The 115,737-nt window shown below is 31.1% G+C and overlaps 3 protein-coding genes across 6 annotated transcripts; 1 reads left to right on the top strand and 2 right to left on the bottom strand.

The window, feature by feature from the left end:
• Positions 1-20,772: 20,772 nt before the first annotated feature.
• On the bottom strand, positions 20,773-72,060 carry LOC139487334 (tetratricopeptide repeat protein 41-like). 4 transcript variants are annotated; one of them, XM_071272157.1, is made up of 20 exons: positions 63,996-64,264; positions 59,839-60,746; positions 58,194-58,398; positions 57,006-57,226; positions 52,748-52,902; positions 51,788-52,232; positions 50,627-50,866; positions 49,692-49,745; positions 47,348-47,552; positions 46,685-46,850; positions 46,256-46,408; positions 41,569-41,671; positions 40,823-40,956; positions 37,941-38,130; positions 37,455-37,605; positions 36,778-36,927; positions 36,100-36,206; positions 35,137-35,229; positions 21,413-24,080; positions 20,773-21,109 (listed from the first exon to the last, which is right to left on the bottom strand). In XM_071272157.1, the coding sequence occupies exons 2-19, from the start codon at positions 60,623-60,625 to the stop codon at positions 22,867-22,869; spliced, it is 4,773 nt and encodes a 1,590-aa protein (XP_071128258.1). In that variant the 5' UTR covers positions 60,626-60,746; positions 63,996-64,264; the 3' UTR covers positions 20,773-21,109; positions 21,413-22,866. The 4 variants fall into 4 exon arrangements, with proteins under 4 accessions (XP_071128258.1, XP_071128259.1, XP_071128260.1 ...); XM_071272158.1 differs by lacking the exons at positions 49,692-49,745; positions 63,996-64,264 and adding an exon at positions 71,948-72,060; XM_071272159.1 differs by lacking the exon at positions 49,692-49,745.
• Positions 72,061-72,125: 65 nt separating this feature from the next.
• On the top strand, positions 72,126-106,410 carry LOC139487318 (uncharacterized). The gene is made up of 19 exons (XM_071272156.1): positions 72,126-72,364; positions 75,516-75,621; positions 79,805-79,946; positions 80,632-80,748; positions 81,591-81,789; positions 82,213-82,342; positions 83,663-83,774; positions 84,378-84,592; positions 85,190-85,379; positions 86,513-86,590; positions 87,020-87,180; positions 87,772-87,943; positions 88,762-89,144; positions 89,616-89,694; positions 90,286-90,441; positions 91,153-91,221; positions 100,100-102,776; positions 104,066-104,533; positions 105,061-106,410. The coding sequence occupies exons 1-19, from the start codon at positions 72,313-72,315 to the stop codon at positions 106,377-106,379; spliced, it is 6,825 nt and encodes a 2,274-aa protein (XP_071128257.1). The 5' UTR covers positions 72,126-72,312; the 3' UTR covers positions 106,380-106,410.
• A 5,303-nt stretch (positions 106,411-111,713) lies between these two features.
• LOC139528239 (uncharacterized) lies at positions 111,714-112,988 on the bottom strand. Its single transcript, XM_071324161.1, has one exon. It carries the CDS (start codon positions 112,986-112,988, stop codon positions 111,714-111,716), a length of 1,275 nt encoding a protein of 424 aa, XP_071180262.1.
• Positions 112,989-115,737: the final 2,749 nt, after the last annotated feature.

The raw sequence follows: 115,737 nt of genomic DNA on the forward strand, positions 1-115,737 counted from the left end.
GGATGCAGCTAAGAAATTTTTTAAGCTTATCGTAAATTTCTTCTTTTAAAAGGATATGCTGTCAACTTCATGGTTACCATTCGACACAAATTCTCATATTTGATATATTACCTACTTCAATGTATATTCAAATTACGAAATAAATAATCAACAATGCATGAACTCCATAAAATAATCAGCATTTCGTATACCTGTTAGTCTAGGCGTCCTCTTATTAAAAATCTAGATGTCATTCGCAAACTGCCAACGGTCATCTAAATTAATATAATCATAAATATAAATATAAGTAGCTAGCATCTCGTCCAACTGAATTTTTCGTGGTCTGTTTGATTTTATATTACAGGTTAAGAAAAATATCATATTTTTTACCTGTATAGGAACGATTTTTTTTTATCAAATCAGGAAACCACTGGTTCGTCTTCGTTTCATTTTCAATTTTGATAATTTTTTCCCTTCTAAACAAGCCTTTTTTGTTACAATATTTAATGAAGGGCACATAGATACGTATTTAATGAGGTTGAATAATGGACTAGTATGTTTCTGAACTTTTTTTTAAAACTGTTGGTCTAAAAACGGACTGTTTATAACAAGCAATTATTTTAAAATTCCGCTATTGTTAATACTTGAAACAAACTGAATCATATTTTACATAGTTTTCTAAATCGAACTAAGGCCCTTAAACTATATTATGACTACAACATTCTAGTATAATTAGTAAATTATATTCATCAATATATGCCTTCTTTAAAAATATTGTTGGACATCTAATGTAATTTGATATCCAGAATTGGTTGAAAGGTACATGTTATGATTAAAATTCAAGTAATAGAGATTTGGAAATATGCTATATATTTTTTTCAGAATGTCCTAAAGGATATAAGGCTTCAATGAACAATGCTTGTATACCTTGTGATGACAATAAATATGGAGAAAAGTGCTTAGAAAAATGTCAGTGCAACAATATGAAAATGTAAGTAAATTACAATAAATGTGTTATGGAAATTCTTTCAACTTTCTTTTAAACTTTTCTTCAACCCTTTAGTACCTTAATTATTGCTTAATAGTTATTAAAGGTACCAAGATTATAATTTTATATGGCAGACGAGCGTTTCGTCTACATAAGACTCATCAGTGACGCTCAGATCAAACTATTTATAAAGCCAACCAAGTACAAAGTTAAAGAGCATTGAGGACCCAAAATTCCCAAAAGTTGTGCCAAATACGGCTAAGGTTATCTATTCCTGGGATTAGAAAATCCTTAGTTTTTCGAAAAATTCAAAGTTTAGTAACAGGAAATTTATAAAAATGATCATATAATAGATATTTATGTGAACTGACCTGAAGGCTCAATACAGAAAAAATATGATATTAAATGCAAATTTCGCTTAGCCTTTCTACATTATTTTGTAAATATCAAAATAAATCCATTGTTGTTTTTTAAACAGTCATCTACAATTAGAGCAATATAACAAAACATTTGATTTAATATTCATGCACGCCTGAGAAAACAATATCACAATTATATTGTTTACAAACAACAAATGAATTGGAGGGGAACAACCAAAGCTTTTCTTTGGCATTTTTTTTATACTAAGAGGAATAACTCAATGTTCACTCACTACTTTTATTCTGTATAGTTTTATTCTGTTTCATTAATTATTTGACAAAGAACGAAATTATTTTCTCTGCAATGTTTTTATACGACCGCAAAAACTTTATCATGTCAAATTATTTTAGTAGGTCATATTTTTGAATTTTCAAATTGGGTTGTGGATTTTTTTTTTATTTGAGGAGGGGCATACTAGATTCATTAAAGTTCCAAATTTTTCATGTTCCCTTTTTTTGGGGTGGGTAGGGGCGGGTCTTCTTTTACTCATACTATTTTGAGTTTAATTTCCCCCCAAAAAAATCACTTTTACATTGACTATTTCCAATTTATATATAAGAGCAATAAGCACTGATACGGCATGAGATATATACCAAACAAATATTACGGCATTTCCATTGACTATTCGTTATGTCATTGATGACGATGTATAGTTTGTCCATGGCAACGGACACATATGATTTCCAAATGACTTCAAACTGTTTTATTTTCTTCGTTGTTTGGGTATTTTTAGTATCTTAAAATAACTCTTTTTGTATTTTTGTGTATGTTTTTTTTTACATGTTTCTAACCAGCAAGCAAAGAGCACAAAACAATAGTAGCTATGTATTAAATTAGTCGGTTAACGAAGACAAAAAAATCTTTTTGAACTACCAAAACTGATGAAGAGTTGATGTTACTTCTACATATAAATAAAAAAAAATGTTTGTACATGTTGCAACACTTTCTATAAAGATTGCTCCCTCTTCATTATTTGTTTAGGGGTGGAGTGGGGAATTGTCTTTTCTACTTATATAAACTTTTACTTGGTGAAGTATCTTTATTTTTCATCGCACATCTCTCATATAGGTATCTTAGCATGAACTTAAAATAAAATCTTATTCGATGGTCAAAGACATTTTGAAAAGTTGAATTCAATTTGTTGGTACATTTGGTTTACAGCTAATACAAAAAATGAAAATTAGATTTTGGAGTTCAATTATTTTGGTTTGAGCATCACTGAGGAGATATTTAATGACAAAATACACATTTGGTACAGAAAAAGTTACCATTTATGTGATCAAAAGTATTCCTAACCTGTATTACGAAGCAGCAAGCATCTCACTAACCAGCAAAGGGACACAGAATTTTAAACATTTTACTTAAAAAGAGAACTTTTGTTTGTTAGAATAATCGTTTTCTTTTTCAGATGTGATCACATAAGAGGATGCATAACCAAATTCAAAAGTACAGATGCTGGTATGACTTTTGAAGGGTCTATATCTAAAATTAAAAATATTATAGGTACAAAGAGACCGATAAAAACAGATTTAAGAAAGATTTAAGAAAGAAAGACATCGCACATTGTTCAAAAGAATATAACAAAGAGACAAACATGAGCTATAGCATTTTAGTTAAAGTCGTAAATACACAAGAAACAAAACAAGAACAAAGATCAAACATCCTTATTTCATTGTAAAAATTTACTTACGGATCAAAGCAGCGTACGCGGTACCTACTTCGCTTGCATCCTCAGCATGGCAAGGATGGTTAGTTAAAATATGCAACGACAGGGAACAGTGTACAAACTTCAAATATACAGATCAAACGATTTTTCCTATATCGAAATCTCTGAGACCGAGAAAAAGTCTCTCGTTAGATTAGAAGCCGACACTTCGCATCGATTACCTGATGAATGATAACTGTGAAGTGTCAATTTCAATAGTGATTTCTCATTTCATTGGTAGAGTATTATGATTGCGCGCAATGTGTCTATTGTTATAAGAAAACGATTCGGTTTTGTTCACAACAAAGTTTAGTTCTTAGAAACATTAACAAGAATTTTATACCTGTGACTCATTTTTTTTTGTAACAAGACATTTTTATGAGATGGTGTGGTCTATTTTTCAAGTGGTCATAAAGCGTAGTAGTGAAGAGTGCGCAATATCTAAAGTAATGATAGAGCAGCAAATGTTCAAGATATATGCAGGGGAGGGAGTGATGCATACATTATTTTGACCTCGACATACTTTGTATTTGTGTGTTTCGCTATGTTCCTGTTAAATTGCTGTTTATGTCCTCTTCCTTCAATCCACAACAACCGATAAACTTAAGCTTTTTTATATTAAGCTTTTTGCTAAAGAATTAAGTTATGAAATGTGAAGCATAACAAACACGTAAGATGGGGTTATAAGACTTAACTTATCAAAGCAAAATTGTCAAACATTTATTATTATAGAAAGTATTACGAAACTTTACGTTATGTACATCATATGAAAATAGTAAAATGTCCTTAATTGGCATAAATTAAGTACATAACTATAAACTTGTAGCACTTCATTATGTAATATGAACTCTGCAATTTGTCCCCCTGGACATACGTGTGTTGTTTATGTGTTGCTGATAAATTGCTGTATACTTACACACACTTCATTCTATTTATTGGCTCTTTGAGTACAAAATGGGCATACAAACTTGAACAAAAATATATATTATTTTTTAAAAACAATTTTTTTAAACATTAATAAAAGCGTATAAAAAAATCGCTTTTAGATCGTTCACTTCAATTTCGTCAAAATAAGTTAAAAACATAACGGTGAATCATTGACTTTCAGACCTATAATCAATTCATTTAAATCCATATTAATTTAACCTTTAATTTGACAATAAGAGAAGATTGGTTTCCAATGTATTCAGTATAAGGTGGTCAAAATGTTCATTCATTCATTATGTCATCATTGAAAAGTGTAACAAGGTAGACACTGGGAATAACAATTTCGGTAACTGATCCGCATCTTAAATTATTCTTTTGTAGGTAAAACGATGATTTACATATGTTTTTAACCGATAACAGAAATAAAACAGTCATAGACAAATTCGATTGTGCGTTCTCTTTGTATATTTTTATTGATATGTATGTATAAATAGGGTTTTATGACTGTCGGCAGTCTTCGGAGGTATTCCTTAGATACATTTAGATGGCGTCAGGTCAAAAATACGCAAGAGATGATGATACCTTATAGTAAGCCATTGCATAGTGGCTTGTTTTGATTGAACGTTTCGCAATTTCGATATACGTTTTAGTATAGTATAAATAAAATATGAACATTTTAGTCAAATCAGTTTGTTATATTTAACAGATTCTTTCTTGTAATGTATTGTTGCTTGTCTTTTAATCTGTTCAACTTAAAATTTAGACTATACAACATTTTTTGCGTTTAAGTGAAAAGACTTTTTAACGAAGAACATGCGAATTTTACAGGTAAAACATCACAATACACACAAGGAGTGGAATGGTTAGACAACCTTACAACTGATTTTGTTAACACATCATTCCAAATAGGTTAGTAAAAGAATGCTAGATGGACAACGTTTTTTATTTGAAAGTTCACACATATATTTAAGACAGTGTTGCTTAAAATCTGTTTTTGAAAACTATTACATGCCTGGTTTCATTCATACAAGAAACCCCTCCTAGACATTTTAAACGAAAGTTAAATACGCGTGGTACATTTCTATTTTATTTCTTTTTCAGTAAAATCAAGCCAGTCTTTTTCAACTTATAGACCAGACTTGAAACAGCACAAAGGTACTTTTTTATACTTAGGAATACAATTTTATTTGGACTATAGCCTGATTATTTACATTTAATCAATTGTTAATAACTGGAGAAAGTATTGTTCATTTGGCATAAGTATTCTATTAAACACGATTTTCTTTTCGCTCAAAATGTACGGAAAAAAAGAAAAGTTAAAGTTAATTTTCTTTGTCGTGGGTGATATCTGTCATGCAAGATTTAGGAGTAATACATAAACTATAAACAATTATTTAATATTCGGAAATGATATAAAGAGTTAACTAATGTCTAATATTGTATGTATATATAAAAAAATATATATCAAATGTTCAGCCTTTTCAATTAACGGAACGAATATAAACAAATGCCATATTTCTAAACAGGTTCAGAAATTTTCCGACAAAAAATGGCGGGTTGTATCTTGCAAGATCTATCGGTTGTATTTTGATTGTTTGTAAAACTGTGATATTGACAAAATTGGTAGCAATCCAAACAAACATAAAGGTAAATGTGACAATACACCATTGAAAAATAAAGAAAACTTATATAAGGGGCTAATTTTTTATAAAATTTGGGAAAATGCTACATTTAAAATTGAGATTTCCTCAATCATAATAGATACGTTCCATGGTAAATAAAAAAAACATCAAATAGTAAGTCAAACAAGCTATGAAGGTCACCCATTTACTTAGAAAACATATCTTGTCAGGTCAATCTATTCATGTTAATGAATCTTTGTATTTTCAGTCTCAATTAAAAGTTTTTACTGACCTGCAGGTGCACATCCATGTCAGCACTATGACAGTTGTTTTCCCTTCGATTATAATGTATTTGTGCTTTTGTTTTGCCATTTGATAAAGGACCTTTCCGTTTTGAAATTTCCTTGGAGTTGGGTATATTTTTTTATCATTTATCTGTAGTAGAAAATGACTACACACTTCAAGTTGCCATTTAAATATCCAATGGGTCTTCGGGGGCGTGCTTCAGCTGGTCCCGAGACCTGTATACTAGTTCAGTGATAATGGACGTCATACTAAACTCCGAATTATATAAAAGAAACTAAAAATAAAAATCATACAAGACTAACGAAGACCAGAGGCTCCTGACTTGGGTCAGGCGCAATCATGCGGCGGGGTTAAACATGTTTTTTTGAGATCTCAACCCTCCTTTATCATCCCTCTTGCCAATATAGAAGAAACAAACACAAACAATGCGCACAGTAAAACTCAGTTTAAAAAGAAGTCTGAGTCCGATGTCAGAATAGGTAATAAAAGAAAGTAACCCAAATGACAATGACACATAAATTAACAAAGGACTACTTGTCGTTATCAAAGATACCAGGATTATAATTTAGTACGCCAGATGCGCGTTTCGTCTACATAAGACTCATCAGTGACGCTCATATCAAAATATTTATAAAGCCAAACAAGTACGAAGCAGTTACTGACATGCCAGCTCCCGGCCTCAATAAAACTGATTGAAAAATTATGTCTTCATCATATGAATATCAAGCACAATCTCTCCCGTTATTGGTTTAGAATTATACCATCTTAAATATATGAGAAGAACATAATCCGTATCATGCCAACAACTGGTTTTAGAATAAATGTGTTTATTTCCGATGCAAAGACCCTATAAGTGAATCAATATTAATCAATATTAAAGCCAAAATATGCAATCTTTAATGAACTGACAACAGTATCGTAACTATAGCCCTTCTTAAGTCTGTTTAAAGGTTTTGTTTTCTTTTGAGGTGAATGCTGACATTTTTGTGCTTTTAAAGAATATTACCATAAAAAAATAGATGTGAAGTACCTGAACGTATAAGATGTCTGTATGTTAAATTATATTTACGAATGATGTTCTTGTACCGATGATAAAATTTAGTAAATGTTTTGACTAGTTTGTGATATCGAAAACCCTGGTGTATTAATTTTTCAGTAATACATAAATTTCTCTCACTAAAATCATACAAGTTGAGATATATAAACACCATAAGATGTTGACAAGGGAACGTCACAATCTAAAAATGGATAATTAACGGTAGGAAATTAAAAATCCTCTCTTTTATCATAAATTTTGGTATTAAGCTTCCCGTTAATATAATGATATAGATATCAAGATCGAAAAAAGGGCAGTGTTCATTGTTACTATTAGCTTTATTTAAAGTTAGTTCAATAGGATAATTTTTTTTAGTATACATTTTATTTTTTCATTGCAGTATCTTTGGCATAGTTATATACACTAAACATACTTAGTCTTCTATGATTTGATAGTCTGCTTCGTTCTATCAAATGAGTTAAAAGTTTCTACATAATTACTGAGTTGCAAATTATCATTAACAAAATTCCTGACATATGTAAACAGGGACTCAGTCTGTCCTTCATGAAGAAGGTAAAATATCTATTTGGGGTGAGATTTAGGCTAATTTATATTATTCATGCGAAATAGGGTTGGGAAAATAGTTATTTTAATCGAATATATATGTCATTTAGACATGTCAACAACACAACTAAATTATTTCCACTTCAAAACGACCTTTTATTCTCTTTTTAACATAATGATAATCGATTGAAGATGTTAAATAATTCAACAATACCAGACGCAATGCTAAAGCTCTTATTTTACCAACTACTTTTGAAAAAAAAACTTAACTGATTAACATACGTCTAGACCGATGCTGTTATGCTAAACTAAAGCATAGAATCAAATAATATTTATATAATAATACATATTTATCGAAATAGAGGAATACAAATAAAAAATTTCGATTTTCAGTATATTAAAATTGTCTCATTTCAAATTTTAGAATCTGCGAATTTAAGCAGCCACCTTATAATCTATGTCGTGTGTACAGGAAGTCTTGCTTTAATCATTGGTCTGAGTATTCTTTTTCGACAATACTGTTACATACAAACGAATGCTTTGTGTTTGAAAACAGAGAACATTGTACAGATTGAATACCATAAAAATAGTAATTACGACGATGAATTCCAAGAGGAAGTTTTTGAATTTGAAAGACATGGGAGTATTTATGACCTCATTGATGAAGAAAACATGATTGGAAATATCGAACATTTACAAGATGACATTCATATCCGTTCTGATGACATATATGAGTTTGCTTTTGGTTAACACTTTTTTTGACTACTTGAAAAGTCATTAGCTTATGAAGCAAGTAATCAACATTTTTATTGTATCAAAAAACATGTACATTTTGGGTAGATTTAAAACGGGAAAATACGATACCTATCAATGTGTAAGAAGATGCAGTCGTCTGTTGTTTTTTTATTTCTCAAAGATAGATTCACAGCACGAAAAAAATTAAGGACTTACATTGTACCTTCATCAATAATTATTTTTTATTTATTTAATGATGAATTTGAATATTTACCATCCACGCTTTTTGTCCATAACACTTTTCTATTGAAATGTAAACTTGGTAGAGAAGAAGTTAAATATAATGAAAATATTCAAATTATTTTTAAATGAATTAATTTATTTGTATATTGCATTTTATATATATATTCCATATTGGTTGGTTTATTTTACTTTTTTGTCTTATCTTTTCTGTTAAGTAGTTTATATCAGCCAAATTCATTGTTATGAAATACTCTTTTCTTTTCATAACTTTTCGTTTGAACATTTGAATATCATTCACGATTCAGGAATCCGACATCCTTTTTTAATCCTTAATCAAACAGAACCATTGTTTTGGAGCGAAAATACCTGAAACAATAAAAATTGTTGGTTTAAAGTCTTGTTTTTTTAAGGAAAAAAAAAACGTAAATTAAATAACTGAAAGGATAATGAAATGTAGTTAAATAAACTATTCTAAAATATCATGAAATTAATTATATTACTTTGATCTGCTTTGTTTATAAAGTAACTTGGCAGTTGCTTTTTTTAGTACTGGACTATTTTGTAAACATGTTTACCTAACGGGAGGAATTGTGCTTGATTTTCATATGATGAAGACATAATCAGTTAAATTTAGGTCTGGAGCTGTCATGTCATTCACTGATAGTAGTCCTTAGTAGATAATTTATGTATCATTTTCAATTTACTTAGTTTATTTTGTTAGCTATTCTGTGTCGGACACAGCCTTCTTTTATACTAAGTTTTACTGTGCGTTGTGCTATGTGTTTCTTTATTCTTCATTGGCTAGAGGTATAAAGGAGAGGTTGAAATCTCACAAAACATGTTTTACCCCCGCATGTTTGGCCTGTCCCAAGTCAGAAGCCTCTGTCCTTTGTTAGTCTTGTATATTTTTTGTTTTGTTTTTTTATTTTGGATCATTGAAATATTTAGTATGACGTCCATTATCACATTATCACTTAACTAGTACATATTTTTATTCAAGGGCAAGCAGATGCCCATCTCAAGGATCGGGATTTTCTCGCTGCGTTGAAATCAGATAGATTAAGATTTTAGAGAAAGGACAAATCCTTGCAATATCACGTGCTACATATACATCTGAAACTGCAATGTATATATACGTACAACGTGATAAAGCAGTTTGTCATCCTTAATTGGATTTTGATATATATAAGCAATTGCACTTTATTTGGAGCTATTATTACTATAATATGTTTAACTGTTTATACAAACTATGGACTTTGGTGACCTTAATTAGCTAGCACTAGGTGGACATTGGACATTGGCCATTGGATCAAACATATAAGTACGGTGAATTATAAAATGATAGAAATTAAAATTCATCAAAATGGTCTTAACATTTCCCTATATCATGTATTATCAAAATGACCCTAATTTGGTTCTTAAGTTTCACCCAAAAAAATCAGAAATCTTACTATACTGTAAGGATAAAGAAACTTCATAAAACTACATTCTTTGCTTTAAAATCATCCCAGTTTGGATATACTGTAAAATAAAACAATGTTACAATGATATTTTATGATAATTATATGAATGTTATGACCATATTTGTGCACTTGCTGACCTAATAACACAAAGATCGCAACCTATGATTTAAAATGTTCTGTAGCCAAAAAAGTTGCCAATGATGATATTGTATCCCTAGACAGAAATACTCTCTTGGTCCTGTTTGTTAAATTATGTAACAAACTGTCAATCAATATTGAAAAAAATGGACAAAAAATTACGTTACAATACTGATGAGGAGTAATTTCTTCATCCATTTAACGAGATGTTCCAAAGAAGTTAGTTTGTACATATAGTTGTATTACACCTATTTATGGAAATTTGTAGTATTTTGGCTGAATAAAAAAACATAAAATTCTACGGGCCTATTTTAACCCTTCGTGAACTTTACTTCTTAAACAGGGACCATTAAAGGATGTATCGTTTCTTTTCTAAAAAAATCATCTGAAGATACCAAGACCTTGTTGATAAATATTCCGTTCCGTACCAACTTCAAAAAAAATACACGATGGATTTGAAGTACAGATTCTAGGCACTCTCATTGTTTATCTTCTTGATAACGTGTTATAGTGGTTTTTATACGCCCATCGTCTTTTAGACGGGACGTATTATGGTATACCGTTGTCCGTCCGTCCGTCCGTCGTCCACACTTCGGACAATAACTCAAAAACACTTTCACCAATTTCCATGAAACTTAAGTGAATTGTTTATATCTATTGACGTAAGCTCCCTTTCGTTTTTTTTTTAATTTCAGATTTTAAGTTTTGGATTTATGGGTCTTTATTCATAAAAAAGGGGGGATTTTCAACACTTCGGACAATAACTCAAAAAGACTTTCACCAATGTCCATGAAACTTTGGGGAATTGTTTATATCTATTGATGTAAGCTCCCTTTCAATTTTTATAAATTTCAGATTTTAAGTTTTGGATTTATGGGGCTTTATTCATAAAAAAGGGGGATTTTCAACACTTCGGACAATAACTCAAAAAGGCTTTCACCAATGTCCATGAAACTTTGGTGAATTGTTTATATCTATTGATGTAAGCTCCCTTTCAATTTTCATAAATTTCAGATTTTAAGTTTTGGATTTATGGGGCTTTATTCATAAAAAAAAGGGGGATTTTCAACACTTCGGACAATAACTCAAAAAGGCTTTCACAAATGTCCATGAAACTTTGGTGAATTGTTTATATCTATTGATGTAAGCTCCCTTTCAATTTTTATAAATTTCAGATTTTACATTTCCGTGTTATGAATTTTTATGCTTTAAAAAAGGGGGGATTTTCCAATTTTGGGACAATAACTAACACTTTCACAAAATTTTATGCAACTTTGATAAATTGTTTATATCTATTGACATAAGCTCCCTTTCCATTTTTATAAATTCTAGATTGTACATTTTCTTAAGTAATGAATTTTTATACTTAAAAAAGGGGGATTTTATGAAACTTTGGTTAATATATTAATGTAACATCCCTTTTGATTTGTATATATATTTCTAGTTGATCATATAAATTCATTTAAAGCATAAAAGACAAGTTAAAAGAGCAACGGGCGTATCATGCGCTAAAGCGCAGCCCTTTATTTTATTTGTCTTCCTAAATCATAACTTGTACTATTTAGTCTATAATATCAATTGGCCGTGGCTCGGTATGTATACTTATACATCCCGTCATTGTGTTATTATACGATAATATTTTTTTGGTTTATTTTTAACAGTTTAATGACAGTTGGAGGTTGTTACCCAGCTGTTTTACTTCAGCGTTTCTGTCAAATCGTTGTTTCCCTCTAATAGTTGATATATTTACCTCGGTTTTAGTTTGTAATCCGGTTTTATTTTCTCTAGATCAATTTATGACTTTTGAACAGCGGTATACTACTTTATTTGACATATTTGCTTGTCTTAAAGTAATTCAGATTTTAACACAATGTTGCCTGTTGTACCCCTATTTTTTTGCATCTTTACCTAATAAGTCTGTTTGTTTACTACGATGTAAATATAATGGAATTTAAAGCGACTGTCATATACGTAAGAGGTTAAGCTAGCTATAAAACCAGGTTTAATCCATTATTTCTACATAAGAAAATGCCTGGACCAGGTCAGGAATATGACAGTTGTTACCCAGCTGTTTGGTGTTTTTGAGTTTTTGGTTTTGTCAGTTTTTGTAGACTCTTTTTGAATTTACCTTGGAGTTCCGTATTTTTGTTAAAGACAATTCACCAAACATCTCAATTTAAGTGTCTCCTGAAAATTACTTAGATCAGGATATTTTGAATATAAGAGACTTAGTTTTAAGTTGCAAGAGTTTATGTGAAATTTAGACTTGGTGTTCTAAAACCAGGATAAAAAATGAAAAAACATTTATGATACTATAATGGGTTTGATTAAAATCAGCTTTAAAAAAGACGAATCAAATAATAACAGCAATAGTAAGAAATTTTAACGCGATTAATCTGTTTGGAATTATAAATAAACTCGTCATATATACCAGGATTGAAAGTTAGATGCCTCAATTAAATATAAGAATAGTTCAACGTAGAGAACATGTGCTTCAATATGTTCAATGGTACATTATTTGTATTATATGGTTGAATTCACAATGGCGGTAACTCATATCTATTCACGGTTGAAATCCATTTGTTGACCTATTGATTGATTTTGTGCTTTTGTGCTTCCATTTGTTTTTTTACTGCTTCCACTCTTGTCGAAAGAAATTACAGTTATAAAATAACGTGGTGCTAAGTTTTAATAAATGTTTTTTTATTACAATGAGTTTATTACAGGTACATCATCACAATACATAACAACACAATTTGTCGACACAACATTACAACTAAGTAAGTAAAAAAAAACTATATCTCTTTTTCTCCTACCCTCGTGCTTTCTCTCTCTATTTTTTTTTTCTTTTTTACAAACACCCATAATCATCAAAAATTTGCTTGGAAAAGTTTTGCTTTTTTTTGTAGTACTTAATCATTATCAGTCAGACTTGGGGTAATTGTAATTGTAATCATTAATCAGCAAAAAATCTGATTACATGTAATTTAATTTAATCAATTACTTTTCAAAATACCCTGTAATCCTGATTACTTTTTGATTACATTCTGATTACAATGAAAATAATCTTAAACTGTGTTTATGGTTAATAAATGAACCTTTTTGTTATTCTTATTTGATAATGATTTGAAGCTAGTTTGGTCTACTTTAAAAAGCATGTTAATGCATTTGTATACTTCAGTAAAAATAAACTGTTACAGTATTGAAAAGTCATCATTAATATTTCAAGAATATATATATATGTACATTAATTGTATTATATGTCTCCCTTAGTAAAATATATTGTACATATATTCACAATTTAAAAATGAACATATATTTATTTGATAATAACTGTTTTCAAGTTATACTTTTCTCTCACCCTGAATTTTAATCTTTTGTTATTAATTATTGTGATTTTTGTCAACTTTAAATTGACAGGTAGGAAACCAATTAAGGTTTGTTTTTATTGCAATTACCAATTGAGTATAGCTGTAGGACAATATATTTGATAAAAGATTAATCAGACATGTGAAAATTTATCTAATTAGCACAAACTTAATCAAAAGTTGGACACATATCTTGTTTAAAATAAGCAAATTTTTGTATGTTTTTGGACTGGACATGAAAAATGCAATGATTTTTAGTACTTGTATTTTGTTTACAATGTGAATCACAATGCTATTAAAGTTTTACATAGTTTTTAACTGGTAACTTTATTTCATCCATATTTTATATCCATAAACTGCACCTTGAAACACATATAAAGTCTGGAATAGGTTAGAAGACAAACTACAAACTTTTTATAGAGCTATATTCAATTGAAGTCAAAATAATTCAGAGATCAATGATCATTATTATAATAAAGTGTACTTTTGTGGTTTATTAAATAGATGAAGTTTGTAGTTATCATTTTATAATATATCAAACAAAATCCTTTTTAAAAAATGCTATAGTTATATTAAACGTTTATTCATTCACATCATTCGAATTGTGTGCTTTTTAAAAAAAATCATTGTAATCAGATGTAATCATGATTACTTTGATAATGTAATCATTAATTTAATCAGACACTTTCAGAAATGATGTAATTATTAATTTAATTTAATCGTACAAATGACAAAGTAATTGTAATTTAATCAATTACATTGAAAGTAATCAGACCCATCTCTGTTATCAGTTGATCGACATCCCATTTTTTCCTATGATAAACATGAAATATACTATTTCATTCATTTTTCATTGAAAACTATTTTATGACAGTTATGTCATACTCGAAACGTCTGTTAAAAAATAGGCTTATGCCCATTATAAATTATCAAATCCATCGTTCTTTTGTTCTTTGTGGTAAATAAAAATACACGCACAGATTAATAAGACTATTTACATTCATAAGATGGTAAGAATTTTAAGCGAATAATAAAAAATAATGATCTTGAAAGACTAGTTCATACTAATTAGACATTTTGCTATGACCGTGTTATGTTTATTTCAGCAAAATTAAAAGTGGTAATTACATAAGTTTTTCTTAACTCCTCCGAATATTTTTCATGATTTTTGTTCATTCACTTTTCAACAGAAATCTTTTTAAAAAAAATAGTGTATTTTCACATAGAATTTTTAGTATAATCTTTGACCTCCTTTTGTGTCATTATTCAATATCCCATCACAACAAAGTATTTTTAAAAGGGCGACTGACGAGTTTTGAAGAGAAGATCATTGTGGTACTGTCGTTTTGCTCATGTTATTACAAATCCGATAAATAGTCTAATTCGGTAGGTCAAAGAAACAGCAAGGGGATTATAGTTACGACATAAGTAACATATCCGGTATCATCATTTGATATTTGTCATATTTATGTGTATACCAATTGATATTCCTTCTTGTTTTTAAACATTCAGTTGGAAAATCGTCATGATAATACAGACAACATTATATAAATTGTTAACTGTAGACTTGACTGATAATGGTGTTTAACTTATGTTTATATTACTATAGTCATATTTTGCCATATATTAATAAATGTCAACGTGCACTATCAAAATGGAAACCGACTTATCCTAGATTTGTTATCATTTAAGCTCGATATTGGATTTGTCCTCTGCTTTATTTCGGTATTGAAAAAAAATGGAGTTGTTGCTATTCAATGTTTTTACATCCCTGGCAAAGCCATAAATCGGGGATAGTGCCCTTCAATTTATAATATTATTTATATCGATAAACATTGTTAATTTGCTAATACTTGAAATTGTTTCAATTTCAATTTTAGGGTTTTCATCTTCAATCAGCAACACTGTTATGTATGTTTTTTGTGCAGTAATGCTTGTGGTTATCATTGGTCTGAGTGTTTATTTCCGACAGCACTGTTTGAGAAAAATGAGAAATTTGTGTCGGAAAACAACCATTGGTTTACGGATGGCAAGCCATAGAAATGACAATGATGAGTTCCCAATGCAAAATTTGGAAATAAAAAGACAACAGAGTATTTATAACATCATTGATGAACAAAACACAGTTGCAAGTTTTGAAAACTTAAACCAACACATGCTTATCGACGACAATCGCTTGTACGATTATCCTTTCAATTGACATATATTTTAGGTTTTGCAAATTCATATATCAAGCTTATTCAACAAGCTTAAAACCTTCAGACTATATATATTAACTTTTAGTAAAACGAATAAATTTTGGAAATATGTGAAAACGAAAAAAGAAAAACTGTCAGCAATGTATATATACAAATTCTACAACTGCATGGAGTGTAATACGATATTTATACACTCGAGACAGTTAAATTTTCAGAAGACGAGCTTTCTCTTATGATTTTAAACAATATACAGGCAAACTTATTCCTTCTTTTCAAATAACCTGCAAATAAATATGTCAACAGGACGTGTCACCTTTTTTCCTGATGCCACAATAGGAAATTCAGAGGAGCGCAAGAAAACTTGACGTCATAATAGAAGTTTGACCAATAAATAACTGAGATTAAACGAACCACATGTTGATCCAATGAAAATAATAACAGGTCAGGATAAGGATGAATCGGGCAAAAATTTCGAGAATTACCAATATGTGTTCTCATATAAACATGCAGAATACTACCATAACTCAATCTGTTCAAATGACTTACATCGTACTTACATATAATGTATATCTACAGCTTTGACTGATTGAGTCTAATTCTTGTCACATTAGCAAATGATGTCAGTTTGGATAGTAACATAGTTTGAGAGGATGCATGGCTATCTATTTTTTTTTTATATGGGAAAGAGGAGTCTGTGCCTGTAATCGCTTTCCCTTTGTATTTTATGTTTGTGAAAGATTTAATTTTTATGAATATTACATTTTGGTGTACATATATGAAATCAGGGACACACATAAAGCCAGATTCAATCCACCATTTTCTTCAGGAATATGAAAGTTACATTGTATTTCCAATTCGCTCCGCTAGTTGATAAAGTCCATCGCTTTAGATTCTGACACTCGGACACTATGGACTTCCTCTTTTTGAATTTGCCTTGTTGTTCGGTAGATTTAAAATACATTTCACCGTTCTTTTTTATCAGCAGACAAAACAATGTACAAAAGGTATTGTAAAATAACTTTATTTTCTTGGGAATAGTTGTTTGATTCCATGTTTAATCATTACCAAATTAGTCATTTTCTTATTTTTTTTACTTTTTGTAATCTTTTAATATCCATAACTTTATACATAAATGTTGAACGGTTTTAAAATGTAGTTTTACAGAATTTAGAGTTGTTGGTCTTTCTTCATGAAGCGTCTTTTAATACTATATAACGCTGCACTAGTCCAATAATAAGACAGACTGTGTCTCTTACGATGACCTTTATTACTAGTAACTAATTATGTTCCTCAATATTGACACAGATGGACAACTTCACACTAAAATCTATGACAAACGGGATGATTTAAACTTTCAAATTATAATTTTCCCATTTCGCAGCAGTAATATAGCATCTGCTCCGTCGTATGGTGTCAATTGATACGTTATGCTCGTTATATACATGAGTGTGCTCCTTAAGCAGAAACTACTCCAACAAAGTTATGAGGAGGAAAGATTAAAAATGACACTCCATAAAGTTTATGACCACCATCACGAATTGGTTGATCGATATGATGTGTCTGTTTCTTAAATAACTAATGACATTTTTATTTTGATTGTGGTTTAATATTCGTATTGTACGTCTGTTCAGTACCGAACGTGACCTATTCCCGAGTACTACTGTTATACCGAGCGTGAATTTGTATTTCTTTACGACATTTCTCGGTATTTTGTACATCCAATTTTTTTGTTATTACTTTTCTTTTTTTTTTGTTATGGTTTATGTTTGATAATGTATTAGTCTTGTCGTTTGTAATTCAAGTTATTACAAAATTGCATTTCAATACCGTCGTTGTGATGAAAATTGTCCGGACTGGTATTTGTATAACATCAAGATTGCATGCTTGTTAAGTAAATGCGTCACTGTTTGTGGTGTCCTCTGGTGTCTCTCGTAGATGAAAGATAATGTTGTTGTTTTGCGGTTCGCATGTTGTGTCGACCATTATATATTTGTTTGTGCGTTTCTCTGTGCTGTGTGTTCTTGCGCGTGTTTGTGCTAGATTTATGTCAGTAGTGCTGTCATTTAAGCGACATTTTTTCAACAATGAAAAAGCGGACTGTTTTGGTAGCCATAAAACCAGGTTTAACCCACCATTTTTCTTTATATGTACCTAGTCAGGAATATGGCTGTTGTTATCAAGTATTTATATCTTTGTAAATTGGCGGGTTTTTTTCCCTCGCTCTTCAGTGTTCCTGTTGTTTCTCTTATAATAGTTGATGTTTTCCCTCAGTTTAAAGTAACCAAATTTGTTTTCTCTCAATCGTTTTATGATTTTTGATTAATGATTAATACTGTTGCCTTTATATATGATTTTTGTACAATTAATGCTGTTGCCTTTATATATGGTCAGGTAATGATTGGTGTTTTCACATACATATTTTAAAATGTACTCAATGTTTACAATCAAAATGTTGGATCAACTTTGAATCTTGTATAGAAAAAATAAAGTATTTCCTATTTTCTAACTTCGTTTGATTACAATGATTAGAAGCTGTTAATTCAACCAATATCTGATTGTCTGTCTTTTCAGACAATACAACGGTATGTGTCTATGGTTCCCTTAACTGGTAACCGGTCGTTATTGACAATGTTCACAATATCCGCATATAACTGTCAAAATTTCTCCATTACAATAGTGTAATATGAATTGATTGATTAATTGATTGATTGATTGTTGGTGTTTTAACAGCACTTTTAAGCGCCACATTTTCGTAGTGGCCACTGGCCAGTGTTCATTGGTGGAAGAAGCCGGAGTGTCCAGAGAAAATCACCGACCTTCGATAGGAAAACTGACAATCCTTGTCGAGTGCAACCCAAACGGGCGGCGTTCGAAATCACATCAGTGTTGACTGGCTAGTGATTGCAGAAGAAAAACTACTCAGACCACTTGGCCACCGTTGCCTTGTGTAGTAATGACAAAAAAATATAAAAGAGTTGTGACAATAGGTGTTGCAACTTATCTACTTAAAATTATGTTAACAAATTTAAAAAAAAAATTTGCAGCACTTTATGAAATGTATGCGTCTGAGGATTTTTTTGTTTTACCTTCACCAGGAACGAAAAAAAATTGAATGTCTTAAAGCCAAAGCTGTATACAATGTTTGAATGAGAACCTAAGAAGATCAAGAACTATTTGACAAAAATAAAGATAAAAGTTGCCAAATACTTTTAAGGTCAACTTTGCCAGGGGATATTAAAACCTTAGTTTCATTATAATTTCTATATTTATAGACGGAAAAATTTAGAATGGTTTATTATAATTCTTGTCAGTACCGAAATATAGACTACTACGTACTGAGCTGATGATACCCTCAAAGAGTGGTAGTTCACCAGCAGCAGTATAATCAAAATCATGGACACGAATCAAGGTGATTGTCGCTGATTGCCGTTCCGCAAATATCATAGTTATCAAAAGTACCAGGATTATAATTTTATACGCCAGACGCGCGTTTCGTCTACATAATAAGTGTTTTCCTTTTACTTTTTAGAACCTGAAATCATACCATCAGTTTTCATTTGAACTGCTTCCTATTTATTTTCCCCAGGGTGTTTTAAAACTTATTGTACGCTAAATATCTACGGTGATCTGTGGTATTTCCTATACAGCATGCATCCTTGTTCTTTTATGTTTAGTTGATTGTTGTCGAATTGACAATCGAACTACATATCTTCAATTTTATATTACTAGAAGTCGAGGATTATGCAAGAAAATTGACGACAAAAAGAAAAAGAAAAGCAATTTCTATTACCACATGGGTTAAGCTGTGAGGTCGTAGATACAAGTCATAAATAAACTACCTTTAACTTGAAATCTTTTCTTCAAAGTGTTTAACATCCTTCTTAATTTTGTTTATTGAATATCTCAGTTATAGATGTTCCTCATGTTGTAGTCACAATCATGTCATATTTCCCTCAACTGTGACATCACGTCATTGAACTTATCTTGGAGATTTACAAGCCACGATAAGCACGACGATGTCACAAGCGGTTCATTAACTCATTATTGTGCAGCACATGAGTTCATCCCCCATATTTGTTGAGATTCGAAACCACCAATCTTTTTGTCGTGCAGTGTGTTTCAACTGCCCTTGACCTTTTGTTTTATGGTTTTCTTCATTTAAAAAAATTCTTTTTCCAATTAAACAAATGTGTACCAACAAAATGTAATATCTTAACCGAAAATTAACTTTCAAAAAATTTATAAAGTATCTTTAGTTAAATTATTCGTTATTAGATTTTTATGTTGTGTTTTGTAGACTGCTGTTTGTCTTATGATTGTTTTTTTCATATTTTATTAAGTCACTGTCAGTTCACTTCTTACTTATAAGTTTGACTTTCCTTAATTTTCTTCAACCTCTATTCTCTTCCATTATAGACTTTTTAATGATAAATGCCAGCAGACGAAATACTTATAGATTTATCATTCAGTTATGGCTTTGGAACATGAGTATAAAAGTTTCCAAAATTAACTCAATTAAAAGATCTATCTTGACAACCTGATTCTTCAACGTGCTTTCTTTTACTCCATATTTCTTTTCAAAGTGCCAGTACTATGCCAAGAAAATGACAGAAAATTTCTTTTTTCTATCTATGTAAAGTACATTGTGTTATGCAATGTTGGCAGTGTGCTTTGTCATATTTATTATCATTAAAAAGTATGTATTATTTGTTTGTGTGCTCCGACTCTTAGTCGCAATGGGGTATTTTTATCTCATAGTATGGTATTTTAACATATTTGATTACTATTTCGAATTAAAAGTTATTAATTAACAGTGTGCTCCTGACACTGTAAATTCTCCAAGAGTTAAGAGAGGAACCTGCTGACTCTGTTGATGTCCCTTGTCTCACTATTTTTGGTGTTCATAAGATTCCTTGAGTTATACCTTGATTTGTGCCTTCTTAACGGATTGATGAGATTTGAAAATCAGTAAACTACTGTTTTCTGATTTTCTAGACATTTTAATCTTGAACTACTTCCAACTTTTGCAATTTGTTATTTCCTATACTAACATAAGTAAATTATCAAAATCAAAAACAAGTTAACTACTTAAAAGTTTAATTCATGATATTTTATCTAATTATAAAAGTTCTAAAAAATACATTAACAAGTAAGTAGTATCACAGAGAAATTACATTTTGCAGGAAACACTTGTTCAAGATTCTTGTGTGTTTAAATATTTGAAGCACATGTCTTAAAAGCAACTCAGTGTGCAAGTTAAATCACAATAATTTAGTTTATGATTGATCAGTAAAACTTATTTGGCTTAATTTTAAAAAAAATATATACTTTAAGGGAAATATTTATATTAAACAAATGATTGCACAAATATCAAAAATGAGTTCATAATAAACTTAGTTTAAAAATAACAGAAAGAGCTAAATTTAGGTCTAGAGTTGACATCAATAATCACAATCTTTAAGAATTCACATTGAAGTCACAAAGGTTGAACTTTTTTTTGCAAGAAAAATATTTTTTTTAAATTTCTATAGAGAATTCGTAATTCTTCCTGAATTGAAAATATATATAAAACAAACAGTAGCTTGTACTTTTTTTTGTAACAAAAGTATTTGAAATTCAAATTAGTGCATTTCTGATTTGTCAGGAATCTCTCCATAAGCAAGTTACAGTTCTTATTTTGGGCACATATTGATTTTACTAAGATCCATTTATTTCTATACAGGTATGGCTATCATCAATTAGTTTGGGGGATATGTTACCATTGCTGAAATTTTCAAAACAGATTTGATAGAGAATCTAAACAGTACAAGTATTCCCCTTGAAAATGCATAACAACCATAAATATATAACAAAATTACATATAACTAATACTGACTAAAAACAGAGATCGCCTAGAGTAGATAAGTACATGTTTTTACATGAGGATACACGAAAATCCACATTACATTACACATTTATTCACATAAAAACATACATATTTGTAATTTAGAAACAAATTAATCAGTCAAAAGATTACACAGGAATTCTACTTTTGCATTCATATTATGTTTAACTCATAAAAGTAAGGAGTTGTGGCATGATTGCCAAACTATCTACCAGATTTCAAATGACGAAAATATAGACAATTAGTGTTTAAAAAAAAATTGTGCACAATCAAAAAGGTGTAAAACATTTAACATTGAAATCTTTATAAATGGAATGTCTATTAAATGTGCATTCTACAAGGAAAAGAGTTGAGATTGGAAACATTTGCTGTATATTTATGTAGATTATTAACTGATGATGAAAATACCCCTTAAAGTATACACAGGGTTAAAAAAAAAAACCATTAAAACTCTATTATCTGATTACAGATCAAAATGTGTGGTTGAACTGTATGTTACTAATTCTCTTAGTAAAACTGATGGATTTTTATTGCATGATAATGACATGGCAAATGTTTTGTTGAGCTGACAGGTGTTATGGTCATAGAAATTCATTCAAATCTTGTCACAATTAAATGTAGTCACGAGTACAATCTAGCTTTGAATTTGAACTTTCAATGGCTTTGCTTTCTAATATATAAAAATATATAAATTAGTTCTTCATGTCTGAATAGAATGGAGAAGATGGCTTTACAAAGTGACTAGGTTTATAGAACAAAGTAATGACTATTAATGTTGTTAAAATGAATAAAATACAGGAAAAATTTAGATAGAAGGAAATTGTTTTTTAAATAATGATTCAAAACTTTTGAGTTTCCTCTACATTTAGGATATCCTGCAAGTTTGTTTTATGGACAATTAAAAAAAAGTTACACTTGACCAAGTTACACTTGACCAAAAATGTATAAAGTATGAAAAGTTGAGACATGTTTTTATTTTGATACTATTCATAGAATGTCTCACAATTACATCCTTGCATGTTTTTCCACTAAAAGGTCATATGCAGGTTTTTTTCAAATAAATATGTATTAGAAAAATAAGTTTTCATAGTATGCTTATTTATCCAATAAATTTAAAGTCTGTGTGTATGTTACAATTGATATAGTATCAAATATAGGTAAACAAATTTCATCACATTTTTTCAAACATTTAGCATCACAAAAAAGTTGAATACAGAGAATGTCAACAAGAAGACCCGCTTTAAAGAAGAAAATGTTGAAGTTATTTTTTTACTAAGCACAGAAAGAACATTACTCCATATAATAAGCACCTCTAAAAGTAACAGTAGAACCAGGATTTTCATAAACATCATCTATATATTCACTTGAATAAGCTTCAGAAGCTACAGGTCCAATACCTTTTACAGTAGGACCAAAATTATCATTGTTCATATGAGACTCGTTGAAATATTTATGTTTCTTGAACTTCGTTGGAGTGGTTCCATTTCTGGGTGCAAATATTTTCGGTGGAGTGTTCATATTTAATCGTCTCATCATAGCTTTGACATCCTGTGTTTTTTGTGATCGTTTTGGCGGAAGTTTATCTTCATCTGTGAAGTAACGCCCAGGAACATGATACCATGCAGATTTATGGTGGACTTTCCTAGAAATATCTCTTGGTGTTTTAGAGTTACCGAGTAAACTGCTCAATGAACAATTAGGCCCAGACGTAACTGTGGATGTATTACCTAAATTTATAGAATGTGGATTTGTATCTTTCTTCGATGAGTAACTTTTTAAGCTACTTCCTGTCCGATAACTAGTTCCATATGAACTTGCACTTCTTGCACTGCTTTCTCGAGGAGGTCTGACATTATGTTTAGATGATCTTGAACTTTCTGCACTTCCAAATCTTTTGAATAATTTAACTGGGCCACTTTCCTGGGTCTGTGGCATAAACTGTGTTCTCTTCTGGGCAGGACTTTCTTCACTTCTTGCAATATCGACACCAAAACTGTCAATGATATTATCTTGCACTTGTGATTGCTGCTGCTCTGGACTTTGCCTCCTCTCTTGTTCCTCTTCATTTTCTTTGTCTTCCGTGATCACACTCCTCCCATAATCAGGCATAGCTGAAAAGCCATTTACCATTTGTTTTCCAATTTTGAGACGTCTTTCGACACTTTCTCTATTTAGCAGACGGGCAGGTCGTTCTGTTTCAATCATCAACCTTTCTGATGCTGTTATATGACTTGCATTGCTTAGCCTGCTCATTGAATGAAGACTTCTTTCATCTCTACTTGTTGGGCGTGAACTGCCTCTACTTTTTGCTGATGATCTTAATTTCGACCTTTTGTCCAGATTTTTCAGGTCATTGTCCCTCCAAGACATGTTGCTGAAGGGTCTTTCGACGGTGCGGATATCTGTTTCTTTAGCTGGACCAAACTCATATTTTCCCATCTTTAAAGTAACTTCTAGTGTTTTGAGATAGTTACGTACAGACACTGTGTCTATATGATCACCACCTGGAAAATACAATATGATCAAAATTTTAGCACTTCATTTTGGCAATTAACTTGTATCAATTTCAAATCTTGCAAAAACACATCAGAGATTTCTCTGCATTAATGTGTAATTAAATTATTAACTCTTATAAACAATTAAGCTAACAATTTTTAAAAGATTTTGAGTTTTTTTTTTTAAATCCATGAAAAAGGACATGATATTTTAATTATAAAAATTATATGACATAAAAATCAAATATGAATTTTATATTCAAATTCTAGGACTAAACTTCACCTGATCACTCATTAATGCTGATTGATCTACAAGCACTTGAACAAAATTATGTTCCTCTGGTATAAATGTTAAATCTTTTGATAGAAAATGTTGCATATATTTTTGTTTATGTATAATGATTTCAGATAAAGAAATAAAGGTTCTTGAATACAATAATGGGATAGACAGCCCTGACAATTTCATTTTGAAACTTTGATTTGAGGTAATAATCGGTTTTGATTTATCTCCCTTTGAACTTCATTCAATATTTTCTACATATATAATGTTCTACCATGACCTCTAGGTACAAACCAATTGTATTCATATATAGGATCTGAGTCAGTTTTGATGACATTTCCAAGTTTAAATTAAATTGTCAATAGGTCAATTGTGTCATATGCTGCATGTTGGTGAAATTTATTATAGCCATTTTCCAAGTTAAAATTAAACTCAACAGGAAGTTGTTTAATTGCTTATTGAAGAAATCTTGAATTTTTTTGTGGTGTGTTGTTTGGACTCTAATTATAAATCAAAACATCAATTTGAATTATTTCCCTTTAAACTGCATATAATCTGTTCTTTTTTAATGCTATATGGAAGAGTAAGGGTGTCGTCATGAATATGACTTATCCTGATTGGTCATTGTGTGGACGCTGCAGACCTAAAAATATTTATCAGGCAATATAGGAATTATTTGTATTGGCATATATACTATATTTTTTTGCTAAAAATATTTATCACTAGCTATAGACACCATGTGGACTCCTTTATTTATCAGAGGCAAAATAAGATGTGTGTCTCTTTTCATTAACAAGCTTAAAAAAAGTATTTTCTAAACTGTGAAAAAGCCATACTACAAATTTTATTAAAATTAAATAGGACTCTTTATTTTGGAACTTGAAAATAGTAAGACATTTTTTTACTTAATTGAAACGATGAATTAGTGCATCAAATTTGCTTATTTAAATCCCAACCCTAAAGCAAATTTTACGCAGTATGCATTATATTCGGAAATTGTGAATTCCAATCTGTTGGGTGGTGGTGTATACAGCACATCTACTTTGCAAACTATATTTAATTTAATAGCACATGCTTAGAATTTGTGTGCATGGCAGGAAATATCAATCCTTCTAGATCATCCGATAACACTTACAGTTTTTAAATAGGTGCATATTCTTGAGCTTTGGTTAAAATAGTGCTATATAAATTTATTTACATTTAACTATTCTTTTTATCATTTTCTGTTGCTTGTACAACTCAATTAATTTTCGTTTAGTGTTAATCGTCTATATTACTCTTGATTTTCAAATCTCACATTGTTCAAATTTGTCATCTCATAAATTTTCTAGATACATAGAAAGGGCATTTTTCAATTTACATATAGCCATTGGTCAGAAAGATCATACCCCAGCCAATGGGTACTTCACAACGTGGGGTAATATAAATCACATGATAATATGGTAATATGACAGGCTACTATTGACTTAACACCCTCTTATCGCTGGATTATAGTCCGTAAAATCTCTTTAATATAACTTTTATCAGTTACTTAAACTACTTTGCTGACTCTTGATATCTGTCAAACGCACCTTTATCAACAACATAAAATCAGTACAGTCTTTAAAAACTCTTGTCAACTGTCAAGTATTTCTCTAAAACCTTTGATCAAACAAAAGTCAAACAAATATTAGTTACTTTTAGCTTAAGACGTCTTGGCTCTTCAAGTCTTTGTAATAAAATGGTCTACCTGTTTTACGATTTATTAGAAGATGTGGGAGTATATATATGTCAATGAGACAGCTCCCTAACAACAAAGAACAACCAAACCAACTAAAATTGCTATTCTCTTTCCAGAATAAAAAGGACTTGATACTGTTTAACATGTTAAAAGAGATGGGCCCAATTTTCACTGAGTTTATTCCACACTAGGAAATGTTTTTTAGGTCTTTGTATCTTAACTACAGTTCATATGTGCTATTTAAAGTTTTAATATTTGGTATTTCCAAACAAAATTGTGACTTAATTATAAATGCTTATAGATGGCTTTGAACTGTAATTTTGACATATTTAGACAAATATTTGTATATATACTGCAGCTGTGCTATTTGAGCAGTCAAATTGCATTGACCGTATATTCATATGTGTTATACAGTCACTGACCGTATATCACCTTGTTTATGACATTGACAATGTGTTTCCATAGAGTTTTATTTATGACGTCAATAAAACATACAGGTTCGCGGAAAATTTTATGTCTTCCGCTCAAAATTAAGAAATAATGGTTTTTACCCTAAAGACTTCATTTAGAACAGATATAAAAGTTTAGTATATAAAGAATAACCATAAATTATCTCGAAATATCAATGTTATTTTTACTCAGCTCGAAACAGGTTAGAAATGTTCGGCACAGCCTCGCTTTCTACCTGTTTCTAAGCCTTGTACAAATAACATTGATATTTTGAGACAATGTATGGTTATTCTATATTTATTAATAAAAAAAATATATGACAAGACGACAACCAAACCCTTAAACTTTATCAGATGTTAAGTAATGATTTTCTGATAAAATTATTTTGGTTCAGAATGTCCTTTGATACAACTTTCCACAAAAGAATTTAAAATTTGCAATATATATTTCTTTCAAATTTTTCTTCAAAAGCAATTTATAAAGCATTATAGATTTGAAAACTTTCCAATTCTAAACCTTTGAGTGAAACAAATACATATAGGAAACTCAAAGGCATGAACTATATCCAATTGTTTAATTTTTTTTATTACAAATTATATTGATGAAAAATATAGCCACTTGAAGGATTTTTTTTTTAAACTAGTAGGATAAATAAAAGAGTAAATATTGAAATCCATTCTTGTTGTTACAAATTTGGAAGGTGACTATAAAACTAATCTAGTATCTGTTCTGTATGCATAATTTGAAATTGATTCATAGAATATTACCATTCAAAAACGGATCACAATGACTAAATCCATTTATCAATATTTGGTCAAGGCTTATGTTTTGTCTGTTACTCACAGTACAAAGATTACTGTGGAATCACTACATTTTTTTATCTTGGTTATCAATTTTTGTGGATTAAGGAAATTTTGTTTTTTTCTTGGATATTTGATTTTTAAAATCTTCATGGAAGCCTATAAACAATTTGTTCTTTGTTGAACATTCAAATTAGTACTTCAGCTATAACCATGTATTCCATGAAAACTGTCGTCTCACCAATAATAATGAATCCACAGTTCACAAATAAGATATATCAATTAAAAGTGTCTTGGTAAAAGTTAAGAATCATTAATTCCAAGAACTAAACTTGAACATAGTCATCTCAAAATTAAATTTAAAACTTTTTTTCTTTATCATACTTAAAAAGGTAGGCTAGCAGTAAATTTTAAGAAAGAAATAAAATGTTTTAGTGAAAGCAAATTATTTTGACATGTTTATAATTATTAAACATACCTTTGAAATATGATATGACATGAATCAAATCTCTACTTGAAAGAAATAAAGATGACACTTTTATAATGCACAAGTTTGCAGTGTTGATCACTATTTAGTCTGTTATTACTTGATTTTCTTAAGAAGAAAGATGGGACACTATAGATTTGCTAACCAAACTTAAAATTTTTTACTTGTCTGATTGAAATGAAGAATAAGTCAATGAGACGAAACCCAATGACAGCGGCAGGGGCAACATACAAGAGACATGGATTATTCTACAAAACTTCTAGCTCTAAATTGCCCCGAGTCTAAAAGCTGTAAATGAAGTTAACAGAAGCAATCATTTATCTGCCCTTAACATCCAACTCTCCAATCATATACAAAAACAAGGTTAAGGGACTAAACCAATGTGTGGGAGCTAGGAAAACTGGACCACAAATTTTCAGAAATAAAAAAGAATTACAGAGATGAAGAATCTTTAAGAATCATTGATAACTTTAAAAACAGGTAAAAAAACCATAAACTTATGGTGAGAAAATAATACAAAAATTGTACTGGGTTCATCATGTTATGACATCCTAGCCAAGGTATGTGGCCATATTAAACTTCAGCAGAAAGTCATTTTGCCTAACTCTTTGCTATTGCATGCCTTACAGAACCAATCACTCCTTTGCTCTCAGTTAAGACTTTGCATACCAAGTTTGTGTCTAAAATCATTACAGGCTCAGCATATATATATATAATATATATAAGAACCTATTTACAATACAATTATTCATAAACAATAAAGCATTATATAATATCTTGATCCTCCCGATTTCCCTAATGCTAAGTGCACAATGTAGCAGCCAGTCAACATTCTTGAAAATGTCCAATTTATTTTCCGTAATGTCTTGTTTACTTTGGTTTGCCACATATTCACTCTCTATTCAAACTAAATTCACAAAAAAACTTTTAAATGAATTATAATAACATCATATTCATAAACAAAACAAAAATACATACCCTGCATGACTAAATGGCCGTTAGGCACAGGAGGCAGATATTTGCTAGTTATCCAGATAGACATTTTTTCACTTTAGACGAAAACAAAGCAGAATATAAAATATATAACCACCATAAAACACTTGTCTCCTACTGGGTTATAAACTATTGTACGACAGGAATATTAAATACTTCTGTGGTAATCTGCATATAAATACCCATCAATATGTTCTCCGTTTTTTAAACTCTGATTTCATTCCCATAAATGATTTCTAACATAATCCATGAAAAGAAACGGCAATGTTCCCATGAAGCTCGACAAAAATCAATTCTAAATTAAACTACCACAGCTCATTTTTCCTTTTGTTAATTAATTTATAGACTGATTTTAAATTCAAATTAGTTTTTATTCAATGTGAGGTATGATTGATAGTTTTCTAATTGTTCCCACTACAATTCTGAATAATAGTTTAACACAGTATTAAATATATTGATATCATTTATATTTAATGGCACGTGTATGCACATTTATAAGTTTAAATCCATCTGCACAACTAAATAACAATTGAATGTTTAAATAATTCCAGATCTCTTCTTCTTGATGTTTCCGTCTCTTTCCAAGTTTTCAAAATGCAGAAATTTTTTAAGTTATTAAAGTTAAAGTTTCAGAATATTTCAAAATGAACAATTCATCAGAAAACTGCTAAGAATTCTCTCCAACATCTTCCAAATATATTCCCATGTTTAACATTGACCATTCATTTCCGTCGATATAATTAAATTTTCCATATATAGTGGTACGGTTCTAAATTCATACCAATAGCGAGATAAGTTACAACGTGGAACAATTTTATCCTTAAATATCGAGGAGATTAAATGACTGGGAGGTGTACGGTCCACACGATTAGTGGTGTTAAAATTACAATAGATGTTTTATATGTAAACGTCAATGTTTATCTCAGTGAGGTTAGATTTGGCCTTTGTGGTTTTTAACACCCTGGTTTAACCTGTACATTTAAATAAATGTATATATACCCAAAGTCATAATGATTCTTAATTCAAATAAAAAGAAAAGATTTTTTTTGACGATTAATTTGTTTCTTTGTTTTGATGACGCAGCCCTTTAAAAAAAATCCAACAGAAGATAATGAATGAATATCATAATGCAAAAGTACAGGTGCAGGGGAAGTGTTACTGCGTTAAAAAAAAAGGGTTTTTTTTTAATTCAAATGGGTCCCTGCATTAAATTTTTTTTTTATTATTATTCAAATACAGTTAATTGTTGAAAAACATGATGAACTTCAATCAATCACTGTAATTTTTGAATTTGTTGAAACAACTCGAAATAATTTGGCTCATTTAATATATGATCTTTTCAATTCTCTTCGACTTTGCACTTGTTTGGCTTTATAAAAATTTTGATATGAGCGTCACTGATGAGTCTTATGTAGACGAAACGTGCGTCTGGCATACTAAATTATAATCCTGGTACCTTTGATAACTATTCTTTTAAAAAGGAAAAGAAAACTTCAAATGCAGGAGTAAGTTCATGCATCTGATGCCCTGTTCTGGATTTAACTACATCTAGAATGCTCAAACCCAAACATTCCATTATGTATAAGTGTAAGGGGTACTACAAAGAAGAAATCAACCTATACCATATGTGCAGAATAAACAAATCAGAGCCTCAAATTGAAAAGACTGAAAGTATTCATAATTAACCAAACTTAAATTCTTTCCGAAAATATGCCAAAAATGCCACGTTCTATCAGCTAAAAGCAAATCCAGAGTTTTTCGTGACTTTTTGTTTGTCTTTTCATCTTTATTTGTTGGCAATTATGATGGCTGTTTTCTTCAACCTTGGTACCATCCCCCTTTTTTATATATACAAAATTTCATCTTATGTAATACATATTTAATGTCAAATATCTAATGAAAACTTATATCAAATCTAAATACATTTTCATTAAAAATCAATTACATTAAATCAAATCCTTATCAACCTGCTCACACATTCAGATACAAATAATTTGTTTGTAAAACATCAAAGGTGCAATCAATCTTTAATCTACATTGTTAAAGCCTAATACACAATTGATATGACTTTAAGAGGCCATAAAGGGAAATATTTCCAAAAGTATAAAAATTCAATCAAAATCTTATCACAGGTACATGCAATTATGCATATTTTCAATTTTTCATGTTTGAATGCCTATAACAGGTGCACCTCGGATTACATAATTATTAAGGGAACTTCTGGCAGTCAAAAGTGCAGTTCCTTCCGTTGGTGAATTCTCATAGGTCAAAGCAATCATTGACTACACTACATTGAAATTTGGTTATCAGGAACTTCATCAAATTTAATTAAGAATATGATCTCCTATGCTGAGGGTTTGACATATTAGGGGAATTTACTTCAAATTTGGTAAATGAATACACATATAAATTTAATTAAGATTTACTGATAAGTGTCTTACATTAATGAATGTTACATTGACCTAAAGCTTACCTAGTAACATACAAATTACACCACCTGCACTCGATAGAAGGTCAAGGCCAAATTATGATGAAAAACTTGAAGTCTTTTGGCTAGACCTCGGCAATCAATTGGAGAATGTCCATCACAATTCAAAATTATTTTTTTTCCTTTAAAATGGGGAATTTTATTGGGGATTCATGAGTGAGGAAAAGATGAACAACACCATTGCTCAAAAAGAAAAAGGCAAACAGATATACAAACACAGACACAACATAGAACAGAACAAGATTGTGTCCAAAGTACATGGATGACCCACTCTCACTATCATTTTCCATGTTTAATGGACAGTGAAATTGGGTAAAAATTCTAATTTGGCATTAAAATTAGAAAGATCATACCTTAGGGAACATGTGTACTAAGTTTCAAGTTGATTGGACTTCAACTTCATCAAAAACTACCTTGACCAAAAACTTTAACCTGAAACTTGCACTTTCATTTTCTATGTTCAGTGGACCATGAAATTGGAGTCTAAAGTCTAATTTGGCTTTAAAATTAGAAAGATCTTATCTTTAGCAACATGTGTACTAAGTTTCAGGTCGATTGGACTTCAGCTTCATCAAAAACTACCTTGACCAAAAACTTTAACCTGAAGCGGCACGAAAGGACGGACAAACGGACAGACGAATGAACAGATGGACGGACGCAAGCACAGGCCAGAAATCATATTGCCCGTCTACTATCGTAGGTGGGGCATAACAATTAAGAGACTGAAACCCCAACAAGACATTAAAACATTTCTCAGTTCCACGGTCAAGTTTATTTGCTAAATTTAGCCTTATCATAATTTGGTATGCACTCACAAAATGCCCCATCTTCTTGACATAGAATGACAAAATTATTCAAACTCGAATTAATTCCTTACCAAATATTCATATATAGGCCATTAGAAAAGAGGGACAGACATATGTGGTAAATGTTTAGAAGGAAGGAAGAATAGACAATGCAATATTGCCCCCAACTCCTTGAGTGGGTTATAATAGGATAATAGGGAGCAACTTCAAAAGGGGCCACCACTGTTTTGACTGTTGACGTCTTTTTTGTGAAAATATAATAATATCAATATTTCCCTTTGGAACAGCTGAGACAAAACAGGCTTTTCAATGACAAATAATGAACACTATTTTTTCAAAATATTTGTATATCTTAACATCTTTTTTGGAATATTCTTAAACTATATCCTTTCTCTCTGTATTCAACATTTTCGCACAATGAGTGAACATCATCTTGGTCTTTAGACAAGCCACAAGAACCCTTAGGTCAGCAAACTCACATTCCCAACACAAATCCCCCACTCCTGGAAAAAATGTCTCCAATTCAGATGTTCTGCTTATTTCAACTGATATGGTTGTGGTGATTCAAAACCTTCAGGGTGCAATCAACCGCTTTTTTTTTATGACGTCATATTTTGAGGGACCCTGTATAAGCGACCCTTAGTGGTGGACTGATTAATAAAGATACTTGTATAAAACTAGATATCACTGGAATCAGAATGTTCTCTAGTTTATAATGGAATAAAAAAAAGTGTAATTTTAATGGTATAAAAAGTTTTATCCAGAGAAACTGGGAAAAACATTGCCTAATTTAAGCTTAAACAACCTGAAATCAGGTCATCTGCACAACCCTAAAGACATGATACCTGCACATTTTTCATAATCAAAATTGTATGAATTTCATAGATTTTTACCCTCTGAAACTTTGTTGAATGGGTAAAATTAAATTTGGTTTGATTAGCCATGGTGTATCAGATTTTTAACATCCGACTTATTCAGTTGATCATTGGATTAAATTTGGACTACTTACTTATAATTACTATATTATTGCATAATAATAAAATTCAAAAATTTGACCTCCATTTTTTGTTATATAATCAAATAATTAAAATAACTGACCTTTCTTACAAATCCCCATATCAAAGCAAGTGAGACCGGCTGCCTTGAGAATGATTTGGTACATATGTATGAACACACACTATAAATTGATCCTTCAGATTAAAATTTAAGAAAAACAGACTCAAGGTATACAGTAACAACTGGATTATAATCAATCCTCTTAAAAAGGATTGACTTCTTACCTATGCCTTGTATGGATTATAGTTTTATAGGATTTATTATCCATTATTATCACAAAAAGATCAATAGACTAACAAGTAAGAATAAAAAAATATGGTAAAATCATTATACGTAATTCACAAAAACAATAGAGAGCCAAAAAGATACATTTTTGATAAAAGGGTGCTAAAAAGGTACTAGTATTTAGTACTTACAACTGATAAAAAGTTCATAGAAATTCAGTAAATCAATATATGCTGAGAAAACAAGAAGCTACCCTTTTGTAAATAAATAAACCCAATCTTTGTAAAAAGAAGAAGAAAGTTAAACTAAAATTCAGAATACAGTCTTAGAGCAGTTGGTGCTACAAGATAGTGCCTGCAACAGGATGATTACCTATATTTTTAGGCAAATCAAAATCAATGTTGCTGTTGGTTAAAACTAGAGGTTCCAAGGAGCCAGTGTCCCTCACCTGATATTTTTATTTACAATTGATGCATGAAATAATGCAACTGTTATATTTTTGCTTTTGTTTCACTCAGAGATATAAGTAGAAAACTGCAATTCCCCCTCTCCTATGTTCTATTTTAAGCCAGGTCTGCAATGTCATTGGACAAATTTTACAAACAAGATACCCTAATGCTTTATGTGGTCAAGTTTGGTTAAATTTGTCTCAGTTGTTTCAGAATACTCTTGTAAAAGATAACAAAAAAATTACGAGAAATTATTAAATTTGACTTTAAAGGGCTATAACTCCTTATGGGGTCAATTGACCATTTTGATTATGTTGGCTTATTTGTAGATCTTACTTTGCTGAACATTATTGCTGTTTACAGTTTATTTCTATCTATAATAATATTCAAGATAATAACCGAAAACTGCAAAATTTCCTTATAATTACTAATTATGGGGCAGCAACCCAACAACAGCTTGTCTGATCAGGTGAGCTAAAACAAAAAGGGCTTGATTTTCTTATTCTCAAATTCACTCTTCTGTGAGCCAAATTCAAATTTTCAAATTGCAATGCAATCAACTCCCTTCCTTTATTGATTTGTTCATGTAATAATCTCAATCATTCATCATTTAAAATACCAATTAAAAACATTTGTTCTCAATAGATGCAGGTTCTTCAATGCATTGATTTTTAAAACAAATATATTAAATTTCTTGAAAGCCATATGAATTTTTCATAATTCCATTAATTTCATGAGATTTAAAATAGTATTTTTTTGCAATATTATGTATCCTTAATATCAATTTGTTTGTCCACAAATGAAAGGATATAGTAGTGAGATAGCAACCCAACAAATTTCAAAATAAGAGACATTATCATACTGCCTTAAAACATGATTAATTGTTGGTGTGTAACACCACTTTTAGCACACTTAACTACATCATGGCAGCCATTTTTGTTTGGTGGTTAAGTAGTTGTTCTCAGAGAGAATCACTGACCAATGGCTGGAAAAATGACAATCATATAATCTTAAAGCTTTCTGCAAGCTGGGTTCAAACCTCCCCTCTCAAAGTCATTAAAATATGAAAATATTTTAAACATTTTATACATTCAGATTTAAATTGGTTGACCAACTCTACAAATATCTATGATAAGGTACAACATATTCAAAAGCTGTCATAAAAGTCAAGTCCAGATCTTTTCCTTGTTTTAAAATATAAAATATTTCAAACTCTTTTGAACTACTAGATACATATTTTGATCCTCATCCACACTGCTGATTTGATAAGAAAAGACGCAATAGTTTTGTTTCAAGACTCAGATTTCTTACCTAAATTTGTGGTCTTGATGTCTAATGCTCTTCTAAGTAAGCCTACAGCTTCCGTTTTAGCACCATAACTGATTTCTTCCATTAAAACTTTTCCTTTTAAAAAAAATCATAAATTTTGTAATAAAGAGATGTATACAGTATGAAATATCTAAAATTAGGACCTCAATATTTGTCCACCACAAGAGAAAAAAAAGTGACTGCTGTATGAATTCATTAATTGAAGTGTTGCAAATTCTTACATCAAGTGTACTATGTAGCAGATTTCGAGATAGCAAAAAGGCCTGTTACACCAATACCTAACAACACAAGTTTTGGAAACCTAACATAACATCTAATTACTTGTCTTTCACATGCATTGATTGTATCTTTAAATTCTATGGTCATTGTATTTTTAATAAGCTTTGTTAAACCAAACAACAACCAAATTAAGATGATTAGAGCAGAAATTTTAATAGACAAAGGGAGATAATCAAAATTATCATGAAGAAAATAAAATCATTTTTAAGACACTGCTTAAAACATATGAAACAAAAACAACAAAAATATTCTTCTCCTTTTTTTTCTATATCTCATAAAAAAAACTTATGCCCTTTAAATGGAAGGTTTGGGATATTTTTTTAAATATGCGCACTTACTCTTTTCAAATTGATCAAATCGGAAATTTCTTAGTGACAGTACCAATTTTGAGTTTGCAGAAATTCCATAAACAAATAATACATTTCTAAACTCAAAATATTACTTGAATGTTTATATTTAATCAAAACATGAAATTCATTATGTATAAATACATAAATATGATCTTAATCCATTGGAGACATACCACTAGTTTATGACAAGAATCAGTTACTTCAAATGCTGTTTCTATACTTAAACAGTACAATTAAGATTGATTCATTGTTATTTCCAATGGCAAATTTTTCTTGCATGTTCAGGATGAAGTAAAAAAAAAAATACTACAATTACCTAAAGCCAGTAACGTGTCAGCAACAGCTAAATGTGTAGATCCCAGACAATCCTCCCTAATCTTTACCGTTTTTCTATACAGTGTCTCTGCACGGATTTTGTCATATCTGCAAGTAATAAGGAATGAAGCTTGTTACTTCCATAGTCAGACAAGAAATGTTCTATACTTTTTTGTTTTATCAGTTTAATATTGAGTGCTTTTAATTTTCTTATTTTGATGTGTAATGTAGGACTTTGGATTTTATAAATTCCCATAAATGGAACATCGGTTATGTCGTATTCTATAAAAATACAAAAAAGAAAGAATGATTAAATTGAGAAAAGTTACTATAATTTGAGACCCAGATAGCTGTTTTAATTTAGAAGTTGAAAAAGTTTTATCACATATATCTTACAAAGTTTACCAGGTAATAAAGCAAAAGTAACAATTGAATAGCTTTTTAATTTAAAAGTTCCACCACACATTTTTTTTTAATTTTGACCCCTCACACTCCAGAAATATACAGAAAGGTGGCATCAACTATACATTGATGTTTCATGCAGACCACCTTCAATTGACAAAACACTGGATAGATTTTGGATGTTATCACTTAACTTTTGTGTATTTTAAAATAAAAATTAAAGTATATATTGTACCTGATAATGATGAGTTTGTCAGTCAATTAAAATTCAACCTACCCTTTTGAGCTATCTTTCTTTACCATCAAATCAGCCAAAGCAAATAAAGTATCAGCAACCAATGGGTGTGCATTACCAAACCACTGCTCTCGTGTGGACAGAGATTGTCGCAGGTCTGACTCTGCCAATATAAAGTCTGATTGCTGTGTCCTGCAACCAAAGATAAAATTAATATCTACATGCAGTTAATGAAAACACCTGTATACATTGGGATGTTTTGGATTATAAGGATGTGTCTTTTCAAATTATCATTTTACATGAAAGAAACCAAGATCAAATTATCAAATCTTACTAAAGGACTAACAATGAAATAGTCAGTACAAGATTACACACATTTTTGTAAAGTGCTATTAAAACATAAGTTAAGATAATCAATTGATGCCAGTCTTCAACAGGAAAGCATATATAAAATCAAGCAACAAAGTCATTGATGATTTAACTAATTTTGAACCTTTTTCAAGGCAGTGTTGTATTTGATCAAACAAAATATAGGTTTTTAAGAGTTATATAAATAAACTTTCCATCTGAAATTGACATTCATTTATGTGAATTATGAAATTTACATTACTGCCATTTACAAAATTCTTTGTTTTTGTTTTCAGAAGTTAATTTAGTTTTTTTTAAATACAAATAATTCCTAGGTTTTACTTTATATCAGCACTAGCAGTCTAACACACCTTAGAAGTCCTAGGTTATACTGTATATCAGCCCTGGCAGTCATATTACCACACTCCCTCACATACTCTAGCCCCTCCTTCAGTAGATCTTCTGCACTGTCATATAACCCTTCTTTCATCCTCAAGAAACCAAGATGACTGAGCAGACAACCTGGAATAAAAATACAACATTTGGTGTTTATGAAACCAAAATATCCAAAGGAATGATATGATTATAATATAAAAAAGAAGATGTGGTATGATTGCCAATGAGACAACTGTCCACAAGAGACCAAAATGACACAGACATTAACAACTATAGGTCACTGTATGGCCTTCAACAATGAGCAAAGCAAAACAAGTTTATGGTAAAGGCAGAAGTTATGCTTGTGTAAGAATCCCTTTCATACTACAAGTAGAATACATTTTAAAAATTCATTTGTAACTAAAACTTTTTTCCATTGCATCAAATAATACCAATATATTTTTAATGGAAAAGTTTTATACCTTTCAAATTAAGTAAATCTAAGTCTAATTCTGTTTCTTCTTCTTCATCACTAGCATCCATGACAATACGAAGGGACTTAACAAACCACTTCTCTGCTTCTTGCTTATCTCCCCTTTCTTGACAAAATCTTCCTAACATTTCCTGTGTTTTGGCTTGTAAGAACAAATCATCTCTAGTCAATGGGTAGTTCTACAATAAAAATATAAACAAATGAATCAGAAGTCATGAATACTGTTTCCATGGAGAGGTAGCATCTATAAATTACTAATAGTTAGAACATTAAAAGACCAGTACTTCAGAGACTGAATGTTTAAAAAAAAGTTAAATGCATTAAGGCATGATAGAAGTTGGAGTTTTCTTTCACCAGTAAATACCAGTTCTAAATAATATATTGAGACTTACACCCCACCTTCCTCCTTTTAGTTGTTTAGATTTTGCTCAATCTAGTCTTTTTTCTGTAGTGTTTTGTCTGTAAATATTTTTTCTTTTAGTCATGGTGTTATAATTTGATTCCACTTATGAGTTTTAATTGGCCCTTGCTACCCTCCCTAACTCCTTTATTATCTCCTTTATTGACAATGATCCCAAATATAATTGTCTTTACAAAATTAGAGCATATATATTGTTTTCTACTTGGTAGTAAATTAATATAGAGATCCATTTTGTTACACCTTGTGATCAATTTATTTGGCAATCATCAATCGCAGTCAGCAGGGTTTAAGAACATCAGTTGCTCGACTTGCTATTAAAATGTGTTTTGTTAAGATATATATATATATTTTTTCACTCTTTCGGTATTTTGGAAAATGTTGTTTGTTCTGTATTTACCCCCATCTACAACGGAATTTGTTACATGCACACGTATAAAAATTGCGGTTTTTATCCAACGCAATCATAGGTTTGAATGTTGTTTTCAATTTAGACTTGTATACTTTATGTAAGAGAAATTAATCTTATCCAGTATTGGTATCATATGTTATATAAGAATATAGTTTGAGGTTTATAAAATTAAAACAGGAAAGTGGGTATGAGTCTAGATAAACTTTCATATTCATTTTTTGCTTACATTGCATGAAATTGTTAGAATCTAAATAACAAGATAAGAAAAATATATACTAGTATCTGAAATCATTTCATCCAGATAAACACATTTTCATATTTTAACAAATATCTGTACCCGACACCAAAATTATTAGGAGAGTGAAGAAAGTACACTGTGTCTTCCAGTACACCTAATATTGCTGTTTAAATCAGAGTGAATAATCATTAAATATCAGCAGGAAACAGTATATGTATAGATTATCAGGTTTTCTACACATTGATATCGTAAAATATCAGCCGCGAGCCACAATGTGAACCTTTTTGGCGAGTGAGCGTAGAGAACGAGTTAAAAAGTTTCACATTGTGTCGAGCGGCTAATATTTTACGATATCTATACGAAGAAAACCCGATTATCTTTTTATCATTCTATTACTGGTCATTTCTTTTCCCCATAGACAGTTTTATGCTTGACGAAAGAAAGCTTGATAACTTCTCCTCTCGCATTGTGACGTCGCTGATAACTTCTCCTCTCACATTGTGACATCGCTGATAATGCCTGGTCTCGTTTTGAAGTCTTGATACGAGAATTACGGAACAACAGAGCAGGGTGATATAGGCAGAGGGAAGGACAATAAAAGGATACACATTGAAAAAATGTTACTTAAAGTTGAACCTTTACCAAGAAAAAGTACAAATCAGTGTAGATAGTAATAGTAGAACAGATCTCTAATAGCTACAAGTAAATCTTCATATATCTTAGTTAAAAATAAAGTGAAGTACACCAAAAATGTCTGTGAATCTTCTCCCAAGCAAGATTATACATAAATATCTCATTTAATAACAAAAGTGTTCCATGTAAAAAACAAGCTAAAAATTTCTGTGGCTATCATAAAAGTCATTACCATATCTATGAACTGAAATACAAATGGTGCCGTTAACATTTTTATTCACAAATGTTATTTAAATTTTCCAAATGAAAATACTTTTCCAACATTTTATTTTAAATTTTTATTTAATACAATGTTAAAGACTTATACAATCAAATAGCATCACACTATAATATAGGTAGGGACATTTTTAGCTGCTGCTGCATAGCACTTATCAATTTTTTTACATGATTTATTTTATTTACATTTATGCAAAAAAAATCACACTTGTTAGGCTGACTTCAAAATTTGAGTTCAAGCCTTTTTTCTCTAGAATATTTAACATTCATAATGGAGCAACATTTTGGAATGTTTTTAACAAGATTCTTTTTTTCTAAATAGAATCTAATAAAATTTCAAAATGGAGCATTCTATTCTTTTTTACAAATCATGAGTTGTCTCCCATTGGTAAAAAGTTGTTGTTCTTTGGTAGATGATGTATGCATATTTGCTAAGGTTAAACATTTCAGAAAAATATAATATATAGCAGACACTAATTTGTATTTACAGTTGACTTCCCAGAAAACATCATTTCAGAAAAGAAAAAAAAAGTTGCGTAAACAATGAAATCATTATGCATAAATAAGAGACTTTTAAAAACACTTGTTGGATGAAAAGACATTAACTTTTTAAAATGCAAGAAAACATCTAACTTTCAAGCATATCATTATTTCTTAACAAATAGCAATAAATAGAATTCAAAACTTTACTATTTTTTTACCTACCATATTGAAAATTTGCCCATATGATACAGAAAAACTAAGATTAAAACTTTGATTTAACTGAATTCAATCTAAGCCTGAGTGTTTCAACATCTGTTATTATTTCAAAAGGAACTTGATCAGTCTAAATCACAATTAACAGCTGAAAAAGGGTTAACACATATATGCTTTATGCTATAAATTTGTACATACTGTCTGTAGTTTATTGTTGAGTGATGTAAGGATATCTTCAGTAGCTCCACTATGTCCCATGTCTTTCAGGAACATGGCAACTAACCATGACAACTTTGTAGCAAATGGTGGGAATGCTGGCCCTCTTTTGTCGTCTGCAATAAAAATATAAACAGCTATTGCTTCAGTATTGGTATGATTCTATTGATTCAAACTGTCTATAAATTTTGACTGTGATTAAAAGGACTTTGTTGGGGAAGTGAGCTATACATAGAACAAGAAATAAACAAAATGCTATTTGAAATTGATGAAATTTCTTATACATTGTTATAATTATGCTTATCATTTTCCCCCCTGATGGAAAAAATATGTCTCTATGAAAATAAGAGCATGTGTGCTACCTTTACTACAAATGCTTACTTCTAGGCCATGTAATCTCTGGTGGACAGTTTTCTAATTGACCATCATATCATATTTTCATTTAAATTGACAGCATTATAGCGATCATACTAAGATTTTGAAAGTCAGACTGTTCTGATGAATTTCAAATTAATTTAAAAAAATTAAAAATTCTTATGTCTGATATGCCTACAATATGTGAGAATATTTCCCAGTGTTGAAGACATATTAGTGCTCTTAAGTTGTTTCCTGTCCTTTAGTCTTGTTGTTGTCTCTTTGACACATTCTCTATTTCCATTCTCAATTTTATTGCTTAAAGGAAATGCCAAGTTTAAATTATATTATTCTTGATTTATCAACAATTTTACCTTTATTTTGAATCTCTACAAGTTTGTGTTTTGATTCTGTCAAGAAAATTGTATCAATTCCATCGTCCTTTGCTACACTTTCTTTCTTTGTGCTTTCTTCCAACTAAAAAAGAATAAGATTTAACCAAAATAAATACTTTTGTACAATATGGGAAATTGCAGGATTCTGTAAGGAAGCTTCATGACAAAGTATACCTGGTTTTTAGTCTAGTCGTTTACTAAAAATTAAGTAAACGATTTAAGGCACATTAAAATCTCATTTTTCCTATCAATCCTATCACACTCCATAGTTTAATTTTTCATATTTTCAAAATCTTGAAAATCTTGAAAATTTGTAAAACAATTGACTGCTAATTAGCCAAATCTAAACAAACAAAAAATAATTATTTCTCGTTCTGATCAGTGTACATATGTTTGTAAAATAAACAGATTAATGTTGCCCTATTAACATTAATTTTCAAATTGTACATGAATTTCATTTTTTAAATTTGCCTCATATCCCTGTTTGTAAAAAAAAACATCTTTTTAGACTCAGATTAAACAAACTTAATCATTCCAAAGCAAGATATCTTCATGAAATAGAGGTGTACTTATATAATTAGTGATAACTTTTGGCATGGTTTGTGGTAATACAGGGTCTTTGGAACGTGTGGTTGCAATATACAAAACAATATAATATACTTTTTTTTTTAAACCAAATCCATGTGAACCCCCTTCTTGTCCCCCTTATTTTCTTTCATCAGATTATGTGTCTAAAATTTATGTCAATTTGTATCTCAATCAGATATTTTAATTTATTAATTTATCATTTTATAATGTGGATTACTGATTAAAAATCTAAAGTCTATCAAGATAAACTATTTACATACATGTGATATATGGAGATAATTTCTTCTTAACAAAATGCTTAATGTTGAATATTATTGGTTTAAGGTTGTAAGTTATAGTAAATAGTTGATGTCAAAGATTTTTATATTTGCAAACAAATTTGACAAAACATAATACATAATTTTGCAATATCTTTTATTTATTTTGAAAGCAAGTAAATTTACTAAATGAAAACCAAGTCACAAAATCTTTATTTCTCAATAACCTGTCCTTAGATTAAATAAATGATTTGCGGATGCAAGATAAATTTTATCTAGTTAATTCAAAATAATTAAAGAGTCACTTTAACTTCCTTTTAATATTAAAAACCTTTCTACAACTATGTTTCAAGTGACAAATTAATGTTAAAAGAAATAGATTTGTACTACGGTTGACATTTTGTTACAGTTCTTTGGGATCTTTACCCCAAAAAGTAGTCTTTGAATGATTAACACCCAATAACTAATAAAAGTACCCCCTTAAATTCTGTCAGAAATTATAGTGCTAAGTTTGAATTAATTTATGTACCCTGATTTTTGAAAAAATAACAGACTTACTTATTACCCTGATTTTACATAACTTGATAGAACATAAAAAGCAGAGCAATCTCACCAAGAGATGTATTCAGGTTGACCTTATACCAGATGATTCATTTTCAACGGTATTTTTAATCACTGTATAAAATCATCATTTACTAAACATGTGATAAATATCAACAAATAAGTTAGATAGCTATACCTGGCTACTGTCTTTTATCAACGATAATAAATAAAAGGTTATACTGGGTGTATTGTGAAGTGGGAAGATATACTTCAGTTTTTATATCTGGATGGCTTCTACGATATTAAATGAACTATTTTATGACCAACTGTGTCTATGTAAAGTTTCTGGTGAGAAAAAATGGAAGTGTCTAAACTGCAAAGTGTTGCTTTGTGACTTATGTAAAGAACTACACTATGCTAAAGATCATGAAATTGTAGATATACCAGTTAAAGAGATTATTCCTGATGAGAACAACTCGTTTGATATCGTTTTAAATCAAGTGGTTTTGTGTGAACAACACGATCGGTCGTATTGGCAATATTGTGAATCATGTGATATATTAGTCTGCTTGACCTGCATTTCAAATTGCCACAATAATCACAAATTGAAAGAAATTTCTGACAGTTATAAAATCAAAATGGAGAAATTAAAAGGGCAACAAACAGCACTTAGTAAGTCAACTGCAGAACTAGATAGAAATTCTACTGAAATTTCTAAATGGCATAAAAAAGCAGAATTAAAGTATCAAAATGCAAAAGATGATATTATTATCAAGGAAAAGGTTTTGATAGATGCTGTACACGAATACACAAGAAAACTTCAGTCAGATTTGGAAAATAAGTGGAACACAATGCATGAAACATACACAACCAACCAGAAACATGTGCAGTCAACTAGAACAAAGTTCAACAATGAACACACCAAACTTCAAGATATAATTGAGTCTAAAGACCTTGCAAGGGTCTTTGGAACATCAAAATCTGATGAATTAGCTGACACAAGTCAAGAATTGAACATGGACTCTAAACCAATGCAGGTTTTCATTCCTGGTGAGACCCCTGAGATAAACCAGTTCAACTTTGGAGAATTGCGCACTGATATTGAAGTCAAGCTAATGAATCTGTTCGCAACTGAAATAACAGATGTGAATTACTTATTGTGCTCCCGCGATGGAAGTGTTTGGATATACGATGAAAATGAGACTTTATTATACCATGCAATACCCGAAGGAAACCATCTTACAATTACGTCACGTTTTCAAATATTTTTCTTAAGTATGGACACTCTTCCAAAATCAGATGACCTACTTCTTTGTTCCGGTGAACCCACATTACAACAGTTGGACCGAATTCATGGAAAACTAACCGATTCTAAATATAGGACTGACTCATATGTATATACAACCGCCATCCACATCACCCATGATAAAAGAGTAATAGTTGGGGGTAAAGGTCAGAAGGGTGGGAATGTAGTAATTGTGCTCAATAAGAAAGGAAAACAAGACACATTTTATGAACATGGCCGAAACAGTGAAATTCTTTTCAAGAGAAGTCCTTGCCATATAACGACCTCTGCTGAGGGCAACATCTGTGTGGTGGATCGTGAGAGACTGACAGTACTGGACGGAAATGGGGAGGTTCTTAATATATATGATGGAAACGACAGAATAAATACATCTGACGATGAGTTTAACCCAACAGATATGGTAATTACACCACCAAATAATCTTATCGTAGCAGACTCTAAAAATCATTATCTACACGTTCTTAATAGTTCTGGAAAACTGTTAACTTATTTCAATACCAAAGATATTGGAATATTATTCCCAAGAAGCATGAGTTTTTCAAAAAATGAACACTTGTTTATAAGCGGCTCTACTGAGGAAGAAAATTCCAAAAAGACGATTCTTTTTGAAGTAAAAATTATTGGATATTGAAATAAACAATTGACTCACAAAAAAGCCATTAACAGCACTATGTTTTTCACAAATATTCCTTGTCTTGATTTTCATTCAGCCTTTCAAATCAAGTTTTGTTTTGTTTTTAAAATTAACACCATTCGAAAGTAAATATATTTCAAAATTAAGATGCTGCAATGTAAAAATTCCAGTAGAGCTGGGAAGATGGTATAACATTCCAAAAGAAGAGAGGACATGTAATTTGTGTTTAACTGAAATTGGCAATGAATACCATTATTTATTTGAATGCAACTCTATATTAGTAAAAAATATCAGAAGAGTACTATGTGAAATATCCGTGTGAAGCAAAAATGAAAGGACTACTGTTATTGACTAATATTAACGTGCTTAAAAATGTGTCTTTATTCATTTCAAAGTTAACTAAAATATTATAATATTAAAATACTATAATGTAAAGTAAAGTAATATTCTATATATTACATTTCTTCTAAGTTGTTTATTTATTTCTTTAATTGTATGTGATTGTATTTTGTATTTTTTGTAATTTACCTCTTGTTTCACATGTCAATGTGACGGAGTGTTTTTGAAATAAAAGCATATTGTATTGTATTGTATTGATTAATAAAACTTAAAGTTAACATTCTAATGTGCATATAACACACTGCCTGCCTTTATGACCCTATCATATCTATAGCCTTAAATGATGGCTTAAGTTCAAAAGTGTTCTGATCCATTAAAGTTCATAATTTTGCTTGATTGATTGATTTATTTCAGCCCTCTTTGCTAATCTATGACAGCCATATATTTTAAAGGCTGTGAAAGCCAGACTTAAAATAGGGAACCACCTAACTTCAAAAAGAAAACTGGCAACTCTTGGGAAGAAAGAGTGGAGTTTAGTATGGTGTTCATTATCACTGAACCAGTATATATTTGTTTAGGGGCCAGCTGAGGGACGCCTCCGGGTGCGAGAATTTCTCGTTGCTTTGAAGACCTGTTGGTGACCTTCTGCTGTTGTCTGCTCTATGGTCGGGTTGTTGTCTCTTTGGCACATTCCCCATTTCCATTCTCAATTTTATTAATTGATTAATCGGTGTTTAATGCCACTTTCAATACTATTGTGCTTAGTTAGTGGTGGCCAGTTTTTATTGATGGAGGAATCCTGATTGCCCAAAGAAAGCATTGGAAAAACTGGTAGCTGGTGAGCAATGAATGTGAAAATAAAATTGAGAATGGTAATGGGGAATGTGTCATAGAGACAACAACCCGACCAAAGATAAATATTAATGAAATCAATGTATGGCCAAGATACATTAACAATAAATTTGCTTGACCTTTTCCTAATTAAAGAATCAAACAAACCTTTTGAAGTTCCGTGTCTGGTATACTGCCTGTTTCTTCAATGATAGATAATTCTCCTTCTGGTGCTGGTGTTGTTATTATTATAGGTATAGTGGGTGTGTCTGATTTCTCTTCCATAGACATACTAGTGGACATTTCTTCTCGGTCAAAATCCTACAGTAAAAGGTAAGTATATGTGATACAACAGATTACTAGTTTACTACCATATATTGACCAGTAGAAATCAGACTGACAGGCAATTTATGAAACAAAAAACTTTGATACAAGATCTAGGGTAACAATGAGAACAAAAAGGTGTGAAAAACTTATGCTATTATTCATCGCCTCAATGTTGATCATAAATATTAGCTTCAAAACTTTTTCTTTTTCACTGTTTTCTATGAGTTCATAGTTTTATAAATTGTAATCAAAGGCTTAAATGTTCTGTACCTCACTATCATAAACCACAGGATCCAGTATACCAAGTTTCATTAACATCTGTTGGTATGTTGTTGTTACACTAATGCCCTCATCTTTCAGAATATTCCAGTAGAATGCTAGATCCTGTCTGTTTGATGGATTTTTCTTGGTTTCATCTAGGAAACCTTCCAAAATCCTAAAATTTATATAAAATAATAATTGTATGTAAAATCATTACAAACTACATGTATAAGAAGTTCAGTCATTCGATTCTTTAAATTCCATAGAAAATCATCCAAATGAAAAAATACGATGTGTCAGTGACATTAAAAATCTATATCACAACAACCAGAAACACCAGGAACCAAATGACAAAATATGATTAGTATTTCATTGTGACAGCAAACGAACAACACAATTTAAGCAAAATAGACATAAAATAGGTCTAGAGATTTTACATGTATATTAAACTTTAAGACGGACTGTCTATTGATGTAAAGTATTCAATAATTGAAGGACGCCTCTGGGTGCGGGAATTTCTCGCTACATTGAAGACCTGTTGGTGACCTTCTGCTGTTGTTTTTTTCTATGGTCGGGTTGTTGTCTCTTTGGCACATTCCCCATTTCCATTCTCAATTTTATAATAGTATATCTTAAGGGTGTAAATTCTTTGAAAAATAACAAACAACTTACACAGGATCAGTCAACACCTTAACAAGAGTTTTTATGTCACCAGCACTCAACAGTTGCCATGGTAACTCTTCAATGGTTCTCTGACAAAAAGGCTGCTTGAGAAAAAACTTTGCTACATGACTGTGGAATTTTTTCTTCTGTTCTTTCCATTCGTTTTCTGGTTCATTTGACGTGGCAGCAGATCCACCACCCGCTTTTAATGAATCTGGAATATATTAAATATACATGTCAATCTAGGGTAGGGTCTTTGATCATTTAAAGATTATTTTTTAAGCAAAGTTAACCTGGTACAAACAGGATTTTAACAGACCCTTTTATTACAAATATCAAAGCATACCGTATCCACTGGGCATTTTTTTCAAAGTTTTGATTATTTTATAAGAACTGAATCTAAATATTTATACAATTTAATTCACATATCTTAATCTTGTAAAAATAATTTGGATGCTCCTAAATTGGTACAAAAAGGGTCTGCACAGACTGGAAAAAATAAAAAATTCTCATGGGTTGTTTTTTTAAGATTTAGACCAAAAAATAGAACTTGACAAGGAAAAAACATGTCACATGTATGTAGATTATTGTATGTCTACTGGTAGTTTAATGTGAATTTATTAATACCACATCTGCATAGAAAAATTGTGTTTGTAAAATTTGGGTAAAAGTATCTTTAAAATAGTTTAAGAAAACAGAAAAATAAGTTGTTGTTTTGCTTAGAAAATATGACAAAACATTAAAGTTATCACAAAATGTTTGTTAACTTTTGAATCAAACTAAGTTATCCCACGTTCAGAGGGTTTTAATAAAAAAAAATATATAACACAGTTTATTGAGAAACTGCTGTAATATTTTTTTCCTGAATACAAAAAAATATCTGAATGACACTGTCATACTTTTCACATATTCAAAATGCATCCAGTTTTCAGTTGTATAACATAACATAAATATTTTATCATAGTAATTATTCAAATAATTTCTAAATTTACCCCATCTTTATTTTAATCAAATGTCAATATTTATTGACAAGAATTGTTATCAGTGTTGACTCTACTTTGACAGACTTACAACTGTAGCTTTAAATTTATGTTTGAAATGGTGTCATAGTGACCTACTTTACACAGTGTTTATATTTTTAGTGATACTTCTAATAATATGTGATTATTTAACCTACATTTTGTTTATTTTGAACTTTTAAGAAATAGAGCTTATAGAAACAAATAACGAGAAGGCAAATGGTGTTAAATTTAAGATTTTAAGCATTTTTAAAAACTAAAATATATTTTAACATCTAAGAAATATTAAGCATTGTACTGTGTATACGAAAAGCTATTCTTGCAATTTTGAACTTCTATTTCTGAACAAATTTCAAAGTTTAACACAATAAAAAGGAAGGTTAAATGGTACCAATAAACATAAATGGTGTTTCGAAATAACTTTTTAAAAGGACCTAGTAAAAAAATACATGTCATAGTACTGATCCTGCTACCATTGTTAAGGATGGCACCAATACCTTGACAACAGTCACATCCAAGACAAAAAACAAAACACATTGTTTATTTCATGACTAAGTATAAAAAAAGGTCATGATCACTGAGCAATTATGAATCAAATTTTATAGGCAAATATAATCTGTAAAAGTTTACATTTCACATATATCACAAACAAAAGTGACAGATTTTGACAATTTTTAAGATGGAAACATACATATAGAACAACATCAACCATAAAACCAAATGGGGAGGGGGGATTTTTCCAAGTTTACATATATTTTTCAATGTAGCTTAAAACGGTATATCAAGATAGCATACATGTAGATGATAAGCAAAATTGTTAAGGTGTTACATATAAAGTTTTTATATAAAGCAAACCTGCAAATAAAATTGACAATTTGGAATTTTATTTATGAAGGGCCAAAAAGCATAATACAATGAACAATTTATTATTAGAATTATATTTGAGTGCCTCAAAACAATATCAATGAGTCATTTTTTTCATTTAAGAAAATCAAAAAGAAATTTCAATATTTTTTTTTGTTTTTATCAATGATGTAATATATATACTAAACTATCAATTGCAATTATACACACTAAAATATGTCCCTGGTTCCAAACGAATTTTGCTACTATTAATGAAATCCTAGAGAAAGATTCTTTTCTAGCAATGAGCAATATATATAACATTGTTTGAGTTTTTTTCCAAAATATATATAGCTATATAGCTAACATTCATTTTATTGAGTTTGACACCAGGATTATCTACATTGATTTGAATTAAGGCACTAATGTTAATGGTTAGTCCAGGTCTAATAACACTGTTATGATGTAAGGCAGGGATTTCTCAAACCTACGGAGACTAAACTGCTTCATTTGGTTCTTTCTACTGTCTTTCTTTTTAGCACCTCCTAAAATAGCATGCATATATACATAATATTGGACTAGAGACTAACAGGAAGGATAAAATCTAAGAAACAAAGCAATGTGTGAGCATATTGGATCCTCGACATGTATCTAACATGTCATCTTGTGCATATAACAAAGTACACAAGTCTATTTGTCACTTTGTTAAGTAAATATCAGAAAACAGCAAACAAACAATTTTTTAAGTCTAGCCTGAAGAAAATTTAATACCTGCATCAAAACAGGTCAACATCGTTTCATACAGAAGAATTCTTGGATAATATACAACTTAAAGAATGATTTTCTAATACAAACAAATTTCAATCTTTGAATAAACATTCATAATAGAAGGTCAATGTGTGTTTCATCATCTCAGAATTTCTAAATGGTATTTCATATTAAATCACTATAAGGAAAAAATTAATATATTATACCCCCAAAAAAATTAACAAACAAAATTGATGTTTTATATATATAAAAAAAGTATTCAATTTTTGCCTTCAAATATTTTTTTTCAGATTTTAAAAGGAAAAAGGAAGAACACAACCTGAAACAGGAAAAAAAAGAAAAACAATATATCAAACTTTAATTAAGCTCAATACACAATCCACAACTGATGGTAGCAATATTAGCATGCAGCATGCAAATGCTATTTTGTGAAACTGTGAAACAGCAATTATTTCATGATGGTTTAAATTTCAAGACTGATGATGTTTTGGCAAATGACATTTTTTAAATAAAGAAAAATAGTCATGATAGTTGGGAGTTGCAAACCCATCAAAATATAGATCAGAACTAACTATTGAACAAGAAGAGGCAAAATGTTTGTACACAATTTGATATCTTTTTGTTATAACCAAAAAGCTTTTTGTTCTTCAATACTTACGTAATAAAACATATTCCACTATTTCTTTTAAATGCTGATGTGAAAAATCTAAGAGACCATTTGATTTCTCAAGAAGGAAGTTGCCAATGCAATTTCTGAACTGCAACCAATCATAACTTTTCACCTCTCTCGTGTTACAATAACCAAGAGTCTGTAATATTGTTAGCACTTCCTCTACTGTTAATCCACCTCGACATACAGCGAACAATCTTAGAGTATCAGGTATCCAACCCTCTAATTCTTTAAAGAAGAAAAGAAAATCATGATTATTGATATGGTCGCATATCATTCAAAGGGAGATAACTCAAATTTATTTCTATTCTAATGCTGTTACATTTACAATGTTAATGACACATAAATCTCAGCTTCGTGTAAATGTTATTTTATAAGTAAACAGTTAACTATGTTATGCATGTTTTTGTGTTAAATCATGCTCAAGTTGTTTGAATTAAAGGATAACTACATATAAATACAAAAACTAAATAGTGGTTAATTGACCGTGTATGTACTTTTTGATTTTTGGAGAATTGTTGTAAATTTAACATCTTATTTGACATTTGGATTAATTCATTAGTTTTAAGTGAAAAGTGAGCGGTTTAGCTAGCTATAAGACAAGGTTTATTCCAACATTTTCTAAATAAGAAAATGCCTTACCAAGTCATAAATATGTCAGTTGTTATCCATTTGTTTGATGTGTTTGAGCTTTTGATTTTGCAATTTGATTAGGTACTTTCCTCAGAGTTCAGTATTTTTGTTATTTTTCTTTTTTCTATTTCTATAAGAAAATATGATGCTAGGTGTATTGTATGTATACATGTCTATTGTTTGATACTGCATATATTTTCACTCTAGATGTATTTTGGATATTTTCGGTTGCTGTCTCATAAACATATATCCCACATATCTTTTCATTTACAACTATGATCGGCTTGCTAACTTCATTTGATCTTTTGTGGATAGTTGTCTTTTTGGCAATCATGTGACGTCTCCTTATTTCTATAATGTAATACTACACTATATTTTTTTTTGATTTTTTGATTATCTTGTATCTTGTTTAAAAAAATAGAAAATGATTATGTGATTATATTGGCAAAATATTTGTGATTATGTGATAACTTGGACACTCCCATGAGGGGCCTCACTACAGTAATAATACCCTACCTAATTCAGCTTCATCCTCCGCATCTCCATACAAACTTTCTTTATTCCAACTGTATTCTTTTGTCCATCGTTGAAAACATCGAACACATAAGTCCCTTAATGATGAAATTTTGTCATAAGTCTCGTCCAGATATTCGGCTAAATTTGAATGAACACTGTAAGATTCTATTTCATTTCCTAATATATTCAGAAATAGCGGATTTTTTGTGAGTTTGACATCGTTAATTTGTTGATAGTGGTTTTTATTTAACAAGTGAAAATGTTGTTGCATGTGTTCTTCAAGAAATTGCATTTGTAATTGAATGGTATTAAATACAGGCATTGATAACAATGTACAGTCTTGTCTCCGTGACAGTCCATGATACACTAAATCTGACCTACTCATTGTACAGATGATCTTACACTGTGGTGGGAATGGAAATGGCAGCCACTGTAGTTCTTTAACCTACAAAAAAAATTCTTCAGTATTATATAGAATACACAAATCGAATCAGTCTAGAAACTTGATTGTGGATGAGGTGATCTGAAATAAATCTCTTTATTTCACAGGAAACAAAATCACATGTGTTGTTCTGCCAAGCATAACTCTCTAGTAATTCAAAATATAGAAGAAATAAGAAGTAGGTGTCTGGCAGATCCAAATAGCAAGCAAACATTACAACTCATCACAGTTCAGCTGTTTACCAAATATGAAGTCATTCTATTCAATAGTATTTGAGAAATGTGTGTTGAAATATAAAAAAAGTGAAAGTTTTTGCAAAATAAAAGTAGGTGTATCTGACAGATTGGCAAAATACTAGAATATTGCACCTTATCGCTTTAATTTGTAGTTGCTGACCAAAAAAAAAGTCTTTCATTCAAGTAGTTTCTGAAAAAGTGTGACAAAAAAAATTGGATGAACAGACTGATGAATAAAATGACAACAAAGTGATAACAATATAGCCCTACTCAAGTATTTACCTGTCTGATAGTCTTCCCAAGTGTTGCACCAATTTCATCCAAACCATCAATAACTATGACAGATGGACCTAACGATGCCACAGCATTAAATGCTTCACAGACTTCCTGGAAGGTCCAAGGTCCCCCATTGTCTGTTACCACTGTTGATTCCCTGTCTAAAAAAAAAGAAAAAAATCAAATTTATTAGCTTTGTTGACAACAGACACAATTGGTCACTGTTTACCTGATTGTGTGTGGGCAGAATATATACATGAAAATTGGGTTATTTTTATTAATCTTTCATGATGTCAGTTTAACAATCATGCGAACATTAAGCTAATTTTGGCCAATGATAAAACTTATTTACAATAAATTTGACAAGATACTCTTGTACTGTTTTAATGAAGTCATGTTTCATTCTTCAAAATGTGATTCAAATAATTAGTCTCTTATATGGCAAATTTAGATTTCAGAATTAAGAATAACATTTTATTCCAATTAATTCAGATATACTTTTCATATTAGTTTCATAAATATGCCTTTCAACTTTCTCTAAATTAAATGGAAACAAGAATGTGTCCAAAGTACACGGATGCCCCACTCGCACTATTATTTTCCATGTTCAATGGACCATGAAATTGGATAAACAAGAATGTGTCCACAGTACACGGATGCCCCACTCACACTATCATTTTCTATGTTTAAAGGACTGTGAAATTGGAATAAATTCTCTAATTTGGCATTAAAATTAGAATGATCTTATCAAAGGGAACATGTATACTAAGTTTCAAGTTGATTGGACTTCTACTTTATCAAAAACTACCTTGACCAAAAACTTTAACCTGAAATTTGCACTATCATTTTCTATGTTCAGTGAACCGTAAAATTGGGGTCAAAACTCTAATTTGGCATTTAAATTAGAAAGATCATATCATAGGGCACATGTATACTAAGTTTCAAGTTGATTGGACTTCAACTTCATCAAAAACTACCTTGACCAAAAACTTTAACCTGAAGCCAAAAACTTTAACCTGAAATTTGCACTATCATTTTCTATGTTCAGTGAACCGTAAAAATGGGGTCAAAACTCTAATTTGGCATTTAAATTAGAAAGATCATATCATAGGGCACATGTATACTAAGTTTCAAGTTGATTGGACTTCAACTTCATCAAAAACTACCTTGACCAAAAACTTTAACCTGAAATTTGCACTATCATTTTCTATGTTCAGTGAACCGTAAAATTGGGGTCAAAACTCTAATTTGGCATTTAAATTAGAAAGATCATATCATAGGGCACATGTATACTAAGTTTCAAGTTGATTGGACTTCAACTTCATCAAAAACTACCTTGACCAAAAACTTTAACCTGAAGCCAAAAACTTTAACCTGAAATTTGCACTATCATTTTCTATGTTCAGTGAACCGTAAAATTGGGGTCAAAACTCTAATTTGGCATTTAAATTAGAAAGATCATATCATAGGGCACATGTATACTAAGTTTCAAGTTGATTGGACTTCAACTTCATCAAAAACTACCTTGACCAAAAACTTTAACCTGAAGCCAAAAACTTTAACCTGAAATTTGCACTATCATTTTCTATGTTCAGTGAACCGTAAAATTGGGGTCAAAACTCTAATTTGGCATTTAAATTAGAAAGATCATATCATAGGGCACATGTATACTAAGTTTCAAGTTGATTGGACTTCAACTTCATCAAAAACTACCTTGACCAAAAACTTTAACCTGAAGCCAAAAACTTTAACCTGAAATTTGCACTATCATTTTCTATCAGTGAACCGTAAAATTGGGGTCAAAACTCTAATTTGGCATTTAAATTAGAAAGATCATATCATAAGGAACATGTGTACTAAGTTTCAAGTTGATTGGACTTCAACTTCATCAAAAACTACCTTGACCAAAAACTTTAACCTGAAGCGGGACAGACGGACGAACGAACAGACGAACGAACGAACGAACGAACAGACGGACGAACGGACGCACAGACCAGAAAACATAATGCCCCTCTACTATCGTAGGTGGGGCATAAAAATATAATTAGGCATTAAAATTAGAAAGATAATATCATAGAGAACATGTATACTAAGTTTCAAGTTGATTGGACGTCAACGTCATCAAAAACTACCTTGACCAAAAACTTTAACCTGAAACATGCACTGTCATTTTCTATGTTCAGTGGACCATGTAATTGGGGTCAAAAGTTTAATTTGGCATTAAAATTAGAAAGATCATATCATAAGGAACATGTGTACTAAGTTTCAAGTTGATTGGACTTCAACTTCATCAAAAACTACCTTGACCAAAAACTTTAACCTGAAGCGGGACAGAAGGACGAACAGACAGACAGACAGACGAACGGACGCACAGACCAGAAAACATAATGCCGCTCTACTATCGTAGGTGGGGCATAAAAATGCAAATGCTTTGTTATAAATTAGGGTGTTTGTTTCGTAGGTGGGGCATAAAAATGCAAATGCTTTGTTATAAATTAGGGTGTTTGTTTCGTAGGTGGGGCATAAAAATGCAAATGCTTTGTTATAAATTAAGGTGTTTGTTTTTCTCATTTCAACTGTTTCATAGTTTCTTGTCTGTGTGATGAAAGCAATTATCGGCAACCATAAGCCCTTCAACAATGACAAAAATTCAGCTATCATTTGAACTTTGAAGGATAATTGTTTTATTGGCAATTAAACCAAATCACTAAATTTTCATATAAAATATATATCTTAAATTTATAGAAGAAAAATAATTTACAAATTGGAGATTATAAGATGAAATTGATTACAGGTGGGAACTTTTACTATGTTACTTTTATAATCTTCGTTCCTTTGTCTTGGCATTATCCCAAGATTTTGGACTAACACACTTTATTAAAACTTTTCCTATTTCAGATTTATGAAGATTAATCTACAGTTAAATATATTCAGGTGAACTTTAAATTAATCTATTTGTTGACTTTAAAATATAATTCTTCAGGATTGAGATTAATATGCTGGTCAAATTTGGTTAAATTCATAAACTATAAAGTAAAACATAATGGAATATAATTTTAAAAGTTTTAGGGGAAAGGAGTTGGTTGACTTAGTAGAATGTTTTTCTATACAATAAGTATTGGCTCAGAAAATTTTATTGGAACATTTATATTCAGTTTACTTAGTGTAGGGTTTTGTAGGCCTTATTTGTCTTTTCCTATTTTTTTTCATTTACATTTTTTTCAACAGACAATAAGTTTTGTGTTGCCTGTTGATTATGGTGAAATCAGGTGTTGTTTATTTTCTGGTATTGTTTTCTTTTGGTTTTGGTATTGCCTGGTGTTGTTGTCTGTTAGTCATGGTTATATCTGGTGTTGTTTTCTTCTGGTTATGGCATTATCTGGTGTTGTTTTCTTTTGGTTATGGCATTGTCTGGTGTTGTTTTCTTTTGGTTATGGCATTATCTGGTGTTGTTTTCTTTTGGTTATGGCATTGCCTGGTGTTGTTTTCTTTTGGTTATGGCATTGTCTGGTGTTGTTTTCTTTTGGTTATGGCATTGTCTGGTGTTGTTTTCTTATAGTTATGGCATTGTCTGGTGTTGTTTTCTTTTGGTTATGGCATTGTCTGGTGTTGTTTTCTTTTAGTTATGGCATTGTCTGGTGTTGTTTTCTTTTGGTTATGGCATTGTCTGGTGTTGTTTTCTTTTGGTTATGGCATTGTCTGGTGTTGTTTTCTTTTGGTTATGGCATTGTCTGGTGTTGTTTTCTTTTGGTTATGGCATTGTCTGGTGTTGTTTTCTTTTGGTTATGGCATTGTCTGATGTTGTTTTCTTTTAGTTATGGCATTGTCTGGTGTTGTTTTCTTTTGGTTATGGCATTGTCTGGTGTTGTTTTCTTTTGGTTATGGCATTGTCTGGTGTTGTTTTCTTTTGGTTATGGCATTGTCTGGTGTTGTTTTCTTTTAGTTATGGCATTGTCTGGTGTTGTTTTCTTTTAGTTATGGCATTGTCTGGTGTTGTTTTCTTTTGGTTATGGCATTGTCTTGTGTTGTTTTCTTATAGTTATGGCATTGTCTGGTGTTGTTTTCTTTTAGTTATGGTATTGTGTGGCTTTGTTTGTTTATGATATAAGTTTTATAAAAATTTGGCAAGCATTGTACACTTGAGATTGCTAACAAGTATGGACGGATAGATGCACAGGACGCTCTGTATTTCTATGTCCACTCAAACGCCATACAGAGGACAAATAAGTTAAAAAATGCTATAAAATATCTGAACCATAAATACCTTGTCTTAGAAATTCATAGCGTAATTCCTGAATGCACTGTCTTAAAAAGTATGCAATGTCTGTATTTTTGGAACATGACCCAGTATATTGATGAATGACTTTTATCTCTGGGTTTTCAGATTTGAACTTTTTAATCCAGTTGGCGATAAGAGTGCTTTTCCCACAACCTCTGTCTCCATAAACAGACAAAATTGACTTGTACTTTATTTCAACAGATTTTCTGAAAATACAAGCGAAGGTTTAAATATCATTAATATACATGTACACCATCTGACAATTTTATTTTACAATGTAATTTTCTCCCTTAATGATTACATCATTAAAATGTAGAAAGAACAAGTTTTGGTGTCAGTTATAGGGTAACTTCATGTATGAGTTATCAGTCATCTATGATCATGGACAGATGGATTGTGATTAACATCCAATAGCAAATATTACATATTGTTGAGATGGAAAAGTTGATTTCAAATGAATATGACAGCAAATTGTGCCAATTTTGAAGTCTTTGGTTTTACCCAGCCGAGAGGAAACCAACAACCTACATGACCATTGAGGGGGTAGTGATATATGAAAATATTTATGAACTCCCTATTCAAAATGTAGTTTAAATTAAGTGCAATGTTCATCTTGCATATATGTAATTCAATAAATGTATAAGACTTATTAATTTTCTTTTCAAATTCCATTTTAGCCTTATAATCTAAAAGGTACACAGAAATTGAACTTACATGAGCATGCTGAACTGCATGATCACATACAATGACATATTTGACAATTTAAATTAAAACTTTTCCTCATGCATTGTGGTATTGATTTTTTGCATTAAAAAAAGAATAATCTGATACAAAATTTGAAATTAAAGATATCAACACAAACAAATGACAACTCTATAGAATGTACCATAAGACCTCAGAAACATAGCCCATTAATTTTCAAGGTGCATTTAAAAAAAAAACATATGTATGCCCCTACTATCCAACACCCATTTTTTTTAAATGTGTATAGACAATTAATAGGCTACCTGTACATATCTGACCTGTAGTCAAGTCCTTATGGAATGTATTTTAACAAAATGAAAGGCAACACTAAAAGCTGCCATTTATTCTCCAGTTTCTGAAGTTTTTAAAAAAAAATATTATCCCCTTATTACAAATAAAGACTAGAGTGATGTGCAGAAATAGTCATACTTTTTCTTCAACATTTTTGTGAGTGTATGAGTTCTAAGTTTTGACAACTCCGCTTCAGGTTCAAATGAGGGTTCATCAAGGGCAGTAAGAGCAAATTCAGTCATTTTTTCCATGGCAGTCTTGGTAGCAGGGGAGGTAATGAACACTTGACGTCGAACTTCAGCAAATGTTTCATTTGCTGCCCAATCTCTGTATTCTTCTTGATCTGTAATACAAAATGTAAAATTTTACATTTTTGTTTGCCCTTATATAAAACATGAACATGATGAAAATGATAACACATTATTGACATATCAATAAAAAATATCAGCATGATCAAACAGCAGATCCCATGTATACCAATTCACCACTCGTAGTGTTATGGTGAACATTGAGAAACAATTGTTCAATCATTAATATACATGTATCATATTCATTCAATTTATCATATTTTCAATTGTAGTCAAAAGTGTCCAGTAGAGCTAATTATTCCAACTTTTATTTTGAAATTTAAAAAAAACATGCATGTATGTACTGCCCCAAATAAACTTGATAAAAAATGTGATACTGATCAATGCAAATAAAAAATCAAAAAATTGTCAAGCAGGATGTGTTTGTGTACAAGATTTTTAAATCAATCTAAAAATACATAATACATATGTTAAGGCTCATAAATGATGAATTCCAGACCAATTATCATACCTAAATACATGAAATACAGGTTCTGAGATATTACACAATTGTAATAAAACTCATGAAGGACAAGTACAGAGAAGTAAAGTGCTATATATGATATAATTATATAATCATGATAATTATAGTATATTTATAATTCATCCCAGTTTTTTCATGACATGCTTACTATTATTATATAAAATTTGGATTTTTTTTTAAATACAACCATGCATGAAAGACTTAAGATTTAAGATAACATGAAATTAAAGTTTCTAATTACATTGTGTAAAATGAAATGAATGATATGATATTGATTTTTGAATTTAATACACTATAGGAACTTTTAAAATGTCTTAAATAATAAATAGTAAAATGTACTTTTCTGTTTAGAGATAATTAAATTAAAAGAATTAAACATGTTAAATGGTTTCATTATAAAGTACATGCACCATGTGTACATTGTACATTTTTTTGTACCTCTAAATCATTGTAAATAAATTATAAATTGAAATGAAAAAATCAGTAACAATATTTGGGCCTTTTATGGCCATCTATATACGTTATGTTTTCTCATTGTTGAAAGACATAAGCTAAGGTTGCTTATAATTATTTACATCCACTTCATTTGAAATTTGGAAGAATTTATAAGTTGTCGCATTGGCAATCATACCACATCTCTTTATTTTTATATACATAGTAACATGTATATTTTAGTGAAAGAGAGATTTTTTTTAAAATAGATTGCACTATATATACTGTGACGAAATTGGCGCCCATCAGACTTTAAAAAAAATTCAATTACTAGTATGTCTAACTAAATAAATTTATGTAGTAACTTTCATAAATTGATAAGTTCTTGAATTATCATGATAAAATGTATAAAGTATACTAAAATACAAATGTACAAAGAGAGTATACATGCATATTTTATACTGATATTTTACAAATAAAGCAGTTGAACATTTTGTGAACTTTCGAATGAGTTTCTTACCTAAAATCTCTATTGGATACTCCAAAAAGGGGAACACATTTTCTATAATTCCACTCCAGTCTTTCATCACATAATTTCCAAGCTCCTCCAAAGTTTTAAAAAATCGAACAGGAATACCCTTGTTAACAATTCTCTGTTTTAAATCCCTAATGTTTAGATCAGCATATTCGCTATCTGGTAAATGAATTTGACTTAGCTTTTCTTTCTCTTCTGATGGTAAATGTCCGTACTTATGATTCAAATGTTCAGGTTGACGATAATAAAAATGGCAGTGTTTTGTATTGTTAAGGAAAGCAGCCTGAATTATTTCCAATTCGGTCAAACTGGTATTCTGATGACCTTCTTGTAAAACCCAATCATAACCTGCTGATGCAGCGATAAGGTAGTTTTTATCCAACCAATCGGCATCTTCATTGATTTTAAATCGTTTCGGCAGTTTTGGAGCATCTAGAGATCTGTAGGGTCCATAAGTCTCGCCAAGAAGGCATATAAAATAAGGACAACAATTACAAATATAATCTAGTAGTAACTTTAACAAATGACCATTCACGACTTGTTCATCGTCGTTTTCCCATCGAATATCAACAGGTGAGAAATATCCTCCTCGTAATTTACAAATCTCACGTAGTTTTGGAAAAACATTTTCCAGTAAAAAATCTCTTTCTTCACTAAAATCTCCAGGTGTTGAGCAAATATAAGGTTTGACTGGTTTCCTAATATGAAATTTCTGGTTTTGTTCTGGTTCCTCGTCCTCATCTTCATCAAAGATGTAGCCCTCCATCACCATATTGGTTTTACAGAAACTTTACCTACTGCATTATGGGTAATTTGACATCTTTCATTTTACTTTTTTACTTTTACCATCCCTCTCTGTTTCTTGACTTTACGTTAAATCATTTTAATTTCATCTGAAAAAAAAAATTAAAACATATCATATAATTAGCATTGACATTAGTCAATATATATATCAATATATCTAAACGTTACCTCTTTTTAGAAAAACATTAAAAATCAAAACAATTTAGCTCCAGTTTTAAAGAACAGCTGTCAGTTGAAGTCTCCTTCAAATGATGAAGAGTAAACCAGGAAATGATTCATTTTTTGTGATTGCACTCCTTAATTTCATGATTTTAATCCATATATCAGCATTTTCTCTGTTTCAATATGACTACATGTAGTTTTTGTACAAAATGCCCTTAGCGTGTCTAGTTCCACTCATTCCAATTCTTCCTGACAAGTTTTAACTGAAAAAACCTGCTTACTGTATTTTATAACTTAAAGTAGGAAATGATTTTCAAATATACCTAAATTTCTTATATATACAGTTATTAATCCTAAAGGTTTCCACCTTAGGTCGTAAATTTCTCAAGCCTCCTACTTGCAACCAAGCAAAAGCCCTTTGTAACTGAATATCTGTTAGCCTCAAAGGAATATCCTCAGATAACCTGTAACTTATAAATTGTTCACTTATATGAAATTCAAACAAATCCAGGTCCTGTTTCTCTGACAATACATGAACAAACTGTCTCCCTTTTTTAACAATATGGTAAATAAATTGAGTAATTAAATATTTAAACGTAAAATGAATGTTTACCAACTGCTCTTCAAATGACCATGAAATTTACATTTTGTATTCATATATGAATGAGAAAAGATAAAAGCAATTTATAATTCAGATATTGGTTAAGATAAATGTTTTTAATAAAAGGAATAGTTTTTCTTTTGTCAAAATACATTTGCAGTCAAGAAGCAGTCAATATACATTATGTACAACAGTTTATTTGATTGTAAAGAAAGAAAAAAAGGTCAGGGGAAATACATTGACATATACATGTTGATTTGTCTTATTTCTTTAATGAAAAATCTCCATACTATTATGTTCATCTACGATATGCAGGAATCTTTCAATTAACTTGAGCAAAAACTAATCAGAAATCAGACTGTGGTGCTGAAATCATTTAATTATGTATATCTATTTTGTATAGAACAATGGTCGCTGAAATGCACTTTTTAATATAAAAGTATTTTTCAAATAAAATAGATAATAGAATATAGAATAAAGAGATGAAAATCAATAAGAAAATGAACTAACAATGAAAAAACGCATCTATATTCACTTTGTGGCCTTCAAACTTTTAATGGACAAGTTCAAAAACCATACTAAACCATTGTGAGCTACATGTCTTTTGACACATTGTAATTGAATACAGACATGACAACTTGAACCAAGACACAATGTTGCTATAATCCTAGATGTAATACACCCAAAAATATGTACATGTATGCTCTAAATGATCAAATTTATAAGCCCTGTCTTGCATGTCAAATTTTTAAACTCGTTAATTGACTAAAAAGAGAATTAAAAAAGTTTATGAACTCAACATTTTAATTTGTAAACAGTGTATTTTTTAGACACACTACAAATACATATCATTCATGTATTAGAATCCCCAAACCAGAGCAATTGTTAAGAGTGCATCGAAATCTACTTATTTTTCAAAAAGAAAGGTTAATTTAACATGCTAATTTCAAGAAAATTTAATTTGTGACGTGGTACAAGGCAAAACAAAAGTAAATAATTCTGCATTAAAACAAACCCCTCCTTTGGAATTCAATACTGTTATATTATACCAGTTATTTCCCATTTTCTAATTTAACTTTAAGAAAATAACAAGCAAAAGTTAAAAACCTATTCATACTGTAGATTCAATCATGTTCAAGGGTACCAATTTTCATGAATTGAAACTTATTTACAAGGGTACCATGACCAATTTTCAAGGAATGAGCCAAAAATTTAATTTATTGGATGTTTGAATTTACAGTTTTTACAATCAGCAAAAAAATGTATAGAAATTTGTACTTATTTGAGCATATAAATTTGTGGTTCACCTATAACGACAAAATCTATGAAAATTATTATCCAACAATAAGAATGGATATATAACATTGATGAATTTTGCATCACTTTTGTAATACCTTTTTTAGATGTATAACATTTACAAAACACCTGCTGCCATTATTTTTTTGGTGTATGGTATATGAACTGTAAACACATCCATTAGTTCACTACAGACACGTGTAAAGCTTTGAAACATTTTGCCATTGATTATAAATATTTAAGGCAATAAAAAATTGATTTACTTGTACATTAGACATTTCATTCTTTTTTTTCACCATTTTGTTCTTTTTTACTTAATGAATCCATATTCTTTATTTTTAGATGACAGCTAAGAATATTAATGTTTATTGTTTTCAATTTATAAATAAAATACTTACGAAAAAAGGCAAACAAAAATCTTAAAATTGAATTCTGTTATTAAAGAGTCCAAAAAGATTATATCATTTCAATTATAGTACGTACATACTTTTTTACTACATTTTAATCCATATATATCACGGTTCCCCTTCTTACATATATACGTAGATACTTACGTAATTGACAAACAAAAATCCTATCTTAAATTTTCTTCTTTGAGAACAAAAAGATAACATAACTTCACTTACATCATAACATGTATACAATAGCTTTGACAATTTATTATACAAATCCAGATGCAAAAAATAACTTATCCGTACTTGAAATTACTTGCATGAAAGTTGACACAATGGGTTTAACTGCCCCAGTTTAATTCAATATAACAACAAATAAATGCAGGTATGCATGGGACATGTTACTGAACATGGTTAACGAAATCCAGACAACTTAAGACGATTAAATATCTATAGTAAACATAATATTTACAAACACACGGAAAATTTACTATTTAAATGTCTCAGATTAACTAAAAACTAAGTAACAAATTTTTAAGAAAACAATCAGTTAACTCTTTAAAGATATTATCAAAATATTAAGTCACGAAGGCAACAAAGCTGAAACAACTTTTGTGTATTTAATAATTATCATTTTATACCATACAAAGAGGCATTAAAAAAAATGTTTAAAACTTACTGGTTCTGTAGAACCCTAATTTTCCTGTCTACTATTTTATCCAAAAAAAAAATTGGATAAGAATCTTTTAAGTCCTAAACATTTCCCTCATGAACATGTCTGAGTAAAAAACATTTTCTAAATTAAAATTTGTTTCTATATCATGTTTTCTGCCAAGAAATGAAATTCGGACATGACTGACAATTTACATTAATTAAATTATACTTACATTTCGGATTAAATATATACAGTGTATAGCAAATGCCAACTATAGTAAGCGATCACAAATGTAGCATATTGCCGTAAGTTTCAAAGAGAAGATGTAAGGGATTATCAATATCAATGGACTCAAATATACATCAATTTCACAGCTCCTGACTCATATAACATTTTATTAGCTAAATGAATTTGAAAGTCTTCTCAAATGATTACTACCGACTTCACAAATACAAGCAATAAAATTTTAAATGTCCTTCTAAACATTTTAAAATAAAAGTCGTCGTAAAAATGTTTACACCAGCCGATGATGGCTCCGTATTAATTGTTATAGGTTTAAATTTTCTTGTTGTGGCAAGTTTTCACTTTTTGATCAATATATATTTAATGTCATATGTTTGTTACAATACGGAACCCATCACGCAAATAGCCAATTTTATGTTTTTAATTAAAGCAGCCTTTAAAGTGTTAAAGAAATTACATGTTACAATATTAATCCTTAAAAGGACTGAAGTTTTTCTTTTCTTTGACAAATGATGTGCAGCAAAAATAAAAAAATCAATAACATCATCAATCAATCATGGGAAATGTATGTTCGGAATTGTAAATATACGGGTAGATGGGTACTTTCATTTTACATGTAAAAATATTGCTTTTTGGGAAGCCTGGTTCAAGGCATAGTGGAAAACATGAAAAATCTCCTCATTTTCTTTCTTTAAAAATGTGAATAATGAAAAGAAATATCAGTTTACTTTAGTTTTACAAAGAAGGTTATGAATTTTTTTTTTATGAAGAAATAAAAATCCTAGTTTGTCATTACAGGGTTGAATAGGGTATAGAAATACATGTATAATACTTTTGAATTTTCCCATCCCATGGAATAACCCTTGATAAATTAAATTGCAACAACGATAGAGGGGTCTGTAGGTGATGTTATAAGCCAAAATTTCTCTTCCACTCTCCAACATACTTGTACTAATTTTCGAGTGGTAATCTAATTTTCCTGCCACTCAATCACAGTCAACATACATGTACTGCATTGCGGAAACTTAAGTCACCTACCTATTGTATTAATAGTTAATTTGTTCTCGTCATCCTGGCTGAATATGCATAAAAATATTTAATGCTGGACATATTCATCAAGCACAATCAATAGTATCATTACCAAAGTAAATTTCAAACAAATTTCACATCAATTGTATAACATTTTTTAAATTTTCATTTATAATTTTGAGTTAAGACACTTTATAAAAACAATGATAAAACATGCATAACTTTCAAAAGACATATATTTGCTCTCATGTCAAGAAGGGGGATTTTCATTTAGAAAAACATGAAATTTTTGCATAAACACAAATCAAATTTTAATTTAAGCATGTTAAGCATGTTAAGTCCATACATAATTTTTTTTTTATTTTCATTAAAAAGATTGATTGACATTACTCCTACCTTTGATAGATAGATATCTCAATGCAACCAAACCACATCTGCAATTTTATATGTAATATAGAATTTAAAAGACATTAAAAGTGTTTGATGTGGCAGGTGGTTTTTCAAATTTTTTTCTTAGCTGACAGCTTGATTCAGATGAGAAAAAAAGTACATACAATACATTGTATTTTCTAAATTCCATCATGGTCTTTTCTTCATAAAACACATGAACATGATGTAAAAGGGAATGAAAATTTGAAAATCCTGCAAGGCCACACCAATTTGATCCCTTGTTCGACGGACCCGCCCGCACCTATTTTTTTCAAAACAGAATTTTTTTATTTTTTTTATATTCCCGCTTCCCGCATCCGGAATTGTAATCATGTCCATTTCCCGCACCGTTTTTTTGTAAATATTATAAAAAGATATCAACATTTGTTAAATTTATCACAGTCTAACCTGTATATAACGATTTTAAACATAAAAGCACCCCACCACACTGTGTAAATATCTGTGAGAATATTTGTTTCAGCATGAAACCTGGAGTGCTCCGATAAAAAGTTATAACAGCGGGTATTTCCGTGAAGAACAAAAAATTGGTTTCTTTCCCCCTTACTTATATTCCCTATCAAGAAATGATCGTTGTTAGAATAAAGTACAAAGAACTTCTGAAGGATTTGCCTTCAACTGCAATTATATTGTATGCTGGCGAAACAAAACTATCCGTAGCCGCTGCATGTTTATGCACCTGTCCTGATTGATTCAGGAGCATGTCGTTCAGCAGTTATCGTTTGTTAATGTTGTTCATTGGTATTTTCCCGTTTGGATATATAAATTAGATCGTGGGTTTTCCTGTTCGAATTGTGTACGCTAATAATTTTGGGGTCCTTTATAGCGGTATCAGGTTCGTTCGCGCCCAATACACTTTCGCACCCTACACGTTCGCACCTCGCATGTTCGCACCCAAGGTCTGTTCGCACTCTACACGTTCGCGCCCAATTTTAATTCAAATTACAGTTGAATAATTGGAAAATCATGATTGTTGTTTTAAATTGTTTTGGTGTGAGTAAAACATTCAAGATTTAAAAAGATAATTGTTTTCGTTGGTTCCTTTGATCTGAAACAATAAAATATAGCAATACACTATTATAACCAAAACATGATAAAATTTATTCAACACAAAAAAAAAATGTAGTCAGAATCTCACTTTATTTTGAAACAAGTCAGTGAAACAAGGTTATAGCAATACACTAACCAAAACATGATTAAGAGTTATTCAACACAAAATAAAACGTTGACAGAATCCCACTTTATTTAGAAAGGATTATTATTTTTTTTAACAATACACTATCCAAAACAATGATTAAGATTTATTCAACACAAAAGAAATGTTGTCTCACTTTATTTTGAGACAATGACTACAAATATAAGAATACACTTGCCAACACTTGATTACTAAGATATAGTTATTAAACACAAAACCAATAAAAATTGGGCGCGAACATGTAGGGTGCGAACGGACTTTGGGTGCGAACATGAAGGGTGCGAAAGTGAAAGGGGGCGAACATGAGTGGGTGCGAACGTGAATGGGCGCGAACGGACCCAGATTCCTTTATAGCTTGCTGTTTGGTCTGTATCAAAGCCCTGTGTAAAAAGCCGTACTTTGACCTGTGTTTGTTATTATCAGGTTGAGAACAACCCTCCCTCAGACAAGGAGTCATTTTACTGATGTAGAAAAGAAAATAGAAATACCAAGGATTTGTATAGTTCTTCTATACAAAACCTTTGAACACTTAGAATTTTGTACTCAAAAAGAGGAGAGTTACATCATATTTTAAACAAATTTTTTTTTAAAGAGGGGTCCACTTATTTTGAATAATATTAAACTGTTAAAGTAAATGTGATAACATGGTTAAAGTCCAGGAATATTACTAAATTCTTGGACATGTTTTGACCATTTAATACCAGATAGATATATAGTTTTATGAGAAAATATGAGCCCTTTTGTACAAACAAATATATTATAACTTATATTGATCCCTCATAAAACATGTAAAAGGGATATTTATAACATTAAGGGGTTGCCCCCAAACTGATTATGATTTGGATGGAGAATTGTCTCATTGTCAGTCACACATACATAGACAAGATTTAATTATTTCTTGGTGAACAGGGAAAAATACTTCAGAAATTAAAGAAATGTCAAAGTACAAGTGATAAATCAAGTTTTAATATTGTCAAAACCTATTATTTTATGTTTACAAAAAAAAATTATAATCGCTCGCCTTTACTTTTCAAGCTTCGCCTCAAAAATTTGCAAATTAAATATTTTTTATTAAAATTTTCAAATTGCTCGCTCGCCCCAAATTTTGGAGTCCAAAAATCCGTAGAACAAGAAATTAAATTGGTGTGGCCCAAAATATCTATTTTAAATTTATGAGTTTAGAGGTGCGGGATGAAATGTACATGTAATTATATTAATCAACAATATTAGTCTTTTTCATATTTGAAATAGATTTTGAAAATTTAATAAATATGTTGATTTTAAAGACAAAATAATGTAATTTTTGATACAGATTTTATCAGCATGAATATCAAGCATGCTTGCAAGTTGAGCTGATAGTGAGCTTCTGACATGGATATCCTTGTCATTAAAAGGACCATTCCCAAACACCTTTGTATAAAATCCCAGTTGGGAATCTCAACCCTCTCGTTTTTAGGCTTTTGGGTAACACCTGACCCCATTAATTTGAAAAATAACTTTAATTAAAATCTTGTAAGGGTTTCCGCAGAACCCAGTGTCTCGTCTTCCTTTGATGTCAATTGCAGGCTCAACAAAATTGAGGAAAAAAATTAATAGAAATATTCCTCTCCATACTACCTTTTGATTGTAAGAAGCTTCTGTCCAAGTTTGGTAAAAATCAAGGATAGTTTACAATCATGCTAGAGATAAAGGATACTACAGATACAGTTAAGTCGGCCTCATATCTTGACTTACATCTAGAAATTGACAATAAGGGTCGGTTGAAAACAAAACTTTACGACAAAAGAGATGATTTCAGCTTTCCAATTGTGAACTTTCCATTTCTAAGTAGCAACATTCCAGCAGCACCTGCATACGGGGTATATATCTCCCAATTGATACGATATTCCTGTGCTTGCATTTCCTATCATGATTTTCTTGATAGAGGGTTGCTGTTCACAAGGAAGCTATTTAACCAAGAGTTCCAAATGGTGAAGTTGAAATCATCCCTTCGTAAATTTTACAGACGCCATCACGAGTTGGTTGACCGTTATGGAATAACCATATCACAAATGATATCGGAAATGTTCCTTACGTCGTAACTACAATCCCCTTCCCTTTCCTGAATGTGACCTACCAAATTAGACTGTTTACCGGATTTGTTATCACATAAGCAACACGACGGGTGCCGCATGTGGAGCAGGATCTGCTTACCCTTCCGGAGCACCTGAGATCACCCCTAGTTTTTTGGTGGGGTTCGTGTTGTTTATTCTTTAGTTTTCTATGTTGTGTCGTGTGTGCTGTTGTTTGTCTTTTCATTTTTAGCCATGGCGTTGTCAGTTTGTTTTAGATTTATGAGTTTGACTGTCCCTTTGGTATCTTTCGTCCCTCTTTTACAAATCTAATAAATTTTTTAAAAAATAACTGCAGACTGTAAATGTATGTAATGTTGACTGGAAGTCCATTTATAAGTAAAATACAGATAAGCAGGTACAAAATTTTGACAAAATTCCTTCTAGATACTAGCTTTTGATAATAAACAAGCTTCTGTCTAAGTTTGGTACAAATCCAGGATATTTTAAGAAAGTTATTAAAATTTAAAAAACTTTAACCACAGAGTGAATGTATTGTTGCCTGGCAGAAAAACTAAGTCCATTTATATGTAAAATACCCAAAAAATGAAAAAAAATTTAACCAAATTTTCTTCTGGATACTATCTTTCGATCACAAACAAGCTTCTATCCAGAAAAAAGTCCATTTGTAAAGAAATTCAGAACAAACAGGAATTTTATTTTTACAAAATTTACTTCTGGATACTTTCTTATGATCATAAACAAGCTTCTATCTATGTAGAAATCCAGGATAGTTTAATCAAGGTATTAAAATTTCAAAAACTTTAACCACAGACTAAATATTTGTGAAGACGCTGATGACGAAATGTAGGATTTAAAAAATGTTTGAAATTTCCAATTTTTTGTTATACAAAGGTTCTGCAGGTTGTTTTTTTTTTATTTTTTACACTAACTGTTAACAAAATGTTAAATTAATTTCGGGAAACAAAGAATTGTCAAACATTTAAAAAGCTCATACAAATTGTATAATAAAATGTCATGCTCATGGTGATAAATCCATAACTAAAATTAATAATTTTCTCTTTAGACCAATGTCAGTTTATTTGCCAATTTCTTTTAATGACCCTGTAATTAGAGATCCGTTTTTCAGTTGTCTCCCTTAGGAGGAAAATACATTTTTATTGATGTGCATGTGCAATCTTTGAAGGTTTTCAAATATTTTAAATACATTTATTATTAATTTTGTGTTATGCTAAAAACCTTTCAGTAGTCATGGTAGTTATTTTTCACTAACAATTGGTTAAAATCCCAATATGTCAATTGCAAGATTAACGGCTCATGCTCTGTTTTTACCAAAAATAGAACCAGTCTAAAAATTACTAGTACATGTATTGACAAAGGGAAGCAATTTGTCTTCTAATTGTGTTACAACAGGTTCTAATCAGTAATGGGCAAATGGAGTTTTGGAAAATTGACACTTTTTGTAGTGGCATAGTAAATTATGATCTCATCATCTTTCTCATTACATGTAGATAAAGAACTTTGCATACAGTGTACATGTACATCATAATATTGAATAAGTATAATTCTAACAAAGTTCTGATTCATCACTGCAAAATCCTATATTTTTTTTAGAAAACATAAATACTGTAATTCAACATTTTAGGGGCCATAACCCAAAAGCAACTGGTCAGATTTTGTTATGTTTTTTGAAGACAAAAAAACTGCAAAAAAGAAAAATCAGATAAACATCACTATTACTCTGTCAAACATTTACAATTACAGAATATTGTATAATTATTTGTTATTAGAAGTCACAGTGGTTATTGTGGTTCATTTGTGTGAATTAAAAAAAAAAACTTCTACTATACATGTACATTGATTTCTTGAAAGATAATCATTTAACTCATTTAGATCCATTGGATCAAGATGCATTTAACATTTCAAGTAACCCCAGTTGAAGATGATTGGTAATGTGCTCATCAGATTCAGTTATTGAAAAGATTGACACTTTATATATGTAGCTAGAAAAGTGAAATCAATATTAAGCTGAATGTTTCTATAACCAAAATAAAAGAAAAAAGCTTTCGCAGGTTATAGCAAAATACAAAGTTCTATATTATTTTTTTTCTTTCATGAAATTTTAAAAAGTATAATGTGCAAGTTGACGATGATATATGTGTTTGATTCATGAGTTAGCAAAGGTGACTAAAATAGATCTAATTGCTTATTTTCAGCTGTAAATCTTGTAAATAAATTGTAGTTCTAGTTTCACAAGTTTCTCAAGCTGATTCCCAAATTTTGACAAGACCTACATACAATGTATGTACATGTGTCCCCTAAGTATTCAAATGTCTTTCAATATCATCCCAAAACATAATATTGATTTCAATTTTTCATCTGCATAATTTGGGTACATTTGAGTAAACAGTCTAGTCACAGAGCTGACTGAATTGTTAGCTCATTTTCATGTTTTGTCATGGGACTTGTTTGTCATAGTATGACAGAGTAATAGATTCACCCAATTATAATGGTTTAGTGTTGAATGGGTTTTTAATCATGCTTGAATAGTGTACTACTGTAGGAAATAAATAAAGTTAGTGTTTTTTTTTAATATTGTTATAAAATAAAGTGACATTCTAAAAACATATGAAAAACATAAACAGATTTTCTTTTTGGATTTTTTTTTTAAATTCAACGAAATGAATATTGTCATGATGATCAAAGACAAAGTCAATCCAAGACTTGTAAAAGAGAGACATGAGATTCAAAGCCAATGAAAGGTTGTCTTAAATAAATATAAAATTAATCATCTAACAGTAACATGTCTAACAACGAAAAAAATCATGAATAACATATTTTGATCATTTAAATAAAATAGGTATGAAACACGGCTGACTCATGCATTTTCATGCTTATTTGGCTGCATTTTTCTTTGGTCTATAATTTTTTTTCTCTTTTCTCTTTATGATTTTGACCATTTGCTTTATAAATAATTGGCAGTACTACTGTCAAACATGTATATTGTATAGTCAACACTACAGCACTCTCAAAAGACTGTTCAACAGTTGTATCAACACAACATTCAACAAGTAAATAGTTATAAAATAGAGTGTTTTGCTAATTCTGAAGCATTTTCTTCACGTAGGAATTTAAATTTTGACATATATCAATTGCAAATCACTCATGATAAGGGGTTCACACGTATTCTTTTCTTACAAAGCTTTCATGAAGTTTAAATCAAAGGATTTTTCTTCGGTGTTGATCACCAAGACTGCATGTAAACTAAAATATTCCGGAACCGGAAGTGTTGATACGGAAGAAAGTGGCCCTGCTTTTGTATAAATTTTGACAACCAATCATAGCCGGCCAAGTTTGGAGCAGTCCGTTTTTACTTGTGATGATTTGATTGGTTAATTCTAAGGTCGTGGTGAAAGTTGATTGGTTCATTTTACCAAAAGGGAATCCCAAGAACGATCTGACGGACAGACGAGGCGAATTTTTCACATGTTTTAGGTTGAAAAAGTTAAAATTTTATCAACAGTGCATCAATCTCAGTAAAGCCATCAACCAACGGCAAAAGTATGAGGTGGAAAACATTTTACTTGGCGCTATTTGGAGTTCTGTTTATCAGTGGTAAGCATTTACAGTGCATTTTCACCAGTACCGGCACAATCTCATGTTTTTGTCGGCTTCCATAAAAAGAGAATCTGAGGTGTGGGGTATCTTCGTTGTCATTGATTCGTTGATTGTTCTTATCTTTTAATTAACCTTAATTAACGAGTCAGCAATAATGAAATGTATTTTGGAAATAAATGAAATGTTGTCTTGTAATGTTTTCAAGTCAAAGACGTTCTGCACTTGTGAGTTCTACAAAGGCAAAAGATTTATACAAGGAAATAATTCTTGATAGTGCCAGGAGTGGTTCTGGAGATACGTGAATTCATTGGTGTGTTATTTCTTTGAATTTGTCAAAAAAATTGTTGAGTTCCTTGGAAATTGGAACTATAGCCCAGTCTGAGGTCCTGTTGAGGCTTTTTCAAATTCTGTTTTGTTTTCAATGTTGTCCGAACTCTTAGACCGAGTTTACTTGAAAGTCTCGAGTTAACTTTACTTACTCAGGTTTCAACAGTAAGATTTTATTTCAACCATGCGAGTTAACCCCTTGTACTCTGGTTCCAACCCTCACCGAAACAGGGTTAAACTCGATAAACTCTTGAATGACCTCAAACCAATGAGAATATTTTATTTTTTATGCTTGGTCAGGGTCTTACCCTAGAGTTACTTAGAATTGTTCCGAATATCAACTTGAGTGCGTTCACGTGATAATCTATTAACTCTGAAGTCGATCGAAGAGTTTCAAGTGAATTCTGCCTTATAGTCTTGGAACTTTTTTTGTATTTGGAATGTCCAACACAAGGTCAGATAGTTAGTGATTGACATCATATACAACAATAGTCTTTTCTTTTGAGGCATAATGCTAGCTGCATAAGGCGGGCGGGTACTTTATCTTATGACGTCTGAATTTAACGAAAATCATCTAAAAATGGTCAACAACTAGTAAAAAGTTGGATAGATGACATTCAATTTCATATTCATGCCTTTTCAAACTGTTTTCTTGTTCATTTCATATTTCACATTTTACAATAACAATCAATTAAGTAATGATTTCATTTACATGGATTGATTTTGGGTCAACCAGTGTTCTCCCAGGTCTAGTCGGAGATTACTCTGACGTCCAACGGCTGTTTTGCCAGACAAGCTGGGGCCGTGGTACGTCAGAGCTCGTCCCATATCAAAAGGTGGAAATTTGCCCACCCAAAATAGATGCGCTGCTTCTTCGCTTCTAGTGCCGACAGCTGACAGCCTTGGAAATTTATAAATCGGGCAGTCAACACAAGAAGCGAAGGAGCAGCGCATCTATTTTGGGTGGGCAAATATCCACTTTTTGATATGGGACAAGCTCTTGACGTCCCATGGTCCTTTTAGCTACAAAATGTACACGGTAATGTCTGAATGTGACGCTATATTAGTAAAATGTAATGCTTCTGAAATAAGCTCAATTCTTAAGATAGTGTTATGAATGTGATGTTATTTTTTTGAAAAAAAACAGAAGGTATTTCATAATTCCCTGTTAACCAGGACATAAGAAATTTCTAAGGAGACCAGTGTAGCTCATTCATTAAAACAACTTGAGATTGAACGCTGTACAATGACATTTGTCTCCTTGTATTGAAATATACATTCGTGGCAAGACTTCCTTTTGATTCCCAATTTTTACATTAATACAATCATGACAATACATCAATGCTATAATGCCCACAGAACTGATTAACTTTAAAACTACCAATACTAAGTCTAAAATCAGAACTTTATGAAGTTTAAACTTGAAAATGATTCAACACCGTTATACCAATAAAAAGTTACTGCACCTAAACAATATGCAGCAACCATCTCAAGTTATGTAGGATTATCAACAGTTGTCAATAATAAATACCTGAATTAGATAGTGCTGAAAGAACATTAGAACTGTTACATGACAAATATGTATACATGTACATGTACATTGTTTACAAATATACTCTTTTTCATAATTTTTTGAAATTGGCTTCATCAAAAGCTTCGGGACAGAACATTTTGAATTATTTTTAGTATTAGACCACCACATTGCACAACCATATCTAAACAAAAACGAAGTGACTACCTTTTCTAGTAAAGCCTATCATTTTAATGAGTTATTTGTGTCAAGTTGTTTTTTCTTATCTCCTCAGGGAATGGAGGCGGCATTTGTCATTAATATTATTATTAAATGGATATTTAAAGAATTTTTCATTTTTACTTGAAAAACATTACTGAGGCCCTAACATATACATTTACATGTATGCATTTGCTTTTATAGGGGTAAATACTATAGGGTATTAAAAACTCCTCAAATTCTCCATATGACTCACTCCAATACCCCAATTTTTCTATAAACATCCAAATAATTAAAATAACTTTCATTGGACTGAAACTACATGTGTACCATTTGTATTTTCAAATTGTTTGACATGCTTATTTTCATGTTATTGTTAATGGTCATATGCAAATCGTTGACCAAGTGAAATAGTTAATATTAGAAGCATTAAAGTAAATCAGCAAGTCATCAACAGTTTTAACTCATTGTTTATTTGTTTTACCTGACATAAAGCTTTGAAGTAAAAGATAAACGATCAAAACATGCAAGATGATGGGGAAAGCATGAAAAGAACACATCTATTTTTGTATATCCCCAGTGCAATAAAAACCTTGGATCTATCACACAGATTATACCTATATCATAACACTAAATGTAATGTTAAATTTGATGGGGAAAAATAAAATTTTATATCTGTTCAATGGCATGTTCTTGCAAGGTACATGTAGTTGAAAATTATTCTTTTTTTCTCTGATTCATAAGCATTTAGGGGTACAATAACTTTAAAGTCAGGGTTGTCTTTTGGTCAAGACATTCTCAATCTGCAAATGAGAATTTCAGATTTTTTCTCAAAAGCATCAAGTGAAAGTCAAAGAACATTGCCACATGTCCTCTTCATCATGTCTTACATGTATATATAATAAATGTATAATCATTGAAACCTTGTCTCTTCTAAAAATCTGTGAAAATGGTCAGATACATTTTATTTCATGGATTATAAAGAATATTAGACCTGTATGAAGTCATCTTCAATATAATCTTTTATTTTCTTGATACAAATAATAGATTTGATGCTTATACATGTACATGTAATGTTATATTTTATTTCAGGATTATGTTTGGCTGAGAACAAAAATGATGAAGATGAAGCTAGTGTTGATGAGGACATCGGAAAAAGTAGACAAGGATCAAAGACTGATGATGAAGTTGTTGCAAGGTAAAAGAACAATAACAACCCCCCCCCCCCCCCCCCTAAAAAAAAAAGAGGTGCATTTACTGTACTCTAACGCCCCAACGGACCTTAACCTTTGTGTAATTGTCACTTTGTCAATGTACAAAATGTTTTGTGTAAATCTGAGTATATATTTGATTGTCAAAAACATTTTTAACGAATTGGCTGGCCACTATATCGTGTATACATATATATTAAATCTAGTTTGAGCTTGGAAAATGCAGTGCAGTTAAATTCTGAATCCGCCTTCAAAGAAATGGCCAAGAGTGAGACTGTCTGTCTAGTGTCTGGTAGTTGTTTTTCAATGTAAACCAGCTTCTTCAAATAGATCCAAAAATACAGCAGGTTGACTGATGCATGGCAGTTAGTATTATTTAGAACTTTGCACTGAAATGAGCACAATAAGATATACACATGTTGTCTATCTCATCATGTTTGAAAGAACAGTGAAAAGTGAGAAGTGAAAACAATATTTATGTCCAAATATTTCTCAGATTATGTTCTTTTTCTTTGAATTGTACATTTGTATGATTGGTCGAATGATTGTTGGTTGTTTAATTTCCAGTGACAGATATTTAATACATGTTTAGGGCCACCAGGCATACATTTTAACTCTTATTTGTAAAAAGGTTCCATACTACAAAGAGAAGACGGGGATTGAGTTTGGGGGTAATTGTCCCCAGGGGCACAGGGAGTCAAAGAGTTTGGGGGAGTTTTTTCAAATTATTTAAAATGTTTCAAAAAGAAATCCTTAATTGTACAGTATTGCTCAATAGATTTTTAAGATCTTTGACCAAATTTAATTTGTGTCAGAAACTTATATTCATATCAAAAATTTTAACACAATCCAAATTCAGGCAATATCGAGCTTGAATATTTTGTCCAAATTTGTCCCATCTCTTCAAGGTTCGACCTCTGCTGTCGTATCAGGCTGAGCTCAGCAAGCATTTTATTAATGAATCTGACCATGCTGACTTGTTACTTGCATGTAATCATATAAGTTATAATTTGTTATTGCTCAATTCTAAACAATTGAAAGGTCAAACAAATAAAGAAGTAAACCAGATAGAAATTCTGAATCTTGACTAAGCATAATTTCATACATGTATCTGCTGTTGCTGTTTTACTGTACATGTTGATTAGCAAGGTAGCATCAATACAATGTATGTAATATTAGTAAGACCGTGACTGTTGAACTTTTCTAATTGGCATCAATCAAACAGCTAATTTGTAAGAACTAATTTTACCTTTGGATGATTGGCAGAACATTTGTAATATACATTTGTAAATAAGTTTTAGAATATTGTAATAATTGAACAAAAATTGATAGTTTATTCATTAGAGATTGGTAAAGTATGTCGTAAATTTCTGTAAAGTAGAAATCACAAGAAATAAATTTAAGCAATAAGAGATTCTAACGAAAAAATATAAATTGATTGATTATTTATTTGTTGCTTGTTTAAATTCAAGTGGCAAATTGAACTTTGGAAGTCCACACCATGAGTTTGACTGCAACAAAAGTATCCCTTTATATACATGTAGATATATATGCCGTAAAAAGACTGTTGGCAACTGATTTTTAAACAGGAATTCTAAAGTATAATACATGTAGTTAATGTATCGAACACAAAACAGAAAATTAAAGGTATATTGTTTTTATCATTTGGTTGTATAAAGTTGAAGGCCTTAACATACGCACGCATAATTGAATTGTCTATTCACACAATCTCTTTTGACAGAACTTTGAAACTGTTGGCTATTAATCATATTTAAGAATTGTTTTTAATAGCAATATCAGAAATACAAAACATGTGTAATTAAGTCTGACGTTGACAAATATTCTTTATATCATAACAGTATCTGCATAGATCTCTGAAGAGTGAATTAGATGCTATGATAAATTATCATCTCTTCCCATCCATTGCCAAGTGTTGATGTTAGTAACTTATTACGTATCTATAATAAACTGCTACTTCCATTGCAGCGATAGTTACAATAATAAAAACAGAACATTTTTCTGATATTTCTGTTTCACACACAAGTTGTGCATAGTATTGATGAGTGTTTTTTGTGATATTATTTATAAACATCAAGGAAACCACAAGGTGATGACTATAAATAGAAGTTTGGAGAAAAAAGCTGCACTTTTTATAATATCAAAGGTTGTCTTTGCCAAAATGATGATGTGTATGATGCATGTGCATGATGTGAATACATGTATCATGTGCAATACTTAAAATTTACATTTGCAGTTTCAATATATATTAAAGATAGTTAAAAAAAATAAACTTGAAAAAAGGAAATAGATTAAGACTTACATTAACTAAAGTACGTTTTAAAAATATCAATTTAGATTTGAGAATTTGGATTGCTTACAGATATCTGATGGGGAACAGATACCAAGTCTTTCATTATTGAATTCCTTGATTTAAAACATACATGCAAAGATGTAAAACACTTCAGCTGTTCTGAAATGGAGTTATAATTACCAGACATAGCAACAGTATATAAAAGTTTAAATTTAAAAAGTATATAAATCCAATCTTAAAGGAAAAACAAGGTTCTTCTTGGGCGTTTATTTCTGTTGTTATGAACATGATGAATATGTTGCTGTTTAATACATATATAAGCATAGGATTCGAGACTTATGGGATCCTGTTACACCAGTACATAAATTTATGATTTCTTGCACTGTCTTCACAATCATAAAAGTAAAATATCCGACTTTTTTATTAGAGAGCATGAATAAATAAGATTTCTAAATATATATAACCTCATACTACCATGTGCATTGAATGCAATAAGCATGATAAGTGAAAATAATGTGATTTATATAGTTTTATAAGTGGTTTGCATTGATACACTTTACAGCTTGCTATTATTGAAGATAAGACTTTCTGCAGAACTGTAATAATACATCAATTATCCAATAAATACACAGATAAAACCAACCTTAGCATAAACATTATATTTTATTTATAATCAAGAATGTAAGAACATCTGAGTTCACATTGCAATCAAAAGATGTTACATCATTTATTGATTAGGGGTATTTAAGAACTATAATCCAATAATCCTAATCCAGGTTGTAAGTTTCAGTCTTGATCTGATAGAGTAGATCGTCTGATTTCTAGGTGTAAAAAAGTATTTTGTCTCAATCAGATACTGCAGTTGACTGATCATTAGTATAATTAGTACCAGATAACAGTAATGATGAAGACTTTGTACTTTGCATCTGGTTGCTATTATGTTGGATGTAGACGTATCTTTTTTTCTGACCACTTGTCCATGTTGTCATTGACTGGTTGTTTAATTAAATCATTATATAATTTGGCCATCATGGCCATAGTCAAGTTATATAGATGGCCATAGAGATAGTTAATTATTAAAAGATTGATTATTTAAGATTAGTATAGCAGAAAAATCAGCTAAAAGAGCAAAATGATGTGAATAATCAACACATGTCCTAAATATGTCAGTTAAGCAATTATTAAGATAGTTTGTCTGATGACTTTGCCAAAATCTAGTGATGGAAAAAATCTTGCATGTTTTTATCAAGTATTAGAAAATCCAGAAAAAGCCTACAATCAGAATAGATTGATATTATTATAAACCAGTCCTATTTTCTATTTTATGTTACAAGCCTACAATCAGAATAGATTGATATTATTATAAACCAGTCCTATTTTCTATTTTATGTTACAAGTAAAATCACTGTACACATTTTTTGTCAGATAGTGATTTTTAATTTTTGATACCTCCTTTTCATACAACCATGACAACAATTACCATAGAGAAAATATCTTGCTTCGGGTATCCTGTATACTTGCTAACATTTGATTAGATTTATAAATAAATCATGAATTTGAAAATGAAAGCAACCTATCAATAAATTTTACGAAATGTGTTGAAATAACTGTCTGACAATTTAATGGCAATTTATGCTGTTGGGCAGAAAAATATTGGTAACTCGCTTGTCCCAGTGTCTTGGAAACAAAAATATTTGATCCCATACTTTTCAGCCCAAATCAAAATGAAATTTGGTTAAGATATCATTTTACTTACATGTACCGTAATGATTAAACCTTAAGTATGAATTGATGTCTTTCGTTTAAAATTCACAAAAATTCCTGTTAATGTGATTTTCACTACTTAATTTTGATTGCAGAGAGGAGGAAGCTATTAAGTTGGATGGATTGAACGTAGCACAGATGAAAGAAATGAGAGACAAGGCTGAGAAACATGTGTTCCAAGCTGAAGTCAATAGAATGATGAAACTTATTATCAACTCATTGTACAAAAATAAGGAGGTAAGTTATATCAAAACGTTCTCTAAAGAAATTGAAGTGCCAAAAGAGAGGGAGAAAGAAACAAAAGGAATATTTTAACTTATAACTCAAAAATAAACTGACAATGCCATGGCAAAAAAACCTGACAAAATCAAACCCTACTAATTAACAAAACAAATGAAAAACAACTGCCATAATCCTGGTACATTCATCAAAGAAAACTTTAAGATGGAGTAACAAGAACCTCCTCAAAAACAGAGAATATCTCAGAATGCACAAGAAGGATAAGCAGATCCTGCTCATGTAACACCTGTACATCCTTAGTATATTCATGTGACTTTTCACTGGAAAAACAAGTTAACAGCTGTTAGACATGTAAAACTTAACAATAAATGTTCGTTCATGCCAGCATATTCTTAAAAAGGTCAAATGTGTCTTGTCTTGCAAAATTTAAAGGCTAATGATAATAAAAATAGCCAATTCTTAGTGCTTGCACAAAGTACTGCATTGTATTTGTAAACAGCTCAATAACTAAGGCCAGCAATAATATTTTTAAAGATCCAACATGTAGGATTTGGGTAAAAGTTCAAAGTGTTGTGTCTGCATGCATAAAAAAACTCAACAGCTGAAAAGACACAAACACACACAAATCATACTTCATTTAAAAGAATCTTTAAAATTTATGTTTTTTATTTTGCTTTTCCAGATTTTCTTGAGAGAGTTGATTTCCAATGCTTCTGATGCTTTAGACAAAATCAGATTTGTATCATTAACAGATAAAGAAGCTTTACGGCATACTGATGAATTCAGTATTAAGATCAAGGTAAGAAACATAGAATCCACACCAAATTTACACTTATTCTCATACTTATCCTGCAGTACATAAAAAGTGATAAAATGTTGCGTAAAGAAGCAGATACATGTATATATTGATTTAAGGTACCAAGTTTAAGTAGTCGTCAACTGTTGGGCCTCGCTTATGTCCACTATACAGAATAACTAATAAAAAAATTTGCCTTAGAACCAAAACATTACATTATCATGCTTTTTAGAAGGTCCAATTAATATGTATAAAGTATATGTTATCTCTCTTTTTTGATTGGATAAAGATGGTAACCGAAAAAATGTTTTGTATGTCCTTAGAAATGTGTATCTGTAGCTATAATGTTATAATGTATATTAGTGATTGTTTTATGTCTTGTGGGATCAATCAAATAAAACATTACATAAAGCAGTTTATTAATAGATTGTTTTGAGAATGCATATTTGCATGAAAGCTTATGATAAGTTTTGTTTTCAATACTTCTAAAGATAAGTTTGACTTAAGGGACTGGTAGAAGAATGAAGATCTTCTATCTCAGATTGAAGAAAAAGTACAAATATTTATTGTAAAGAATCCAAACAATTTTTTACGAAATTCTGAAAATTCTGTCAATACTTTACTCCTGTGTAAGAAATGCGAGACCGGGAAAATAAATATCCTCAAACACTATCTGAGTATCTGTACCTTGCACAAAGGTTCCAGTTTCAAGTATTGTTTGGAGATGGCAATATTAATTACAAAACTTAAGTAAACATTTATATAAACAAAGCAAGCCAGTCAACCAAAGTTTTACTCTACAAGCAGTAGTAAATTATCTTTAACAATAAATTTCTGTTTCATAGGCTGATAGAGATAATCATGTTCTCCATGTAACAGACACAGGAATTGGTATGACCAAGAACGACTTGGTTAACAATCTTGGAACCATAGCCAAATCTGGTACAAGTGAATTCATGTCCAAATTGGGAGAGGCTTCATCAGCAACAGAAATGACAGATTTGATTGGACAGTTTGGTGTTGGTTTCTACTCATCATTTTTGGGTAAATGCAACCTTTAAAACCTTGACTCGTATGAAAATATATAACATAGAGGATTTGGAATTCGACACTATCAATCATGTCAGTTTACCCTTATTATGCTAATTTTTATTATAAATTTTCCAACATACCACAACAAATTTTTAACCTGCCATCATGACAAACTGTAAACAGTTATTACAATTAACAAGTTCAAACATTTGCAGTTAATTATAAATTTTACATGCTTTTATGACGATCTTTCAAGGTTGGTTAGTAGTTACCGCCAGTATGGTCAAAAGTCGTAATGACCACTTTTTTGCCAACCTAGCAATCATTTGATATTTTTTACACTATGGTAAAAATCACACTTTACTAAATTGTTTAGAGAGTATGTAAATAGTATACTTGTTTAGAGATTATATAAATGTTATAACTATTTTTCAGTATCTGACAGAATAATTGTAACATCAAAACACAACGATGATGAACAACACGTTTGGGAGTCTGATTCTGAGGCCTTCACTGTCAGCAAAGATCCTAGAGGAAACACACTGGGTAGAGGAACTCAGATCAGGTTGGTAGTTATTGCACTTATACCATGTATATTGTGTATGAGGAGAATTCACATTTTTTGGTATCCAAAGAATAATAATGAATCCACAGTATTTTATGTTATCCTCGTCTAAAATTCCGAACATTTTAAATCTGGATCTTAATTAAAAACTAGGATAAAAGGACTCTGTTCTTTTAAGTTAAAAGATGCAGAAAGGTCATCTGTTACTGTTCTTTTAAGTTAAAAGATGCAGAAAGGTCATCTGTTACTGGACTGTTCTTAAGTTAAAAGATGCAGAAAGGTCATCTGTTACTGGACTGTTCTTAAGTTAAAAGATGCATAAAGGTCATCTGTTACTGGACTGTTCTTAAGTTAAAAGATGCAGAAAGGTCATCTGTTACTGGACTGTTCTTAAGTTAAAAGATGCATAAAGGTCATCTGTTACTGGACTGTTCTTAAGTTAAAAGATGCAGAAAGGTCATCTGTTACTGGACTGAGAACATTCTTTTTAAATCCCACATCTACTGTAGATCCATTATAAATTGTGGGATATCAATTTTTGCTGATTTCATGGCTAAAGGTGAACTACAAATTCAAATAGTCAACAAAATACAAATGTTCTATTGGCTAGGAATCAGACTTGGGCAAAACCACGAAAATTAAATATCCGTGAAAATGCAATGTCAATTGAATCCATGAAAAAAATAAAGATATCCACGTTAATCTTATAATTTCATGAGTGCATGACGAAAGTAGTTCATATTGTTTTTTATCTTGCACTCCATATATTTTATCCTTATCAAACCTAACTCAATATGAAAATGAAGAGATGTGGTATTATTCCAATGAGACAACTACATGTCACTCTGAGGCTTACTTCAGCCACCAATGATAATGTGATTTAACAAAATGTTGAACAATAAACAAAAAATGGACTCTACCGTACTACAGACTCACCAGGAGTTGGTTCACTTTCGTTTGTAATAAACAAAAAAGTGGACGAACAAAAAATATCAGACAGCAACAGAGAAAAACCCACTGCATTACAGCTTAGGACAGGCGCATCCAAAAATGTTTCATATTAAATAGATTTTTGAGCAAAAGAATAATGTTTAAAATCCGTTGAAAAGAGATTGACTTGTCAGATTTGTATCTAGCACAAAAAACTACTAAATAATGATGCATCAAAGTATTAAACATCTTTAGAGATTATAAAATAAATTGTCATTTGTCTATTCTTTAATATTCTTCAAAATTATTTGACAGAATTGTATTTATTTATGTGTTATCTTTTGCTTTTTTGTGGAATCTTTATTCATTTATCTTCTTTTAATATTTTAGTCTTCACCTTAAAGAAGAAGCTCATGATTTCTTGGAAGAGAATACTTTGAAAGACCTTGTCAGAAAGTACAGTCAGTTTATCAACTTTAATATTTACATTTGGTCTAGCAAGGTACAGTCTTATTTCACTAAATAAATTGTGTTTATATTTCCTTTATTCGTAGATTTCAAGTATTTGATTTTTTTTTATAGATATATATATGTGGTTATGGCATCAATGAGACAACAACACTAATGCACAAAAACACATGAAAAGACTCCTTGTGATTGAAATAGCTGTTTAACGATAAGCAAATATGTACTAGGTTTCTTTAATTTTTGTCATGTTTTATCATTGTGAAAAATGTATTGTAAAAAAGATGTCATTGCATTTTGATTATGTTATGTGTATGCATCATATACTGAAATTGAAGTAATGAATCTATCATTTATGTTCATTCTCAAAAAAATCAATGAAAAAAAAGTCTGTCTATACAATATGTCAGGACGTAAATCATCCAAGGGAAAAATCTGTGGCTTAATCTTTGATTTTCTGAAAAGTGACTTATAAACATACTAAAATAGAAAGACCTATTCTTGTCAATTAAAGCAGATAATTTGTGTATCTCATTTTCTATTTAGATGTGATTCAAAACAAAAACAAATAAATTCAGAATCTTAAGAGTTGCAAAAAATGAAATATTCTGTTTGATAAAAAAATAAATATTTTTAACAGACAGAAGAAGTTGAGGAACCAATTGAAGACGACGAAGCAACGAAAGATGAACCAGAAAAGAAAGATGAGGACAAGGATGAGGACAAGGATGATGAAGATGATGATGCTAAGGTTGAGGAAGACAAAGAAGAGGAAAAACCTAAAACAAAGAAAGTCTCTAAAACTGTCTGGGACTGGGAGCTGATGAATAGTGTTAAACCTATCTGGACTAGAAAGTGAGTATTTGGTTTTAATTTGATCTGTTATTTAAGACCTGTGTATAAAATTTGACCTCATTTGAAATTTAGTTAAAAAAATTAAAATTAAAATGCATCTTGAAAAATTACAACTAATTTCAAAATATCTTCAAGACCTACCTATCCATCATCAATTAACCCATAGCCATACACAGATGTTTCGACTGTTTTAGAAACAATTCCTATTCAGCATGTTCAGGTTGGATGGATTTTTTTATTTTAGTTACTTGTACACCATATTTTATTTCTTTAACCAGTTGCTTTCATGTGAGTAAGATAGTAGATGAGCAAAGTTAAGATTGTTTTCCTATCTGTGTGTCAACCAGTACTGTCCCTTTTAAATTTTCGATTAAAAGCCAGATTATCATAAAATTGTTGTCACCTCAACTTAAAAATGTGCATTATCATGATTATCATGATAACTTTTTAAAACTTATGCTTGGATAGGATTTATTTTGAGCCAGATCTGGATTAATTCTTATTAGTGTGAATGTGGAATGTTGTTCTTTGGACGCATATTCTCGTTTTAGGTTTTTTTTCTTCAAATTAATGATATGACATTTATTATTTTTTCAGACAAGCAGATATCACTGATGAAGAATATAACGAATTCTACAAAAATCTTAGTAAAGACAGTGATGAGCCATTGGCCAAAGTCCACTTCGTTGCTGAGGGAGAAGTCACATTTAAATCCATTTTGTTTGTACCTAAATCATCACCACATGATACATTCCAGAACTATGGCAAAAATATTGACAATATTAAGGTTTGTAAAGATATATTTTAATGTAGATGGATAAAAAAAGTAGTGGGTTTTACTTCAATAAGACTGCAAATCAATGACACAAGTCAAAATAAAAGAATAAACTGATGTTTAATGGATTAACCATGTTAACATTCAGTTTTTAGTAGCTGAAATGTTTGTAAAAATATGTCGCCTTTTTTATCATCTATATATACACACGCTGGGAAACCTTAATGAAAAAAACTTAAAATTGACACTCATAATTTTTAAACACCCTCTTTCTCCCCCTGTCTAACAAAGAAGGCTTTATATGTGTGTTATACATGTATATACTTGTAGAAAGAGAATCTTCCATAGATTTGATTTCTAATGGTCATAAGGGTGAAATATAATCCCTTTTGGGTGTAACCATGGTAACAATCTGCATTTCTTAGATACAAAATATAGCAAAAAAGGGGGGTGAACATGTCACAAAAGTCTCCAAAATTTGGTCTAAAGGAAAATTTCAATGAATTACAGTGATACCTTTCCTGAATCCATAGGTTTATATCTATCAAGTGGTCCAAAAAAAATCATATGTCTTCCTGCTCGTTTTTCCATAAAATTGAATTGAAAAGATCGAGCGCAAAATCTTTGTTGATAAACACTACAATAATTTATGGACCTATGAACGGTACGGATAGAAAAATACGGACTGTCAATCATTGAAATGGCCTATAAAACATGTTAAAATCATTCAAATGTTCATATAAACCCACTAAGAAGGCTATATTATTCTTCAATTATCTAAAAATCAATTTTATTGTACAAAAACTTTCATATTTAAAAAATTCACAGGGGCCATAATGTGAAACTAAACTTCTAACTGTGTATTGCTACCTTAGCAAACAAGAACATTGATAAAATATACTTCACAACTTTGTAGTTCACACGAATGTGCTTGAAAGCCAATTTCTCTACTAGTGGTGAATAATTGAAATAACATTTGTTCAAGGATATTGTTACAGCTTTTGAAAGATGTCAAACAACAACTTTGAAATTCCCACACTTTAACGAAGTTGCATAAATCTGTCTCAACTATTATAATATTGTTTTTCATTAGATAATTTGCTAGGGCATTATTAATAAAGTTAATGTTATTTTATCATTTTCAGATGTATGTCCGTAGAGTATTTATCACAGATAACTTTGAAGACATGATGCCTAAATATTTATCATTTGTTAGAGGAATGGTAAGTTTGGTATATAAACAATATCTTGAAATGTGTTAACTTCCCTGGCTATTGCTATCCATTATCTTCCTTTGACATATATAGTAGACTATTCAATTTTTATAAACTGCTCTCGACTGAAAACTTATAAGTAATTCTGGATATAATCTTAAAAACAATAACAATATAAAATTTAAGCAGCAAAATTGAGATCACTGCAAAAGCAAAATGACAAACAAATAAAAAGCTGACTGGGACTCAGTTGAGGGAAAGCAGTGTCTGCATCATAATTTGAAAAGCAGAGGTAAAATATTGAACAAATCATTTCTCCCATTGGCCATTCTAAAATTCAAAAAAAAAAAAGCATACCAGCATGGCCAAAAGTAGGTTAATATATTTTGTACAAGTGTAATTATATTTTTTTAAATGTTAAATTTGTTTGTTTTACAGGTTGATTCTGATGATTTACCATTGAATGTATCCAGAGAAACTTTACAACAACATAAATTATTGAAAGTTATCAAGAAAAAACTAGTCAGAAAAACTTTGGATATGATCAAAAAGATTGAAAAGGAAGATTATGATAAATTCTGGAAAGAATTCAGTACAAAGTAAGTAGTTTTGATTTCATGGATTAGTAGTAACATTCAAGTTGAGATTAGTGTCTACTGAGGTTTATGTGTAAATCTGACAAGTATTATGGCTATTTTCAATAATACCTGTACCAGTCAAATAACATTTCAATGTCACAATTTTACCCCATTCATATAGAAGTTGAAATGCAATTACATTACAAGGTAATTCCTTTCTGAATTAAGGACACATCCTATGACCATTAACCAAGCTGACTGAGTAAAAGTACAAAGACTCTGAATTTAATTTTACAGGGGGGGGGGGGGATATTTAAAATTTGTGTCGGCCTTTCTGGTCATGCTGGAATAAAAATTAATGGTTTATGGTGAAAAAGAACACTCATTTTTAAACAACAAAAAAATAAAGACAATTTAAAAAAAAAAAAACAAGTTGCATATATTGCACAAAAGAATCTAGAAGTACTTTGATAGCTTTCTTATAGATTTTGCCTACATTGTTTTGTAATTTCAAATTAACTCTTAATTTGTATATTTGGATATGTAAAGGAATTATATTCAAATAGTTTACATATATTTGTTATCTGGATCTTTTATTATTTCTATTTTTAGCATTAAATTGGGTGTAATTGAAGACAACTCCAACAGAACTCGTCTGGCCAAACTTTTGAAATTTTTCTCCTCCAACTCTGATACAGAACAAACTAGTTTAGCGGAATATGTGGAAAGAATGAAAGAAAAACAAGAAGCTATCTTCTTTGTTGCCGGAACAAGCCGTGAGGAGGTAAAGAACTATGAATGAAGCAGTACATTATTTATTGAACATCTGTTAATTTGTGTTGCATGTAAATCAATGGACCTCTTTTGAGTTCGTTGCATTTCTGTCAAAAACTTTTGATTTCCTTCTTGTGTTGAGCAAGCAGTTGACAAAATAAGATGCTATATTGCATGAATTATGCTGCAAAATCTAATTCACATAATTGATAATCAGCACTGCTGTCATTAGGGAATTGTGAATAAGTACTTAAGGAATAAACAATATTTCTAGGTTATCCTACATAATAACAATCATGAAGCAGCTTGATCAACATTGATAGTTGAGGGATACGATACAGGCTATCCCCCTTATCTGACAAATGACATTAGAACAACTTGCATAATAGTTGAACTTTCTCAACAGAGGAATTAAATCTAACATCTATATTCCAATGGGATGTGGTTGCCTATTTATGCATCCTGCAAAGCCCAATGAACACCTATTCTGTGTTTTTTTTACTGCCATACATGAAGCCAGGTTGTTTAATTCGATACCTCAGTAATCCCTTTGGGATGTTGGGAGTCCATAACATTATAAAAATAAAGAGATGTGGTATGTTTGCCAATGAGACAACTTTAACCAAGAAACCAAATGACATAGAAATGAACACCTAAAGGCACTGTATGGCCTTCAACAATGAGCAAAACCCAGACTGAATTGATTAAATAGTATGTACACACATTACCATTCTCAATGTTACACTAGGTCAGTTTTGTTGAACCCTTTAAGGCTTTTGGAGAAAAAAATAGGATAGAACTAATTTTATTAGTTTTATCTTTTTTTAGGTAGAGAAATCTCCATTTGTTGAAAGGTTGTTGAAAAAGGGATATGAAGTGCTGTACTTGACAGAGCCTGTTGACGAATACTGCGTTCAGGCTTTACCTGAATTTGATGGCAAAAAATTCCAAAACGTTGCCAAGGAAGGATTGAAACTAGATGACTCTGAAAAATCTAAAGAAAGAAAGGAGGCATTAGAAAAAGAATATGAACCATTGATGAAATGGTTGAAAGAGGATGCACTTAAAGATAAGATTGAAAAAGCTGCTGTATCTGATCGTCTGACATCATCACCATGTGCTCTTGTTGCCAGTAGTTACGGTTGGTCTGGAAACATGGAGAGAATAATGAAGGCTCAAGCTTATGCCAAAGCACAAGATGCTTCCCAAAGGTTCGATTTATTAGAATCAAGATTTGTTTTTAAACATTGATACTTGTCTAAATCGGGGATAGGGTAATCGTTATCTGTAACCTATAATTGTATTTGACTGTAACTTATTACATTTTTTTCCAGTAATGGACAGTAATCTGTAATCGAAGACATTTCGGAATTACAGCAAAAATGATGATGTAATCGCTACATGTTCTCTGTGACTCTTTATTGCAAAACAAATATACAAATTATTGCTAAAAACTGTTTTAGAATTGAATATTTGTTCTTTATACATTAATGAACAATTTATTATGTATGTGCATTGATGTGTTTTAAACAAGGAGAATTATTCCCTGCAAAAAAAACATACAGAGATCAGTTTTTGATAAAAAAAAAAAATGCAGTTGATGTGTATAATCAGATTCTTAACTTAAACTCCATTGACTTTATGTACCACTATATATATATTTATTACTTTGTTTATTTCAGTTTTTACTCGAGTCAGAAAAAGACATTAGAAATTAATACAAGACATCCACTTATTAAAGAATTAAAAACTAAAGTTGATGTAAGTGCAAATAGTTTCTTCGTTTTAAATTTTAATTTGTTCCATTTTAGTGAAGGAATAGAGAAGATAGTGTATAAAAAAACAATGACAGTTCTCAATTAAATTTGATTCACTAAAAAGAACTAGTAATTTAATTTTTTTATTAAAGAATATGGGGATCCACCATCCATGACACAGAATCAGTAAATGCACAGCAAATAAACAGAGTGAAGGAACAGAGCTTTTAATTTACTGCTGTTCTTCAATCTGAAAGTCTCAGAGAGGCCTTTTACACAGAACAAAAAACTCACTTCACTGCAAGTTGAAGAGATATTTATTGGAATGAAAAAGGTGTATTTTCAAAGTGACTTTAAAGATGGATGAATAACTGCTGTAAAAGCTATGTTTTCTCTATTTGTATTGTATAAAAGAAATTAAGTTTCCTTGTTTATGTCAACATAATAGTCCACTCTAAATAATGGAGTCTTAAGCCTGTCTAACTATTGTTTCTTTATTTGTGTCTGGTATTCTGAAATGATATTTCTGTCAATTAAATTAAGTCTTTAGAAACTATAGTTCATTTTTTAATATGAATACATTTTAACTTTGTAGGCTGATGCAAATGACCAAACTGCTAAAGACTTGGCCGTTGTTATGTTTGAAACTGCAACATTACGATCGGGATATTCATTACAAGATACACAAGGATTTGCTGAGAGAGTAGAAAGAATGCTAAGACTTTCATTGGACGTACCATTAGATGCTAAGGTATGTTTTCAAGGTCATTTAATGTAAATCTGTATACAAAGTGTCGTTCTCTGGACCAGAATAAACTGATCTTATTGAAGAGATGACCTTTGAATTGAGGTTTATAATACATTGTTGATACAACAACATTGGAGGTTCGTTAAAAAATTATTGTGACCTTTATCTAGCTGTCAACCAAAGATCAGAATGTAGTAATAAGAATAAAGTTTCTATGTGATCTTCATATCTGCAAGGCAAATTATATACTGTAAATTCAGAAATTATTGTGAGTTGTTCTTTAATGAGAATATTGCTTCTCAATGAGTATCCCAATAATAAAACCTCAAATTCTTGTTCATTCTTAGAAAATCGCAATAATATATGCACACAAGAATTTCTTAATTTACAGTTTTAGTCTGGTAGATTTTTTTATTTGACTAACTTGATGTCCATCATAAACTTTAAACTTTCAAGACTAGTTTAGAAAAATGAAGACTTTGATTAAATCTGCTATGCAAGTAACTCTTTCCACCTTTCAACCAATTTGTTATCAATAAATGTTTTTGTTAAAAAAAAATTAAATATTGCAAAAAAAACTTGTAAGGATTAAATTGTTTTACAGGAAGTTGATCCCTTTTTCTGACATCCTTTTAAGATTTCTATGCACTATCAGAAAACTTGATGGTAGATTTGAACATGTGCCAGAAGTTTGATTTTAATTGTTAATTACAGATTGACGAAGAACCAGAAGAGGAAGCTGTAGCTGATGATGTGGAAGAAATAACAGATGCTGATGACGAGGTAAGGAATCATCTTGCATGGTCACCAAAATATTCTTCCAATTTTAAGTGATACATTTGTTTTGTTCCTTGAAGGATTGTTGGGAATCTAAGCCATAAGCTGTTTAAAATCAAAACAATGCTGTGATTTCGAAGCAAGTCTTGTTGAGTTTGTGAGAGAGAAAAAAATCATGTGAAGATAAAATGTTGTAGATTGTACAATGAAAATATGTTATTTTCTGGGGAAAGTTATACACAGTAAAAACAAAATAATCGTGATTTCAAAAACAGACAAAATTCTTTTTTTTTTTATATTAGAGATAGACAATAGATAACCATAAGTTTTAGCAATTAAAACTGTTTTGTCAATTAAACAGGAATATTGCTATATTATCATACCTACATGTAAATATTTAAACACATAGAAACAAAAGATTTTAGTTCAATATATATATGCAATTTAAAAGTTTGAATATTATGTTTAGAGCATGTGTCTGCAGTGTGATCTTATTATTTTCCCGTCATACCTTTTTGCTTTGCCTGTGTGTTACATCAGAATTGTCTTGGAGAGTTTTTAACAATCATGATCATGTTTAGATATTTTTTAGTTTTTGATCATCATATCGAGGCATGCACACAATTATGTGCTCACAGAATTCTGAATACTCAATTTTAAAAAGTAGATTTTGCTATTTTTAAAATAAAGAAAAGAAATTTTTAAAAAAGTAATTTTATTGAGATTTACAGTTTCTTTGAGAACATTTTATGCATGAACCTGTGTTAGGAGGGAATATCTTGAATGAATTGTCAATACTAACACAAAGAGCGCGTTGGCTAGCGAAAAATATACACACAGGCAAATGAAGGGTATGATGGGAGAAAAAATGACAATTTTAGTCATGTTTTTCTCTCATTTTTCAGAAAAAAGAAGAGTCAACAGAAGATGGCCACGATGAATTATAACACTGAGAAAATTTAGACGATCTTTTTTTTTATATACAAATTGGTGTGGAAATTTTGTTGACAGTATAGTGATACATGGTGTTGAATGATGTGAATAGATGTTTAATAAGTGAACAATTGATCAGAAATCTGTCAACAACTTTTTCATATTATACGGTCATAAAATAGGTCATTTGATTTTGATTTTTTTTTTTTCCAAACATTTCATTCTTAGACCTTGGATCATAGTAGTGATTGAACTGGATGAAATTGTGATAAAAATTCCAATTTTTGTTTGAATGTAATTCATTAAAAAAAGGACCAATTGTTTGAAAAAAATATATTTTTATGATGTATTGGAAGTTTTAAGGTGTTATAGAGGTTATAGTGGGGGGACAATGCAAATTTAATCAAATGTCCCAAACGTATGTGTACTTAACAACGAATATTATGTATTAATCTGGATAAAGTGACATGATACACGAAAGTGAGAATAGTCCTTTTCTCGGCATTTGAGAGACGATAAATGATTTATGACCTTGTTTTTGTTTAACCTCACACTCACAGTGCTATTTCTCATTTTTCACATTTTTTCCCCATTTACATTACTTACCAAAAATGGCAAAATTTGGCCTACCCTATGTTTAGTGACGTGATTTGTTTTTTAATGCTAACATAAGGAATCCACGGTCATTTTTTGTGTGTATGATACATAATACTAACTGCTATGTGGTTTTATTGGACCATATGATTTATCATTGAGGTGTTTGTTTAAATATTGTTGTGAGAATGTAAATGAATCTAGATACGAATTTCATGTTTGTTTTATTATGAATAAATTATATTTATACTAACTATATTGTATTGCTTCATTTTAAGATATTCAAATCAACAAATGAACTAAGGTTCAAGGAAGATCTGTCATATTAAAGAAATCATTATACATCTGGAGTTGAAGACATAAAACTTTGCTCAGTGCTTGGAGCACAAAAATCATGCTCGAAACATGAAATCCGACATTTTGATTGGTTGATTTGGGAGTATGAGCACAAAAAAATGACTCAAAAGTTTTATGACTTCAAGGCCTTGTTTATTTTTTTTAAAAGTAATTTTCAAATATGTAACTCTCATCTCTTATACAATTCTTGTGAGGATGAATTCATCTAATTACAGTATTACATTGATCAAACCAATATGTCTTGAGACTGGTAACGATTGGTGTCATGAAGTACCAGTTCTGGAAGATGAACAAAAAAAAATGCTTTAAATAAAATACAATGTGGGGTAAATTTCAATGAATAGGCCACCCAATTAAAGTCTAATAACATTTATAGGACGACAAACTGTATTCAACAAAAGATTTTAATCTATACTAGACTTATCTGTCAACACGAAATTTCATAAAAGGCAAAAATCATTAAGATGTTACACAAGACAAAAATGATGAGGTTTTAGATTTAAGACAGTCTCATCTACATGTGGTAAGGTTAAAGTATTTGACGGGTTTTCTATCTTAGATTACACCTTATTAATGAATGTATAGATTTGATGAATGATTTCAAAATTGATATGTATTTTCATCAATTAATAATGTTTTGCTGTGATCTTGGGTCAGTGTCTCAACAACAACAAAAAAATAGATCTATAATGTTTGGTCTGATATTATTGAAAGGAATACCATGACTATGACAGGAGTTGCATAAATTGACTTCTTGTTATGTTTCATTATTGAACATTGTGTTCTTGCACTTAGCCTAGGTCAGGTCAGCTTTTGAACAACTTTAATTGCTGCAATTTGTGTTATGAAATTGTTGGAAGGGGAGCATGTCTGACAGGGTCAGCCAATTTTTACCTTATTTTCAGGCACAGTAATCAAGATTAAGTTTTCTCCCCTTGCTTTGACTGTAAAAGGTAATCTTTATTTGGTGTACATGTCTATCTGACAAAGGACACCTAATATCAACCGCCTTATATATTTTATTGATAAGTGTAAGTTTTCAAGATACATCTACATGTAATATAACCTGTATATTGAATACTATCAACATATTCAATTATAATCCAATGAGGGAGATATTTGAACTTGAAACCCTAGTATTTAAAGGTTATAAGATTATTAACAATATTTACATATTCTAGTGCTCCCCTATTCAAAAGGATATTTTAATATGAAATATAATGAAAACCTATCAAGCATTTACTGTCAAGCCACCCCTTCTTACGCCAATGATTAAATATCAACAAGATCAAAGGGAAGTAACTGGAATTGACTGAGGAATAAAGCAAAATGTATGTTCTTGAAACTAGAAAAATTCTACCTAATTAGTTATTTTGGTTATTTAATTCTGAATGAAATAGAATGCTATTAATAAATAGCTATCTGCATTAAAATAATTGCTCAAACTTTTATTATTTCTTTCATGGAAATCTTATTATGTAAAATCATCAACTTTGATACCTTCTTTAACTCAGCTTGGTCTGAGTTATGCCCCTTTGTACATGAAAAAGTACCTGATATCTCCTGAAAGAAAATGGAAATCTATATCATAAGTTGGGATTTTTGTGTGTCTGTGATGCCATAGAGCCAGAAAATACTTTTTCACTGATGTAAAAAAATAATTAGGGAAAGTGAAGGAGTTATGTACTAAGAAAACTGATGATAAATTGCCTGTTCAAAAGTGGCATTAAAATTTGATACTGGTAGAAATGTATTATTTCGGAACAACTTTAGTCAGAAACACTCAAAGCCTTTGAAAAGCAATATCCTTAAAACATTTAGGACCAAAAAGGACTAGCTTTGCCAGAGAAATCATTTACTGTCATAAAAATATACTTTTCCTATTGATCAACTTTATATTTGCTGCAATGAAATTATGTCAGTACAAAAGTACCAGCCATTATGGATAATCTTGGAAAGACAATCTAACAGCAATAGTAGCAACGCTTTTGTAGTAAAACAACTGGATGGTATTGCTTGCACTATGAGGTACTAAAAGACCTACAGTGTTACAGATGTCATTGAGACATGCATGTACATGTATTTAGAAGAATGATGCACAAATCAAAACTATGATTTTTGTTGAGCTTGTGACTCTTGTCGCAGAAAGCTTGACATAGGGATAGTGATGCGGTGGTGTTAGCTCACTTATTAAAAGCTTTGTATTTTAGAAGGTGGAAGACCTGGATGCTTCAGACTTTGTATATGGATGCCTCATGTTACGAAGTTTCCGTCAAGTCACATGTCCAATGTCCTTGACCTCATTTTCATGGTTCAGTGACCACTTGAAAAAAAAAGATAAGATTTTTTGTAATGTTAAATTCTCTCTTATTATAAGTAATAGGATAACTATATTTGGTATGTGCGTACCTTGCAAGGTCCTCATGCCCGTGAGACAGATTTCACTTGACCTCGACCTCATTTCATGGATCAGTGAACAAGGTTAAGTTTTGGTGGTCAAGTCCATATCTGAGATACTATAAGCAATAGGTCTAGTATATTCAGTGTATGGAAGCACTGTAATATGTACATGTCCAACTGACAGGTGTCATCTGACTTTGAGCTCATTTTCATGGTTCAGTGGTTATAGTTGAGTTTTTTCGTTTTAGCCTGTTTTTCTTATACCACCGTGTAGAACGCCACGTGCGGGGTGTCGGCTATGTTTGACATGGGGTGGCAATTTTGAAGCGACGAAAAAGTAACAAGGTAAGTTCAAGCATCAAAATTTCCTATTTTTAGATCTCTCAGTACCATATAATGTATTGCACGGAAGGAACCGCAACATAATCTATTTCCTGAAAGCAGAAGCAGTCGTCTTCAGTGCTCAGTTTTCTCAAACACCTCGCCCTAGTTTTCCGTGTTGCAGATTTGGAGCCTTTATATGCAAATTTCGGTATAAAAAACCACTTTACACTGCTACCTCCGTATCATTTATATAGAATTGTATTCCTCTCATTGACTTATACCAAATACCAGTTTCTTAGTTAAAATCAATTGGTTTTAAAACTGTTATTCATCAAAATATAAAGTGTCGCTCGGGGTGTCAGATTTTGCGTCGCAAGGGGTAGAGGCTTGTCATAAAAAAGAATATATTTTCTTATAAATCGATCTCTATCTGATACTTTTTAATTCAAGCACACCTACACTGTTATGATGACAAATTACAAACTTAAGGTATGTCATTTGGTCCATATTTTAGTCTTTTAAGTAATGTACATTTTTATTGATAAACGTATTGTTATGCGTTTACTTTTCTACATTGGCTAGAGGTATAGGGGGAGGGTTGAGATCTCACAAACATGTTTAACCCCGCCGCATTTTTGCGCCTGTCCCAAGTCAGGAGCCTCTGGCCTTTTGTTAGTCTTGTATTATTTTAATTTCAGTTTATTGTGTACAATTTGGAAATTAGTATGGCGTTCATTATCACTGCACTAGTATATATTTGTTTAGGGGCCAGCTAAAGGACGCCTTCGGGTGCGGGAATTTCTCGCTACATTGAAGACCTGTTGGTGACCTTCTGCTGTTGTTTTTTACTATGGTCGGGTTGTTGTCTCTTTGGCACATTCCCCATTTCCATTCTCAATTTTATAGCAAATAAAGCCTCAAAGTAGAAAAATAATTGGATATGAAAAGAAGTGTAATGTTGTTTGTTTTATATTATACCTTTGAAATACAAAAATATTGACAAATGGACGCAAGAATATGAAAATTACATGTATGAATGAAGAAGGGTCACGCGATTAATTATCAAATCATTAATGATTTAAATTGAGTTGAATAGGAATACACTTAATTAAATGCTATGAACATATAAATCTTTAATCTTTCCATGATATTGTTTTCAATTTCGTAAATGCAAATGTATATTCGAGATCGTAAATGATTTTATATAATTTTTATTTAGTAACTGTATCAATTTATTTTCACAAACTGATCGACGCCCAAATAGATTAATTGTTGTTTAGACATTATGTAAATGCATAAACGTATTTTGTGATTTTCCACCATGTTTTGGTTTATTGAGCCATAGCCTTGACTTTTTTTTTACCATGATATATATAGTGACTGAAAAGGAAAAGAAATCGTTTACCAGCTTGAAAACTAACTATTTTGAGCCAGTTTTTACTATGAATGAAATCAAAAGCACATGTTTTATAAGACCAAAAACAGGCAAAATGAAAAAAACCTTATTTTGTCATGGTAAACAAGATGTGTTTGCAATCAAATGTATCATATGAAGACTAATTTACATGCAAATATGTATTTTTTTATGACAAGCCTCTACCCCTTGCGACGCAAAATCTGACACCCCGAGCGACACTTTATATTTTGATGAATAACAGTTTTAAAACCAATTGATTTTAACTAAGAAACTGGTATTTGGTATAGGTCAATGAGAGGAATACAATTCTATATAAACGATACGGAGGGTAGCTGTGTAAAGTAGTTTTTTATACCGAAATTTGGATATAAAGGCTCCAAATCTGCAACACGGAAAACTAGGGCGAGGTGTTTGAGAAAACTGAGCACTGAAGACGACTGCTTCTGCTTTCAGGAAATAGATTATGTTGCGGTTCCTTCCGTGCAATACATTATATGGTACTGAGAGATCTAAAAATAGGAAATTTTGATGCTTGAACTTACCTTGTTACTTTTTCGTCGCTTCAAAATTGCCACCCCATGTCAAACATAGCCGACACCCCGCATGTGGCGTTCTACACGGTGTATACTGTATGCAATAGGTCAACTATATTTGGTGTATGTAATGATTGTAAGGTGTACATGTCTAACTGTCAGGTGTCATCTGACCTTGATCCATTTTCATGGTTCAGTGGTCAAAGTTCAGTTTTTGAGTTTTGGTCTTTTTTCTAATACTATATGCAATAGGTCAACAATATTTGGTGTATGGAAATATTTTATAATCTATATGTCTGTCGTGCAGGTTTTATTTGACCTTGACCTCATTTTCACAGTTCATTGCTCAGTGTTAAGGTTTTTGTGTTTTGGTCTGTTTTTCTTAAACTATAAGTCAACTATATTTGTTGTATGGAAGAATTGTTAGCTGTACATGCTTGCCTGGCATGGTTCATATGACCTTGACCCCATTTTCTTGGTTCAAATGGCAATGTTTAGTTTTCTTGGTTTATGTTTAGTTTATGTGACAGTTGTAATAAAGCTTTATGTTTAGGACTATCAATATAATATCAATGATTAGTAAAGAAGGCGAGACATTTCAGTGTGTGCACTCGTGTTTGTTTTTTAAATAAAACAAGATTCGTATATATTACAGCTTAGACATTTATTAATGTGATATTAGTTCCAGATTATAGAACAGTTTATTTTCAAGCATATTTGCTCTTTTTTCATTGCAAGATACAGCATTATGGAGTTGGTGTGTGCATGAACCAATCCCATGCATGCAAATTTTCAAAAAGGCAGTCCTTCTCTTATGAATTGCACGATGATATTATATGTTATATTGATAGCCAGTGCAGGATTTACAATGTATAGAGTATACTACATTGAACGCCAAGCGTCATAAATCCTCAGTAATTGGTACATCAACATGCAAATGTTAGATTTGTGTTTTTTGTTGTATAAGGATTAGGTTATGGTAACGGTCAAGGGCAGTATACTAAACACCGAATATCATGATACATACCTTCAGCATTGTGAAGTCGCCAAAAGTGACATAAAGTCACGATTTTATGCACATTTTAAGTTATTTCAATATTATTATCATAAATATAACAAAACTATTTAAAAATTCTATCTGGGTGTACACTTAAACAAGCATACAATTAAACAATACACAATAATTAAAAAAATAAAAGCTATATAAATTGCTTGCGACCGGCGAAGCTCTTTCCTGGATTTACCGTCTGGTTACCATGATCTTTTAGAGCAGAATCTTTGAAAGCCTTTAAATAACGAATACAGGAAGAAGAAAAAACATAAGCCAATTTGATTATATACTGAAATTAAGATTGACCAAAACAAGGATTTGTATAGTTTATTTGTATTGGATCAAAATAACATAACTTCCGTAACTATCTGTACCATTTCCATAATCATTTTGGGATGTATTTCTAAAACAATTATCTATAGACCGAAGTTTATCTATTCTAAGGTTTCCACCTAATACTCGACATTTTTTTTCAAACCTTAGAGGCATTTAAAACAAACTATGCCATACATACTCAGTATTGATATTATTACGAAAATATCTTGTATGAGCTGAATGCACCAATGTTTTACATGCATAAAACTCAAAAGTTGGAAAAATAAATGCAACATTAGTATACCTCTGTTCAAAAGTCATAAGTTGATAGAGAGATAACAAATCCGGGTTACAAACTAAAACCGAGGGAAACACATCAACTACTATGGATTCACTTATTTTCGTGGGTACCTATTTTCGTGGATTAGGGAAAACTTACATATTCGTGGATATTTAATTCAGTGGTTTTGCCAAAATTTGCATACAAGCCTACAGAAAATTTGTCATTCGTTGAATATTTAATTTCGTGGTTCACATTTACCAACGAAATCCACGAAAATTGGTATCCAACGAATAATAATGAATCCACAGTATAAGAGGAAAACAACGAAACAACAGAAACACTGGAGTGCAACAAAAAACAAACGACAATGCAACATACATAGAAACGAACTATTAGATAACAACTGTCACATTCCTAACTTGGTACAGGACATTTTATGAAAAACATATGAGTTGAACCTGATTTTGTGGTTAGCCAAACCTCGCGCTTTATGGCAACTTTAAATCTACCGCTAAAATGGCAATATTACATGGGGGCAATACAGTACAAATAATTAATAAATGCAAGAATACTGAGGACATAGAAATGCATAATAAATTATATTTAAAGTTGACAATTTTAATAAGCAGTAATAAGGTAAACAGTTCAATATTTTAAATATTTACTGTCAATTTCAGTATACGTGCACGAATTGTGGGAACAGAAGAAAGTTACTTTCATGGTTTTCGGAAGACAGTGAAAAAGATAAGAAAAAAGAGAAAGCAGCACCTGTTGGGATAGATAAGAAACTGGACACTGATGGCGACGGTATTCCTGACTATCTGGACGACGATGACGATAACGACGGCATTCCAGACGATAAAGATGATGATGATAACAACAACGGCATTCCTGATCGACTTGAAAAGGATACTGACGGCGATGGAATTCCCGATTATCTTGATGATGATATTGACGGGGACGGTATTCCAGATAGTCAAGAGGAAGATGCCGACGGTGATGGCATTCCCGATTATAAACAAAAAGACACCGATGGTGACGGAATTCCCGATTATCTTGACGATGATGATGATAATGATGGTATTCCAGATGCTCAAGATAAGGATGCCGATGGAAATGGTATTCCAGATCATCTTGAAGTAGATACCGACGGGGATGGCATCCCAGATTATTTGGATGATGATGATGACGGCGATGGTATTCCCGATAAGCTTGATAAAGATGCCAATGGAAATGGAATTCCAGACCACCTTGAAGTTGATACTGACGGAGATGGCATTCCTGACTACTTAGATGATGACGATGACAATGACGGTATACCCGACGACAAAGATGATGATGCAAATGGCAATGGTATACCAGATCGTTTGGAAGTTGATACTGATGGCGATGGTATTCCGGATTATCTGGACGATGACGATGACAATGATGGTATTCCTGATGATAAAGATGACGATGATAACGGGAATGGTATACCCGATTATCTTGAAGTTGATACTGACGGCGACGGAATTCCCGACTACCTTGACGAAGATGATGACAATGATGGCATTCCAGACGTCAATGATGATGACTCGAATGGCGATGGTATTCCCGATAGTAAACAACACTGCACAAAATATGGATGTGGTACTCTTCCAGATAAGGATGGTGATGGCATTCCAGACTATCTAGACAACGATGCAGATGGTGACGGAATCCCTGATGACAAAGAAAAGGATACAGATGGTGATGGCATACCAGACTATCTTGATGATGATGATGATAATGATGGAATTCCAGATGATAAAGATGACGACGCGAATGGAAATGGAATACCGGATCATTTAGAAGTTGATACTGATGGAGATGGAATTCCCGATTATCTAGACGACGATGATGATAATGATGGAATTCCCGATCACTTAGATGATGATGCCGATGGCGACGGTATACCAGATGAAAAGGAGAAAGATACAGATGGTGATGGAATTCCAGATTATTTGGATGATGATGACGACAATGATGGCATTCCTGATGTAGATGATGATGATGCCGATGGGAACGGTATTCCTGATAATTTGGAGATAGATACAGATGGCGACGGAATTCCAGATTATCTTGACAAAGATGACGATAATGACGGTATTCCAGATGACCAGGATGATGATGCCGACGGCGATGGAATTCCCGATGACAAAGAAAAAGACACAGACGGAGATGGTATTCCTGATTATTTGGATGATGACGATGATAATGATGGAATACCAGATCATTTAGATAATGACGACGACGGCGATGGAATTCCAGATGACAAGGAAAAGGATACTGATGGAGACGGGATTCCAGATTATTTGGATGATGACGATGACAATGATGGCATTCCAGACGATCAAGACAACGATGATGACGGTGACGGAATACCAGACGATAAAGAAAAGGACACAGATGGGGATGGTATACCTGATTATTTAGATGACGACGATGATGGCGATGGAATTCCTGACGATCAAGACGATGACGATGATGGTGACGGCATACCAGATGATAAAGAAAAAGATACCGATGGTGATGGTATTCCTGATTATCTTGATAGCGATGATGATAATGATGGCATTTCGGATGATAAGGAGAAAGATAGTGACGGAGATGGAATTCCAGATCATCTTGACGATGATGATGATAATGATGGAATTCCAGATCATCTTGACGATGATGATGACAATGATGGTATTCCTGACATCAAGGAGAAAAGTACCGGTATTGATAAGACCAAAGACACTGATGGTGATGGAATTCCTGATTACTTAGACGACGATGACGATAACGATGGTATTCCTGACAATTTAGATGATGACGATGATGGAGATGGAATTCCAGACAACCAGGAGGATTCTGATGGGGATGGAATTCCAGATAGCTTAGATGACGACGATGATAATGATGGAATTCCTGACGACAAAGAAAGAGATACAGACGGTGACGGTATACCAGATTATCTTGATGACGATGATGATGGCGATGGAATTCCAGACGATCAAGATAACGACGATGATGGTGATGGAATTCCTGATGATCGCGAAAAAGATACTGATGGAGATGGAATTCCCGATTATCTAGATGACGACGACGATGGCGATGGAATTCCGGATGACCAGGATAATGATGATGATGGAGATGGCATACCTGATGACAAAGAAAAGGATGCTGATGGTGACGGGATTCCTGACTATTTAGACGATGACGATGACAATGATGGGATACCAGATCATTTAGATAACGATGACGACGGTGATGGAATTCCAGATGACAAAGAAAAGGATACTGATGGTGACGGGATTCCAGATTATTTGGATGATGATGATGATAATGATGGTAAGTATTTTGGTTTACAAATCAAACGGGCGTTTCGGAAAATATCTATGATAAATGCATGTCAACTTTTTGGTTTTTTTTTTCATAACGTTGCTCAAGATATCATGTTTTTTGTGGTAATATTCTCGATTGATTTTTCCTGAAACTAGCAATGAGTTGTTGCAACTACCCTTAATATTCGCATACTCGAGATCAATTTGCATTTAATTTTCTCTGGAGTAAAACAAAATAATAATTTACGCGGACTGACTTCCAAAAAGTCAGATTAATAATTTTTTAACAGTGATATCCTTTATGTAAGCTTTTTTTTGGAGACCATAAATGACAAAATATGTTCTAGTAAATACGGATTGCATTAGAATTTTGAAAACTATGCTTAATGAAACTAATAAGCCTAACGCTACAATATCGCTAAACATGCTTATGGTGGCATAAAATGGTTTATGAAAAGCCTCATTTTATACGACTCTTAGTAATTTTCTCTATCTTTATCTAAACAAGGTAATTGTTGTAATACACCAGTATGACGTTGGTTATAAGTTGAAAAATAATGATAGAGATTTTTGTAATCCATATTTATTACAATCCTTTCCAAAAAAAATCATTAATTTAGATCTAATTAGCTTAGGATTATCCCATCCATACTTATCTTGATTATCCAGAAATAACGAACACAATCTAGAATTGGATTCAATTGTATAATGCTTAATTATTACATCTCTATCCTATCATAGTTCTAAAAAGAACAAATGCGGCATTAGCTCTTCTATTATTTTTTTTTAAATATTGGATATTCAAATATTTTGGCCACGCGCATCATTGGTGAGATATTTGTGGTTGAAATGCGCATCTGGTATAAAATAATTGGTACCTGTAAATGTTATTTTTGATTATTCAATGATTATTACATCTATAATATTCATCACAATCCTATCTAGAAAAATAATTTCTGCCAATGAGTATTCTACTACTAGTCTAGTAGCATCGATTTGTTGCAAAAAAAAAGAAGTAGATATACAATTGTTTTTGTTATCGTATGTGTATCCTCGTTATCATACCTTTGGTTTAATAAACAAAGATTCTTAGTTGTGTGATCAAGTTTAGTCAGAAATAAGTTGTAAAAGCCATGACATAAAAGTACCAGTAAATATCTTTTTCTTACTATTTAGAAAAAGAGAGAGCAGCATTACTAGCAAGTAGGACGAATCGGTAGTATTGATTGTAGTTTTGGTGTTCTGAATTTGATTTCTGGCACGGGCTATAATTTTTAATAATTATTTTGATAATAGGTATACCAGATCATCTAGACAACGATGACGATGGTGACGGAATTCCAGATGACAAGGAAAAGGATACTGATGGAGACGGGATTCCAGATTATTTGGATGATGACGATGACAATGATGGCATTCCAGACGATCAAGACAACGATGATGACGGCGACGGAATACCTGACGATAAGGAAAAGGACACAGATGGGGATGGGATTCCCGATTATTTAGATGACGATGACGACAACGATGGTATTCCTGACGACAAGGACAATGATGATGATGGCGATGGTATTCCCGATGATAAAGAAAAAGACACAGACGGTGATGGTATTCCCGATTACTTGGATAACGATGATGATGGTGATGGCATTCCTGACGCTCAAGACAATGATGATGACGGCGATGGAATACCAGATGACAAGGAAAAGGATACCGATGGTGATGGAATTCCTGATTATTTAGATGACGACGATGACAATGATGGTATGTGATAATGCCAATTTGTATTGCAATATAAAGCTATAAACTTTTTTCTAATATTCCAACCACAGTCAACACTAGTTTTATTTTACACACTCCAATCTATTAAAAAAATCCTAATGGAGAAACATATTTGGTATTGTCAGTAAATTTTATAAATACCACTGGACTACTCCAAGCAAGCAAATGGATTTCTTCCGCATTGAAGATTTATGTGAAGGTTTGACATTGTCACATACTAGTACGTATATGTCTGTCATAAGTGAGTACCCAATGATATCTGTCTATTGACTATGTCATATCAATATAAATTTTTTTTTCATTTTCTCACCTAAAATTATTTAAATGTTTCGCATTATGAATGGATTCATGATAATCAAAATTCTGAATGTAAGGACTTTAATAAAGTATGCGACGTAACTGCTTTTGTACACATATTTCAATCAAAAATTATAACTCAGCATATGGTACAACTACATGTATTAGGATTTACGATAATCTTTAAAAGTGTATTTTGTAAATAATTGTAGGTATACCTGATCATTTAGATAATGATGATGACGGTGATGGTATTCCCGATGACAAGGAAAAAGATACAGATGGCGATGGTATTCCCGATTATCTAGATGACGACGATGATAATGATGGTATTCCAGACGACCAGGATGACGATGATGACGGTGATGGTATTCCGGACGCCAAAGAAAAAGATTCAGATGGTGATGGGATTCCAGATTATTTAGACAAAGACGACGATGGCGATGGTATACCTGACGATAAAGAAACGGATACAGATGGTGACGGAATTCCTGATTATCTGGACGACGATGATGATGGCGATGGAATTCCAGACTCTGAGGATGAAGATTCAGATGGAGATGGAGTTCCTGATTTTAAACAAGTTGATACAGACGGTGATGGAATCCCCGATTATTTAGATGATGATGATGACAATGACGGCATTCCTGATCATCTTGATAAAGACGACGACGGAGATGGAATTCCGGATCATTTAGAAAAAGACTCTGACGGAAATGGAGTTTTAGATCACCTCGATGATGACGATAACGATAATGGAATCCCTGATTACCAGGAAGTTGACAGCGACGGCGATGGAATTCCAGATTATCTTGATGATGACGATGATAATGATGGAATTCCAGATGAAGAAGATTCGGATGCAAATGGCAATGGAATTCCAGATTTTATGGAAGTTGATACTGATGGTGATGGGATTCCCGATTATCTGGATGACGATGATGATAATGACGGAATTCCTGACTATTTAGATGACGATGATGACGGTGATGGTATTCCAGACAAAAAAGAGGATAGTGACGGCGATGGTATTCCCGATTATCTGGACGATGATGCTGATGGCGACGGAATACCAGATAAACTACCTGATACCGACGGTGATGGAATTCCAGATCATAGAGATAAAGATCGTGATGGAGACGGTATTGATGATGTTAAACAGAAAAAGAAACCCGTATTGAAAAAATCAAATCCATCGGGAGGTAAATTAAAAGATGATGACGATGACGACGACGACGATGATGATAATACTACTGAAGAAAAAAGTTTATTTTCTAGAATTTTGACTTCCATTAAAAATTTAATTATATCAAATGACGATGACGAAGATGACGATGATCAAGTTAAGAAAAATCCAAACCCTTCAAGGAAGAAAAAGAATGAAAAAAATGAAGACGATCATGATGAAGAAATAGATTTATTTGACATTGTTAAATCTGTGATTGGTAGTAACGAATCTGACGATAAAACAGAAGATGAAAATAAAAGTAATAAAAAACGAGAAGAAATAAAGAAGAGAAAATCTGGATAAAAACACTAAATTTTTAGGTACTTTTAGGGGCTAATTAGTTTAAAATTAAAAAACAAATATAATGAAATACAGAAATAATGAAGAGTAAACAATGGAGATTATTTTTTAATTGGGAGGGGATGGACAAAGCGATACTTGTTGTTGTGAGATGTATGCACCAGAGTAATTTGAAAATGTGCCAGTGTGTAACTTTTAGGAGTAATTGTAACATGCGAAATGTATAAATGATTTAAGTGATACATGTTCTTAGTTTACTGATCTTATTTTATAATTGTTTTATGGGATTTGTTTTTTTGAGATTGATATATAAGAAGCAGTATTCCTGAATCTTTGAATTTGGACTTAGAAATGGAACTTCCGTTGTGCCTGGATATATTTTTTATGACTTACCTGGTATTAGTGGTTTGTAGCAACAAATGAATATAATTTGAAATAGGTTAACCTTTCTCATATGTAAAAACTTTCACACCATCAGTTTATTTGTTTGAATGTGGTTTATTTTCTTTTAAATCGATTAATTTTATTTCGATATTTGTTCATTGTCAATTCCAGATATATCTTAGATTCATTATTTTGTTTTAAATATCTCAAAGTTTAAAACAATCCAAATAGAAATGATAAAGTTTTACTCGCGAGAAAATGGTTAACACAAGTTTGGTCCATAAATAGAACAATGAAATACGTCACCTTCGCAAACAATTATACCAAACAAAAATGTAGATGCCAGTGAAATTTAAATACTCGAAAAGATTAATTATGCTTGATGAATTCTTAATTTATATAAAATGATTCCCAACATAATGATTTCAAATTTAGAATTATTTACAAAATCCAATTGTTCCATATCTAAGTTCATAAGTAAAATTGTATTAACACGTTTATCTAATGCAGTATATGTCTTTTGAGTGCAATGTGAATGGTCGATTCCAACAGCGAAAATCACTGAATGTATATTTATTTATTTAATTATTTGTTTATTAATTAACTTATTTATTTGTGTCAATTTCATTGATTAATTCATTCCAATATAGATGTACGTATGTTAACAAGTATGTAACTTTCTTTTGCATTCTGTTAAAAAAATGTATTTCTGTTTCCCGCCTCCATACCTATGCTAAATTGTCACATTCTATAGACATTTTAGATTAAGAAAATACAACAGTTCAGATGATAAAGCTGGCAACAAAATATTTTTCTGTTTAATAGTCTATGTAAAATTAATCAAAATTGTCGTTGCAGGAAACAAGGATAAGATATTTGCATTTTTTATTTAATTAAAAGTGAATTTTAGAAGAATACTTTAGGTTTTTTGTTTTTATCCAATAACAATGTTTAAACTAGTGGGTAATAATATGGGAAGTTGTTTCCCTTTTCACAACTTGATTCAAATATCATTTACAAAATTATTTAACTGTGTAGACATTGAGTGTAGAAAATACTTTAAATTTTCACATGATGTGCAGATCCGCCTTTTAAATAATGCTATAACTAAAATAAGCCAATTACAAACCAGTTATTATTCATTGTTCGTTGTTATATATATATCTTATTTTCAGTCATCTCCGGTTGTCTTTCATTGACCATTTGTTATTTTGCTAGTATCGCTTTTTTTAAAATGTGTTTGACATACGCTCTTTAGTTTCATTATTTAAGGCGATTATAATTTAGGTTGTTGATGAATTACATTAAAAGTACATGAAATAATATGGAATATTGAAGAAAAAAACGATAGACATACATCTATGTCATGCAAATATTCTAAAGTATGTGTTACCCGTAAAAAAATAAATCAGCAGCTCAAAAGGCTATTTTTTTAATGCTAGTTACTTATTGATATATTAATCATAATAGGTTCTTGCATTCACTAGATTAACTCTGATTATTTTCAAAACGTTATTTGTCTTTCCATTTTCATCTTGAACACCACGGAATGAATGTACATGTAAAAATTACATTTTAATAATTTATGTTTTCCATCAAAACCAATTGTCATCGTTAATAACGATTCATCGTCATTCCTATGTTATAATAATGGAGTATCTTTTGGTTAAGGGGGATAACTCTTTAAAATCAGTAATGCGTTTGTTTACGTCGCTTTTTTTAAATTCTTTCTAAGTATTCACGTTGAACAGAATTCAATTAATTTGTATAATTTTGAATCTTAGAATGTAAAATATGAAAATGATTGAACCAAATGTAAAAGTCAGTTTTAAGAATTATTTCTGTTAGTTCAGGTCTACTTCGTTAAGTTTCTTTAAGAAATTCTCATTAATGGGATGTGTGCAATACTAGTCACTTTGAAGTCGGAACTGTCTTTAAATATATTTTTTTACTCACATTTTTTTTTATATTCACACATACTAACACGAAAATTTTGAAATCATGTAATTTTCGAATATTAAAAGGAAAGACAATGTGGTAAAATTAACCTATTTGACATTTTACCAGTAAGTATAACATATCATGTAACAGATTTTATTGCTATTCCAAATGTCCGGTTGACACATTGCGAAATTTATTAATTAAAATCTTTGCGTTGAGGAACAGCCGAAACAAATAAGTTGGAATACACATATCAAAGACGATATTTTCTTTCTGTTCTGTATAAAAATATGTATGTACTATATATACATTTGCTTATTTTTGGTAGTGGGGTGTTGGAATATCCCCGTTTTCAATGTTCGAGATGCTGAATGTTTCTCAAAAAACATATTAATACTTAGTGTTTGCCATCTAGAAGAGCTTATTTGATCAAATGTTGAAATATGATACCATGCTGTCATGACTTCTTCTTGGTAAAAAAATGGGTTTACTGTAATTGTGTTTCTGTGGTTGTACGTAAAGATTTTTTGAATGATCTTGCTCTACAAAAAAAAGAACAAGGGGAAATTGGGCCTACCTTTTTATATGTTTTCTTTTTGTTATTCTTTTCATTATTTAAATAGTGTAGGTAGTAACATCCGTGTTCTATTTATGTTATATTTTAATGAACACTATACACATTGGAAACAATTGAAGCTGTTAACTGTTTATACTTCGAGTCCTACATAACGAGTGATGGTACTTCGTAAATACCGACATCAGATACAAAAATTCTAAAATACCGACTTGAGATACAAAACTTTAGTTTACTTTTAAATTTATGTTAAAAAACGGATAAGACGTTTGAAGAAATAAAAGTTCCTAGATGATAATGATGCTATTGATATATTCTCCTTTATTTAATACGAAAAGCGACCTGCAGATACACAGATTCATGCATTCACAATATTGTTCTTTTCTTCTTTTCCATGTTAAATTTTACGACAACTCATATGTCAATATATGGTATCTTAAGTCGCTATTTGGGAAGTCTGTACAATTATTTTTTGGGGGATTAAGAAAAATCTACAATAAATAATTTCGAATATTTTCCGTTATATTATATATGAGACAGTTCCATGGTATTTTGTTTGTTTATGTTAATGTGCTTAATAATATCACCGAAAATAAAATATAAAAATATGTTATCATGTGTTTTACTTATTTATTGTATGTCTGATGCCGAAGTTCATTAGAAGAACATTGTATGTACAAATGAAATAAACAACAATTAAAAGAGAAGTCTATTTCCTACTTTAAAGTTTTAACCTATCAGAATCGTAATGGTCTTAATGAAGATATCTTGTAAACTATTTTTATAGTATCTAAGATACAAACACGTTTAAGTGTAACAGATTTAAGACAAGTTCTGCGGTTAGTGTACACAAGATAAAAAACGAATATGCATTCATGATTTCAGGCTACCTTAACATAAGATGATATTGGCTGAACGTTGAATGTCTATTTTGTATTTTTATTACCGATGTATTTTTTTGTATCATCTCTGATTATTCCAATTCACTCGTGGCTCTGAGACCTCTAAATGATCAGCAAGTAAAATATAGATATGCAAGTTCGTAGCTAGGGAAACAGAAACTGACCACCAGAAACCATGCAAAAGGGGTTTTCCAGAGCTTGCAGCTGTTACTCAGATTTTGTGAAACGACACTAGTGTCTGAGCTGAAAGTTGTTGAACCAGGGTTATGTCAAATAACGGCTAGTCCTTTTCCCAAAAAAGTTATTCCGAAGATACCAAGAGCTGTTGATATTTATATATCAAATTCACAAATAACACACGATGGCTGAAGTATAGATTCTAGGTACTAACGTTGTTTATCATCATAATTACGACTTTTATTTGTCTTTGTAAATTATTGTTTTACTGTTTAGTCTATTTTGGTAATATTCATTTGGCGTGGCTTGGTACTTATACCTCCCGTCATTGTGATATTGTGCTTAGTTAAATTTGTGTATTCTTGTCTTTCGTTTTTCATAAATGGGCTTTGTCTGTATGCCTTTTTGTTGATCTTTGTTAGCATATTTGTTTGTTTAACAGGTATTTAAATTATAACACGATGTTGACCTGTTGTTCAAAAAATGTTAAAAAAAAATCTTTGTCCTTTTTTTTTTAAATCATCGGAAGATACCAAGACCTAGCTGATATATAATCCATATCAACTACACAGATTATGAAATTACACTTGATGGTCTTGAAGTATAATTTATAGGTACTGATGTTGTTTATCATCTTAATTATGTATTATATTGTTCTTTTATTTGTCGGAATTTTGTTTAGTTCATTTTTTGGCAATATCTTTACGATGTGTACATCCCGTCGTTGTTTTATTGTGCTAAGGTATTTTTTTGTATTCTTGTCTTCCTTTTTTTCTTATGTGTTTTGCCTATATGGCTTTATGTTCTTTTCTTTGTTGACATTTTGTCTTCTTTTTTTTATAGTGATTGAGATTATAACACAGTTTTGATTGCTGTCGTACAAGTGAGATAGCTAGCTTTAAAACCAGTTGTAAAACAAGGTTTAATCACAGATATAATAAATAGCCATAGCTTTGGCTATTATATCAATGGTTTAATCCCCAGTTTTCTACAAAAGGAAATACCTGTACCAAGTCAGGAATATGTCAGTTGTTTTCCTTTCGTTTGATGGGTTTGCGCATTTGATTATACCACTTGTTAGGGGACTTTCCGTTGTGAATTTTCCCTTGGAGTTCGGAATTTTTGCTACTATACTTTCTGCTGTCGAGAGGACATATGAAAGTGTTTTTTCAAAATTGTAATAAAATAAACAGTCCCAGTAGTCCTTAATAAAATTACATAGAGGGGACACATTTATTGGCAGATAACTAGAAATCTACCCATTCGAGTAACATTTGTGTGTATCATTGATTTTCGATTGATAAGCCCTTTACCCTCAGTAATGAAGACAATCAATTTTTTAAAATACTAATTTGTATATTAGCTACCTTCACATTCTACTTCAAACAAATTATGTGGATTAGGGGTCAAACTTCCTATATATAGTTTCCTTGACCTTGAAAAGGTTAGATAGTAGGGTAATTTTATCCCGAGCGACATAGTATCAAACTGGAACAAACATTGCCCATCAGAGTTTAGAAGGTGAAGTAAATGGTTAGATATATCAGTTACAATGAAATTGTCTGATGTTGTAGATACTATTCCGCCGAAATTTAACTTAATGTAACTTGTCTTGATATCGGAATTGCCATCATAGACATTGACGATATCACCATTTGATGCTAGTATTACCACTTGTCCTTTTCCGTACTCAGAAAACCAGTCTACAATCCCGATATTTCCCTTACTATTGCTTGAAATGTACTTTGGGTAGGTAAATAAGCGCTTATTATTTTTATCGAATTCGTAAGTCGCCAAGATTTGTCCTTCCTGATCCATCTTTACGAGCCGCGTCTCGCTTTCAAATGAAAATCTCAGCCCCTCGATTCTGACTCCAATGATTAATTCATTCTTTTCATTCAAATGCACTGCAGTAATGATTGTGTTATCCACTTTAAAGATCGATTCGGAAAGCTGTCCAGTATTAGCATTGATACTTTTTATGATCGAATCTCCAGTTGCTACTAGAAGATCACCTTCTCGTGTGAATGCCATACTGAAAACGTAAAGTTCGTTACTAAGCAAAACTTTAACGCTATCTGTTTCTGTAGATATCTTTTGCAGTTTGCCATCTTTAGAGTCGTTAATCCATAATGTACTATCAGTACCGATAGAAATAGAGTGAATCACTCGTAACTCAGTTGTAAATCTTTTTAAAACCTTAAGTTTAAACTCTAACCCAAACTGAAGCATTCCTACATTGGATTTAGCTATTTTTCCAGAAATAAACTTTGCTATGGGATATCTACCCTCATAATATTGTTTTGGTAAATCAGCATGGAACTCTATCTCGTTTTCTTCTAGTTGAACTAAATCGTTGAAGGATAACTTAAGTAATTTTTTCCTGTCCTTCAATTTTTCTCTCAAGACTCTCTTCTTCTCCTTAAGCTGACGTCCTTCTTCATCAAATGAAGAATTGATTAAGTCTACCTCTCGGTCTAATTGTTCGACAAGTTCCGTAGTATGTTTATTAATGACTGTAATTGATATGTCTTTCTGAGTTAGTATTGTCTCAATTACTTCCCTTTGTTGTGAGATCCTACGAAACTTCATTTCTTCTATTTTATTCTGGGTCGTCTGCAATTCGTCAATCATACTTTTTATTAGGGGCCAGCTGAAGGACACCTACGGGTGCGGGAATTCTCGCTACATTGAAGACCCATTGGTTGCCTTCGGCTGTTGTTTGCTCTATGGTCGGGTGGTTGTCGCTTTGACATATTCACCATTTCCTTTCTCAATTTTATTTTTATAGTGGTTTTGCTCTCCTCCAAATGTGTCCTCCTTTTCGTACATGTTTTATTTAGATCTTGCACTTTGTGCCCATTGTGACGCTCTGAAATACATTTAAGACATACGAGGTGCTTGCATTTTTGACAAAACAAACAATAGTACTCTTCAAAATGAATCGAACATGTAACATTAATTCTATCCAATCTTTCTTGCGCTTTTGTATTTACTGCGGCTTGTGCCATATCCGTGCATGCATGATGTCTTAAATCCTTTTATTTAATTGCGTATGAATATCTCAACAGTCTATGCACATAGAATAATCATTGTCACTATGGAATCATTGTCGTATATGGCCTATATCGATAATTAAATATATTTGAACCTAAAATACCTTCTTATCCAAGTGTTTAATGCACAATCATTCTGTATGTATTTGTAACATTATATCAAACAGTGATATCTATGTGTTCGAACATTGAATATCGATTTGATACTATCAGTAGACTTTTTTTTCTTATTTACACAAAAATGTACACAGTATAACAATTGATAACATCAGGTTCGAATTATTCTGCAATCATAGCTTAGTTTCTTTGAATCAGATAAATAAAAGAAAATACTTTGTTTGCTTCATTCTATAGTATGCCTACAAAAATTGAAAATGAAAGTGAACATTATTTGGTTAGATTTCGCTTTTTCTATTCGAAACCTTAAGCTTACAATGGTTAATCAGTCACCGATATTATAGTATAGGACGGCGTGAGTTCATTTTCGTACGTTAAATACTTCTAATATAGTTTGAGTATCTGCTAGTAGTTAATGTCAATTGTTTTGCTGCACACACGTGGGTATCTCTTTTTATTGTACTTATTTCTATTTCAAGCTTGTTTGTACTTCTTTTTTAATGCGGACTTCGATCTAAAATAAAATAATTTTAATTGACACGAATAAAAAATTTTCATCATTTGCTATATATGCTGTTTTGCTATATGACGTTTTGTCTAGAAAACTAATAACTTACGGGATATCATTAATAGTGATGCTTTTTTTTTAACTTTTTAAAGTCATGTGAAATGAGTGATTGGTGAAAAATAATGTTTATTCAATTCTTGAACCAATGCATATATTTATCATAAACTTAGTCTTCTGTGCACGATTTTATCATTTTTTACCCTTACATATCGAAAATATGGCGGCTAGTTATTTGTCGTGTTCTGAAGCCGAAGTTTACCGATTGTCACCTTATAGTAAACAATCAACAAAAAGCATGGATATTGAGCACGTGTATAACATGTACAATCAGAATATGTTTATTTCAAAGAAAAATCCATGCGTATTGCGATTACCGGATTTTTACGAGATGGGTCACGCTAAGGTCACTTTGCATACGGTATCTATGTCGGCGAATTTCTACCTTGAAGCAAGCAATTAAAAAAAAATAAACTTTATCTAAATGTGGACAAATCAAAGAATTTTCTTCAGAAAAAGGTATATGTACATAGGTTTTATAATGCAAACTATCCATTCAGTTATAACAAACCTATGCATTATTTTTTTTTTAATTTGAGGTTTCATACGACTTTAAGACACGAGGCGATCTTAAACTGAGTTAGATTTTTTAAGTGCAACCTCATATGATAAGAATACATTGCACTCTACTATTTGGATCTTATTTTATTCCCGAGTCGACCAATGGTAGCAAGTGTTTAAATGTTTCGTTTCGGGACTGCAACACTCACACCATGTTATCGGCCATCACTACGGCAAATATAATAGTGAATATAATCTGTGTTCAATATAAATGAACATGAAAATGAACCGATTGGTGTTTTTTGTTGCGATGGCCTTTGAGATATAATGGGATTTTTCAATCGTGTACAACGGATTTCTATTTGTGTTTACCTAGGGGGCAACCATTTAACTTTCAAAAGGAGGGATTATTGCTTTTTGTCCGAGTCAGAAATTGTTCACCTATTGCATCTGTAATCCCGGTAGCTTTTGATAGGGTTTGTATGGAACGCCATCACTGCCTTTTAAGAAGAAGTATTCATATCATGTAATGACATATTCATATGATGAATAGTGTTTTGACATCATGTAAGAATCATTGACATCATGTCATTGTAGTTCCTTCTTTTCATGCAAAGATGGCGTTTCATAGTTGTCAACTCCTCAGTATTCTCGTGATGTAACGGTACGACGTGATGATCAAGTCGTTTATTCGTATTCATACAGGATTGCAGATAAAAAAAACTACACATTTTATTAATTTATCCAATAATACCATGACAAATGAACAAAGATATCACAGGATGCCCTTTTCACATTTTCCCGCGCTAAAAATTGATCTCGCCATGCTGTTCTTAATAGTTCGTGGGAAGAAATAATTTGTATTATAGTTGATCACATAAAGAAATAATCGTTTAGTTATTATTTACAATATTTTACATTACATTTAACAAACTGCACGACATCAATGTAATTTACATTTATGCATTGCACACCAGACAACAGATGCAAAGACAAAGTTGCACCTTTCACATTTCCGCGTGACGACAGTTGCATATAAATTAATGCAACATGTGTATGTTATATTTTACTGATTAAAAAAAAT

This window comes from Mytilus edulis, chromosome 1, assembly GCF_963676685.1.
Source record: "Mytilus edulis chromosome 1, xbMytEdul2.2, whole genome shotgun sequence".
In the NCBI taxonomy this organism is placed as follows: Eukaryota; Metazoa; Mollusca; class Bivalvia; order Mytilida; family Mytilidae; genus Mytilus; species Mytilus edulis.

Bases quoted from the DNA above. Each gene is read 5' to 3' on its own strand.
- LOC139487334 (XM_071272157.1), bottom strand. From the start codon at position 60,625: ATGGTGATGGAGGGCTACATCTTTGATGAAGATGAGGACGAGGAACCA. The intron at 57,227-58,193 runs GTATGACTATTT...TTGTATTTTCAG, and splicing joins ACAAAAATGTTGAAGAAAAA to AAAATCTGTTGAAATAAAGT. The intron at 36,928-37,454 runs GTGTGTTAGACT...CTTTGGTTGCAG, and splicing joins TATAACCTAGGACTTCTAAG to GACACAGCAATCAGACTTTA.
- LOC139487318 (XM_071272156.1), top strand. From the start codon at position 72,313: ATGAGGTGGAAAACATTTTACTTGGCGCTATTTGGAGTTCTGTTTATC. The intron at 85,380-86,512 runs GTTTGTAAAGAT...TATCATTTTCAG, and splicing joins AAAATATTGACAATATTAAG to ATGTATGTCCGTAGAGTATT. The intron at 89,695-90,285 runs GTAAGTGCAAAT...TTAACTTTGTAG, and splicing joins AATTAAAAACTAAAGTTGAT to GCTGATGCAAATGACCAAAC.
- LOC139528239 (XM_071324161.1), bottom strand. From the start codon at position 112,988: ATGATTGACGAATTGCAGACGACCCAGAATAAAATAGAAGAAATGAAG.